General features: G+C 44.0%; 1 protein-coding gene across 1 annotated transcript; it reads right to left on the bottom strand.

Annotated features, from left to right (window-relative positions):
• Window positions 1–31,245: 31,245 nt before the first annotated feature.
• Window positions 31,246–117,683, bottom strand: LOC144825020 (indolethylamine N-methyltransferase-like). Its single transcript, XM_078683933.1, has 3 exons — window positions 117,497–117,683; window positions 51,133–51,340; window positions 31,246–31,814 (listed from the first exon to the last, which is right to left on the bottom strand). Exons 1-3 carry the CDS (start codon window positions 117,639–117,641, stop codon window positions 31,379–31,381), a joined length of 789 nt encoding a protein of 262 aa, XP_078540059.1. The 5' UTR covers window positions 117,642–117,683; the 3' UTR covers window positions 31,246–31,378.
• Between the last annotated feature and the right edge of the window lie 26,496 nt (window positions 117,684–144,179).

Genomic DNA, 144,179 nt, shown 5'->3' with positions numbered 1-144,179 from the left:
TTCCATGCCACTGCTTGTAGTTCTTGAGCCATCCATAATGGCCTTGCAGTAAAGTTAAATACGCCATTTGTGGAAAACCATGTAGAAGGCAAATACTCTGTGACACTGTGACACTGTAATGCACTCGCTTAGTGCATAGTGTTCTAAAGACAGCGAAACAAGGCAGGAAGAAGTAGAGCGGCCAGGACAAAAACCATAGCCTTTACTACATGGTCCTCCTCCAGCAGAAGACAAGGAGAGCCTACCCATCTCCTTTGAAGTACTCAAATGGGGTAGAGCCTATAGAGATGTCATCGGATTTTGTAGCCTCAGCCAAAGGTCTGCACAATGAAGTCAATTTCCTGTAGGGAGATCATCCAACTTAACAGTTTAGGCTCCATCCAAGCATTTCTAAAAGCCTTCTGAGTCATCTAAGGTGTCCCTGAACTTAGAAATGAGTACCAAACAATATAGTATTAGCTTCTTCAGAGATCACAATACTGCAAAGGTCTCCCTCTCAATGATGTTTTTCAAATGTTCTCTGAGTAGGAGCAATCTGCTAATGAATGCTATAGTTTGGCCGGCCCTTCTTCATTAAGCTGGGGAAGATCCGCAACACACCATGGTCTGAGGCATCTGTCTTCACTACAATCTTCATATTGTAGTCAGGTGTCTTTAGCTCTGCTGCAAAACAAGTGGATTATTTCAGAGAGTCAAAGGGAGTCAGATACTCTGCTGTCCATATCACTTTCTTTGGCTGTCTCTTGTATGTCAGTTCTGAGAGTAGTACAACAATACTCCCAGACCCTTAAACTAAACGCAGTAGCTTCCAGGAGGCCTGAAAAAAGAACCAGTCACTTGCGTCTTGGTCATGGAAGCCTTCCATATTGACCTCGATACTAGGCTTTAGATGCAGCATGTGCCCCTACCAACTTGTTAGTATATCCCTGCCTTTTTTGGCACAAACTTTTCTTGATAGTCAGGTCTGCCTTTTGCAGAGCCTGAACCATTTTTTTTGTTTGGCCATGAGGGCCTCCTTGCTGCAGCTGAACCTATAATACGTGGCTGAGTCAATCTTTAACCCAAAGGGTATCTGCTCTGTCGTCTTCTTTTTGACTTTCTCTTTGATTGGAGATTGCAAACATTTTAACGCTACGCACATGTACTTCCTCTCAATATTGCATGCTTCTTTTTAGCTGAACAATTTTCAAATGGCTTGAATGCAACATATTTTAGACAACTCCCCATCTATTCAATAGGCGCGAGCTTATGGTCAAAACCCCGTCTATATGAGCCACAATTTTGTGTTGATTTTGTTGTCTCATCAGCTGATTCAATCATGATTGAATCAGCTGACGAGAACGTGTGAGGAGAATGCTGCAGTCAGAACCACCAATGAAAATCAACACAAAATTGTTGCTCATATTGACCGGATTTTGACTGAAGTTGAATTGGAGCAGGTTAGTGCATTGTGGTATAGTGTTTTTTAAAGAAGAGTCTTAAACTCTTTCCAAAAATGAAGCAGAGTTGAGAGGTCCTGTTGGACACAGGCATGCTTTTGAAGAATTTGCATGCATAGCTGGAAAAGGCTTCCCGTTTATTTTTTATACTTCATATTCCCAAGATTGATGTTGTCCTGGCTGAGGGCGTGTCAAGAACTACCAGAAAGTTTAAACTTGTTTGCAAGATAAGTGGGGGTTTATATGGCTCATTAGCTAATTTATATTAGATAAGTCACCCTGAAAGTGTGCCTATTAGGCTTATAGGGCAAGGTGTTCAATATATAAAATTTGGGCAAATAGCAAAGTGAGAAAATTGTACCGCCCCCACAACAGACATAACAAGTTGTTATCACTGTGCAGGCAAAGCTGCATTTTTAAGGAACATATCAATATATGAAAAAACATTTTCTGTCCATGTGTGGGAAAATGCTTGATAAATAATTATCATTTAAATTTAACTTAGCTTAACAAATCTAATGCAGTGGAAAAAGTTCACGCCTATTTAAAGAGAAAGTCAAAAAGAAGAAGACAGAGCAGATTACACACAGTCATAGCCCTGAGGAGTACCCCATGAATAATGTTGGGGCTTGAAACGCGTCGGCACCATTCACCATTTAGGAAACATATGAATAGGATTAGGATCCATGCTAGGAGAACGGTACAAGAATTCCTAACTCTAGTAGCCTACTAGTTCCCAGTGGTCAGCAGCATTTAGAGGGATCTTTTAACACAAAAACAAATTATGATGATTGTTGCTGTATTTCAGTAATTGATAACTGGTTCAATATTGTAATCCATTTCTCAACAATGTATTTGTTATATGTATTGCATGTAATGTTTTTTACAAGTTGGTATGTAGACTTATCATATAAATAAGTAGTGTTTCTACTTTTCTGATACAAAAGAGTAAAATTCAATGATCCAAAAAAGTACAGAATTATGGTTAAATAAACATTTAGGCCAGTGGAATCAGTAATTGGTTTGAGTCTGTTTAAGCATTAAACTGTGCAGCTAGTTAAACCGCCCTCTTTTACTCATTTATAGGCCCAATCTAGTTTATGTATATGTCTTTAGAACAGTAAACGTACAAGTATATACTTTATGTAGTATTTAATATTAGTTACATGTCTTTAATTTACAATACAATAATGTTATATAATACACTTTTCAAGATTTACTATGTTAGACCATATATATATTTCAAAACAATATGTGTGTATGTTTTCAATGATAATAATGCAAAACGGTTGCTTTTTAAATATTTTTTGTATTTACCATTGATATTCTTGCAATTGATATTTTTGAACCGAAATGTTTGGTCACTATATTGTTGGTTCCAAAATGATGCCAGGAATCCTGTACAATCTGATTTTTTCCATTGAGTGTTTGTAAACCCATGATCAGAGAGTTGCACAGACTCTAAATTAGTTCTTTTAAAATTATTTCCTAGACATCTCTTCAATTACAGGTATTATTCCTGCAATTATTTTTGGTGTCAATTGTATGGTGGTGCTCTTGGATACACTGCATTTGGATTTACTGTGACTTGGATAGGTTCTACACCTTTAATCAGTATGATACTTTTCCCTGTGAAACCCCATACTTCTGGTTTCACTGTTTCTTTCAAATCAGGAGGTACATCTTCAATGATTCTTACTGGGAATAATACTATAGCTGTGTCTTGTCGGGTCTTCTTGAAATCTTCATCCTCATCATGTGTTTGAAATTCTATAACATTGGGTGTGCAGTAAAAAGTGCAATTTGATTTGCACAATAAATCTATTCCTAACAGGTTTACAGGACTTGATTCACAGATAACGAAATTATGTTTCACCGCAGATAAACCTATTTTTACAAGAACTTTCTCTAAAACTGGGTTTGTAATCTGTTTATTTGAAACTCATGCAACTTAGAGCTTTTTACCTAGATGGGTAGGTCAGAGACTTCTGCTGTTCTAACAGTGGATCGGGTAGCACCGGTGTCAATCAGAAATAATACTTGGTGATCAATTACTACTCCTTCTACAAATGGTCAACTTAGGTCTACCTAGCAAAAACAAGGAGATGATGGACGGAGTGCAGAAACTTTTCACAAACTCACCCCCAGTCACAGATCTGGGTTGAATCCATCATCATTCTTTAGCTCACTTTGCCACCTCAGTTCAGACCCAGTTATATGCTAATCAGTCTTGACCCTGTGCCTCATGGGAACAGTCCAGCCCGCACAGCCAAGCTAGGTCTTCCCTGAACCAGAAAAAAACATCCTGGGACCAATTTCTGGGTAACACCCTTTGTCCGCCAGGTTAGCTTGAATCCAGTGGCAAAGTGAGCAAAGGTCCCACATATGGGTATACCCTGCCAACTTAGGGTGAACAAAGTAAACACCAGGAGATGATGGATGGAGCGCAGAAACTTTTCAGACACTCACCCCAGTCACAGATCTGGGTTAAATCAATCATCATTCTTTAGCTCACTTTGCCACATCAGATCAGACCCAGCTTTCTTGACCAAGTGCCTCATATGAACAGTCCAGCCTGAACTGCCAAGCCAGGTCTTCCCTGAACCGGAAACAAGCATCCTGGGACCCGTTTCTGGGTAACACCCTTCATCAGCCAGGCTAGTTTGAATCCAGTGACAAAGTAAGCAAGGAATCCACGTCTTGACATACCCTGCTAACTTAGGGTGAACAAAGCAAACTCAAGGAGATGACTGACGGAGCGCTGAAACTTTTCAGACACTCACCCCCAGTCACAGATCTGAGTTGAATCCATCATCATTCTTTATATCACATTTCTCCACCTCAGTTCAGACCCAGCTTTATGCAAATCAGTCTTGACCCTGTGCCTCATGGGAACAGTCCAGCCCGAACTGCTAAGACAGGTCTTCCCTGTACTGGAAACAAGCAACCTGGGCACGGTTTCTGGGTAACACCCTTCATCAGCCAGGCTAGCTTGAATCCAGTGTCAAAGTGACCAAGGGACCCACGTGTAGGCATACCCTGCCAAATTAGTGTGAACAAAGCAAATACATGGAGATGATGGACGGAGCACTGAAACTTTTCAGACGCTCACCCCCAGTCACAGGTCTGAGTTGAATCCATCATCATTATTTAGCTCACTACGCACCTCAATTCAGACCCAGCTTTATGCAAATCAGTCTTCACCCTGTACCTCATGGGTACAGTCCAGCCCGACGTGCCAAGCCATGTCTTCCCTGAACTGGAAACAAGCATCCTGGGACCGGTTTCTGCGTTCACCCTTCATCAGCAAGGTGAGCTTGAATCCAGTGGCAAAGTGAGCAAGGGACCGACGTCAGGGCATACCCTGCCAACTTAGGGTGAACAAAGCAAACACAAGGAGATGATGGACGGAGAGCTGAATCTTTTCAGACACTCACCCCCAGTCACAGATCTGGGTCGAATCCATCATCATTCTTTAGCTCACTTTGCCACCTCAGTTCAGACTCAGCTTTATGCAAATCAGTCTTGACCCTGGCCTCATGCGAACAGTCCAGCCCGAACTGCCAAGCCAGGTCTTCCCTGAAACAGAAAGATGGATCCTGGGATCGGTTTCTGGGTAACACCCTTCATAAGCCAGGCTAGCTTGAACCCAGTGGCAAAGTGAGCACGGGACCCACGTCTGGGAATACCCTGCCAACTTAGGGTGAACTAAGCAAACACAAGGAAATGATGGACGGAGCGCTGAATCTTTGCAGACACTCACCCCCAGTCACAGAACTGGGTCGAATCCATAATCATTCTATAGCTCACTTCGCCACCTCAGTTCAGACTCAGCTTTATACAAATCAGTCTTGACCCTGTGCCTCATGCGAACAGTCCAGGCCAAACTGCCAAGCCAGATCTTCGCTGAACCGGAAGGAAGGATCCTGGGACAGGTTTCTGGGTAACACCCTTCATCAGCCAGGCTAGCTTAAACCCAGTGGCAAAGTGAGCAAGGGACCCACGTCTGGGTATACCCTGCCAAATTAGGGTAAACAAAGAAAACACAAGGTGATGATGGATGGAGCGCTGAAACATTTCAAACACTCACCCCCAGTCACAGACCTCGGTTGAATCCTTCATCATTCTTTAGCTACCTTCGCTACGTCAGTTCAGACCCAGCTTTATGAAAATCAGTCTTGACCCTGTGCCTCATGGAAACAGTCCAGCCTGAACTGTCAAGCCATGTCTTCCCATAACTGGTAACAAGCATCCTGGGACCGTTTTCTGGGCAACACCCTTCATTAGCCAGGTTAGCTTGAATCCAGTGGGAAAGTGAGCAAGGGACCCACGTCTGGGCATACCCTGCCAACCTAGGGTGAACAAAGCAAAGACATGGAGATGATGGATGGAGCGCAGAAGCTTTTCATACACACATCCCCAGTCACAGATTTTGGTTGATTCCATCATCATTCCTTAGTTCACTTCGCCACCTCAGTTCAGACCCAGCTTTATGCAAATCAGTCTTGACCCTGTGGCTCATGGGAACAGTCCAGCCTGAATTGCCAAACCAGGTCTTCCCTGTACCGGAAACAAGCATCCTGGGACCGGTTTCTGGGTAACACCCTTCATAAGCCAGGCTAGCTTGAATCCAGTGGCAAAGTAAGCAAGGGACCCACATTTTGGCATACCCTGCCAAATTAGGGTGAACAAAGAAAACACAAGGAGACGATGGGTGGAGCGCTGAAACATTTCAAACACTCATCCCCAGTCACAGATCTGGGTTAAATACTTCATCATTCTTTAGCTCACTTCACTACCTCAGTTCAGACCCAGCTTTATGAAAATCAGTCTTGACCCTGTGCCTCATGGAAACAGTCCAGCCTGAACTGTCAAGCCATGTCTTCCCTGAACTGGTAACAAGCATCCTGGGACAGTTTTCTGGGTAACACCGTTCATTAGCCAGGCTAGATTGAATCCAGTGGCAAAGTGAGCAAGGGACCCACGTCTGGGCATACCCTGCCAACCTGGGTGACCAAAGCAAACACATGGAGATGATGGATGGAGCGCAGAAAGTTTTCAGACACTCATCCCCATTCACAGATCTTGGTTGAATCCATCATCATTCCGTAATTCACTTTGCCACCTCAGTTCAGACCCAGCTTTATGCAAATAATAAATAATAATAATAAGCCATTTGTTGAGCGCCTGGTTACACAGAGAACAGTGTGTCCCCGCGCTAATTGCTGCTAGGATTTCAGGAGGCAGATAGATGTTAGTAGAGCCATAGGAGGGAAAAGTTACATAGTGGGGAACAGGAATGTCTTTAGTTTACCCCTGAATCTAGATTCCGAAGGTTCCATTCGAAGATGGAGCGGGAGTTCGTTCCACTGTTTGGAGGCTAAATACCTGAATGAGCGGCCACCCATCCTGGCCCTCTTGACTCGGGGAAGTTTGAGCAACATCGTGCCGGAAGATCTTAAATTCCGGATGGGCCGATGTATACTAAGGAGGTTCTTTAGAGAATCTGGGCCTTTACCTTGTGCGATACGATGTGCAAAACAGAGGACTTTGAATTTTATCCGTTCCCTGACTGGGAGCCAATGAAGCTTGGCCAGCGCGGTCTTCCCAGAGGCTCTACGAGAAAGCACAAGCACAAGGCGTGCAGCAGCGTTCTGAACACACTGAAGTTGGTGGAGGCCTTTCACAGTCAAGCCTACTAGCAGGGCATTCCCATAGTCAAGGTGGGGGGTCACCAAGGCTTGGACGATGGTCCTTCTGGCACCAATAGGGAGAAGATCTAAAACCTTCCGAAGGACCCTCAGTACGCTGAGACACCTACCAGTCACCTTGTTGACGTGTGACTTAAAAGAAAGATCCGAGTCAAGCAATACGCCAAGATTTCTTACCGAATCCACAGGAGTAGGAGGGCAGCCCAATTCAGTGGGCCACCACGCATGAGACCAGGCAGATACTGCTTTCCCAACCACTAGCAGTTCTGTTTTTTCGCCATTTAGGCACAGGCAGTTGTTGTTCATCCATGATGCCACTGATGACAGACAGTTGGAGAAATTAGTGGCATCATCACTGTGGTCGGGCATAAGCTCGAATATCAGTTGGGTGTCATCAGCGTAACTGACAATGGCCACCCCAAACGCTTCCACTACGTGAGCCAGCGGTTCCATATAGATGTTGAACAAAGTAGGGCTCAAACTAGAGCCCTGAGGAACCCCATGGCTCACCTTCCTAATGGAAGACTTGAAGGGTGGGCAGTGAATCTGGACGCTCCTATCGGCCAGAAAGGAACGTATCCATGCCAGTGCTGATCCTTCCACCCCCATCTCAGAAAGTCGGGACAGCAGCGTTGTGTGCAGCACGGTGTCAAACGCTGCACTTAGGTCTAATAACACCAACGCTGCTGTCTCACCTTCATCTACTAACTTTCTGAGGCACTCGGTGGAATAGAGAATGGCTGATTCCGTGGAGTAGCCAGATCTAAATCCTGACTGTGAGGAATGGAGGAGGACTTCCTCCTCAAGATATGCCATGAGCTGCTTATTCACAACCTTTTCTACAACTGTAGAGCAGAAAGGGAGAAGGGAGATGGGGTGGAGATTTTGGAGTTGAGAGATATGGATGTTGGGTTTCTTTTTAAGAGGGATAACCTGAGCAGTTTTCCACGCCTCCGGTACATAGCATTCCTGAAAGGACAATGTCACCATGTGGCTAATATGGTCAATTAGCATACTTTCCAAAACTTCTTTGCAACGTGCCGGTGGGCATGCGTTGCTGGGAGAGCCGGATTGTATGCCATTGACAATGCATAGTAAATCATGTCTTTCAGGTGTTTTGAAGCATGTAAGATGGGGTTTCCTGATGGAACTAGAACTGTCTCTCGTGCCCCTTTGGTGGCCTGAAAGATCGACACTAGATTTAAAGGTGGCATGGATTTTGTCGACTTTTTCTAAAAAGAAATCCGCAACTGAATCACATATCTCATTAGAATACGTGTCTTGAGCTTCCAGTCTATATGGAACCGTAAGCTCCTTATAAATAGCAAAGAGTTCTTTAGTGGGATTGTCTGCCAGCTCAATCCTGTTTTTGAGATAAGTACTTTTCTCAGATCTTACAAGTTTTTGATATTTTTTTAACTCCATTCTATAAAGAGCTTTATGTTCTGGAGCATAGTTTTTTCTCCAACTCCGTTCCATGGTTTTGCATTTGGTTTTAGCCATTTTAAGTTTTTCTGAGAACCATGGTGCAGTTTTGGACTGCCTTGCCGGGGGTTTGGTAGTCCAGGGTGCTACTTTATCCAAAGCATTGGACATCCAGCTTTCATAATTACTCCATACCTCATGTAAGGTGTCACCTGAGGGTAAGGAATGTTCTGATAGGGTGTTTCCAAACATTTCTGGGGTAAATTTCTTCCATTCCCTATGTTTCTGAGGAAGGGATATCCTAGGTCTAGTTTCTAAGGGCACGTTCTTAATTTCGAACGGGACGATGCTGTGGTCCGACCAGACCGTTTGAATTGGGGATAAGACTTTAATACCCTCCCAATTAGCGAAAATGGGGTCCAAAAGGTGGCCAAGTTGGTGTGTGGGGGCTGTAGATAACAAATTAACCCCCAAGGGTTTCAGTGCTGTAACCACAGCTTGTGCCTCTCTACACTCTTTATCATCAAAGTGGAAGTTTAGATCGCCCAGGATAAGGAACTTTTTATATCTGAGCACTAATTGAGTTGTCAGTTCCAGAAGTTGGTCCCCAAAGTGTGCTGCACTACCTGGCGGGCGGTATACCAGCAATCCATTGATGACATTCTTAGGTCCCACTCTTATAGTAAAAAGACCACTCTCACTATTAAGTAGTGAGGTCTTAACTAGGGTGCATACCAAATCTGATTTATAGATAATGGCCAACCCCCCTCCTCGTTGTTTTTCTCTATCCAGCCTAAGTAGACTGTGTTCAGGGGGAATAGCTTCGAGAGCATCAGGAGATGAAGCATCATCCATCCATGTCTCTGTGAGAAACATTGCATCCGGACTTCTGTCTCTTAGCAGCTCATAAATCTCGGTTTTGTGCTTAGCCATGGATCTGCAATTTAGTAATATCATATTTAATTTAGCTTCTTCTATCTCGTCCTTTCTCAGAGACGGAAGGGTCTGGTTACACGCCTCGCAGTAAGGGGGCAGTGAATCAGCCCATAAAGTATGGTTGCAACTATTATCCAGACTCTGGCGTAAGGAAAGCAAATCCTGCTTAGAATAGTAATGCGATGTATTCCTGTGTGTACCGGTAGGGTCGATAGGCGCAGAAGAACCAGAGAGACCCGCCCCGCGCCCCGGTCGATCGCGGACGGGCGCAGACGGGCAGGACTCTGGCTTGACTCCGGCGCGAGTCCGGCGCGCCCGCTGTACGCGTCCGCTGCGCGGAGTCATAGCCGTTTATTTTTATACCGGCGACTCGAGCGCCAGAAGAGGAGATCCCTATAGAAGATGGCTGCCACTGAGATCTCAGCCCGAGCCCCAAGGGATGACGACCTTGCAGTCAGCCGGTCGTTGAGGGGAAAGGCAAGCAAGTAAATCTGCCGCCACTAACCTGATTACGCTGGAAATGTAATTTAAAATAGGCTGGTTCCTTCACCCTGAAATCGGTGACTAAATCAGCAGCGCTACGGTGAAATCTTCGAGCGCCAAGCACCAAGCGCTAATGCCAGGGGGCAATTGCTAGGGGGGAAAGGACACAAGGGAAAAGCACACAATAATGTTTAATAACACTTAAAATAAGTAACCGCCCGGCTCACGCCTCAGGGGTCAAAACAGCAATCTCCTGAATGAAAGTGCGTCCTCTGTTTTTATACCGGCGACTCGAGCGCCAGAAGAGGAGATCCTATCGAAGATGGCCGCCACTGAGATCTCAGCCCGAGCCCCAAGGGATGACGACCTTGCAGTCAGCCGGTCGTTGAGGGGAAAGGCAAGCAAGTAAATCTGCCGCCACTAACCTGATTACGCCGGAAATGTAATTTAAAATAGGCTGGTTCCTTCACCCTGAAATCGGTGACTAAATCAGCAGCGCTACGGTGAAATCTTCGAGCGCCAAGCGCTAATGCCAGGGGGCAATTGCTAGGGGGGAAAGGACACAAGGGAAAAGCACACAATAATGTTTAAGAACACTTAAAATAAGTAACCGCCCGGCTCACGCCTCAGGGGTCAAAACAGCAATCTCCTGAATGAAAGTGTGTCCTCTGTTTTTATACCGGCGACTCGAGCGCCAGAAGAGGAGATCCCTATCGAAGATGGCCGCCACTGAGATCTCAGCCCGAGCCCCAAGGGATGACGACCTTGCAGTCAGCCGGTCGTTGAGGGGAAAGGCAAGCAAGTAAATCTGCCGCCACTAACCTGATTACGCTGGAAATGCAATTTAAAATAGGCTGGTTCCTTCACCCTGAAATCGGTGACTAAATCAGCAGCGCTACGGTGAAATCTTCGAGCGCCAAGCACCAAGCGCTAATGCCAGGGGGCAATTGCTAGGGGGGAAAGGACACAAGGGAAAAGCACACAATGATGTTTAAGAACACTTAAAATAAGTAACCGCCCGGCTCACGCCTCAGGGGTCAAAACAGAAATCAGTCTTGACCCTGTGGCTCATGGGAACAGTCCAGCCTGAATTGCCAACCCAGGTCTTCCCTGTACCGGAAACAAGCATCCTGGGACCGGTTTCTGGGTAACACCCTTCATAAGCCAGGCTAGCTTGAATCCAGTGGCAAAGTGAGCAAGGGACCCACATCTGGGCATACCCTGCCAACTTAGGGTGAACAAAGCAAACACAAGGAGATGATGGACAGAGCACTGAAACTTTTCAGACACTCACTTCCAGTCACAGATCTGTGTTGAATCCATCATCATTCTTTACCTCACTTCGCCACCTCAGTTCAAACCCAGCTTTATGTAAATCAGTCTGGACCCTCTACCTCTTAGGAACAGTCCAGCCCGAACTGCAAAACCAGGTCTTCCCTGAACTGAAAAAAAGCTTCCTAGGACTGGTTTCTGTGTAACACCCTTCATCGGCGAGGCCAGCTTGAATCCAGTGGCAAAGTGAGCAAGGGACCCAAGTCTGGGCATACCCTGCCAACTTAAGGTGAACAAAGCAGACACAAGGAGATGATGGACAGAGCGCTGTAAGTTTTCAGACACTCATCCCCAGTCACAGATCTGGGTTGAATCCATCATAAATGTTTAGCTCACTTCGCCACCTCAGTTCAGACCCAGCTGTATGCAAATCAGTCTTGACCCTGTGGCTCATGGGAACAGTCCAGCCTGAACTGCCAAGCCAGATCTTCACTGAACCGGAAACAAGCATTCTGGGACCGGGATCTGGGTATCACCCTTCATCAGCCAGACTAGCTTGAATCCAGTGGCAAAGTGAGCAAGGGACCCACGTCTGGGCATACCCTGCCAACTTAGGGTGAACAAAGCAAACGCAAGGAGATGATGTACGGAGCGCTGAAACTTTTCAGACACTCACCCCCAGTCAATGATCTGGACTTAGTTCTACCCCCAAGACTGCGCCAAGCACGCAACTTCCGCCGCTCTCATGTACCATCATTGGGAATTATCGGAACCAAAGTCATCATTATCAAACATAGGGAACTGTTGAAGTAGGTTCTAATTCTAGTTTCAAAACAGTTTTTAGAAGTGCCCTAGACAACTGATTCTAATTAAATCTAGGGTTTCACATATTCTGTGGGACCATCGGGGGTTGTGGAACTTACATCATTGTAACCTGTTTCTGCATTGGCACTTCATTTGCTAAACAGGCATATTTTTCATCGCATTTTGTTTCCTCCTTATATTTGTACATTTGTATTTACTCAGTCTCCATTCAGGGCCTGACACAAGTCTGGCAGTAAGAGGCGGCATGCCACCAAACTTGACCTCCGTCCGCCTGCAAGATTACAAGTTTCCCTGTTGGTATTCTCACAGCAGCGCTTTTAAAAAATGCATGGAAATGGGAATGCCAAAGCAGAGGAACTGAGGGGGAGCATGATGGTGTCTGAGTGAGACCGCCCCTTACCCCCCCTTACCGCTCTGATCAACTGGTTAGCCCTTGGAGTGGATCTGGTAAGTCGTGTCAGCTGGAACTGAAGTGAAGCATTCATCCTAGTCTGAGTCCAACCGAGATTCGGCGGCTGCAGCAGTGCTGTAAGGCTTGCGTTCCTCGTGGCTGCTAAGGGCTTCGTTCAACTGGTTAGGGCCCTTCTACTCTTGTCGGTGTTTCACCCAGGAAGTATGCTGGGCAGCGGAATCAAAAAGCCAGCATCCACCAATATGGCCACTCCCCGCCCTCTATTCAGTACATCAGGATCCCGGTAAGGAGTATGAGGAACCCAGGCAGCTGTGGCACATGCAGGTAAGAGCGGTGCAGGGGGTGTTTTTTTTTATGAACGATGACTGTTGTAAATTAATTATTTATTTAATTTTCCCTTGTCATCATCTGTGGCTAACCCCAGGGGAGGAGGGGGAAAGAAAGCAGGCCAAACAACAACAAAGTGAAGGTTGCTCAGATTGCAAAAATGGCTAGAACAAGACCATCAAAGGCTGTGCAAGTGGAGATTATGGAGCCTCACAGTCACTGATTTCGGACATATTCTCCCTTACTGATTCTAAGTGTGACCCTGGGTTAGCAAATAAGGGCAGCGCTGTTTTCATGGCAGGCCGTGGTACTGGGGTGCAGTATCTCTGAATGAGTTAAACTTACCCCAGATAAGCGCCCGCCCAAAGAGGGCTGGGGGGTTGAAACAATGAAGGAGGGAACCCAAGACCATGCTGCACACCAGATAATGCAGAGAACACAAGAGAAAGATGTAAATGAAGAAGAAGAAATTCAAAGCTTGTCAATATACAAGGGCAACCTGGAGTCTAAAGGAGAACTGATTAATTCTACTAAAAAAGTTAAGTAATCTAGAGATCAATGTCCAGAAGCAAACTCAGAACTTTGCAGATTTTGCCGAGGTGGCTAAGACTCCTGGCTGGGGGGAGACATATGTTTCTTTGACAGAGGAGTCCGATCTCTCTAATCAATGTGATACCTCATCACACTCCACTGATGATTTGCTATCCGATTCCTCCACCAACAATACTCCAGATAATCCTGCAATTTCAAATCAAAAGAAGCTCCCCAAAAGGATGAAAAAGGCATAGAAAATGTTCAGAGATGGTCAGGCAGGGAGCAACACAGGTACCTCTATGGAGAATGTGAAAGGAGACTATGTGGCTACGCAATTGGTTTGTGCTGAGGGAAAAACTGAAATGAGACCCGAAACATCAACGGTTAAATCCACGCATGCAGTAATCCTCCAGTCAGTTAAACAACTGCAGGAAGAAACCTGGAGTAAAGGTCGCCACACCAGATCAGGGTCCAAAAAAGTATGCAGATCCATCATGAAGTTAAACAAAACATGCTCTGATTCTGCAGGGAGGATCACACAAGTAGGAGAAGGAATGGATGGTCTAGAAACTGAGTTTAATCTGTGGAAAATCAGAAATCTTTGCAGGATGCACTAATTGGAGACATGTTTTGGAAGCAAGAGGACCAGTAAAACAGACAACGTAGGAACAATTTAAGATTGTTTGGGATTCCAGAGGGGCCTGAGTGAGGAGATAAAAGATCATTTATGGTTACTCTTCTGAAAGGGGCATTTCCAGACAAACCCAATTGGAACTGGGACTGTACAGTCCAATCGATTTCCCCTAATGGCAATGAAACACTCAGCGGATGCCTCCGAAAAACTTGAATCATCTTAGAATATTTTTGTAACTTTTTGGCACGCCATTTAAGTTATGATCTGGTCTGCCCTAAGGTTAAAAGGGAATTCAAAAAATTGAATTTTTCACTAGTCCGGATTTAGCACATGCCACTGTCAAACGGCGCTGGCGGATGCAACAGCTTATTAGACCCTTTTCAAAAATAAGGACCAAATTATTCCTTCACAACCCAGCACAGCTATAAATTATTGTAAATGGGCTTGCCTGATGCTTTACCTCCATTATAATGGGTAAAGAATCAATCAATCAATCAATCAATCAACCAATCAATGGTTTGTTAAGGGCAACTACTCACCTGGAAGGGTCTCAAGGCGCTGGGGTGGAGGGGAGGTACAGGATCCTGTCCATCAAGTAGGAGGTCTATCGAAGAGCCATGTCTTGAGGTCTCTCGTGAAGATGGGGAGTGATGTTGTCTGTCTGAGGTAGAGCGGGAGGGCGTCCAGGCTCTGGCCGCGATGAAGGAGAAGCAGCAGCCTCCTGATCTGGACTTCCTGGTACTGGGGACCACGCCATGGGAGAGCTGAGCTGATCATAGGGTCCTTTGGGGTGAGTGGAATTGGAGTCAGCTATTCAGGTATGCTGGTCCGGTGTTGTGGAGGGCTTTGTGTGCGTAGGTGAGAATATTGAAGGTGATTCTTGCCTCGTTGGGGAGCTAGTGGAGTGTGCGCAGGAGCTGGGAGATGTGTCCGTATTGTGACAGGGTTAGGATTAGTCTGACGGAGGCGTCCTGGATGTTTTGTAACTTGCGGGTGAGGTTTTTGTTTATTCCAGTGTAGAGTGCGTTGTCGAAGTCAAGTCACTGGTGACGAGGCGTGACTGACGGGCTTCCTGTGTTCGAGGGGGATCCATTTGAAGGTCTTGCGTAGGAGGCAGAGGGTGTGGCAGCAGGAGGATGCAATGGAGTTGACCTGGCGGTCCATTTTGAGTTCGGATTCCAGGATGATTCTGAGGTTGTGTGCGTGGTCTGTGGGGGTCAGTGGGCTTCCGAGGGCGGGGGGCCACCAGGTGTTGTTCCAGGCATCGAGGTGTGGGACCATGTTGAGTACTTCTGTTTTGTCAGTGTTGAGTTTTAGACAGCTGCTCTTCATCCATTTGGTGACTGCTTCTATGTCTTCTTGAAAGAGGTGTTTGGCTGGCATGGGTTTGTTGGAGAGGATGAGCTGTTTATCGTCTGCGAATTAAACAATGTTGAGTCCGTGGGTTCTGACAATGGCGACGAGCGGAGCCATGTAGAGGTTGAACAGAGTGGGGCTGAGGGAGGATCCTTGGAGGACTCTGCAGGTGGTCGGTGTAGGGTCTGAGAGGAAGTGAGGGAGTCTGACCCGCTGTGTTCTACCGGAGAGGAATGAGCGGATCCAGTTGAGGGCCTTGTCTCAGATCCTGGCGTCGTGAAGTCTGCATGTTAGGGTGCGGTGGGAGACTGTGTAGGAATACTTAAAGGAGTTGGGTGTAGGGTCCGTCATGAATGGCAGCAAATGAGGAAGGGGGAGTGAGAATAAAGGGGGGATAATATTCTAGATACTGAGAGTGTATTGCTATAGGAAAAAGATGTTCATACGAGAAATGTACTGGGAAGGGAAGTGATATGAGTATAGCTGTTAGAGTACAGTGGTGGGTCTACTCTTCAGGTTTCATCACACAGGCATGGGGACTGTTTGCTCATGTAGTGGTGGAGGAGGGTGAAGGGGGAGGCAGGGTGTGTCCTCAGGGTGGTTAGGGTGAGGAAGCTACACATTTAAACGGCCCAACTCAGTATAGTGTAGTCCTAGGAGCCGTTGAAGGGTGTCACAACGTGGCTTCTCTCATGGATCAGATGGTTGTCTGGGGAGAATTCTTTAATAGGAAATTTAGTACCAATATCAGATATGAGTAAAATACGAAAGCAAAGATTGATATCTCTGGTCTGAATGATGGGAAGAAAAAGAAGCAGAATTGCGTTAGAGCTGCAAACCCTAAAGACTGATATTATTTGTCCACAGGATGCACACATAGAGGGTTCACAAATACATTACTGCATACACTTGATTTAAATTATTTGGGGGACATCATAGGGGACTCATACGTGTGGAGTAGCAATATTAGCAAGTAGTTCATATGACCACTTTAAGCCAGTCCGTAGAGATAAATATGTATGTTTGGTTATTGCTAAATTATAGTCTATTACATAACAAATCACACTATGATCCGTTTATGGTCACATATCTGACAATCCAGGGTTATTGGATTGGTTAGTGAACGAGTTGGTTCTTTGGCCCTCTTCTAATTTTTTTTGTCTGCACCTGAATATTCTTCTTCCGGTGAAGTGGTCCCTAGTTGATCATTATGTTTATTCTGGCAGGAAGCTCAAAGTATTTCACTCACTAAGGGGGCTCTGTAAAGAGCATATCTGGCTGGATGTTTGGTCAGGCAAGAAACCGTCAGAGTATGTGCTCCGCTAGAGATCATATTGGACCCTTTTAAGACTGGCACTAGGAGGAAGACTCTGCAATTCACCTCAAACAGAACCAAGAAGGAAAGATAGTGGAGGAGTTAAATGCAGTGTTAGTTGCAGAAGAAAGAAAACTTGTCTATGCAACACAGCAAGGCGATAAGATAGCTGAAAGTCAAATGGAGGTCTTAATCGCTAAAGCTGCAATTGTTAAAATCTGTGGAAAGAAAGTTGCAGATAAATATATGGTATGGAGTAGGCCTAGGCGGTAAATTCCAATTTGCACTTTCAAAATGCGTGTTCGCAAGATATTTCTCCCCGAGCACGTAAACAGTGTTTGCGAACAGGAAAAAAGCATTGCGAACGGGCAGAACAAGCGATTCCGCGTGTTTGCGGAAATTTTGCGCGCTCGCTGAGATTTTTTACCGTTTTGCAGAGCTTTGCGTAGCACGACTGTGCAAATTCCGCTCACCCCTAGTATGGAGGGAAAAAGTGTATGAGTGCAGTGAGCAAATAGGGCACCAATAAGCCATTAAAACAAGAGTGGCAAATGCATGTAGTGAGGTTCAGAAAAGAAAAGATCCAAGGAGGGGGTTGGTATCTAACCCTTGTAGCATTAGGGCAGCTTTTCAAGGCTTCTATCAAGATCTGTATAACGAGAGCACCGCGGTGGAGGATGGGAACATAATGCACCATCTGAACTCAGTTTCCCTGGATAAATTCAGTAAAGAACTAGAAGAATTATTAGAAGGGACTCCAGAATGGGAAGAAATTGTTCTTTCAATGGGGAGCCTTCCTAAGGGGAAGCACCAGGCACATATTGTGTACACACAGAGTTTTATACAACATCTGCGTCTGGGCTTAAAGAATGTTTAGTTAATCTATTTAGGTAAATTTATAACGAAGCTCAACCCCAAACTCATTGTCAGTGAAATTGCTCTCCCTCCATTGAAGCTCCACCATTAAGGTTAAATATTCAACTAATCCTAGCACTAATACTACTTGGAATGCAAGAAAGGGAGGGGGAGAAAGGGGTAGAGATCTCTTACTTATAATTAGGACAATCTGGCAATTATGCATTGCCTCTGCTTGGCTGGATCCAAACCCTCCAGCATTTCAGCAATGGCTGGCCCAGGTGCTAACTACGCATAATTTAGAAAAAGCCATATACACAAGGAAAGGGGCTCAGGATTGGGAGAAAGGGTTGAGGAGATGGGCCCCCCTGACTCAATGGCTTGAGAGGGGTCAGCAATATGTGAGTAAGGTAAATGCCGCTAATCAATTGGGAAGGAAAGAATAGTGGTTTTGTTTTATGAAATATTATGGTAAGTTGTTGTAAAGCAATTTATTATTCATCTTATCGAATCACTTTCAACTGTAAAAGGTTGGGCCGTGCAATGTGTACGTTTGGTGGATTGGGTGGGGGTGGGTTGATGGGGAGAGGGGTGCTGTATATTTAACTTTAAACTGTATAAAAATAATATGTTTTTAAAAGTAAAGGAATGCCAAAGCAAAATCCTGCATGGCATGGACTGTAAATCATCACCATGCCCTGAGACACCAGGGGACCCTATAGGGCACCCTTAGTTTCCTCACTGCCAGCAGTTTCATGGTGTGAACACTGCTATGAGACTGCTGCCAGTGAGGAAACTCATAATATGCTTGGCGGTGCAGCAGCGGCACAATAGAGGTCCAACTGCCTTAGTCATAATATGGCAGTCAGACCATCAGGCCCTATGTCAGCACGCCCTCTTTTAGTGCTCTACCTTGATTTCCTGCAAACAAATGATTCTGAAACATTTCTGAGCAAACATCATCTGGGCTACCATGAATTCTCCTTAAGTTTTCTCTGCTTCATCTTTGTTCATAGCTACAGTATTTTGCACACCTCAGGATCTCATCCAATGACTAAGGTGGCCAGCAGATCGCACTCCGTTGTATGTGCGTGCTAATCTCTTGTCTCGATCCAAAAACAAACTAAGACACAAATAATTAATTATCCCTTGGCTCAGAATACTCTCTTCCACTGTGCTGTTGAAACACTTGAAACAGGCGCTCATAGTAATCATGCACTGATTCTTTTGGTTCTTGTGAAGTTCTTTAATCTTCACCAAATCAATATTTTTGGGAGGAACTTTGCATTTCAGGAAATTAAACACCATTCATATTTCCTGTGGCCCTTGTACAACAACATAACATTCAGCCCACTAATCATTTGGCACCATGTCAAAGAAGTTATTCAAATCAATCCACAACACCTTGAAAATATTGACAAATCTGTCAACCTGTGTGTATCACTGTATGGGCTTGTCTCTCAGTTTTGGAAACGTGTTCAAAAATGCTGCAAGATCTCCTCTGCTCCATGGTAAATTACCTAAACTCCCCATGTTATCTCTCTCAGTGAATAATCTGAAGATTCCTCCTCATACTGTAAACCTGTTAATGGTGTTTTGTTTTTCCCATCTACCACAGAGTGTTTCTTCTTCTTTCATGTTACTTTGACCATTTATTTTCTAATTTTTCAAAATCACTCCATTTACGTATACATTTCACAAACTCAGTTATATGTAATCGCATTCCTGAAGAACACATTGGGGCCTATTCACAGAACTAATCTGAGATAAAATCCTAAACGTACTACTTGTGGTATTTGCAGAAGGCATTTAGTAGTAGTAAAGTTAGGAGTCCTAACTTTACTACTATCTAATGCCTCCTGTGAATACCAAAAGTAGTAAGTTTGAGATTGTATCTCAGATTAGTTCTGTGAATCGGCTCCATTGTTTCTTTAGCTCCCTCATCCAATTGAACCAAGTAACTTCTCTGCAACTGTAAAGTTTTTGAAAGATCAATACAATATCTCCTGACCAAATCAGTTAATTTGTCTTGTGTAATTGCGCACACCTTTTAATTTCTTTGTGCAGGTCCATCATCTGTTTTCCTGATACTGGTTCACATGTTCAAGTTCTAAACAACCCCTAATGAATTCTTCCAATTCAAATGGTAATTTTGAAATATCCAGTGGACTTTCCTTTTCAGGTTCTGAGGTAACTTGTTGTTCTGCACTCTCTGTCTTTTTAAGTCCTGCATCCTCCTTAACTCATGGGGGAAAAAGTCCATCTTCAATTAAATGTGTCTCTCCTTGTGCTAATGATGGTGTAAGGACAATCCTTCCCACTTCTCTTCATGACTGAATCATTTGCAGTGTTTTCCATTCAACAATCTGTGAATTCTGCGATGTTGGGATGAACCCTGTCACTTCTCCTACAGTTACCTGAGTTACTGGTATCAGGGCAACATTTCTTTGAGCGGTCGCAATTGGCCTTGGGACTGTTTGTGCTGTTGCAAATTGTGGAACTTGTAATGGAACAGTTACAATTGAGGCAGTAACACATGCTGTAACCACTGTTGGTGCTAACACCAACTGGTGGAGGAGCAATTTCAAATATTTGAAATGGTCTCTCAGTCTGGATTACACTCTGCTCTACAGGGCCAGAAGCCAACGTATTACTAGTTGTCATATTATTATCAGCATTAGTTGAGGGGACCACATAAGGTGGTGGACTCACGCAGCTAATAATGCATCCAATATTTCATCCCCTGAGTCACTATGAGTATCAAGTTTCTTCTCGCCTTTTTCATCCTCTTTTTTCTGTGTTTTGTTCTTTTTCTGCTTTTCAGATGTCTCAGTAATAATAGCTGGGTATAATTTAGTTCCCATGACTATGGCTTTTCTCCATTTCTGTTGTTATTCATCCCATTGAGCATCTGCTTAAGTACGTCCTCCTCTCCGGGTCTTACTCTAGTATTTTTCCCTTTCGCTTTCTCAGGCTGTCTTTTGCCAAATATGTAATGCTTCATACTGTGTGGGTCTAGGTGGTGGCTTCATTTCATACAGCTTCTAATGTACCATACCTTGGAAAATTCAAAGGACCTTCATTCTCAGTGAACTTGCATCATTGGCAAAGCCACAAACCTAGACAGTTAATGTGCAGGTGTACCCTCGGGACACCTGCACATTAACTGCAATTAATGTGCAGGTGTACACTCGGGAGCAGCAGTAGCAGCTGCAAACAGCAATGGCAATGGGTTAAAGAGTTAAAGTGTAAAAGCCAGCCTGTAAAGGATGAACCAGAATACTCTAGAAACACATACTTTTATAAAACAGACAATAATAATGTTGCAATCTAATGTTCCATCTTCCCCTCCTCTCGTCCAATTGGCTTTCGGTATTCTCCTGGGACCAGAATCACTTTTCATCTTCTCACAGAATACAATGGTTTACAGACTATAATTTCTAAGATTGCAACTTTTTTGCGTTAGTCTAAACTTCATATTTGACAATTTCCCATTTAGGTCCTTCTTCCATTGAAAAGACTGCATCTCTATCCTTCCAATAAGGCAATCTGGATCTTTCTGCTGACAGTGAACTGTGTAGAAACTGAAATATCCTGCACACGAAAAAACATTTTCTGGACCACATCATTCTTTGGAAATAAAACAAGTATGTTAAAAGAGGTCGCGTTCAGTATAAATGCTGCATTTATCATCTGAACTTCTTTACTAAAAGAAAACTATTCATGAGTTATCAGTTGTTCTTTTGGGTAGTCAGACACATTTTGCAGAGTTTATGTGAACATTTATTCATTAGAACATCATGTCATGTAAAGGTCAGGAATTAAAAATGTTATGCACCTTTCCGCATTTCTAGTTAAAATACTTGTAGAGTAAGGCTGTTTGCATTTTTGGTTTCTAGTACAAAGGTATGAGTACTTAGTGCAATTGTAGACATTTTTATACGTACTTTGGCTCATTTTACATTTGCACGTTGATACTGCACACGTATTTCAACTATAGTTAGCGTTTTGCCAAAAATGCCCCCTCAGTAGTGTACTTGGACTAGAGTCAATTATTGCCCTGAGTATCATTGCAGTAATAAGTCCCTGCAGAGAGGTGGGATCTACAGGCACATTTCTAGACCACCGCAGTGGAGCATGAACTTGCACTCCCGAATTTGGACCCCATGGTGGATGCAGTCACAACATAAATGGTTCTATCTCATAGTGTTGGAGAACCCTGTAACTGAGCTAATTTCTGTGTGTAGTTTTATGTTTTGCTGCTCTATTGAAATACTTTTCTTTTTCTAGGAAAAGCACAGAGGTTTACAGTATATAATTGTGTCTGTTGGTTGACTGTTGACCTCTGAGCTATTTTTGTCAAGCTACGTCCATGGAAAGCCTTTGACTGCCAGCCCTTGGCACTGAGATTTAAATGCAGAAGGTGTGCACTTGGCCCAGTTTGCAGAGACATTGTAGGACACTGTCCACGTCCTGCTAGAAAATATATGTGAGGTGACATGTCTAAAACAATGCAAAGCTACCTAAATAAATAAATATATAAACATAGCAATACTGAGTAATATATTAAGTAACTGCAATGCATCACATAAAAAAGAATAATGTACTAACATTTGGCAGTTAAGTCACCATTTTCTTTATTGCTTAACAATTTGTTGGCAACGATGATTTCTCATAATCTATTTGGTAACGTGACAAGGCAAAAAATCAAAGCACATACATATGTTATGACTGAGGATATACATTCCTCTTTTTTCCTCCTCATTCAATGCAATTAAAGATACAAACTTTAAAGCCTACAAACGTTTTTACCTTGGCCAGTTTCATTCTACATTATTGAAAGTAGCTTGAGAGACCAATATACTAATTGAAAAGATGTGGAGTCTTTGCAATTTTGATACCTTAGAAGATCCAAATTCTGTCATATGCACACTTCTTTATATTGTATCTGGTTCCCTCCTAACATTCAGACACATAATACTGAAAGTTTTACCTTTAGTCATATTGAAGCTTCAATTGATGAAAATATTAACAGAAATGTACATATTAGAAGAATTTCTTCCTGCAAAATTGCAGAAAGGAATTATATAGTCATACTTCTATAGTGAACACACCTTTGTAAAGAGCGACATCTCATTCAATAATGTGATTATGTGGTGAAATTTAATGATATTGGATTGAAATATATTTTGTAGCTTATTATCTAATGCTCTTAAAGCTAGAAGGATCGATCGAAGGGCATTCTGTTCAAAGGTCAAATTTTCCATTGGCATTCCATCAAGTGATTGTGCAATAGCCTAGGAAAATGTGAACATGAACATCTGTATGCATGTGCAAAACAGCAGTGCAGTGAACATGTAAGCAATTTTTGCTATTACAAAAATAGCAGCAGCCAGGGACAACAAATGTTATCAAAAACATCATGATCAAGAGAATTATCTATGCCTCAGTAGCATCATTGGATATTCAATGGAATCATTGCATTTTTGTGAGTTATCTGCAGTAACCATGGATTAGATCTATTGACATCTTGGCACCTTGTTCCAAAGAGCCTCAGAGCTTCTCCACTCCTGCAGAGGACGTTATCATGATACAAACATAGTGATTTTGTTTATTCATTTATCTTCTCTAACTTTTAGATAGCATAAGGAAAAGTTTCTCTGTGGGTTATTGCAAGACACACAGAAAGGGGCATGGCTTGAGAAGCTGGTACCAGACTGCAGAGAGGAGTTGGAAAGAGGAAAGAAATGTTGAGGATGGTGTGACCCATCGGTATGGAGTCTTCAGAGAATGAGAAGGGATAGCTATGATTTTATGAGGAATTCATTAAATTAGAAGCTCTACCGCTAAGAAAATTACTGCTTTTGACCAATTAAATTGTACGTTTTTGCATATTTTACTAGTCTCTTCTTAGGGGAGTCCATTGCTTAGTGTTAATATTCTACTTGATTTAGATTTTCCCTGCGATTTTTGTGTTATTTATAGTGACTATGGGGCATATTATCAAGGGGGTTTATCTCCGCTTTTTTGGCTTTAAAACCCAAGAAAGCGGAGATAAAATTATCTCCCTATTACCTAGCTGTCGCTAACACCAGTTAGCGACAGCTAGTAGGAGATAGCGACCATCTTGGGCCCCACTTTGCATGTAAGAGAAATGTATCACTAATGACATGCAAAGTGGGCGTGCCAAGATGTTAGCGACTGGAAACAGTCGCTAACATCGCTATCTCCTATTACTAACTTTTGGTGATATTCGCGCTAAGCGCGAATATCTCCAAAAGCTAACACCTGCCCTGAGCAGTTCTTAGCATGTTATCCAATGGGAGGTGGATAACATGGATAAGAGCATTAGCTCGGTAATGCCTGATATTCATGCATTGCGGCCAATTTTTATCGCATTTGCGATAAACCTTGGTAATACCAAGGTTTATCTGCGATAAAAATCGCCGCAGGTCGGCGATACATTTTTGTCTCTAACCAAGCAATAGCGATAATTATCGCTATTGCTTGGTAATATGCCCCTATGTTTTTATCCATTCAACCGATTTTGCAGTTTGTAGTGATGCGAGGGTCGCTTTAAGGGTTGGCATTAATGTGAATGATTTTTTTAGTAATGCAAAGTTCTACACTCATTGGAAAATAGCAGGAAACATTTCAAGTATTTTTTTAGTGACATTATTTGAGTGTTCTCTAATTTATCAAAGGGGTTAGAGGGTGCACCATGCAAGCTAAATGCATATCACGTTATCCATATGAAGTAATGACTATATAAATTATTCCAGTTTTGATACATTAACATCATGCAGCTTACATGACACTCTGGAGTCATCCAGGCCCTCATGGGATATTTTCTGACCCATACAGCCTAAACTTAGGCAAGAATGTTGAACAGTGCAAGGCAAAAAGAACAAGGTCCTGAGATCCTGACTCTGGATATTGATTCCAATGTGGTTAAGTGATGGTGGAGAAACTATGCTCGAGACTCTGGACCTTTTCAGCCTCGTATTGGTAAATGTAACATGAATTATTTGAGCATTTGTTCCTCCCTTGAAGGTGGTCAATTACAGCCAGAAGGATGATTCCTTTTTTAAAGGCAAAGAACGACTGTCATATGATGTTTGTGTAAGAAAGATTGCTTTTTATTGGCATCAGCATTTTTTTAAATTCCATCATACCAAGTTTTGCTCTTTTTAGGAGAGCAAGAATATTGAACAATGATGGACCAGTATACCAACAATAAACAATGTATTCCATGCACTGTGATCTACTTTACGTACTTATTAATATGATTATTATGAGCTGCTAGGGTGAATTGGATATTGCAATAAACAATAAAAATGGCTGTCCTTTTCCCCCATGGTGCTGGAGGTGGCTGGCAGGGGCCAGACTGTCCCTCTACCCGCTGTGCATTCCCCTCCCAGGCATTGCTTTTATTTTGTGCAGTTATATATGCATCTGACAAAACCGGTCTGGTAAGTCCAGACCCAGCATTGTGAGTCCGAAAACACCAGACCACTCGTAGCGTGGCATACCAGTATCCCCAAGAGATACGAGACGCCAGACCCGCCCACAGGTGATATGTGCAGCTCTAGTTTTCACTTATGTGTAACCTTGTCCACACCGGTTTAAGGGGTTGGTAGAAATGAATGCAAGAAATGCAACTCCTCACATGGGGGGTCTACGCAGACAGCAAGCTTACCAGCACCTTGCCAGCACGCCAGCACGCAGCTCCAGACCCTGGGTGGGGAACGCTGTAGGTCTCGCCGCCATTCTTCTTCCACCGCGGCTGGAGACTACAGCTCCCAGCGGGCTTTGCGGGCACTTCCTGTCTCCCGCTGTCTTTGCGCCCGGAGGCGCTACAAAGGACAGACGCTCCCTCCGCGTCGCGGGACGCGCGCGGAGCCTGAGCGGAGCCCGGGCAGAGGGCGGGCCGTCTAAGGCCGTCCAAGGACGACCAGGGACGGGACGGGCTACACCCTTAACATCATGGGTAAGCGTAAACTTGCTACACCGGTACTAGGTGAAGTTAAGGCCAAGGTTCCCAAGTATACCACCAGTATAATCACTTATCTAACTTCTAAAGTGGACGAACTATCTACACAGATTGCTGTTTCAGAACGTGTGCTAGGTCTGGAAATGACTCCTGTGGGTTCAAGTATTACTAACACTACTCCTATTAGTTGTTTACCACTGGAACCGAGGGTCATTATTGAATCATGTAGACCCAATATGGCTCAGTCTCCCACAGTTCTCCCTTTCCCAGAGCTGCCAGTTACAGTCATACCTCCCACAGCTGCGGGTTTGGATATTAAAGAAAACACGACAAGTCTTCAGCTTGGGGAACAGCGTGCTACCTATATTACTGAGGAGGGACTGTCGTCCTTATTGGAAAAACTTTTTTCTGAGAGACTTGAATCTGCCCTAATCCAGATTGCGACGGATATAACAGAGACTTTGAAGGATTGTGTTAAAGACCTGTTGAAAAAATGCATTAATGATTTCTTAAATAATCAGGTACTTTCACCACCATCACTTATACCGATATGTCCTCCAGTTCTACAGGTTTCTACACCTGTTGTAAATGACCCCCCGATTAACACAGCAACTAATTTACTCGCTGAAAACCCTGTGCATAACAAAGGGAAAGTTGTAAATGTTAGATACACGCCCATTTTGCAACCAGTGACTAAACCAGTTTTATTGGAAGGGCAACAAGGTTTGCAGGGTGTACGGGTGCGTGGCGTGCCCCCGGTACATTTACCCCCAGATGCAACTCCTTTCATAGCAGTACTGGTAAATGTGCCTAAACTTATTGATGGGGAAGAAGAACAGTATGAAACCCTTCTTAACCACACTAAAAAATGGTGCAATGCGAACTGTACAGGTGAAGGGGATATTGCAGACAACATATTGATGGGCAGAAGGGTAAATTGGGTAGGAAAAACTAAGAAATGTGTGGCAGGGGACTGTGTTATAGTAAATTTTAAATCACGCAATGTCACTAGCCGCCTATTTTGGGATGCCTCACCCTTGGATCCCGCGGGTAAGGGTGTGCGTGCTATGCCTCTGGGTTTTTTCTACCCACCTGCATATATGACAACTGGCGGTGGGTATAGTAGGGAGCAGCATAATAAGAATGTCTGGGTAGAGGGTAGACATACTACCCCTCCACAAGGGAATGAATGGATGACAAAGAAATCTAGGGGTGGCGGGTCAGCTACTTCTGTAAGAAATACGTATACAGATGATCTAACCCTGTCAAATAGATTTTCGGTTCTTACAAATCAGGTTGACATGGACTGACTAGAGCCCAATCAAATAAACACGATACCAAATGGCCAGGATAATAATACTAACATTTCTCCACCCTGTCGTATACCAACGATTGATGGGGAGGTTCCAATAGATTATGGTAGGGGAAATGTTAAGGTTTTGTCCTGGAATATTGCGGGTTTACGCGTTAAACAGGATGACCCGATTTGGCTAAAAATGTTAAAAGAACATGATATAGTTGCCATGCAGGAAACCTGGTCAAGGGAAAATTCTTTTTGGTTGGATGGTTATTCTTCTTTTTTTGTTAAAGCACAGTGTACCCCGGCGGGAAGAGATAGAGGGGGCTTGTTGCTATTGGTGTCTGTTAATATAGCTGGTAGTGTTAGGGAAATTCCTAGCTACTCACACTATTTTCAGCTACTAGAAATTCTCCATCCGGACAAAATTAAGACAGTTTTAATTAACTGCTACAATTCATTGCAGGGGGGACCCCCAAATTTTGTTTTAGAAAGCTTATCTTTGTTTCTAATTGATTATATGTCAAAACAAACCACTTTTGTGCAACTCATATTAATGGGTGATTTTAATGTTCATTTGTGTGGGTCATATTGTCAGATCAAAGATTCGGATGGGCCGGATCTTGCGATTATTCCTCATTTTGAGCATAGTCGAAAGGTTCAGCTATGGAAGAGCTGTTATCAGCTAACGATTTATATGAACCAGGCTTCTCAGATCAAAATGACCGTGTGGTTACTTATAACGCGAGGGGTAGTGAATCAATTATTGATTACATTTTCCTGTCCCCTGGACTCCTCCATTATGTTTTGTTTTACAACGCCATCGTAAGCGGTTTTAGTGATCACAATCCGGTGTCTCTGGTTATGGATGGGTCGCTTGGTTTACTCAAAGGGGCTTTGTTGGCCACCTCTGTGAAGAATGTCAAGAGTAAAGACCAAGGGAGGCGATTAAAATGGTGCAAAGTCTGCCCAGAGGATTTTTTGGGTCGTATCGAACAAGATATGATAGTAGATTTTGAGACATGTAGGGACCCAGACATGGGGGGAAAAGAAGTAGTTGCCGCATTTGAGGCTATATGTTCCAGGGTGGAAGAAGAGCTTACACTTAGGCCAAAGAAGGGACCTGCCCCTGTTTTTGGCTGGTTTGACCATACTTGCTCCAAAGCTCACGCTGCATTGTTGGCAGCGCTTAAACATTCTCCCAGAAACAAGTCATCGGTAGCGCAGCTGAGGAAAAAATATGCTGAGGCGGTGAAGTTACGTAAAAAGTCATTAAGGAAGAAGCCTGGGACTCTTTAATGGATTCAGCCACCCTTAAACATAGCTCTAAATTCTGGTCAATAATAAATAATCCAATATTTGCCCAAACACGTAATATAGACCTTGAGGCAAACATACCAGAAGTAGAGTGGCTTAATCACTTTTCCGCAATATATGGGAGTAATGAAATCTATGAAATATTTTATATCCCTTGTTATTCTGTTACTCAGCCGAATCTAAATTTTAGTGAAAATGAAGTTAAGGTCGCAATAACTGGTTCTGCGAAGAATAAAGGTCCTGGACCTGATGGGGTTCCTCTGGATTTATATAAATCAAATCCTGAGATATGGGCAACGATATTAATGAATGTTTTTAACCATGTACTTATAGGGGGTTTTCCAAAAACATGGGCATGCTCAATCATAGTCCCAATTTTTAAAAAAGGGCAAAGAAATGATCCTAAATGTTATCGGCCTATATCCTTGTTGGACTCTTCTATGAAGATCCTGGGCAAAGTTCTGTTGGCTAAAATTAATAAGTGGACACTAGAAAATGATATTTTGTCCAATGCCCAATATGGATTTCGCTCAGGAAGAGGGACAGAGGACCAATGCTTAAATCTCCATATGATCATCTCAAAATATACAAAGGCTAAAAAGGGGGCAATCTTTGTTGCTTACATGGATTTATCAACAGCATTTGATTTAGTTAACAGAGCAAAGCTGTGGGCCATGTTGTGAAATTTGGGATTGGACCCTCCTCTGGTCCATTTTTTAGCTGAACTCCACAAAGATTTAAAGGCTTCTATTAGAATGGATCAAGATGGACATCGTACAGCATGGTTTAAATCAGGCAGGGGTGTGCGGCAAGGCTGCATCCTTGCACCTATGCTGTTCACTTTATACATAAATTCTCTGGAAAAAAACCTTTTGGCTGTCTCAGTGGACACACCGCGTGCAGGAGACACTCATATTCCGGTGCTTCTGTACGCGGATGATGCCGCATTGATAGCTAGGACACATTTAGGTCTACAGAGACTTTTAAATGCATTTAGTGACTTCATGTCCTCTCTTGACCTAGTGGTGAATAACTCCAAATCACACGTTATGGTTTTTGGGACTGCTAAAAATAATATTAAATCTTTTTACTGTAAAGGGGAAGTGATTACTAATGTTAAAGTTTTCACTTACCTAGGTGTAGTTTTTGATTCTAAGGGTAGCTGGATTCCGCAAATAACAGCTAAAACTAAAGCGGTGAGGAGCTCTGTAAATGCTATCTTAAGCTTCTCAAGGAGACTTGGGGGGAAACCTAGTGGTGCATTATTAGCTTTGTATAGGGCAAAAACATTAGCTATAGCACGGTATGGAGCAGGTCTGTGGGTTTATGTGAAAACTGAAACTATACAAAAGGAGGTTAACAAGTTTTTTCGCTCTATGTTAGGGCTCCCTCCGTCGACAGCCACTTTCTCAGTCCATCAGGAGCTTGGAGTAGGTTACATTACCGATATCCTCTCCATGGCACCTATCCTATTATGGATTAGGGTTTGGATCAATAACAACTTGGGTCTTAACCATAAAATACTGATGGATTGCTTAAAACTTGATAAGTATAAAGATATTGCTTGGCTGTCATATATTCATAAGTGTTCAGTGGAACTAGGACGCCCCGAGATATTTTCCGCCCCACTTGGCCTGAAAAAAGCAGACCTAGATTGGGTTAAGCTTAATTTCTTCAAACTTAAGACCTTGGAGAGAGAGGAACATCAATTAACAAAACCCACCGTTAGAGCCCATTTTATGGCAATTACCTGTATAGCTATCCAACCGTACCTTACTTTAGTTAATATCCCATTTCACAGGTGGCTTCTGGTTAAATTTCGACTTAACCAGATTTATATGGTACTTTGTGATAGTCAAGGTTGGTTTAAGCCCGAGGAAGCACCTGTATGCAAATGTGATGACTTTTCCCTGCAAAACAATATGCATTTAATGCTGTTCTGTCCTTTTTATAATGTTCCAAGACAGAAGTATTTGGTACCTTTATTGAAAGGGAAAGCTTTTTTACAGGCAAAACCAGCACTCCTGTATTTACAAATGCTAGAATCCCCCTTGGTGATGTTCAGCGTGGCAAACTATCTTGTTGCTGCTGTTAGGATCAGGAAGAGGAATTTACAAGTGTAATATTGGGGTTTGTGATGATTGTTGTTTTGCCTCACCTATTTGTACATGATGATTTTTAATCTTGTCATTTTTTAATAATTTTTGATACTGATATTGTATTGTATGAAATTTTTTATATGAATTTGGAATGTCTTTTAACTGTTTGTAGTATGCTTTTATGATTTTTAACAAAATCGAATAAAGTGGTTTTTGACTTGACTTGAACTCCTCACATGATGGTTCTCCTCACATGTGTTTACTCAGTTTTGCAAGGGGTCGGTCGGGCTCTTGTCTGAATCACGCTGATGAGTCCCAAACGAATCGAAACACATCCATGATTGTTTAAATACTTTTAGAGGTGTATTTCTTTACCTGATGACATGAAAATGAATGTAGAACAGTTTTAGGTGGACATTATTCTAGTTCCTTGCCTCTCTTTCTGTTTGTTATTTGATCAAGGTCAGAAACACCTGCTTAAGCTTTGAGGGGGAAGGGGCAGATGAAGGACTGTTATAGAGAAAGCAGGGGCATATTACCAGCAACTAGCGATAATTATAGCTATGGTGGTTTAGCGGCGATATTTTTATTGCCGAGCTGCGGCGATTTTTATCGCTTAGGAACCTTGCTATTATCAAGGTATATCTCCTAAGCGATAGAAATCTACCAAAATGCATGAATATCGCTGAAAAGTCAGCGATATTCATGCATTACCGAGCTAATACTCTTAGCTGTGTTATCCACCTACCATTGGATAACATGGCTAAGAACTGCTCAGGGGCAGGTGTTAGCTTTTGGAGATATTCGCATATCTCCAAAAGTTGGTAATAGGAGATAGCGATGTTAGCGACTGTTTCCAGTCGCTATCATCTTGGCACGCCCACTTTGCATGTCATTAGTGATCAATATCATTGACATGCAAAACGGGGCCCAAGATGGTCGCTATCTCCTATTAGCTGTCGCTAACAGCTAGGTAATAGGGAGATAGTTTTATCTCCGCTTTCTTGGCTTTTAAAGCCAAAAAAGCAGAGATAAACCCCCTTGATAATATGCCCCGCACTTCTTTAGCACATAGCATTGTGTAAGCCGATCATCTAGACTCATTTCTGACACATGGGTATTTGAAATCTCTAGCCATAATCAAACAACTAAACGCTGCCTTTTTTTCTTGCAACACAGACAAACAACTTTTTGAAGTCGGAGTAGCGAGTATCAGAAGGATCCGTTCTATTCATGGAAGAAACCTCGTTAATTTCATAGTCTACGTCATTAAGAGCTTTCCTCAAAAACGGCTCATCCAAGGCAAAGCACGGGACCGTCTGTTGGCCAACTTTATAAAAGGACATACCAAGGGCTGAATATATAACTAAATGCCCTCCATCTTTTATACACGCAACAACCTTTCTCAGATTCTTGACGCAGGTCTCCTTGTCAGTCGCTGAAATTTCCAAAACACCGTAAAGGATCACACAGTCTGCAGCTGGCAAGACCACGGGATGAAACGGGTTGCTTTTGGTCATGTCGAATGTCAGGCACTGCTTGATAGTTGCTCGTAGGGTTCGCTCCAAGTCTGCGTATTTTTCCCTGTTAAAGAAAAAGGGACAACATAGCAAGCAAGTTAGATTTTTTTGTAATGGAATGGGTAATACTAAAGCGAATCAACATGTACAGAATGCACAGGATGGGGCATATGTACAAGCCCCTATTGCAAACACACAACGTCACTTTTACCAATGTTGTGGTGGCGATAGGGGATGCGCCTTATGTACAAGGCAGCGTTAAGACACTTAACGTGGCTTAACGCTGCCTTGTACATAAGGCCCCATTTCACGCAATGGTTAGCCTGAAAGGGGGGTGCAGTGGGTGTTGTGGTCGGCGTTCCACCGCAACACCCATTGTATTTGACACTTTCCCCTATGTACAAGGGTGGCGTGCCAAAATTAAGACCAGGAAAACCTTGTTTTATTTCTCCTCGTTTTCCATTTTTCCATGTGTGTTGTCTTGTGCAGCACACATGGAAAAAGCAAAATGCCATGGTTTGTTTATGTACAGGAAACCATTAAAAAAATCCCTTTTGTCACTTTCATGTGTTCTGCATGAAGCAGCACACATGAAAGTGACAGAATAGAATTTTAGGATTGTTTATGTGCAGGAAGGGACACCTTCCTACACATAAACAATCCTCCCCTGCACGCAGACACCCTTGCACTATGGTGTAAGGGTGCCTGCGTTGGCTCTAAGTTGCTAAACTTAGCACCATCGCAGGGGGAAATGCAAGGCTGCACCACATTCTTGTAAATATGGTGCAGACTTGCGTTTCAGAAGTGGTTGAGCGTGTCGATAAGCCAAGGAGGCTAACGTCACACTCCGCTACTTCCTTGTACATATCCCTCTATGTTTTGTTTAAATATGTCAGAAGGTGTCTGAATTAGCACTGATGACTTTACAAGGCATAGATTGAAATATCATTAGTCATTATTTAATCACATAAAACGCATTGTATTTATTTTCATAACAAATAAAAGTAAGAGTATTGTGCAGGCAAAGTATTGTTTATCTCACTCAAGGCAAACTGCCATTTGTCAAGTCAAACCCTGGTAGCAGTCACATTTTCTAACATTGGGGACAATCTAACAACCCCCTGGATGGTAGCTGCATAGGCAGTCATATAGAAATGCTTGCTCAAATGCCCTGCCTCCTGTCAGATACAGTATCTTATAGAGCTGAGCTTCATATTTGTATGAATAAATGTATATAAACGGAACAGGAAAGAAAGCCCAGATATTGAAAGGTCATTATTTACTTTCAGTTTAGCCCCTGCCCCCCCCCCCCAAGGCATGTCAGAGGTTTTCACGGGGCCCAGGCCATAAAACTGAAACAGGTCCTTCGTAGGGCAAAGTCTATTTTCAAAGTTAAAAAATATGTTGTGTTAGGGAAAAAGAAAACATAGGAGTTCTAGACTTAGGTAACATCTATTGGTGTTACTCAGAAGCTGATCTTAGTATTCAAATATAATAATAGAATACAATTAAAAAATATATATATTATAAAAAAGCTGAACATACAATTAGCATTAGGGATTCATATTTCAAAGTAATTTAATTTAATTTAATTTAGGGTCAGGACATTAATTAATGTAGTATAAAGATTATTTTATGTAATTATTATTTTATTTTATTTTGTTTGAATTGAATCATTACCATTAGTGTATTTTAAGGGTAGGGTTACAATTATTATTCCAATCAAAAAATATATCCATTTTTAATTTATTTAAATTAAAGAAAATTAGCATTAGGGTTATACTTAGTTTTTATTTATTTTATTAAATATAATATAATTTATTCGGGAAAGGGGTTAATGATTCGTTATTTTATTTGATTATATCAAATAGTTGAAAAAAATTAGAGATTGATGTTAGGGCAAGGATTAAAGAAGTGGTTCACTGTAGAGTAGCCACTGCAGAGCAGAGCTTAGGGATAGAGGACAAAAGTTAAGGTAGGGCATAGTAAAGGGACAAAGTAAATGTAATATCAATGTTATGGATAGATGGGTGAAGTAAGGTACAATGAAATTAAAGTTGCAAAATAAAGGTATTGGGATATTAAATACAACAAAAGTTAAATCATACAACTGTGGTTGGAGGGTGTTTAGCCATGTGATGTGTTGAAAGCTGAGACACGGATCATATGCAATTTCTTATAGCGGTAACTAGCTTACTGCTAATAGGAGGATGTGGGAGAGATCCAAGGGCAGCTGAAAAAACTCCACTCTGGCACTGAAAGAAGTAACAAGTAGTGTGAAAAGCTGATAAGGAGACTGTTACAATAACTAAGCCTGCTGAATCAAATATATTAATGGGAAGGGCTTTCATCGAGTGAAAGTTGCATCCGACAGATGTTGAATTGGTACTGACCGTTGCCGTATTCTAGTGGCAAATGGATGTTGAAAGAATTATGTTCTTTGCTGGCGGAAATAGGAGCAGAAGTTCAGTAACCACTGTGATTTTTGATTACAGAAATGAATAAGAAAAGAAAGATGAGAGGAGGAGCCAAGATGGCGATGGGGACGGTCGTGTAGTCTCTCGGCTCCTCGATCCTTTGTTCCTCGCGACGATATCCTGAGCTTTCTCCTGCCTTGGCATACTCGCGGGAGGACGGCGTAAGAGCGCTGAATTGCCTGTTGCTCCCCCGATGTCCCTGCCTGCCTCAGTACCCGCTGTATTTTGATCGATTTGCGGATTGCGTGTCTCCCCTGTTACCGAAGCACAAGCTGAGATCCGGACATGGCGACTGCCGGAGCTGCGAGGGGTTCTGCATACGGAGCGAGCCTGGCGCCCTGATTGACGCTGCTGTCGGCTAAGGGGCTACGCCTGCCCTAAATTGTGTGCCTGCCGACCGGGGGTTTTTACTGGTGCCTCTGCTGCCGGGATCTACAGGTGAGAGGCGCCGGACCCCCCCCGTGGTGGCCGGCGTCTGTGTACCGTAGCCTCCCCACAAGCCTGCTCCTGTTCCTTTTTGCCTGCGTGTGGCTTCTATTACGTCCTAAGTCCCTCTTGCTTTGGGATACTTGCGCCCACGCGCCCCGGTATATTCCCCGGTGGGGCGGCTGAGATGGCTGGTCCGGCTGCACTGCTTGCCAACGTTGCCCCGGATGCCAACTGGACTGTGCTGCGGGACCCCGGGCACGGTACTGTTTTGGTGGCCTCGCCTGTGCCTGTGGAACAGATGAAGCGCCCGGCAGTTCTGACCTCTGGCTCTATTCTTGCTGCCATCGACAACTTGCGGGCAGAAATGCGTGAAGGCTTTCTGTCGCTGTGCGAGAGACTTGAGGCTATTGCGCCTGGGGTGATTCGTGCCCCGCAGGCTTGCTTTTCTCAGTGTCCCGCTTTGCCTATCCTGACTCATGATCGGGCTACTTTGTTGCCGCTTGAGTGCTCCGCACTTCATCTCTCCGGCAGTGTTGGTGACCGCGATTTCATGCCCGCTTTCTCCACCAGAGCTACACTGTTTCCACCTCCATCGGAGCTCATGCTTTCGGCCATGGTTATGCTGCCTTCGGGACTAGCGACGCAGGCACATCATCTACTTCGTCTGCCTGCCCACGCTCAGTTTGCCCCGCTTCTGACTCGGATTATTTTGCACCATTGGGAGTACCTGTTGACACTAATCAGTGGGGTTCGTGGATCTGGTCGGGTATGGACCCGTCCATTTTGTCTCGGAACAACAACTTCCTGCAGAGACCGGCCATCTTGTTCCTTTGTTCTGCTGGTGGAGGTTGCCCCACGAGGGTTTTGGCTGGGGAGACGTGTGCGGACTGGCCAGGGGTAGCGGACTCCCTTGGTGAATGGTACATTCCTGGCTTGCGAGGTCTCGGACTGAAGCGTTTCTTTACAGTGTGCTAATGTGAAGCTCTTTGTTCTCTGTTATGCTTGTAGCTCACTGCTTACGTTGGTCCACATGAGGGGATATGATTACTTGGGTTTGAGTGACAGGTGGGGATTCGGGGTGGGACGCCACTTCTGTGTGTACTGATATGACACCTGTGCTCTCTCTACCTTCTTTTGTGCTGTTTACTCTCTATTCTTGTTACGGTGTCTAGGGTAGGAGAGGCTGCATGGTTGGGGTGTCCGAGAGATTTGGTATCCGGTTGGCTCCTCCCCCTCTTTTCTTCTTACTGGGAGTTGTAGATTAGATTCCTCTCTTCTCACTCCCTATATCTTAGAAGTCATCTATATTCTTCCTTTTTCTTCTCTTTTCTTATTCTATATTTCGGGTTTATGGGGCGACAGACACACTGCTGGGGGGGGGGTAGGCCATAGCCTCTGCATGCGTGTAGGGTGGGGGGTGGGGGGATGGGTTTTGAGTTTGGTTTCGGTTTCTATGGTACCTTGTTTTTGCTTTCTTTCTTTTTGCCTTTGTTTTTCCTTTCTTAATTTCTTTTGGGTCCGTGTTTGGGATAGTTGGTGGGTGGGGGGTGATGAGCACTGTTTATGACGTTGATTGCTATGATCCTGCGTGCGATTTCAGAGCCGCTCTTCCGCCTATGTGCCTTACTCCTGGATTTCATGATTGCATGATAGTATTGTGATTACTATTACGACATGCCTGCACGGACTCTGCTCTTTTGATTTCTTTGTTTATGCTACAATGGCGAGTGTAGGCCTTCCTACCCGCCAGAAAATGTAAAACAAGCCTTTCTTAATCCTGAGACGCAGTAACTCTATGATTTACGGTGTAACTTTCGGCTGCTGCTTTTCGTGATAAACTGTTACTGTGTCGCCGTGTTGCATGCGTTGGTGCATTGACTGTATCCGTGGCCGGCCGGTTGGTTATGGGCCCGTATTTGTTCATTTTTGATGCACAATAAAGGTTTTTTAAAAAAAAAAAAAGAAAAGAAAGATGAGAAGCAAATAGTCTTGGTTTCTTAATGTTGTTGTGGTATGGAAAAGCAGGACCATGCTGCATTGACTAAATTTAAGGTAGTCAATCATTTGGTCATGTTAGTCAGAGGTTACGAGAGGGAATGTCATGAATATTTAGGTATTATTGTCAAATATAAGGGAGAATATTGAGGGAACATGAGGGATCTAATAAATAATCAAGTTTAATACCTTCTGGCACAAGGGGCAGATGTTCAGAGAAGTCTCGTAATGTTGACCCAAATATGTAAGAGTTTCAAAGAGAGCGATGAGAGAGGAGTGCCATTGATGCCTAATGAGGACAAGGTTTGAAGTACTCAGAATTAATGTGCTGGTCCAAAAGATAGAGAACCAATAAACAGCAAAAATAAATGAGTGTTTGTGTCAGGCCAAAGTGAAAGATTTAAACTTCGGAGAAGCAACAGCCCCTGTGGAGTGACATTTGTAAAACTTGAAACAAAGGTGTTTGAAGTGGAATTGTCTCAGATGTTTCAAGATTTAAAACAATGATCAATATTATAGCCAGTGGTGGCACGCAGAGGTAACTCAGTGGAGTGATGAGGAAGTGGGGGCTGGGTGGGGGAGTAGTAGAGTCCGACATATGACGGCAGATATTTATTTATTTACGTTCACCTTTGCCATTGTATGGCGGACTCCAATACCCCCCCACCCAGCCCCGCCCGCTCCGTCTCACTGCCCCACAGCATTACCTCTGCGAGGCGCCACTGATTATAGCTCTTACTCATGGTCACTCTCCATTGTGGCAGTTAAGATGCCCAACGAACTGGGAGAAGCCTTGCTTGACATTGATTTAGCAGGGAAGTGAGGTGGGAATGTCAGGAACAGAACATAGGATTCAAAATTAGAAACTTATCCACTGGACCTCATATCCTCCTAATATGGTATTAGTTTATGATTTGCACCACATTCATATTACTGGCAACCTTGAGCTCAAAGAATTGAAAGTACTCAGTCAAAGGGCAAATGATAGTGTGAAGGCATCCATAGCCAGCTCCTCAGAAGATTCCAGACGATAAAGAATGCTGCAGTAAGAATCATCCTGGACCTCCCCAAATGAGCCCACATCGCCCCCGACCTGAGAGACCTCCAACGGTTCTCCATCCAGAAGAAATGCTAGTTCAAGATCCTCATGCACGCCTACAAAGCCATCCACAACCTAGGAAAAGCCTACATCAAACATCTGCTGAATTGCATTTTTCCTTATTCGGAGGGTAAAGGGAATCATTATTTATGAATAATTTAGGCAGTCGTTGATGTAGACTGTTTTATGAAACACACCTTCTGTGAAGTTGATGGGTTTATGTCATGTGACTTTATTGGTTCCGACCTATGATACCACTTCATGGTATGGCGAGGGCATTGTTTTCCACTTTCTGTAACAGAAAAATGTGCCTTTTCTTGGATGCGTGCCAGACTTTTCTCTTACTTGCAAGAGTGTCTGACCTTTCTCTTGTTTCTACAAAAGTAGACTCTCTGACATCATGTTATGGAAATTTTGCTTAAAAGACTTTCCTTGCTTCAAAGTAAACAATTCACATGTCGGACTGTTATCTGACGTTATAATTTGGCATTTGCTTTAGAACTGATGATTTGCACTTTAGACTGGCTGCTGATTTATCTCTTACGCTTGACTTACGTAGTGAGTAGATTTATGCTTGTTCATTACTGAACTGTATTTTGATTAAGCGTTATTTCGCTATGACCTCTTGCAATTGGCTTTAATTTCATGCATTATTATTGCTTAGTCAAAGATGACTGACTGATTATTGCTGTTTGTAATGATTGATAATTTTGAATAAAACGTCATGGGTTTTGCTTTGAATATAGTCCTGTGAAGGTTTAAGGTAGTCAGCAGTTTTTTTGTCTGATACTAAATTGTGTTTCCATGTGGGTGACATCAGGACAGTTGTGATTTTTCGTCTCACATTTTTTTGGAACACTAGGTGATGTGAGTCGTAAATTTGCCTAACCGTTCTGCTGGCACACTCTAAGGACCCACTAAAAGCCTAACACATGGTATATGCACTGGTTGTTCTCTGCACTGTGGTCAAAGGGTGATTACAACTATATGTTCTTTTGTAGAATGACACGTGGTTCACACTTGACACTGTGTAATGATTGTCAAAGAATGTTGGTTACTTGTTGCGTTTAACACACTTTGTACTGAAAGCTGTTTATTTTCTATAGGTTATTCCTCTGAAGAAGGGACCATCACCCCGAAATGCATTGGGCCTCATCACACCTTCCTCTCATTGAATCAAATGCATATGTTGTATGCCCATTATTGATTGCAAAATGTATTGTTTGAAATATTTTTGTTTAATTTGAAATGTACAACTTATTTGTGTTACAAATACACATATCAAACCATTAAGAAAACATGAGTAAAAATAAATACCCTCTTGAACAAAACTCCAACAAACTGGTCAACATAATTCATTCAAATTGCAGACATATCGTCTTTAGAGCTGTGCATGCTCCAGTCTAAGTCTCCTCTGGGACTTGGCCATTCTCCATATGTTTGATATGAAGCCAAAGACCTGACCAGTTTGAAGCCTTGAATGAGTGGAACTGTGGTGAATGAAAGAGCACATAAGGAAATATTAAAAGGATGAAGTGATAAGGGTGTCTACCATTGGATTGCTATCAGATTGAATTTAAAGAAGATGGCAGAAGTTATAAGTGCTTTCCATGTAATTATTGATGAATTGTACAAAAACAAAACAATTGATGACAAAAAAGAGAACAAGAATGAGATGGAAAAGAATGAGAGCGCTACTGAGGGAGAGGATGAGTTTATGGGCATATAATTGGGACTGAAGTGAGAACAACTACCTATAATGAGGTTTATGGGCAGGTGTAGGTGGAAGAGATAGGAGCAGAAGAACTATCAGGAGAGGTGAGCTAGTGTCTTGTTTAAATTCACACATGGAGTCAAACGTCATAGAGATAGATACTTGCAAACTCAAAGGAGATCTGGAAATATTGGCAGAAAAAGGAATTTATAAAGACAAAATTTCCAAGTATATTGAAGATGAGTTTGACATTTTTGGGTGCAGAAGAAGAAAGACATGCTCATCTCAGATATGAGTAACTTCAGGAACTGGCCAGCGAATTGAATGTGGTTTAAAACATAGAGAATCTGCGAGTGATGTCAAATATGGCTATCTGTAATGAATTAAGGAATAAGAATTCCAAAAAACTGCTAGAAACTCTTCTACATATAATAGGCACCATTAAGAAATGGGAGGATATGACAAAGTATTAAAAATAACGGATGGAATCACCTGACAAGTGTGGGGTGTCAAAATATAGCAGAGCAAAGAAAAATGTGATTTTGTGTGATTCCAAATGTGAAGTGGTTGTTGAGAAAAGAGTTAAAATTGCGAGAAGTACACAGGGGATCATATGTGCAGGCACCTCTGTCAAGTGGTAATCTTTACACATTTACAAATAATTTTCCGAAGCCCTGGGGAGAGCCTGAGAAATTAAAATCCAGAGCTGGAAAGGAGTGTAGCCACTTTACAATGGCTTTGGACAGGTTTGGATGCTTTATTTTCAATTGTTGTACTTAAAGATTTGTGGGCTGACTGTAAGACCTTAGTACAGTGGAAAGCCCTTTAGTATAAGCATTCACTAATGGCTCTGGAGAAAGTAATCAGGTTTTCAAGAATTCCAAAAGAAAGGTTCCCCAGAAACAAGTAAATAGGCAAAAGGTCATGAGAGAGAGGCAAGATTCAGGTGAATCAGAAAATGCTTATTATGAGAGATTGATGAAGATTTACAGACGGTTTACTGAGTTGAAGACCCTACAAAAGAAGGCATATCTCCGGCCATTTTGGCTTTTGTGTTGCGCCTGCACCCGGTAATTAAGTTACATATATTCAACAAAATGTGATGTATTAGAAGGCCAATTATTGGATTAGATTTGGGCTTATGCGAAGTATTGTAGTAATTGTTGCGATGCTAAAAAGATGGTGAAGAAGGAGAAATTGAGTGTGGCACAAAGTTCTTTAAAAAATTATGGCCAAAGTGGGTTTCAAAGCGATACAAAAGGGGATGATGGACGGAGCGTTTGAGCAAATCAAACACTCACCCCCAGTCAACTGATCAGGGTTTAATCCATCACCATTCTTTAGCTCACTCAGCCACCCCAGTTCAGACATGTCTATATGCTAATCAGTCTGACCCTGTGCCTCATGGGAACATTCCAGCCCGAATTGCCAAGCCATGTCTTCCCTGGACCGGAAACAAGCCTCCTGGGACAGGTTTCGGATTCATAATCCTCATCAGCCAGGCTATCTTGAATCCAGTGGCCAAGTGAGCAAGGGACTCACGTCTGAGCATACCCTGCCACACTTAGGGCGAACAAAGCGATACAAAAGGGGATGATGGACGGAGCGTTTGAGCAAATCAAACACTCACCCCCAGTCAACTGATCTGGGTTTAATCCATCACCATTCTTTAGCTCACTCAGCGGGTTTCAGGCACCTGGCTATGGTTTTGTTAATGCACAAGGCAACGGTTCACAATTTGTGCAAGGTGGAAATGGTGGTACTCATAGCAGATGCAGAGGTTTTATGAATGACATGCCTAATCAAATTATGAAATATGAGTGAAAAATGGCTTTTGCCACACCTGTGGAAAAAATGGTCACTTCAAATTAGATTTTAAGATTAATCCAAAGTGATTTACAAATTTGGGGACGATTCCTAAGTCGGATGGACCAGAGCCCGTCTGACATCAGTCAGGAATTGGAGCCGAACAACCTCTTGTTGTCGGTTCCACACCTGTAAGTAGGATGTGACCAAACAGTTTGTTTGCAATCCTATACTTAACAATGTGAGCATGCATTCTGAATGGAATACATGCTCACATCGTTAAGTGCAGTTCATCCCTGCACCCAGGGGCAAGCACCTAAAGGTGCCTGGATCAACAGGGGTGCACCATCGGTGCCCCCTAGGTCACTATTCGGTGACCTCACACACATGGTGACCCAGCTGCGGTCCCCAAAGACAGTTTCCCAATGCCTTTCTGTGTCAAAAAGGCAGGCTCAGAAAGGAAGTGGGAAACTGCCATCTTATTTCCTCGGCCTGAAAGAGTCAGCCGGGGGAGTACTGAAGGGTTTCCAGATAGCGGACGGGCTCTCCGAGCCCATCAGAAGCCATCCTAGAAACCAAGTCGGATTCCTTTCCAACTGAGCCCATTGGAATGGTTCCATCAGAAAGGAATCCGAACTGGCAGGTCTGATGCGGTTAGGATGGAGCCATTCCTAACTGCATCAGAATCGGGTCCTAAGTGTCACATGGTTCCCCAGTGCAGCAGACTGTGAACGATATGGCAAAGTTTTGGATGAAATAGTTAACTGTTTCAGTCATACCTGCTTAGGTGCAGAAAATGCTGCATCCAAGGTAGTTCAATGGCACTATGCCTTCAGCCTAAATTCATGATATAGTGATTCCTTTCTGCCTATAGTACCAAATCCTGCAATAACATTGTTTCAGATTCCCGGAAGAATCCAAGTGGATTGCTTGAGTAGGTTTGTGTAAAGTATTTTTCTTAATCCCTCTTCATGAGGATTATCAATATCTTTTTGTGCTCAGATTCTAAAATATAATTATTGTTTGGTGTACATTCACACAAGAGTATACAGAAAGTCCATCAATTATTTCACAAATCCTGAAGAAGAATCTGGAAAGCCTAAATTTGCCCTGTGACTCACTTCTAGTCCAGTATATTAATGACCTGTGGGTCGAAGCCAAAATGAAAGAGGGCTGTAGACACAATTGTTTTGTTGAACCATCTAGCTGAAAATGGGCATAACATATCTCCTTCAGAATTACAGTATTGTCAGCTATTTATTTGGAACATCAAATTGAGAAGGGGATAAGAAAGGTGTCTAAAAAACAAATTTCTGCCATTCAGAAAATCAACCAACCAATAACACATTGAGAAGTGAGGATGTTTCGAAGGATGGCTGGCTTCTGCCATCAGTGAATTGCAAACCTTTCCAAAATTGCAAAGCCTTTACAGATGAGTAAGTAAGTAAGTACATTTTATTTGCATAGTTAATTAAAACCATTGCAATTCCTCATTTAAAACATTTTCTACATACAGTACATTTTTCACCGCAACCATAAAATTACATCCATTTAAATTAAAAGATATATTCCATTTTACGTTTCCTATTTAAAATCTTAAGGTTAATACATTTTACAAAATTTGTTAAATAAGATTCAATTTGGTTTTAATGTCCTCTAAGGGCTTAGCGAGGGTTCGAGTTCCAACATTCTCATTTCCACCACCTTCAAAAATGTAATACTTTTTAGGCAACGTTAATAGTTACGCTGGGTTTAATAAACTCTAAAAGCATAATGAAGGGTCAAGTTTCTGCATCCTTTTTTCTACCTCCTTCATAAACTTCACCAAGCTACAGTTCAACTGAGGGTCGTTTGGTGCAAAACAGGCAAGGACTGCATGTCTTCGTGAGCGTATTCCTTGCTGGTTAAATTGGAATTTCAACAACCGTTTCATTTCCTCCATCAAGTTGTCGCAAGAGCACAACAGGTGTGGCATGTCCTCAGGCGCCATGCCACATAACCGACAAAGGGATCCCCCCTCATCCCTAAACCAGTGGGGGAGATTACATATTCAAGGTAACAGGCCCAATCTATACTTTAAAAACATCAATTTTGTGGTTCTTGAGTACCCGAGGTCAAGGTAGCTCTGAAGACCTTGTTTAGAGTAGGAGTTTAGGATAATCGACCCATGTGACCTTTTGGTAACACACACTTTATCTTCAATCCATGAGAGGTATTTTATCGTTTTCTTTACCAATCTTTTGATCGTAGTATGATTGGTAGGGGTATTCCACAGCTCCTGTAGCCCTAGATTCGCCAGGCTGTTTTTCAAATACTTAGCGGATGGCGAGGCTGGATTTCACTCTAGTTCTGACCATAAGTAGCTGTTTAAGGTACCCTTTTTCCCCCTCTGGACTTTGTCCCACGTATTTATAAAGGCCCCCTGTCTTGCCAAACTCTAGCCTAATTTGAGCCGGGGAGGTGTTTTTTGGCAAGCTGAATATAATCCTATGTACAGCTGCTACAGTTTTATCCAGAATCGCTGCATCTCTTCCTCTCTGTACTTCACTCCCATAAGTAATTGTGGGCAGCAGTTTGGCTCTTATAACTTGTACCAGGGGCAGAAGAGATGGGCTGGAAAGCTTGCTATTCAATTTTTTTAGATAAATTGCTATTGCAATGCCTTTTCCTCTGATGCTGGCTTTCTGAGTGGTAAACTGTCCACTATTGTCGATTTTAACTCCAAGATACTTGAACACATTTGTGTCTTCTATTCGGATGTTGTTCCAAAACCAGCCATGTGGATTTTTCCCTTTTTTGTTAATTGACATTGTTTGTGTCTTCTCCAAGTTTATCGTCAATTGGTTTCCATCTGACTACCTCTGTGTGGCATTCACAAGATTTTGTAGCCCTATTTTAGTATGACTGATTAGAACTATGTCATCCGCATAGAGTAATGTTGGCAGTATTTGAACTCCTAATTTTGGTGCATGAGTGTTGCACTTTTTGAGAATCAGAATTAGGTCTCCTAGGAACAAGTTAAAAAGCGTTGAGGCCAAAACACATCCCTGTTTGAGCCCCTTGTTGGTTGGAATACGTCTAGACAGGCGAGACCCATCGCCCAGCTTCACCTGTATCCATGTATCATTGTGCAGGTTGATCAATAGGTCTAGCAGTGGCCCTGGTATCCCCCACTTCTTCAGTTTTGACCATAGGAGATTCCGATTAATATGGTCGAAAGCTGCCTTGTAGTCAAATAAAACACAGGTGGATTGGCATTTTGGCAAGTTTGGCTTTATCAATTAGCAGACCCATAGACAAGATGTTCGTTATTGTCCCAACTGATTTAGCAAAACCCTTCTGATTGAAAGGAATTAAGGAGTTGTCTGTAGCACAGGCCTGCAGTTCTTCCAATAGGATCCCGGCAAAGTACTTTGCCTCATTATCCATAAGGGCGACCAGTCTATAATTACTTGGTTGAGATTTATCCCCTGACTTGAATAAAGGGGAAATAATAGAACCCTTCCAGGAACCAGGTAATACGTTAAACTGTTTAATTTCCATAAATAGTGGTTCGAGTGCTAAGGCCCATTTGCTTTCATTCTGTTTAAAAAGAATGGGAGGGATACCATTCGGGCCTGGCGCCCCCTCTCTTTTTCCTTTTTTAATTTGGTGTGTAATTATCTTTGGCAGGTTTATATCTCCTATATTCATGATTGTAGTGCCGCCCTCTCGTTTGTAATGAGTTTCGTACGGTGGCTTTGGTTTGTTGTCCTCTTTTTTCCTTCTAAGTCAGATTTACCATGTTGTGTGAAGTGATCTTTAAGGTAGTTTGCCCATGTTTCTTCGGTGATACTAGATGACACTCCTTCATGCCCGGGGTTTATAAAGGAGTTGATAATTTTCCAGAATTTTGCCCCGTTGTTCTGCTTTGTATTTACATGAAGCTTTGCCCACAAGCTGTCCTCCTTTTCTCTGTTTGTTTCCCATTTTGTTTTTTTCAAAGATGCCTTCAATTCTCGTAGGAGGTCATATTTCGCCGTGTCTCTTGGGGAATGTCTAAGTTGGCGCATTGTTTGAAAGATACATTTTTTGATGCGTTTAATCTTTACTACATGTTCCTTTGGAAAGGAAGTCATATTGTTGTCAGTCTGTCCCTTTTGAAGTTTTGGAGTTGTGGAGTAGCCTGCCATTGTTGTTATAAAACTCTCCCATTTCTCAACTTCGCTTACTCCAATTCTTCCATCAAAGTGAACCAATGCCATTTCTTACAGGCATCCCTCATTCACTACCGAATACTTTATCCTTTTGTAATTAATGGTGTAAATTGAATCTTTAGGTTCCACAGACTGCTCAAATTTCGGCTTGCTGATATTCAATGTGATTTCCTGAGGGCAGTGGTCGCTATCAGCCTTTACAGAGGAGGACTCACAGTGATGTGAGGAACCTAGTGACTTGGGACAGTGAATGAATGTACACCTTTCTGGAGCTCAGACACAGCAAGTGTAGCTACCTCCCTGTCTCCAGGAATGCCAAATTACAAGAAATACTTTTTTAAATCTTGTAATAAAGGAAAAGGGGGCACACTTTCAGTTCTCATGCATGGAGGAGTGGCACGAAAGGGCCCATTGCATATTTCTGCCACACTTGGTACATTGGCCACTGTGCTTCTGGGGTGTATGAAGAGCATTGCAGTGACTTCATTGATAAATGTATAAAGTGAGCCGACTGTGCTGGGACACACTGTCATAGTACTGGTTCTACATCCAGTTGAGGCATTGCTGACTCATACACGGTCTAAACATCTTACAAATAGTTGCTTAACTAAGTATATTATTCTGGTGACAGAGAACATTTTATTTAAACCGTGCAATTTTCTGAATCCTGCAACACTTATATCATTGCCAAAGAAAAAGGTTCACAACAAAATCGAAGGAGGTGACCATGATTTAATTGATGTGACAGAGTTGTGCACCAAATCAAGACCATATATTCAAGATTTGGAACTTGAATTGGCTGATATGATTCGATTTGTGGATAGTCCTTGTCTGCCAAACCATTATGGAACTCTTTAAGCAGGATATGCAGAGTGTACAATAACACATATTCTGGAAGCATCATAGTTGTGTAATGCAACATTAGCACAATTATCAGAATTGATCGCAATTACAAGAGCATGCTGCATACCCAATAGATTGAGAGTTATAATCTATATAGATACTCAATACGGGTGTGGAGTTTTCTTAACATCTCCTGTCACTCCCATTATAAGAATTATGGATTTATAGAGACCCCCACAATCCTCTAAAATTGCTGTTGAAAAACATGCCCCACACAAGAGTGAAGATGATGTAATTTTAATAGGCAATAATTTTGCTGACGAAGGTACGATGTGAGTCTGGTACATTGCAAACAAATTAAAATTTGGTAGGTGAAATGGAAAATTTCAATAGTTTGTTGTTAATGACTACTCAATCACTTAAGGAGTTGGAGAATGCTTGTAGGATGTGATGGAGTGTTATGAATCTTTAAGAAATGTTGGTTTAAATCCACATTTCATGAAACTTTCTAAGGTACTATGTCAGAGATGTGCCACCTGCGAACAAGTGAACAAAGGTAGAAGGGCGAATGTGGCCATGAATGAAATAGAGAAATTAGAAGGTCTCTTCACAAGATTTCATTTTAATTTTGTTTACATTCTAATGGTTGTTTGCTTGTTTAGCCAGGGAGTGGAAGCTTATCCAACTAGGAGATGTGATGCTCTTGCTGTAGCTAAGCTTGTATCAAGGGAGTTGATTCCTAGATTCGGTTTGACAACTTCTTTGGAATCAGAAAGTAGAAGTCATTTTATAATACTGAAATTATAGAAGCTCATTGAATGGCACTGAATGAGAAGCAGGAATTCTATTGTGGATATCGTCCAATAGCATCAGGAATTTTACAGAGATTTTATTTACATATGAATTATTGTAGAATAGTGTAGTTAGGTTGTGATGATTTCAAAAATCAACATGGGATTTTAGTGTTTTATTAGTTTAATTACAAAATATTATTTAGTTATGTGTGATTATGTTGGCATAACTAGGCCCATCTCAGTTTGCACAGTTGAAGAAAGATTTGTTTTTAAAGTTCATGTTTTCCTTCTGTGATTTTCTTTTCCATCAAAAAGTCTAAATGGGATATATTTGATGGTGTTATTTGCTTGTACTGTTTCAGTGTATGTGCGCTTCGGAGAAAGGCATATTGGAGATTTTCTTGTAATGTTGTAATAATCAAGGCTGTTGCTGCCTACAGCCACAAATGTTTTTCTATTAATTATAAATAGTTTATTGTTTATATTACTTCAATGTTGCAATGTCATTTCACATGTTGCTATGTTAAAGGTGATTATTATTTTTAATAATTTAGGCGCCCCCTGAAGTAGTTTATTTTCATGCATTATTTTTGCTGATTTGAATATGGCTAACTAACTACTGTTTGCCTTCTATATTGATTCATCATTTTGAATAAATCTTCATGTTTTTTTACTTTGAATATTGTCTTGTGAAGGTTTCCTTTATTGCACAACGGCCCTAGTCCTTTGAGCCCCAGACAGCCCTGATCCTTTGTATTTGCCCTTTGTATTTATTTGTGCAAAGTGCAGACAACAAGCAGACTGCTTCCTATAAATCAGAGCTCTTCAAACATTTGTGCTCTGAGCCCCCTGAATTAAAATATTTTAATGATCGTCCCCCTCAAAACTTTTAGGCTAGTTGGAGAGCAGAGCTGATCACAGGGGGGAGGAATTATAAGATAATTTCAGGATTTTTTTCTGTAGCTCGTAATTGACACTAAGGGGCCGATTCCGATGTCGTTCGGAAGGGCTCCGATTCAGATTAAGGATTGCCAAATCCGATCTGGAGCCCTTGTCTTTGACCGAATCGGATACACTTCCGAACGTCCAAGTACGATGCCTGGAAACTGGTAGGGACGACCAATTTGGGTCCAAAAGTCATTTGGACAGGTAGGCTCTTTCGGAGCCGAATCGTGCAGCTCTATGGACTCGGTTTTCCGAGCGAGCGAGTACGATGACGGATTTGAATAGCCATTTTGAATTGGTTTCTCCAGAATGAACAGGCTGCCAGGATTGGTATTTGGGATCCCATAGTAGGTCCCCCTTCACTCAGGGCCTTCTGATTCAGGCTCATACGGGTAGCTAAGGTACCCCCTTTCCAACCATGCACAGTGTGGAAGGCACCATGGGGTGCCCGCCACAGGGTGCACGATTTTCCCCAACCACCCCTTTCTTCTATGGGAGCCTGTGCTCTCGTCCGAACACAGGCTCCCATTGAAGTCAATTGAAGCCCGACCGAATCGTATGTGGAGGCATTTCGATGCATCCTACTCACTCGGTCAAACTCCACCGATTTGAGACGTTCGGAAAGCATTCCGAACCTATTCGGTCGGGATGCTTTCCGAACGAGATTAGAATAGGCCCCAAAATATGTGACCTACAAATGAGAAACAGCATCAATCATAAACAGAATTGACCAAAAACTCTGGTCCCTATAATTGACGTGCTGTGGGCCCCAATGCAACTCCAAATGCTACACTAATGATGAATTTAGCCCTGAAAAGTAGGGTATCTCCTCTTCTTCCTTCTTTCACTCCTTCCCCACCAAGCCTGACCCTCACTTCAATCTTGAAACAAGCTCCTTCTTTTTTGAAAGCAAAAATGACCTCTGGCATGTTGCCCCCATTTTTGCATTGCCATGGAAAGAGTTCCATCTACCCTATTGGAAGCAATGAAAATGATCCCACCTGTCCTCTTTCTAAAGTCAAACATTCATAAATGTGGTGCAAAGGGCCCCTTTGCTCCATGGCCAAAGTTCCACTGGACCTGCTTCACTAATGATAGCTACTGCCTTGGTAAACAAGCTGTCTCCTCAGCAGAGTGTTAACAACATGGGATCTCACCCCTTCCCTCTCCTTCCTATCTCTCATCATCCCTCTCCCCTCATCAATCAGATACCCAAATCAAGTTGTCTCCTCTGCTTCATTTTCCCCCCGCCTTTGGCCATAGCTCTGAGGCCCACAGCAACACTGCCATAACAAATATGCTCTAGGCTTCTAATGTAACTGAAGCACCAACAATACCTACAGCTCTGCGAGGCAGGCTATTTACTCTACCCACTCCATTGGGCCATCACTTCTAGGCCGAATGACTAAAGCTGGCTTTCTGTTGATTTCTGTAAAAAGCAGCATAAACAAATACGTATTAGACCCTAGTCAACCCCCCTCAGCCCCCATTGCTTGGGCCCTGTTCTGTGCACAGCAATGGTGACCTGGGCCATAATGCTAGCAAGGGACATGCACCCCAATGTCTTTTTTCATAGTAAGACAGCCTTACCCAGGATCTAGTGGCCACTCCCTGAATATAGTGAGGTAGGGCTCCTGTGCGTTGAAGCAGAGAGAAGGATAGTGCACTAAAGAAGAAACCTGCCTTCTCATCAGAGTTTATGGTACCTGAAACAAATGTAAATGTGTGCTGTTTATCAATTATCAAATATAAAGGCTGCATAGGAGCCACTGTATACGTTTTAATTGCTGGAGTCTCTTGAAGCTTCATGGTGACAAATACATTTTGTTTTTAAAAGGTATTATAAGTGTCCATTAAAAAGAGAGCACACTGTTAATGGACACATACAATACTTGCACTACAGTCTGATTGCTTATTTCTATTATGTATGTTTTAAGGCATGTTTCACCTTCAACACTATTATGTAGTAGCGTTTTTTATACTGTGTAATACAATTTAATAATAATGACATTCATAGTGCTTTCTGTCACTGGCTGAGACCTCATAGCACTTGAATCTGTCTCTACACTCATGGTACTCAGTGGTACAGTTTACACAATCTTTTTATGCACTTATGTGTTGCATGGTCCATCTTCCAAGCTATCTTCGTTTACAAGTAATTGCAGACTCATTTAGATTAATTGTCTGAAAGTGTGACATGATCCAGCCTATACTACCAATGTTGGGCCCTTATTATATTAAATTACCACTTTGCCAAGATGAAGAATTGCATTCTAGACAGTAAATTGGTAGGGTAAGAGCAGGTAGTGAGTAAACAGGGTTGTGCCAATTAAAGAATCAAAGGAATTACAATAGGTACACATCAACTTCCAGGAAAAAACAATGGTAATTCCTTGGCCAGCAAATGGATGAACTGCATGACTGCTCTTGAAAATATAACGCTCCACTTGTGAGAACTAGAGAAAAGTTTGTTATATGACAAGTCTATATGCTAAGCAACTATGGGCTTGGTTTAGAGTTTGGCAGAAAGAGTACTCCATGATGAACATGGCTGACACCATGCCTGCCAAATCATTGGTTCTCCTATCTCATTTACAGATGGGTGGACCTAAAGTTTTCCATCAACTGTTGGCTCCATCTGCAGAAACCTTCCTCCGACAGAGAAAGGGTAGGGATATTACACTGCCCACCCTATTTAGGGTAGCCCAGGTAATGTATTTGCTTCTGTCCAAACTGGCAGTGAGGGATATAAAAAAATGATGAACACCACACCCTGGAAGGGCCCTTAGCAAACTCCCGTAGTTTGTCTCAGAAAAATAAAAGCTTTTGAAAAGCTCAGTGCATTGCCATCAAAATGAGCAGCAGCTGTCTACCGACTTTTTGTACATTGAAAAGAATCCATGTGACGGTGGTTCCTTTGAACATACAAAGATGGCTGCTGGGCTGCTGGTTAATCCTAAATTTGACACATGGTGGAGAGAAGGTTCTCTGTCACTCTGATGGAGTAGAACCTGTCAAATTCTAAATCGGGCTATAAGAATCTAATATACAATTTAAGTAAAAGGCTGTTGAATCCATACATACACATCGCCTTCCAGGGTACACAAGCTTTTTATGACTGGAATCCAGTCAAATGCATCTGGCTTATTCTGCAGCCAGTTCTTGCATTCTGCTTCATCGGTCTCACTGGGGGTTGCCACGTAGATCTCTTTGAAGTGTTCACAGGCTGGCAGGACTTGCAAGAATGTTGGACCCAATGCCATGCTGATCAGGACGTTCCCTTTTATGCCACCTGTTATCAGAAAAATATAACATCGTCATCATCAGTTAGCAATTGGAATGAGATGAAGATTTATGCCTCTTATCAGTTTAAGCATTTGCTGTACCTGATTAAAAAAATTATGAGAAGGAATGTGAGTACATAGAGAACATGTTGTGTATTGGTCGTCTGTGCTTTCCATGTATTTCTAGCTCCTCCTTTAGGCATTATTACGTAGGTAAAATATTGTTCATGTCACTGGTGGGTGACTGGCTGTTGATCTAACAAGAGAAGTAGACTAGAAGGCTAAGCAAGAAGGCATACTGCTATTGGTGAGATGTTCCTTCAAGTTATGGACATGTACTGTTAAATTCAAGGAAATTTGGTTTGCACCATCTCGGTCCAGCCTGAAACCTTCTGAGAGGGAGTAGCAAAGATGTTTTCCATATCTCAGCTGCTCAACCTCTTCTCCTCCCTTTGCACAAATGTAAGTGCCCCACTGGTGACGGCTCACCCCGAAACATTCCATGGAGGAGCTGTGGTGAATGAGACTTTTTATTGGACGGGTTCATGACGATTCATTAAACGGCGCAAAAGTTATAAACAAACCAAAAAATCCAATGCATATGGAAACGTAGTCAAGTGTTCCACAAGTGACATCATTGTGCCTAAGGACTGAACAAGAGATTCAAAGACTGGACAACAAGGAGTTTATGAAAACATGCAGCACATAATCTTAGAATTCAGTGAACACAAAGCAATAACATTTATTGGTCAAGCTTCCTTTTACCATAACATCCGTTATTTTAACGTTTTTTATGCTCAATAAGGAGCTAGCTCTCATTACACATATATAAAAAATGTGACTTTTCAATTGATTAATAAATATTTATCATAATAATCTCAAGGTCTTATGGCTCCGCAGATGTTCTGCGGTGCAAAATATAAATTAATTTTGAGCTTTCATTTGATAAAATAACTGAATGGATTTACACAAAATCACAAAGAAAACAAGTTTCCTGAGCCAGGATCTAGCTTCCTGACAAATTATACGTAATTTCATTCATCCATTTTGACTAAAGCTGTGTCTAATTTTGCTATGTAAAATTGCATGGGCGAAATGTGTTTTGGGACTTCACATTGTTTACAGCATTCGTTTGACAGATCACCCCAAAACATTCCAGGAAGAAGCTGAGGTGGAGGAGCCCAAAAAATCCATTGCCTAACTATAACTAGCCAGTGGCGACCACCACTGGGTAATATAGTTGCACAGTAATTATCTATTTTTTATGGAGTGGCGACCCGCTGCCCCTATCCCAGAGATGGTTTCAGACCCTGGGGACCACGTCTGTGGCCACATTTCATAAAAATGGCCGGGGTCTCAATACCCCCCCCCCCATCCTCATTGACCCCAGGGACATTATCTCCTGGGGCCAATGCTTACACTTTGGGGAGAGGGCACATGGCCCCCCTCTGCAAACCATACACCAGTACTGGGGACCCCATACTCAGGTGCCCAGTGTGATCAGTGTCCTGGAGACCCCATCCCCTGAAAGACTGAAGTCCCCTGCAAAGGAAAGTGTGGGTATAGCCTACTAGCACTCTCCCTGGGAGGGAAAGCATCTTTGCTTCCATCCTAGCTGGAGCGCAGAAAAATGCTGCTCCTGTCCGGCCAAAAGAAAAGCGACTGAGCCAGCTCCCAAAACCACCACAATGGGTGCTGGTTAGGGAGCCTCCAAGGGATTATCAGTTATATTTTGAAAATCTTGGAGGTACCCCTAGAAGGAGCATGAGCACCACCAAGCATTTTTTTACTATTCTGGAGGGCCACTGGGAGCGCAACAAGCTCATGGCAATGCAAAAAAAGTTCATCTTCTGTGTCATGGAATTCAAGACCTCAGGACAGCCTACTATATTTTTTTTAATTATATCGAGCTGGAGCAGTAGGCGCTTCAGCTGGATTGCAAGGGCCCCTTGTGATTGGTTCTAAGACTGCTCTTTATTTTTATTTTTATTTTTTTAATTATTTTTATTGAAGTTCATACAGTCATAGTCACAGAAGGTACAAAAACAACCGATAAAGTGTAATCCGACATAATATCTTAAACCATAGATAATACAAGAGCATATAAAAGAAAAAAAAACACACAAAATACATTGGTCCATACTCAATCAAAAAACGAACTCCAAATTTTCTCAAACTTTCTTGCCCCTCCTACTCTTTGTGCATACAAAAGTTCATTCTTCCTAACTTTCTTCATTTTTTGCAGCCATGCCATAAACACAGGAACCTCAGTTGACTGCCATTTCTGAAGTATCAAGGATCTAGCAACAGCCATCATAATATAGACCAGTTTGACTAGCTGGTCTCCATATTCCAGATCGGCATCGTAGCCAAACAATATTAATTTAACGTTATAACAGATACTGATCTTATAGTGCGTTTGAAGAAAGGAGAACATTTCCTCCCAGAATGAAAAAATATTCGAACAGTGCACCATTATATGGGACCAGTTAGCACCGGCAAATTGCTGGCATCTAAAGCAGTTGGCGGGAGCAGTCGTATACATCTTAGCTATACTAGCCGGGGTGCGGTATAACAACTATTTACCAAAGAATAGCATTCTTCTCCGATTCGAACCTCTCAGTACATTAAAATTCAGCTTATTTATGGTCTTCCAGGTATTAGGGGGCATGCAAAAGTTTTCCTGATCCTGCCACTTTTTACATGCTTTATAGCTCAGATCCGGTTCGATACTTTGTCCAAGGCATCTTTTCCAATCCCCTGGCTTCCTAGTCAACACTATTGAAAATAAATCATACCATAACTGAGGTGGCATACTAATATGCCTAAGATAAATTTGTACCAAGGTTTTATAAATCAAATTATAGGATCCTTATAACCAAAAATGTCCCTGCGTTAGAAGGGACATCTCTCCCAGGTTGAGCCATGATCCCTCTTTTAAAAAATTTGATAATGTATTAAAGCCCATATGGTACCAATTAGATACTACTTCTGGCTTAATTTTAATCCCCAAATAAACGAAAACATAGAGTAAGGGGGTCAGTAGATGAAACTGCTGAAGAGAATATCTTTTGAGCATGGCATCCCGTCTTTTAAAAAACCAATTCATTATCTTGTATCTAACAAGTTTCGGAGATTTAGGAACTTGAAGAGGAGAAGAGATTTGAGCCTCAGAGCAAATTTGGTCAAAAAAGTAATTAATAAATAGATCCGGACCCTGTGTTCCACTTTTAAATCTATTCAAATATTGTGCAAAGTATGCATTATAATAGTCTTTGATATTGGGTAGCGAAAGACCGCCCTGTTCCGAATCTACATAAAATGTCCTTATAGCTATACAAGGAATCTTTTTCCCCCATATAAAACCAGAGAACAAAGATTCTATTCTAGAAAAAACGAGCCCGGCAAAAAACAAGGAATGGTTGAGAATAAAAAATTAAAGAGCGGAAGTACAGACATTTTAATCAGGGCCACCCGTCCCAAGATTGATAATGGCAACGAATTCCATTTGGCAAGCATAGAGCGGACCCTCTGAAACAAAGGATCAAAATTAAGTGAATATAACTCTAGAACTAAAACAGAAAAAAAACACCCCTAAGTACCGCTTGGGTCTAGAGTTAATGCATATGATTAAGTCTGGGTGTAGTTCTGGGTCTGAACCGCCACATACCAGAATCTCAGTCTTTTTTTTATTAATCCTATACCCACCTAGGGCTGCAAATTCTCCAAAAATTTGTAACATGCTGGTCTGCGATTGAATATCTGGGTTAATCAATAACATGATGTCGTCCGCATAAAGTTTGATTTTAGCCATAGAACTAATCGGGGGGGCAACATTCACCGCATTGCGGATTGCAACTGGAAGTGGCTCAATGAAAAAAGCAAAAAGAATAGGTGAAAGGGGGCAGCCTTGTTTATTGCCACGTTTAACTGGAACTGAACCGACCGAAACTGAGTTAATGATAATGTTAGCTTTAGCACCAGAATATAAATTTCGGATTAAACTAATGATTTGTAGAGGAATTCCAAAGTGCTCTAAAATAGTGAAAAGGGTTGTCCAAACCACCAAATTAAAGGCTTTTTCAGCATCTAAAAATAAAACTAATGCCGGCATGCTCTTTGTCTGAAAAAAATCTAAAGCCTCCACCAAAAAATGTGTGTTAGTACCTAATTGGCGACCAGCGATAAACCCATTCTGATCGGGATGAATAAGACCTGCTGCAATAGTGTTGAAACAAATTGATAATAATTTGGTAGTGATTTTATAATCCGTGTTCAGAAGTGTGATAGGTCTGTATGAATTAGGATCTTTTGAATTCTTACCCTTCTTCAGGAAACTCACAACAGCACCTTCATAAAAAGAATCTGGAGCCTGCCCCTCTTCCATCATGGAGTTCAATAATTGAAGTAACAAATCAGCAAAAGCAGAAAAAAAGACCTTGAAGAATTAAGCAGGAAACCCATCCGGGCCACATGCTTTATCGATCGATAAGGCTGCTCTTTATGACTAAAAACATGTTAAAAAGAGAATCATAGACAAGTTTAATATGTTTATTTAAAAAATGCTTTAATAAATATATGTTGTTACAATCACTTGTATTAAGCATTGCTATGTGGGAATGTATAAAATATACATTTGATTATAGTTAGCGGGGAGTTTTTGACAAGGCAATTAAGGCTGCTGTACATATGTTGATCTGCTGATCCCTTGATAAAGCCAATAGGTCCACTGTTTTTTATGATTTGGTGTAATGACCTTTTGACAAATCCAGTAGGTCTGCTTAACTTAAAATGACACAATTTGTCACCTTTTGAGAGGAGGGTTGCCAGGCCATGCTCCCAAACACATGCATGGCCAATGGCAATGAGCTGTGGAGGGTTGGGCACAACCAAGGGGGTTTGGTGCAGGCCTGGCCATAGGGGGTGGGCCACCCACTGCGCTGGGTGCTGGTAAAGGAGTGCAGGGCTTTCACCCAACCCCACACCAATTATTACAGCTTACTTTAAATTAAAAATACTAAACTTCACTGAAAAAAAAGTCAAAGGGACGTTGTAAATATGTGTGAATGTCAGTTAAAACATGCTGTTTTAAATTTAAAAACCAGTGAAATTCATCAGTTGTAGTTATCTCAAGTACCTATAATTCAAGCTTTCAAGTAATTATAATTTGCCCCCTTGCCATAAACTTCTAAATACCACACATCTTACTTCACTCATGACATGCTCTATGGCATCATTGATAATATCACTGCAACATCTGAAAGTACAACATTGATGACAACTCTGTGCATAGTGATCACCACTGGCTAAAATAGAGAGATAGATAGATAGATAGATAGATAGATAGATAGATAGATAGATAGATAGATAGATAGATAGATAGATAGATAGATAGATAGATAGATAGATAGATGGATGGATGGATGGATGGATGGATGGATGGATGGATGGATGGATGGATGGATGGATGGATGGATGGATGGATGGATGGATGGATGGATATATGGATGGATGGATGGATGGATGGATAAATAGATAGATAGATAGATAGATAGATAGATAGATAGATAGATAGATAGATAGATAGATAGATAGATAGATAGATAGATAGATAGATAGATAGATAGATAGATAGATAGATAGATAGATAGATAGATAGATAGAGGTTCAGAGTACAGGGTGAAGGTGTAAGAAAATGCCTCTTTTTGCATGGTCACCCCCAATTTTTTGGACTGCTGTGTTTTTTTTAAACTCTGACAGTGCACTGAAGCCTGCTAACCAGACGTCAGTGCCTGTGCCCTTATCCTTAAACTGATATGTTGAATTGGCTTTAACCAATTGGCTGAGTAGCTTACATGTAAGCCCCTAGTAAATGGTAGCCAGGGCAAGTCAGTTAGAGGGTCCCCTCTGGGATAGCAGGACTAGTTGTGCCATCCTGGGTGGGACATGAGTAAGACAAGACTGCAAGCCCACCATGTGCAGGCTGGAAGAGCATTTTAACTGCTGCCCCATCTTGGCATTTAAAGCAGTGGCAAAGCCGAACTTCCCCCTGGTTCATGTATAAGTCACCCCTATGGCAGGCCTAGTGAGTCCTAAGGCAGGGTGCAACATACCTCATTGAAAGAACATGTACTTTACATATTCAGATAGTAAAATCAGTCATTTTCACTATGGAAAAGCTTGGTAACCCAATTGGCAAGTGCAGAGTTACAGGTTGATCCCTCAGCTGTGCTAACTCTGGAATTGTTATTGTTATTGTTATTGTTAGGTGGTATTTGTTAAGCGCACTGTCACCGTGAGTTTCCTGGCGCTACAAAGGATCCTGAAGTTGAACAGAAAGGATTTAATGGCAATGGGAGAAGAGCAGAGTTTTTAAGGATTTCCTAAAAGCAAGGAGGGAACGAGAGGTCTTAAGAGGGAGTGGGAGGGAGTTCCACAGCTTAGGGGCCAGGTGAGAAAAACTGCAACCACCAGATCTGGTGAGTTTAATGCGGGGAACAACTAAGAGATGAAGGTGGGTAGACCTTAGGGCTCGAGAAGGACAATATGGAGTAATGAGGGACTTAAGGAAGGCAGGAGATGAACCAGTGAGAGCTTTGAAGACCAGGCAATGGACCTTAAAAGCTATTCTTTCACTGACTGGAAGCCAGTGAAGTTGATACAATAGAGGTCGAGCCGACTGCCATCTGGGAAGTTTGAGTGCGAGTCTGGCAGCCTGGTTCTGGATGATTTGTAACCTGGACAAAAGGGATTTGGGAAGACCGTGATAGATCGAGTTTGAGAAGTCCAGACGGGACATCACCAAGGCTATGATGACTTGTAGCAGGGCTTCGGGAGTCAGGAAGTGGGCAACCTTCCGTATCCTGTATAGCTGGAACATACAGGAAGATGTTACTGCACTCACCCGGGCCTTGAGAGTGAGGCCGGAGTCGATAATGACCCCGAGGCTCTTTACACAGTCAGCAGGGGAAGGAGGTGTGCCAAGCTCAATAGGCCAGAACTGAGGGCCCCAATAGGAGGCACTTCTCCCAGGAAGGAGGAGCTCAGTCTTGCCTGGATTGAGCTTTAGTTGGTTTTGGTACATCCAGTGCTGGATGTGTGTCATGGCCGACTGGAAGTTGGAGACAGCGTCAGGGGAAGTGAGGCGGAAAATAATTTGCAGATCATCCGCGTAATTAAACACGGTGACGTCCCACCTGCTTAAAGAGTGAAGGAGGGGTAGAAGGTACAAATTAAAAAGGAGGGGGGACAGGCAGGAGCCCTGAGGGACCCCGCAGGATGACAGAACACTGGTGGCGTTGAAAGGGCCCAGCCTGACTGCCTGAGATCTCCCCTCTAAGAAGGATTTAACCCAAGACAAAGCAGGCCCACGGACTCCGGCGGACTCGACACGGTGGAGTAAGATGTTATGGTCCACCGTGTCGAATGCCGCTGATAAGTCGAGAAGGACTAGTGCCTGGGGTAATGGTAATGGGTAATGGGTAATGGTGCTACCTAAGTCCTCATCGCATCCACAGTATCCACAGAGCACCTTCAGCATTCTTCATCTTTTTGTGGAAAAGTAAATTTTGCCATGTTGTATGTGCCTACGTGTTCCCAATCTTATGTCATATGTGCATGATCGATATGCATGTATCCCCTCTGATCGATTAAAGACACAATTACAGTTGTGTCCATCTCTAGTATGCCAGTTTCCAGTCTTCGTGAAAGCAACAAATATTAGGCCTATGTAAACCTACGTTGCCACGTTTTACAGTGTGCACGTTAATTCATTGAATTGTCCCCGTTTCTAGGCCTCAAAAGGGCCCGGACTCAGATTCAGCTCCTGTTTCCTGAACCCTCTCCAAGGAGCGATACAGCCCCCACCTGTATCCCTGACCCTTCACTTACTTCATGCCTCGCAGTGCCCGGCCCGGCCTGGCTCTGCCTCCCAGTCTGCCAAGAGTATGTTATGTTTCTAGTTATCAGTCCAGCCCTCCTTCTCTGCATTCCTAAGCTACTGAATCATATCAATAGTTTCCGTCATGGTCTAGCCTTTATGTCTCCATGTAAGAGAAATGCTGTATTAATATTCATAGAATATTACTCGCACACGCACTACATATAGAATTATGCATGCACCAGTCTTAGTGTCTGTTAGCCTTTGCCCTGATAACTTTTGGATTCTATCAACATGTACTCTAAACACCAGATACTAGATATGCCTGGGTACATGTCGCTCTGACCCTCCAGACTTTAGTCTCCTCTTCTAGGGCAGAAGTCATAGCCCCCAGTTCTCCCTGGTAACACGTCATTGCCAGTTTGCGCGCACCACTAGGTTAGAGGTCCCAGCTGCTCAGGTAGCCCCCTCCATGTTTCCGCCCCTTTTTATGACATATTCGGTTACGTTTACATCACATGTCTATGTATACGCCCTGTACACGCCTTCTTGTTACATCATTTTGCCCTTATCTTTCGCGACTGCTACAAACCACGCCTACTGCTATGCCCCCTGTATTGAATGTAATGTATTTGTTTAACTATAAATATTGTGCACTGTTATTAAAAGCTAGCCAATTCCCAGATCCTGCCCCCGGCAGCTGCCATCCCATTCCCATGCAGGCTGTCCTGTTCCTGTCCTTTATGTCTGATTAAAGCCTGTCAACTCTAGCTACCTCGTATCTTGACTCTTATTTATTGAGCTACCCGTTTATTGATTATAGTCAAAAATAGAACCGGTAATTAATTATTTATTTACCACATAATGGCGCCCGAATAGGGACTTGCCCTTTCCCCACGCGCCGGAGAAGCCACGCAGGCCCCCTGATCCTCTGCAGCCGTGACGGAACCATACCGGCCACGTGCAGATATTTCTGCTTCAAGTATCCCTCAGGCCCACGGAGGAGACGGAGGTTGCGGTCCAGCGTCCAGACGAGGCGGTGGAGGAACGCGGCGAGTCCCGACCAGAGCCCAAGCCGAGAGTCCAAGGTCCGAGGTATCCGGAGGCCCACCTGTAACTGAAGTCCGAAGTTCGTCCGTCCGTCGTCGTAGCAGTCCAGTCCAGTCCGAGGCCTTCCGTTCTTGCTGCCCGGTGAGTACCATTGCTGGGGTAGTATCTAGACAGGGTCAATTAATTTGTCTCTGGTCCGTGGGTTTGGGTACACAGATCCAACACGAAGTGTCCACCTAGGTGGATGCGGGTCCTGACGTGTCTCTTTATGAGACCGGTGAGTTTCGTACTGTTTTAGCAGTGCATCTAGTCATTCCAGTAAGTTCTGTTCTGTTCTCGAGAAATTCATGTGTTCTGTTCTCAGTATTCCAGGTGATATTCTGTCCGAACTGTTAAATGTCAATTCATGTGTTTTCAGTGTCGTGGTATGAGTGATTTGTTTTCAAGTTATTATTGTGTTTATCGTGTATTGTATTGTGTCCAGATTCCAGTCTAAGTTATGCCTCTGTTCTCGAAATTACGTCAGTTAAAAACCAGAAAAGGTCTGCTCGAAGAAGCAGTTCCTGTCCCGCCTAGGGACAGTCCAGGTCATTTTATGTATCATAAACATGGCATAAGTGCCATATTATATCTAGACTTATGGGTCGAGTATACTAAAGATCTAGAAGAGAAATATAGATGGCCTGTATCAGGTACATGGGATGCCGAGTGCATCATGCGAGTAGAAGAAGCATTATGGAAAAAGAAATCCAGACAGTCCCAGAAAGATGCCATCGAGTTATGGCGCAAAGAATCTCATAAAAGAACCGAAAAAGAAATCACAAAGTCAGAATTAAGTAGGGAATCCTCAGAAAGAGCCCAAGAAAGGGAATTAATCGAAATAGGTGAACGAGTAAAAGCCGAACAGTCAGACAGACAGAGAAATGCCCTTATTAAGGGTATGTATCCTCTTCTTGCCGAAGGCTTGTCGAAAGCAACCCCGGAAGCACCATGTAATTTCCCGCCGCCATTAGTTCCGATTAAGCTACGTCACAAACCGACCGCAGCTGATATTTTTCTCTCGTCCTATTTGGACAACACGGTCCCAGAATATGCAAATCCTGTTCCGCCCGCTCCTGTAAATAATGTAATTCCTGTTCCTCCAGCCACCGGGGCACCCGTTGCAGTACCTGTTATGGTACCCCCGGTCCAGCCCACAGTACAAGTACCCGTTACATCAGTCACTCTCCCAGCACGAAGAGTATCAGTCGACGATTCCAGTTTAGGGGCCGCGGGGGGAGGTCCTCCTGGTACCCCGCCGCCACACAAACGTGTAACATTAGTCGAGTTACATGAACGTGCGTTACAGCGTACGCCCAAACATCAGTCCGTTGCAGATATCAAGCGAGCTCTTACCGAATGCCGTTATGATCCAGTCCCAGGCGATGATAATATGGTTATATATTCATTGCGCGTACGACGGGTGACCGAGTATTTGGACACCCTACCGAATATGAAAGAAGATCTAGACAGAATATATCGTTTCATCCGTACAGGAGAGGATCCAGAAAGTATTGGCGAAATCATGTCTCTAAGGAAAGCTGAGACTCAGCTCATGCTATTAAAGTTTCTAATTAATTGTTTAATAAGGGAACAAGATTATCCGACTAAAGATCCGACCGAAATGAGAGTCCTGACAAAGTGGAGTGATAATATAGCCGAGGGAAGACACAGGACATTAAGTTGTATAGAGAGTATGTACAAGAAAATTCGTAAGGAAATAATAAGGTTGCACGAGAAACGCAAAGCAGCACAAGTAAGCGAGAAAGAAGACAACACTGATACTGAAGAGGTAGAAGACGAGAATCCTACCAGAATAGCGTATGTAGGTAAATCTAGACTTCCCGACCGACATTCACGCCTAGAACACAAGAAAGTTTTTCCTCCTCCAGCACCAGAACAAGGCTCTCTTGAACAAGTATTTCAAGTTACCGATCACATTCTGAAATCACGAATCGGTTATAGTGAACTTAGTACTATGCATGAACAAGAACTAGCCCGATCAGCAGTTCGATGGACTACTGATTCTACCACTTTTCCAGACGAAATAGTGGCACAAATGTTTCTGAAACTGCCCCCAGCCGAGCAGCGACTGGTGGGTATGTATATGATCCAGCACCTCATTACACTGTATGAGGGACAACATTCTGATCCAGGTCCGTTACATGATGTTCTGAACGAGTTACTCCAGTATAAATGGAGAGGTTTAGGTACCGATTTAATTAGTGTCATTCTAGAACAGCGCCAGAAATATAGAACGTTCCTGAACCCGCATTTTGTTCACGTCTCACCCCCAGAAAGTAAATCATTCTACATAGATAGACAGCATCCGTTACGAGAAGTACACCCAGTTAGGACAGCGGGTGGTGAAATGCAACGAGTATTTGTTTACACCCCTATCACAAAGATGGAACTCTTAGAGATGAAAAAGTTAATTCCCTGTCACGACAAAGACCCAGCAGGGTTCCACCGAGAATTAAAAGACATGCTCCGTATGGGAGAATACACGTATCCAGATATTATTAAAATGTTAAAGGTCCTGTTGCCCGCAGGGGTATATGAAAAACTCAAGGAAAAAGAATGGGAGGTGGGAGAGAAAAAGATAGATTGGACAGCTCTAGAAGCTGAAGATAATATACGAGTACCAGGTACCGGTCTTGGGGACAAATGTAAAGAATTGCCCGAGTTATTGATACAGGTCTTGCCAAGGTTACTAGCCACGAAAAAGGAAGATTGGGATGCAATCTCAGCATGTAAACAGAAACAGGATGAAGACACTAGTGATTTTTATTCTAGATTTGAAAAATGCTTTATTATTAACAGTGGTTTGAAGATAGGTAGCGAGTCATACCCTCATCTTTTTGTTACTAAACTAGTCGAGAATTCAAGTCCACAAGTTAAAAATCGAGTTTTGAAAGTCGAAAGTACCTGGCAAGCTAGTACCCCGTCACAAATGCTTCAGATGCTCCAGTATCACCAGAATAGAATCAGGGAAGAGCAAGAACACGAAAAGAGACGTATGAAAGACACGAAAATGAAAGTACTAGTTGCACAATCTGTTCCACAAGACAGTCAGAAGAGGGGTCCGAATCAAGCCAGTCATCCTGCAGCTCCCGTTAAAGGGACATGCAATTATTGTAAACAGCCAGGTCATTTTATAAACGAGTGTGCAGTTCTGAAACACAACATAGCTACGGGTAAAACTAAAGAAAGACCACGTCCGCCTAGGCAAGAACAAGTTTCACAGACTTCTCAGTCACCACAGAATGCACAACAGACAGTTCCAGCACCGCAGCCTATCGCTGCAACACAGCATGTTACACAGCAGATGTACCAGTATGCTCAGTCAGAGTATCCAGAGTATCAACAGTATTCATGAAACAGCCTAGAGAGGGAGGTAGGCTTGCCTCTCATCGAGATACCTGTAGATCAAGAGGGTCCCTATGTACACAGTCAAGTATTAGGGAAAGACAGAAAGTTTTTGATTGATACAGGGGCAAGTAGGACTACTATCAGTCATGACGAGGTTCCAGGGGCTCCGCTCTCAGGCTCTAGAAATGTTTCCCTTGGATTTTCAGGAAAGCCTATTGTGAACGAGATTTCAAAACCAGTTTCTCTAGAAGTTGGTCCATTGTCCCGAACTACTGATTTATTACTTACGAAGTCATGTCCAGAAAATTTGTTAGGCATTAAAACATTGAAAGAATTAGGTGCAGTTATTTGCTGTTCCCCAGAAGGAATCCGATTGTTTTTAAGAGACTTTAAAGGTCACTATGTATTACGTGATTTTGATCCAAGATTGTCAAATATACCGCAGCATTTATGGGCGCAAGGTCCAACTGATGTAGGTTTTATGCAAATCACACCCCATCGTGTGACTCTCAAGCAAGGTATAGTCTTGCCACGAATCAGACAATATAGATTGCCACCTGAGGCTGTAGCAGCCTTATCCAAAATTATTGATGAGCTCATTGCTCAAGGAGTGGTTGTAGAAACTGACTCCAATGTATGTAATTCTCCTATCATTCCAGTCATGAAACGTACTGATCCAAATGCACCTCCAGTATATCGATTAGTGATTGACCTTCGAGAACTTAATAAATGTATCATACCCCAGTATCCAGTAGTCCCAGATATTTCATCTCTATTGACAGCCATTGATTCCGAAGCTACATTTTTCACTGTTATCGACCTCAAGAATGCATTTTTCAGTGTCCCCATTCATCCAGACAGCCAGTACCTTTTCGGTTTTTGTTTAAATGGAAGGAGCTATAAATTCACACGAGCTCCTCAAGGTTTCACAGAAAGTCCTAGTATTTACAGTCAAGCACTTAAGAGACAACTAGACAACATTCACATGCCAACTGACACTGCCCTGCTCCAGTATGTCGATGATCTACTGATCACCGCCCGTTCTGAACGTGACTGCGAGCGAGCGTCACTTACAGTCCTGTATTTTCTGGCCGAGCAGGGGCACAAGGTGTCCCCTTCGAAATTACAATTCTGTGTCCAGCAAGTGATCTACTTAGGCCACTTACTGTCCAAGTGGGGTAGGCAGTTGACACCAGATCGTATCCAGTTAATAGCGAGTCTTCCACAGCCCAAGACACAGAAGGAGGTACGAGCTTTTATTGGCCTCACTTCTTACTGCAGACAATGGATTCCTCAGTATGCATTTCTAGCTAAGCCACTGATACAGTTAACGACACAGGAGGCAGCCGTATCGACTGTCCTCCCTTTGACATCTGAACATACACTTGTTTTTAATGAATTAAAGAAAGCCTTATGCCAAGCACCTGTTCGAGTTACACCGAACTACAGTAAGCCTTTTACACTTTTTGTCACAGAACGTGATGGTACTGCATTATCTGTTCTCACACAAGATCAAGCAGGACAGTACAAGCCTTGTGCTTATTTTTCGAGCACATTAGATCCAGTAGCCCAGGCTCTGCCTGCGTGCCTCAAGTCAGTTGCAGCTACAGCTCTAGCTATCAGACAAAGTGATTCCATAGTGTTAGGACACTCCCTGACAGTACAAGTTCCACATTCCGTGGAAGTTCTTTTAAACCGAACACAGACTCAGCACTTGACAATTGCACGTTTAACAGGTTATGAACTGACACTGTTCCAGCCACACATAGAAATCAGACGCTGCAACATTCTGAATCCTGCTACATTGTTACCGTCAGTTACTTCAAATCCTGCCACACATGACTGTGTGGAAATTGTTAACACTATGACCAAGCCAAGACAAGACCTGACAGACATTGCATTACCTAATCCCGACCTGACACTTTATGTGGACGGTTCATGTATGAGAACTAGTACAGGAGAACTAGTAGCCGCGTATGCAGTGACTACTGACACTGAAGTTATAGAAACACATCGTATTGACACCTTGTCTGCTCAAGCAGCAGAGCTAGTTGCTCTGACCCAAGCCTGCATACGTGCCAAGGACCTGAAAGTAAACATATATACAGATTCACGTTACGCATTCGGAGTTGTACACGACTTCGGAGTGCTCTGGCAGGAGAGAGGTTTCATGACTTCTCATGGAACCAAGATTCAGCATGGTCTCCTCATTCAAGCTCTGTTAGATGCAATACATTTACCGACAGCTATCGCTATCATGAAGTGCAAGGCACATACGAAAGTTACTGACATCATTTCCCAAGGTAACGATCTAGCAGATCGAACAGCCAAGCTTACAGCTCAGACCCCAGACATTCCAGTTAACACGACACGGACACTCACTCTAGATCCGACTACTTGTATGACAGTTAAGGACCCTACACAAGATGTCATAGACATACAGTTACATGCTACTCCCGAAGAAATCAAGAAATGGTCCGAACAAGGAGGGGTCCAGACAGACCAAGGATGGGTGACGAAGGGAAAAGCCACATGGTTTCTCCCCGACTCTATGGTTCAAGTCATTATTAATACCGCACATAGTCCAGCACATCTAGGAGAAAAAGCTATGTTAGACAGTATACAGAACCTCTGGTTCAACAAGCATTTACGAGCTGCAGCCAAGCAGAAAGTCCGTACCTGTATGATATGTTGCCAGTTCAATCCAGGTAAAAGTGTCCCGGTGGAACAAGGTGGATTCCAACCTCCTGACCACCCTTTTGAAGTCCTCCAGATGGATTATATTCAGATGGAGCGATGTCGAGGTTTTAAGTATGTCCTCGTAGTTGTATGCGCTTTGTCCAGGTGGACAGAAGCATATCCAGTTCCAGATTACACAGCAGCGACCACTGCCAAGCAGTTGGTTTATGAATTCTTCCCCCGTTATGGACTCCCTAGGGTCGTGTATTCTGATAATGGCCAGCCATTCTCATCCGAGTTAATGAAACATGTTTCCCTTCTGTTAGGGTACCAGTGGAAGTTCCATTGTGTGCGCCATCCTGAAGCAGCCGGTCTCCTAGAGAGACATAATCAGACCCTGAAAATCCGCATTGCAAAAGACCCCGCAGTATTACAGATGTTTCCAGTAATATGCTGACAGATTACCTAGCTTCCTTGATGTCTGCCCTACACTCTTGTCGTTCACAGGTTGCCGCCGCATTTCCAGACAATACTGAAGTGAAACCGCACGAGGTCATTCCAGGAGATCTAGTACTTGTAAGGAACTTTGATCGTTCAAGTCCGCTGGAGCCTCGCTGGAAGGAGCCGAGACTAGTCCTTCTGACCACCCGTACGGCCGTGAAGTTGGAAGGCCGCAAGGGATGGGTCCATCTGTCGCATATCAAGAAATTCCATGGAGTCCGGAAAAAGACTTTTATAAAGGACATTTCTAAAGACTGTTCCATTTCTAAAGACTGCCTGAAACCAGAACTTAAATCTGAATTAAAAGTTGCTCTGTTAGAGAAAACTCCGCAGCAGGAGTATAAGTTAAAACTCCGGTCTAGTAAAATAAGTCAGCCAGTTTAATTGTCTAAGTCCCTCTCGGGTGAAACGGTTAGACAGGTCCCTGACATGTATGAGATAGACCCCCATAGTGAGAGAGTTAGTCAAAACTCTATCAGATGTATCGTTTTTCTAAGTTTCTTATTGTTTCTAAGTTTGATGGTTACCTGCACAAGTTATGCATTGCATTTATGTTTTCCAATTTCGCATATAAATAAGTTTTCTAATGCTACAGTAGAGCACACATTTAGTGATCTGCCTCCTCACGAGCTATCCTATCGTCTTGCTATGCGTAATAATAAATTCATCCGAATGTTACACTATTCACACCAGACCAGCAATGCCACTAATTGTTGGGTGTGTGGTCGACTCCCCCCTTTCCAGACACCGAAGGGAGTTCTGCCACTCTTTCCTTATCCGTTTTCACATAATGGTTCGTGTGGAGCATGGTCCACGTTAACGTCATCCTCCAATGATATGTCCCTTCTGAATAGAACATGTTTTCCAGACAAGCAAGGTCTCTCCCATAGAACCGGGTTAGATCTAGAAAATGAAGTTTACAATTTAGGTAATTATTCTTCACATTTTATGGTCCTGAATGTTCAGTCTGATACTACTCCAGACTTACCTGCTATTTCAGTACTACCAGTCAAAGGCGAATTATGTGTCAGAAATAATGGTTCCGCACATGTAGGACATAGTGATTGTACTACTACTGTCGAGTATAGTGACAGTGGGAAATCTATTTTCAAAGCTTCACGTCATTCTTATTTTGTTTGTGGTCAGACCGCATATGTTCGTCTGCCCCTCGATTGGGATGGAACATGTTACGTTGCCTTCCTACTGCCACCAGTTTTTCTAGCCCCATCTGATTATCATAGAAACACACATCTAGTACACGTCAGACATAGAAGGGAGATCGAGTCCCCAATTGTCGATCAAACTGAAACTACTCTAGAACAGTATCAAGACTTCAATAAAGGTTTCTTCTTCTTTATAGGCCCTGTCCAGAATAGTAAGTTAATACGTAGGTTAACCAGAACCCTTGAAGCAGTAGTGAATGAAACTACTTCTGCTTTAGGTAACTTAACTGAAGAGCAATCTGCTATGAGATTTGTCGTGCTCCAAAATTGTCTCGTTCTTGACGTCATACTGGCCGATAGAGGAGGAGCATGTAGAGTCATCGGATCTAGTTGCTGCATTTTCATTCCTAATAACGCGCCGTCTGTTTATTCAGCTATAACCAGACTTCATAAAATTGCCCATCAGTTACACCAGAATCCAGGCACCTGGACATGGTCCAGTTGGCTCTGGAGTATTATATCTGCTTGGGGATGGAAAGTATTGTCATTCCTAGGTATTGCAGTAATGATCATATTCAGTTGCTGCCTCTGTATACAATGTGGCCCTGCGATTTGCGGCATTTGTGCTACCTCTTGTATTCCTAGTCCTAAGTCCCGTTCCAAGACAATTCGAGACGAGCAAATGATGCTATATGAAATAATAGATGGTATCATGAATATTGATGTTTCCTGATGGAAACGTAGGGCACAAGGAGGGAATGTGGAAAAGTAAATTTTGCCATGTTGTATGTGCCTACGTGTTCCCCATCTTATGTCATATGTGCATGATCGATATGCATGTATCCCCTCTGATCGATTAAAGACGCAATTACAGTTGTGTCCATCTCTAGTATGCCAGTTTCCAGTCTTCGTGAAAGCAACGAATATTAGGCCTATGTAAACCTACGTTGCCACGTTTTACAGTGTGCACGTTAATTCATTGAATTGTCCCCGTTTCTAGGCCTCAAAAGGGCCCGGACTCAGATTCAGCTCCTGTTTCCTGAACCCTCTCCAAGGAGCGATACAGCCCCCACCTGTATCCCTGACCCTTCACTTACTTCATGCCTCGCAGTGCCCGGCCCGGCCTGGCTCTGCCTCCCAGTCTGCCAAGAGTATGTTATGTTTCTAGTTATCAGTCCAGCCCTCCTTCTCTGCATTCCTAAGCTACTGAATCATATCAATAGTTTCCGTCATGGTCTAGCCTTTATGTCTCCATGTAAGAGAAATACTGTATTAATATTCATAGAATATTACTCGCACACGCACTACATATAGAATTATGTATGCACCAGTCTTAGTGTCTGTTAGCCTTTGCCCTGATAACTTTTGGATTCTATCAACATGTACTCTAAACACCAGATACTAGATATGCCTGGGTACATGTCGCTCTGACCCTCCAGACTTTAGTCTCCTCTTCTAGGGCAGAAGTCATAGCCCCCAGTTCTCCCTGGTAACACGTCATTGCCAGTTTGCGCGCACCACTAGGTTAGAGGTCCCAGCTGCTCAGGTAGCCCCCTCCATGTTTCCGCCCCTTTTTATGACATATTCTGTTACGTTTACATCACATGTCTATGTATACGCCCTGTACACGCCTTCTTGTTACATAATTTTGCCCTTATCTTTCGCGACTGCTACAAACCACGCCTTCTGCTATGCCCCCTGTATTGAATGTAATGTATTTGTTTAACTATAAATATTGTGCACTGTTATTAAAAGCTAGCCAATTCCCAGATCCTGCCCCCGGCAGCTGCCATCCCATTCCCATGCAGGCTGTCCTGTTCCTGTCCTTTATGTCTGATTAAAGCCTGTCAACTCTAGCTACCTCGTATCTTGACTCTTATTTATTGAGCTACCCGTTTATTGATTATAGTCAAAAATAGAACCGGTAATTAATTATTTATTTACCACATTTTGCATCAGGACAACTTACATACTAAAGCCCTGCAGAGAATAAAAGTGCCTTGAACTGTCAGAAGACGGCTTCAGACTCTTGTAGTAACTGTTTCTGATGACTTTGCTGATTTCCCTGACTGACTCCCTACTGGAGTTGGTCGCGTATGTGACTCTAAATGACCACATTACAGCTAGAATACCTTTTTAGTGAAAAACTTTCTCAGTGTAAAACTCATGGAATTAGCCAATGCTTATTCACGGTTGATTGAAATAACATGATTTACTATACCTTGTAAATACTATATCTCTAGAACCCTCAGGTGGATCTTTTTCTTTGTGGTGTCTAAAACTACATAAAATTAAGTCTATTTTTTTTAATTGCTTTCGGATTCCTTTTGTGTTTTATTGTTTTTTTCTTCAAGTGTTTGGTGCTGTTTAAAAGCTTTACACATGTTCCTTTGTGAAGGCCTTGCTATTCAGACCCACAGCTACCCGGGGTTGAGATGAAGGTTTGACATACGAAACCTAAGGGTCCTAAAGGGGTTGGTAAGTGTATTAAACGGTGAGGTTGCATGACCACACTATATAATACACCCCATTTCCTTACAGAAGGGTATTTTGTTAAGAGTACAGGATAAAAGTTAAAGCGTTAAGGGGATAGGGTACAAGGTTTAGAACAGAGTTAATATGTTAATATTTAAGCATTCATCACTAAGGACTCAAGAATAAAGGTAGAAAATTAAGGGTGCCGATCTAATGGTAAACAGCCTGGAATATGAGTACAGGGCTAAGGGCACAATATGTAGAGTATTTGGTTCTGGGTGCACAAATGAGAGTGAAGGGTACAGGGTGCACAGTAGTAATTATCGCTTTAATTTTCTTCTTGAGATCTCAAAAAAAGTTCTTCTTAACAGGATCCCAGTTAGGAGGCAAAAGCAACAAAAGGCATAAAAAATTGCCGTAAAAGTACTGGTAATTAATATTTGAAAATGATATATTATATCTACAGGGATTGATAAGCAAGGCAGTAATGTCATCTCACATCAGGAATGAGAATGAAATCAGCAAGAGACATCCAGAAACAAGACGATAGGGAGGATTAAAGCTGCAGAAAAAGGGGACATTATCGGGGACAAAAAGACTATTAGGTGACAATGACATCCTTCAAGCCTTCATGCCTTGATCACCACCTTTCAAGGCCAGTTTTTATAGCAAGGCACAGATCATCGCTCCAGGTGGGAATGGTGATGACAATTCCAACTCAGATCGAAGGACACCTTTCCATGTGAATGAGCATGAAGACTAGAAATTCACTGGCTTATCACATGTGAGCACAAAGACCATAGGAAACAATCACTTCTCAAAGTCAAAGAATATGACTAACATGCCACTGTTCCCAATAAGTTCCTTGTGCACATGTAACAACTCATCGCTTTTACTGGATTTAGTTTAAAATATGCATCCAAGGTCTGAAGTTGGAGGGTAGTACCTGCCTTTTTAGGTTTAGGCTAGGCAGAGCATGCGCTATCTCTCAGGACACGCATATTCACTATGTAGTCTTAAACTCCACCCTCTGGCTCTTTATTAGTGAGTTCAATTGTCCTTAAAAATGGCATGTTGCTAATGAGCAACCTTTCCTCTTTGCCTTCCTTTGTGCTCATCTGTTTCCTCACACGGAGCATTGCCTAACTTCATGTATCTTCCACTTTAGAGGTTATCTCTTCATTTTGGGGCACAATTTATTTGGCTATTTTCCTGCTCATGCTCTGAGCTCTGCTTCATGTCATTCCGCTGCCCTCACCCGGAATCCCAGCCACGTCGCTCCTACTGTTGCTGCCCCAACTCTTGTATTTAGATTTAGGAACACTGGGGCATATTACCAACGATGAGTGATATGTATCGCTAACGATGCTTAGCAACTCATTTTTTAACGCTAAGTATCGCCGGAAATTATCGCAGAGATAACTTGCTATTAGCAAGGTTTATCTCAGAAGTGATAAAAATTCTCGCGCTAACTGCCAAATGAGAAATTATCGCTGGAAAACCAATGATAATCTCTCGAAGTTTGGCGTTAGCTTGATGATAGGGGCTCACAAACTTAGCGATGATATCCACCTTCCATAGGATATCATGGCTAAGTCAGGAAAATACCAGGTGTAAAAAAAAAGCAGTGCTAACCGCGGTTAGCGCTGCTTTTTTTATCACTAACTTGATAATAGGAGAAATGTCGCTTAACAACATTTCTCCTATTATTTTTCTCTGGAACGCCCACTTTGCATCTCATTAGAGATGCAAGGGGAAGCGTAGAAAAAAAGGGTGCTGACAGGCGAATTTGCGTGTTAGCACCCTGTTGCTGATAGGGTGATAATTTTATCTCCACTTTCTTGGCTTTCTTGATAATATGCCCCACTGTTTCTGAAGGTTTTAAGTAAAATTTGATTAAACAATTAAAAACACAGATCGTGTGTGTCAGTAAAGTGAGTTTGCCCCATTTAAAAGCAGGAGTTTTTTCCTCGCTGGTGTGTTTTGTTTTTCGAGTGAACTTCTACATAGCGTCCTGCTGCTGTACATGTCAATATGTGTATATGTTTGTTGTTTCTGCATGAAAGCGACCACCTCCACCAAAGCGGCACCAGTTCTTGTGATGGGTTTACAAGAAACAATATGAAGATAAGGACATTGATATTTGTATGATCACAAGTTTGGCAAAATCCAGCAGCCACTCTAACAAGGGACATTTTGGCTGATTGACTAAAATGTGACAGGGGCGGTGATATACCGTGGATTGCGGAAGTACGGGCAAATTTGACAGCTGTTAATCTTAGCCACATTTTTAATAATCCAGATCAATTAGATAGCATTGATGGAAAGTCTATTCGCAAAATATTATATAAACATTACGGAGACATAAAGGTCTAGACTAAGGGTTTTTAGTCAGGTAGAGAAAAGGGCGCACAGCTAATAATTAGCCCTTGGTATAAATCCGTTCAAGTAAGATGTGAGGTGCAAAGAGCTGGAGGGGATAAGCCCTATAACCCCCCAATTTCAGTAATAGCCTAAGCCACCACTGTATAAAGTACAAGACAAATCATCTATGCACACTCTCGTATATACATTAATTATGTCATAGTGGACATAGAAAGCAAAGGACACAAAGCCTATTAATCAAATAATTCAAAATAACAGATCTTGTCCTTGGAGTAGGTTGTTCCAACAGTAGTGTCTTTAATGTTCCAACAGAAACCAGCCGACACGTGTTTCGTCGCACAGGGGACAGTTTCCCGTGACTCCTCAGGGCTCGAAATACAAAGAGTGTTGTTGCATAAGATGCTCTGTCGGTGACAATTCCGACCCGACAGGGCCAAGGACTTGAAGGTAGGCAATGGAAGTCGTTCCGGAATTCTCAATCTTCCAGGATCCGAAGACGCTAGAGAAAGGGTATCGGACGGGTATCGAGGACACTCCAGAAAGAGGTATGGCAATTCCGGGATGAATAATATAAGATCACTGTTGTTCAAACAGCTGTTTTGAAAGATGATGATGAAGATAAAGAAGGAATTCTAGTTAGAAAGTCTAGGAACAGCAGACGGGTGCATCTGAAACCGGTTCCTCGTACCGTGTTCGGGTAAGATTACGGAGACATAAGACATACCCAGGAGTCTATCAAAGTATCCGTGGGACAATACATTACAATGGCAGAAGAAGGAAGACCTCCATCCTGTCTACCTGCCAGCTATCTGTTAAAAGATATTACTCGCTGGGAGCGAAGCCTTCTTTTCCGCCTTAGATCGGGTGCAATAAAATATTTGTTGTGTTTCCCCTTAGGATATCAACCTAGTATTGATGATCTGGCTTGCCCATGTGGCAATATAGGAAAACAGTAAGCATGGGCGTAAAATCCGTTACGCTCGCGGATTTTTCGTATTTTCGGAGAATCCGCAATCCGCGAACTCTCGCGGATGCGGCGAGAATACGCAAATCCGCGCGAAGCGGATTTTTGGTTTGTGTTCGCACTGCTCGCGCTGCTCGCGGTCCGCGGCGCGGGCAGGAACAATCTCGCACTAGCGAAAGTACAAAAATTAGTAAAGGAAGTGGCCCAGTCTCCAACTTCCTGTTCCTGTCCAGCAAGCTCCTCCCATAGGGGTGGGGTGAAGGAAGTGCCCCAGTCTCCAACTTCCTGTTTCTGTCCAGCAAGCTCCTCCATTTCCTGGCCACTTTGATTTCGATCTTGACTGGGAAGGATTACTTTTTGTGGTTGCTGCTGGATATTTGGATTTGAGGCCTTTTGGATTACTTTTGGATTCGAAATTTGATTTCACAAAGAACACAAAGAAGTAAGTTGATGTTGTTTGTTTGTGGTGATTTTTGTGTGTGTTGTTTTTTTTTCGACTTTTTTGGGGGGGAAAATCTGCAAGTTCGCGAGCTGAGGATGTTTTTGCTTGTGTTCGCACTGCTCGTGTCCCGCGCAGCAACAATCTCGCACTCGCGAAATTGTAAAAATTACAATTCTGCTGCACATGAATTGAAAACCACCAGGCTTATTTATGGGTGCATGCATGATACAACTGTTTTGTTGAATTTTTTTTTAACATGATTCTGGCCAGGGCATGGATGGCATTGGATTGTGCTGATTTTTGTGTGTTTTAGGACTTTTTGGGGTGGTGTTGGGGGCTTGCTATGTGGGTGGGGGCCATTTTATTGTCTGGTCCCGTGTGGGTGGGGGTCTAGGGGCCATTTGTAAGCCAGTTTGTGTGCTTTGTGCCATAGGCCTGCACCCACTGTGCTCTGATGTCATCCATTATGCCCAGGGGGGCCCAGAATCGGTCTGTTTGCGGATTTTGCGGGTTTTTGCCACGTTCGCGCCGTGAAGCAACAATCTCGCACTCGCAAAATTGTAAAAATTGCAATTTTGCACCGGAAAACCACCAGCAGGCAGCATAAGCCTTCTGAAAGTTGATGGATGGCATTGGATTGTGGTGATTTGATTTGTGTTGTGTGTTTTCACTTTTTGGAGTAGGGGTTGGGTGCTGGCTATGTTGGTGGTGGCCATTTTGAGGCATGGTCCTGGCCATGTGGATGGGGGGGTCAAGCGGCCATTTTGAAGGCAGGCAGTGAGCTTTGAGACATAGGCCTGCACCCATTGTGCCTTGCTTTCACCCATTGTGCCCAGGCGGAGTCAGGGGTACATGAAAGTACAACCCTCTGTGTGTGTGCTCTCTTGGATCAATGTTAAATTCCTGTTTCCCAAAAATTTAGCAAATCCTAATTTTGAAATTTCCATATTGTGTGGTGTGCACGTGTGTATTCATAAATGCCTACTTGCAAACTGTTTATTCAAGCGCTACATATGCAACATTTATATTTACTGATGTTCCTCTGTCTTCGTTTGCTTTTAGGTGCACAAAACTCTGCATCATCGTTGAGCATCAGTGCCAGGAAGAAGTGCTGCTGCGGCCTGTTGTTCCGACATCTGAAGAAGATGGCTCCAAAAAGAGGTGCCCGTAGGTCCTCTTGCAAGAAAGATGTCTCTACTAAAGAGCAGAAGAAGCAAGTGGCACCACTTACCAAGGAGACTGGTGGCTCGACCACTAAATTTTTTGGGGAAAAACAACAAAAAAAACAAAGGCCCACCATGAGTGCTGCACAGGTAGCCTGTTTAGTTGTTGAATCACCAACGACCAGTGATGTTGGATCATCGCAAGAAAGTAGCAGCACGCCATCAACACAGGTTTTAACTCATCTCACAAGTACTATTCAACAACCAAAGCCGCAACAACAACTGCATGGGCTACTAGTACAAGCAGAAGTACATGCGCAAGGAGCTGTCCAAGAAGGAGCTGTCCGAGAAGGAGCTGTCCGAGAAGGAGCTGTCCGAGAAGGAACTGTCCGAGAAGGAGCTGTCCGAGAAGGAGCTGTCCGAGAAGGAGCTGTCCGAGAAGGAGAAGGCCGAGAAGGAGAAGGCCGAGAAGGAGAAGGCCGAGAAGGAGAAGGCCGAGAAGGAGAAGGCCGAGAAGGAGAGGTCCATGGAGACTTGCAAGTAGAGGTCAGTGAAGATGCCCATATAGCGGCGCATGGAGCGGTGCAAGTGCCCACAATGGTTGTTCTTCCAGAAGTAGGGGCACAGGAGGAAATTTACTTTGGAGCCGGGGTATCATGTCAGGAAGACGAAGCCACTCCTCCTGATGATTCATTTTCTCCCAGCTCCCCAGCAAGGAAAAGATCAAGGAGGGTGTGTAGAAGTTCCTCTTCAAGCCCCGCTCCATCAGATGATGATCTAGATTGGCAACCATCTCTGACGTCTGAGAGGGAGGCACACCATGAGCTGCGAAAGGTATCACATGTTAAAAAGAAGGTCCCCGGAAAGCTCATACTTATGGATCCGAACGTCGGACTTGATGAAGTGGTGCATTCTGATGTTGTTGAACAGGATGACAGCAATGACCTAGTCATCACACATGTCAGTACAGCCACACCGGCCATGCAGCAGACAGACATTTATACCCTATCCCGACATCATGCAGAGCGTGACCCTGGCGACGTGGCACTGGTAGCACCACCAACGCAGTCAAGTTGTACCACAAGTTCAACAAAACCTACAGCTCCCATATTTTCTACCCAGAGGGGGACTCCATCCAGCTCGACTCCCTCAAGTAAGGTTGCTGCAATAATTGCACAACCCAGTAGATGTCTGCAAGGCTCATCCACCACTGCTTCATCTGGCATTGGCAGCAGTATCACCTCGTGCGGCAAAACCAGAAGTTTCCAGTCCCCAGTTTGGAACTTTTTTAGTGTCCATGAAAAGTATGATAACATAGCCGTTTGTTGCATTTGTAAGACTAGCGTTAGCCGTGGTAAGACTGGTACCAACTATGGAACCGGAGGCCAGATAGGTCATCTTGAAAGAAAGCACGCTGTCGAATGGTTTCCGCACCTAGCAAACGTCAAGGGAAAGCGATCCCAAAGGGAAAGTGGCCAAAATATACCCATAGTAGGTGTTTCATCTGAAGATGATGGGGAGGTAGAAGAAGCGTCAGACATGTGTCCGGTTGCACCCAGTACCCCTGGCAGCACCACACCCTCCGTAACACATAGCAGGCACACTGAGAGTCTGGGAGACACACCAATGCGGAAAATGTCAACACTGATCAGAAGTGGGTCGAAGAAGGCATCAGCATCATCCCGTAAATTTGTCCAGCGCACCATTTCAGCCATGTTCTCCTCAGATGCGCAATTTCAACGCAACCACCCAACTGTACGCCTGTATAACACTAAGCTGGCAAAAATGCTAGCGGTGGACCTTCTCCCTTTTTCGTTTGTCGAAGGTGTGGGTTTCCTTGAACTCGTGGCAACATTGGCCCCTAAATGGAAGGTTCCTAGCCGGTACTATTTTGCCAGGGTTGCTGTTCCAGCACTACACAAAGAGGTGCTTGAGTTGGTGGGGGCAGCTTTGCAGAAGAGTGCTGTTCACACTATACACTTGACAACAGACATGTGGACCAGTTGCCAAGCCCTTGATTACATGTGCATCACTGCACACTGGGTCTCTTTTTCGGGGGTTATAAAACAGATAAATGCAGGTGGTGACTTGGTCGAGATTTTTAAGGGTGCTCGTAAACATGCAACATTAGCCATGTTTGGCATGGAGAAAAGTCATACTGCAGTCAACATTTTGGCTGACTTCAACAAAAAGGTCTTGCAATGGTCCCAAGACATTGCAAGGTTGGTTATGTTTCTACAGATAATGGCAGTAATGTAGTTAAGGCCATGGCGGACGGTTTCTATTTCAGAGTGCCGTGTTTGGCGCACTGTATCAACCTTGTTGTGCAACATTTTTTGAAAAAAGAACTTGCAGTCGACAAAACACTGACCATCTGCAGAAGAATATGCACACATTTCAACCATTCTTTTAAGGCCCGGAAGGAGCTGAGGCGCAAGCAAAATGAACGTAGAATGCCAGTGAAAGCACTTATCCAGGAGGTGGCAACACGTTGGAACTCAACCTTCTACATGCTTGAGCGTCTGCATGAGCTGTTTCCAGTAGTCAATGAGTATTTCTGCAACATGGGTGGTGATACGACAGAAATGATGCTAGCGGTGGAGCAATGGCAGCTAGTTAAAAGCCTGACAGACATGCTTCGGCCTTTTGAGGTCTTCACGCGTGACGTCAGCAGGGAGGACTGTTCTTTGAGCAAAGCTATCCCACTGTTGCTGAAGCTCGAGCACCAAGTCAAGGTGGTGTCTTCACAATTAAAGGACGTTGGAAAGAACGAAGCACATGAGTTGGCGCAGAGATTATTACAACGCCTAGTTAGCAATGAACGGCTTGTAAATATCAAGAAACAACAGCACTACATTTGTGCTACTATTCTGGATCCATGTTACAAAAAGCCATTGTTTGGCAAAGTAATAATTCCTCTTGAAACATCGGATGTTACAGAGTACAAAGGTTGGCTAGCTCAGTCAGCCATTCGTTTTGAAATAGAGCGGAAGGAAACTGTAGGAGAAGACAGTACTACTAGTGAATCAGCAGGCCATCAGGCGTCCCAAAAAAGCACTTCTGCATCTGTGCCTGTGGCAGAAGTGAGTGACTTTCCCTCTGAGCCGTTAACCACACCAGCAACCGTATCATCTGCACCAGGCGCAGGCGATATGTCTGAAGCGAGTTGGCTAACTCAGCTAGGGTTTCCTGGTCCTAGAAAGGACACAGAAGTGCAAAGTACAGGAATCCGGGAGGACATTCTTTCAATGGTGCAGGCCTATCTGGATGACTCAACAGAGGTCAATATTACTGAGGATCCATTGGCGTATTGGCATGGGAAAAGAAAAATATGGCGAGAGCTCACCAACCTGGCTATCAATTACTTGTCTTGCCCACTCGCAAGCGTGTCCTCAGAACGTGTTTTTAGTTATGCTGGTGGCATTGTGACTTCCAAAAGGTCCCGCCTCTTGCCCGCAAATGTGGAGCGGCTCACCTTGATAAAGATGAACCAGCACTTCATACCACCAGATTACAGAGTACGAGAATGCACGCAGGAAGAAGAGGACACCGCCCTACCTGAGGAAAGTTCTCCTCAGTTACCAGAAGTAACCCCGACTGATGATTTAGCAGAGTATGAGGACGAGTTCTGCTTCCCTGACAGCGAGTTCTGAAAATGACTCAATCATTCATTAATTGTAATTAGTCCTCCTTATTCACTTTTATTCCTGTGTGTCTGTCTTTCTTTAGCAAGTGCTTCATCACATTCCCAACAAAACTGTAATCAACCAATAAAACAACAAGCCCATCAACAGAACTGTCTTGATTTTGATGCCGCAGCATTCCTCAGGTTCACAACAGTTAGTTGACAAGAACTCAGTCCTGGTCGTCTATCCTGAGTCCTCCTCCTCCAGACTCACCCTATCCATTACCCATAATGCTGATGCCTGGATTCTGCACAATGAAGAAACTTACTTAACGTTGACGAGTCCCCCACTGTGAATTCCAGGTGGAGCCAGCCCTCAAACACAAATTACAGGTAAGATAAGCGTTTGGATGGGAGGTAGTATAATGGAGTATTCGGAGAGGCGAGAGAGTGACAGTGGTACTAGCAGTAAAGTCCTAGGGCTCTTGTCTTGAATTAACAAACTCTGTGACAGGCATTTACTTTGGAAAACATTTGGCCTATTGCACGTGAACGTGTAGGCGTTATTATTGCTCGCTTGCCTGTCTCAGGGGTGCTGTCTCTGGGGCTTCTAGGTTTTTGGGTTGTGTGAGCACCGCTGCCACATTTCTAATGTTGATTGCTTTTGTTTTGCAGAAAATCCACGCCGGGAAACTCCAGTTGTGGCCCTGCTGCAGAACGCTTTACGACTCTGTGAATTCCAGGTGGAGCCAGCCCTCAAACACAAATTACAGGTAAGATAAGCGTTTGGATGGGAGGTAGTATAATGGAGTATTCGGAGAGGCGAGAGAGTGACAGTGGTACTAGCAGTAAAGTCCTAGGGCTCTTGAATTAACAAACTCTGTGACAGGCATTTACTTAGGAAAACATTTGGCCTATTGCACGTGAACGTGTAGGCGTTATTATTGCTCGCTTGCCTGTCTCAGGGGTGCTGTCTCTGGGGCTTCTAGGTTTTTGGGTTGTGTGAGCACCGCTGCCACATTTCTAATGTTGATTGCTTTTGCTTTGCAGAAAATCCACGCCGGGAAACTCCAGTTGTGGCCCTGCTGCAGAACGCTTTACGACTCTGTGAATTCCAGGTGGAGCCAGCCCTCAAACACAAATTACAGGTAAGATAAGCGTTTGGATGGGAGGTAGAATAATGGAGTATTTGGAGAGGCGAGAGAGTGACAGTGGTACTAGCAGTAAAGTCCTAGGGCTCTTGAATTAACAAACTCTGTGACAGGCATTTACTTAGGAAAACATTTGGCCTATTGCACGTGAACGTGTAGGCGTTATTATTGCTCGCTTGCCTGTCTCAGGGGTGCTGTCTCTGGGGCTTCTAGGTTTTTGGGTTGTGTGAGCACCGCTGCCACATTTCTAATGTTGATTGCTTTTGTTTTGCAGAAAATCCACGCCGGGAAACTCCAGTTGTGGCCCTGCTGCAGAACGCTTTACGACTCTGTGAATTCCAGGTGGAGCCAGCCCTCAAACACAAATTACAGGTAAGATAAGCGTTTGGATGGGAGGTAGTATAATGGAGTATTCGGAGAGGCGAGAGAGTGACAGTGGTACTAGCAGTAAAGTCCTAGGGCTCTTGAATTAACAAACTCTGTGACAGGCATTTACTTAGGAAAACATTTGGCCTATTGCACGTGAACGTGTAGGCGTTATTATTGCTCGCTTGCCTGTCTCAGGGGTGCTGTCTCTGGGGCTTCTAGGTTTTTGGGTTGTGTGAGCACCGCTGCCACATTTCTAATGTTGATTGCTTTTGCTTTGCAGAAAATCCACGCCGGGAAACTCCAGTTGTGGCCCTGCTGCAGAACGCTTTACGACTCTGTGAATTCCAGGTGGAGCCAGCCCTCAAACACAAATTACAGGTAAGATAAGCGTTTGGATGGGAGGTAGTATAATGGAGTATTCGGAGAGGCGAGAGAGTGACAGTGGTACTAGCAGTAAAGTCCTAGGGCTCTTGAATTAACAAACTCTGTGACAGGCATTTACTTTGGAAAACATTTGGCCTATTACACGTGAACCAACACGATGACAGTGTTCAGTAAAACGAACTTACTGCAAAACCACCACCCACCAGGCTCAAAAGTAGTAAAAAACAGGTATGCTCAGATAAAGTTTGAAAAAGTATATTTATATCCCTAACAAAATAATCTCCCGCAAGACCCTCCCTAACCCCAACAAATAAATAGTCCATCAAAAGTCCCCAAAAAACCCAACTCCCAATTCCCACCCCCCAAAAGTCTCTAAAAAAGGGGCAAGGGACACTCTACGGATGCAGGTTGTTCACTTTGGCCTCCAGGGCATCATACCTTAGGGCCAGGGCATCGTACTCCTCCCGGAGCATGGCGTGATCTAAGCGGAGGCCCTCCATCACCTTTTTGTACTCCTCCCACTCCGCCTCCAGGTTGGACACTCTGCGGAGTGCACGGCGCAAGCGCGCCTTTACAGTACTGTGAGGAGGTGCAGCCTTTGCTGCTCGGCGGTGGCGTCTTCCAGCACGGCTCTGGTTGGCTGGAGCACTGCGCTTACCGGCAGAACGTGGGGTCACGGAGGAGGATGCAGTAGATGTAACATTTGATGCACTTGAGTGCGTGTCGTCCCCCTCCATTTCCACCAGCCGGCGATATTGCGCAACAGTGGCATCCAGCCTCCGTTGCCGGGCCAGTACAGCCAGCATACTCCTGCTCGGTTTTGCAGTTTTAGTATTACCAACTATAGAAGAAAGAAAGACATAATCTGTAACGAATGCTCTTTAAAAATATGATGAACACAAAATGATTCAGCAGGAAGTTGTGTCACAGTACAACTAGCAACTAGCCAGCGCAGTACAAATCTATTCAGGCCAGTATCATGGGCGTCTGCATGGAGGGGCAAGGTGGGGCGCTTATGGTTTGGTGCTCTTTCATATGAAAGAGATCTGGCAGAAGTGAGTGACTTTTCCTCTGAGCTGTTAACCACACCAGCAACCGCATCATCTGCACCAGGCCCAGGCGATATGTCTGTTTCCCTCCCTCTCTCTCTCTCTCTCTGTCTCCCTCTTTCTGTCTCCCTGTGTCTCCCTCTACCTCGCTGTCTCTCTCTCTCTGTCTCCCTCCCTCACCCTCCCTCTGGCTCCCTCCCTCTCTCTCTCTCTCTCCTTCTGTCTTCTTCTCTCTCTGCCTCTATCTGTCTGTCGGTCCCAGCCTGCTGTAATTACCATATTGTAATTTGTCACTGGGCCAGCACTGGATACACATCATATGCTATCTAAGAGTCAGATAGTACCATGATCCAGCTTACCTGTACTCGCCACCACCACTGCCTGCTTCCTCACAGTCTGATTGTCCTCTGGCGCCGCATCCTCCACAGAGTAGTCCTCAGACTTGGAGTCGATCACGATCACGTCCGAGCTGGCCCCGCCACCAGATGTTCCACCTAAAAAATATATTTAAGACTGTTAGATTACACCACTCACTAGTATTTGGTTTAGGAAGGAAGAAATTTGAAAACAACAGAAAAATTAATTGACTGTCAACTCTAGTCTAAAGTAAAAATGTCCCTCCTTCCAGGGAAGGCTGTTGTCTTGCTGCTTTTCTTTGTCACAATTGATGAATGCTTGCTTAATTTTAACACACACCATTTTTCTCTGAACAGGCAGACGCTGGACTTCTACGGACAAGAGCAACATCAACTAAACCAGGTGAAAGCTCGGCTCGACCACAAGAAATGTGTTCCAACTTCCATTACTCATCAACTCAGCAGCAAGCACTTTTCCCTTTCCAGCTAACTGTTTAATTTGATATATGTGTTTACTTTTACTTTTAATGAAGCTTTTAAACTTGAATAGACTCTGTGGTTTTTTGGTCCTCCAGACTAGAGTGACTGAGCGAAAGGTTTTGTAATTTTTGCAAGGAGGAGTCCGTGCCGCTGACACTACCAGGTTTATACAGTGTGCCAAACACACCACTCTGAAATATTATGACTCTGGTCTTTCGTGTCCATAGTTTGGTTTGTGGAGATTTCTCCCTGCAACAGTAGTATTATTGATTTTGCTCCTATCTAAACACTGTTTCGAAAAAATTAAATTAGGAACGCTTGGACAACAATAGGTCCTCTATATTTAAATGAAAACTTACTGGGGCCAGCAAAGGAGCACTCGCCGGCCTGGCCTGCATCCTCCTCCTTTGGAACCACTGCATCCACTGTTTCTGTCCGCTTGCCCCTGGGCGGACCTGACGTACAACATGAAAGAAAGAACAGAAAAAATTGATGATTGCTGCGTGTCGATGTCCTTGTCAACCAAATCAAACATTTAGAAAGAACAAGAACCAACTATTTCAGTCAAAAAGAGGGCTACAAAGGAAGGACTGCACCTGATCCTCTACTCTAGGGGCAGATTTACAAGCCCCTTGCAGCTCTTTTGCTCCGTTCTTGCGTCACTTTTGTGACGCAGCGCCACAACAAGAGATGCGCCATGGTGTGGCGTATATTAACAACGTGACGCATATGGGAGATGCATCCCATTCTAAAGCCCTGCGCCATAAGGGAGCGTTCCAGCGCAAGGGAGGGCGTTCCTGCGCAGGAACGCATGCTAAAAGTGGCTATGGGGAATAGATAAAATTTCAATCAGTCATTTAGGACAATGATCCATCACTGAAACCCTGCGCCTGCATGAAACAGACTTACGGCTTGACGCAGCATTGCTGGAGCTGCGCCATCGTTGCAACGCAACTCCATCAATGAGCCGCCTTTACGGCACCGATGCGTAACGCTTCGGTGACGTTTTGGCACCATGCCGTGCCGCATTGAAAATACGGCGCACCATGGGTGGTGCTGGCGTGCCTCACACTTTGCAGGGATGCGCAGGTAATTGCTAATCTGACACTTAGGGGCATACTTACGAGTTCTGTGCTGGACACCTCCAGATGTGCACCAGAACAAATGCGTAACGCAAAACTAACCTTGCGTCACGGCAGATGCGCCGCAATTACAATGCGGCAAACCCTGGCGCAAGGGTAGGCAGATGCGTGACGCATCTCGTGACGAAAGAGGGGTGCATCTCTACAGTCGCATCGCAGGCACGATGCAACTCTAGCAATGCTCAGGGCTGCCCAATACTCAACATACCGCATCAGTCCTTACGCCTGCTTCAAGCAAGCAGGCATAAAGAATTGACGTAGCAGCGTCGCGGAAGTGCCTGCGTTAAATCTTGTAGATTTCACGCAGGCACTTTTGCGAGGCACACATCTGCCTGACCGCCACCCGCCCCCCTCCCCCTGCGTGGGAACGCTCCCATTGTGGCGCAGGCCCAGGTCTTAACGTGGCGCATCTCCCTAGATGCATCACGTCGTACATGACTCGCAGGGATGCGCCACGTTTACGTCGCTGTGCGTCAGGTAAGGCAGCGTAAACGTGGCGCAAGGGGCTTGTAAATCTGCCCCTTTGTGTCTAGCATTACGCAGTTCTGTAAAGTACACTCATACATTACTCAGCCCAAATAAATGAACACATAATAGAAAACAAATAAGCAGTGGCACCGCCACAGAGAAGGAGAGCAGTGCACCTGAAATGCACAGAAGATTTTGAAATATTAATTTACCTCTCCTATCAATGTAATCAGCAGCATTATTGCTCTTTGTAAAAAAGTTAAAGCAAACATTTGCAATATTATATAACACACAGAGCAGGAGAAAAAACAGAGTAGTGACGAGTGATGAAAAAATTGCTACTACTACTCACCAAGCCCGGGGACCTCCACTCCCAGCAGGTCGAGCAGGTCGTGCTCCCGGTCCAGGATGTCGGTCCAGCGGTGGGTCACCTGATTATAGGTGCGCTGGACCCCCGTGATGTTAAAAAGGGCCCGGCACACCTGCCCCCACCGCTTCCGTCGCTCCTGGCTGTTGGTGTAACCGGCAGCGATCCTGCCGCCTGCCGCGATGGTCCTGGGGAGACGGCGCTGCACATAATAAACAAGTGAGCCCACCTCCTCAGGACTGAAGATCTCCCGGGGCACCACCATTTCCGCCCTCAAGCGGCCACACGGGAGCCGGGCACGGGCTGCGGCGGCCGTCTTGGGCAGCTTGACTGCTGTCTTCACCATGTTCTGGGCAGGTAAGGAGATAAAATGAAAAAGAATAAGAGTAGAAAAGAAGGAAATAAAAGTTTAAAAAAGTAGATGAAAAGTAAACAAAAGTAGACTAAAACACAAAAATATAGACCTAGAAAACAAGAGGGATAGAAAAAAAGTTTAATAGATCAAACAAAAAAATAAAACAAGCAAAGGATGGCAGAGATATACAGAGGATAGAAACACCATGCCCAGACACATAGGAATGAATGAAAAACAAGATGGCCGCCCGAACACGTGCGTGTAAGTAAGTTCGCACGCGATTTCTCTCGCGAACTCGTGCGAACTTGTATTCGCAAGGCGCTCATCGCGCGAGATTACACATAGCGGGCGGAAACGGAAATACGTCACGCAAACAAAATGGCGGCGCCCATAGTCAACCTTGTGGTAACTCGCACGAGTTCGCGGCTTCCAGGGTCAATTTCGCACGACGCCGCGCCTCGCGAATAGGGCGAAATTACCGAAAAACGAGTTTTGCAAAAGCAAAACCAACAAGCAGGTGCAAAAGTTCGAGCTCATCATTTGTAACCATTTCCCTGTAGTGCTTCCTGAAGGGGCCCTCCAGAATCCGGTTGCCTACTTGCAACTATTGTGTGACCCTGCTCTGACAGTCACAGAATAGTTACAAGTATGCCATTGCATCCTGTTAAAACATTTTTACATTGCAACAAAAAGGAAAGGGAGCAGACAAGCAGGTGCCAGCCTTCATTAATGTCAGTTGGGGCAGGGCAGATGTTGTTGTTTGCAAAACTTAAAGCACTTAGCAGGTGTGCTTTGCTTTGCCTCAATAATGTACACTCACTGGTCAATCAGAGGGTGCTGTGATGACACCGAGGGTGGCATGGGTGTGCCAGCCAGAGGGTGGCATGGGTGAACCAGAGTGCCAGTGTTGACAGGATGGCAGTGCTTTGCTTTGCCTCAATAATGTACACTGGTGAACCAGAGGGTGCTGTGATGACACAGAGGGTAACATGGGTGAGCCAGAGGGTGGCATGGGTGACCAAAGAGAGTGCCAGTGGTAACAGAGGGTGGCAGTGATGAAGAAAGCCTTGCAAACAGGCTGGGCACGTAGAAACAACAAGTTCGCAAAACTGGTGACCCGACAAGTAAGTTCGCAATTTGCGAAATTGTACAAAACCCTCGCGAACTTGCAGAAACCCGTGCGAACACACCCCCCCCACAAAAATACGCAAATCCGCGAGAATTCGCGGATTTTGCGGATTTTCGCAATCCGCAAATCCGCAAATTCGCGGATTGCGAATCCGCAAAATACGCCCATGCTTAGAAAACAGTCAATACTGCATTTTTTGTTTTTCTGCACCTTTTATCAAAATTATAGTATGCAGTTATTGATACCGTTTTTTAGGTCAAAGGGGATAACGGATTTTAAGGTCACCTATAAAATAATTCTGACGGTTAAAAATGTTGATTTAATATACCGAGTATATACCTTTTTGAAAATGGCTATCCGTTCACGCTCTTCCATGAATCCTTGAATGCTAGACTAGGTCTCATTTTATATATACCTCTGGATTGTATTTTGAAATAGGGGAATATGTAATATTAATAATACGAGGGCGCAAAGAGTACTTTGTTTACAATTTTTCCCAGTTCTTTGCACATTGGGACTTCTACATAATGCTGCTATTTGTAATTTGAATGTTATTTATTAATTTGCCTACTCCTTACATATTTGCACATTGCACCTTGCACTTTAGTATTGAAGTTGCAATTGGCTCTGTGATCCTTGATTTGCACATTGCACTCTGGCACGTTAGTATTGAAGTTGCAATTGGCTATGTTACTTACTACTTTGTTTGCTCCCTGCATATTTGTACATTGCAACTTGGCACTGTAGTATTGAAGATGCAATTGTTCATGTGATTCACTAATTTGCCTGCATATTTGCACATTGCACCTTGCACTTTAGTATTGAAGCTGTAATTGGTTATGCGTGATTTCCTTGTAATATTTTATTGATTAGCTGTAGAACTACACTTGGTTTTAACATTTTTACTGATTAAGGATTATGTAACTGACAATGAGAAATGCTTAAACGACAAGCTTGTAATATAATCCATGTTTAGTCACAATCTTTTATTAACGATGGATTATGTGAAATGTATGTACTTTTATGGATAATAAATATCCGAATAAAGATCATGATTGATTGATTGATCACAATTTAATTTCTTTGTCCCACAGTTATGTTCCCATTTGTGAGTGGGAGTTTGCTAATGATATGATTTTCTGGAAAATAAAACTGGAGCAGGTTTACTCCACAACACATGGCCTCATGTCTCTTACTACAGTGCCCTTGATGGTCTACAATAGATTGTGGGGCCCAGATGTCAGACTGCACAGATTAATAAATCTACCTGGTTAGGTTGAGCATTTGAGACCACTTGTATATACTTCAGTATATACTTATTATATACTTATATGTGTATGTACTTTGTGGGCTCTGGAAAACAGCCCTAGGACTTGTCTGCTTCCACTTAGGGACTTTGTTTTTTGTTCAACTGCCCCTATTTAACTGTCTTGATAGAAAATGACCAGCAGAGGTCAGTAAAATACCAGAATCACTTTAGCACTCTCTAGATTCCAGTCCATACAAATTGTCTTCCACGAGCACCCGCAGACAATAATATTTTTTTCAAATCTTGTATTTTCAGTGATTAGACCACTGAAGGCCCGGATTTTATATTAAAAACAGAGCTTTGGACTATACCATTTCCCGCTGAAAGGCAATAGTTCTCTCATGTATTCCCATACCTGGCTTGCCATGCAGTTTGGTGCTCACTTTCCCTCCATGTTAAAGAACAGTAGATGTTTCAGCACCCAGGCTAATGTGCTGCATAGCTAAATACATATAAGGTTCCAAAGGCGAGATCGATAACTTTGCTAATGCTTGTTTTTGTTTGAGGCACTGGTGTACTGTGGCTGCCCCTTTAAACCATCTCACAGTGAGGCTGTAATTTCACTTTTTGTTTCAAGGCCATTTATTTCGCGTGTGCTCCCGGGTGTTTGTATTTCCTTTTTCCAGCTACTGCTATCACCGTTTACAAATGTGGTGTCCAATATCAGCGTGCCCTGCTTTCTGCCGCTGGAAAACATAGTAGTGTGCCAGGAGGCGTCACCCTGAGACAAGGGTCCCTATTCTACTGCGGCAAAGGAGCAACTCCTCATCTGTTTCAACAAACCTTTCTTCCACTTTAAAGAACAAGCATTGGCATAGCCAATAGGTCTCGCCTTTGGGACCTTGTAAGTGTTTAGTTATCCAGAACAATATCCTTGGTGCAACAACATCAGCTGTTGCATGGCTAAACACTTATAAGGTCCCAAAGGCAAGACCTATTGGCTCTTACATGCAATTGAGCTTTCCCCTTCTCTCTGACCAATTAGGACTGTCTTGTTGCATGCTTTGTGGTAGGGCTGGTCACTCCAAAGCCAAATCCAGTTAGGTGATGAGAAAGACTAAAAAGTGCTAAAAGATGAAAATATAGCCACTGAAATCTGTTCGCTGACAGGTTGTTCTAGTGCACGAGGGTGCCTTCAACAGGTTCCATTTTTCAAGATAAGACCTTTAAATATGATAGCATTTGTATTTTGATTCTCATTTTATGTATGGGTCTGTGATTCTTTGTATTATACTGAAATGTATTGTAAAATGTATGCAGTGTTTCATAACCCCCAGGAGGCTGGGAAGCGCTTCGAACAGGAATGTGGGTGCCCTTTCTGAAGCATGGATGATTGGCTGTGGGTGGCAGTTTAACCTATATTCAGGGTCACTGGAATTATGTGTTGCTGGTGCTGCTGTTTTTTTCCGCAGAATCTGAGATTTGCAGACACTTCTCATAATAAATTGCCCAACTTGATACAATATAGAAAAGACAATATAGCAAAAGAGTTTACATTGCCTAGATTACACTAAATATGCGTTACACACAGGCTGAAGCGCACACACCCGGCAGGCTGCTTGCTAGACTGCTTAGAGCCGAGAACACATGCCCACCATTTACTTACATTTGGGAGATTGCAGGAGTAATCCTATTGTCCCAGATGGGCTCTAACCATACCTTTCATGAACATTACTACTCATTGTATAAAAATTAAGACCTATGATCCGACAAGGTCCTGTCCAGTTTCTTAATGAGATTACACTCCCGTGAATAAACGCAGTGCAAAGGGATGGTACAAAAGTGAAAATGACCTAGAGACAGGCAAATGTAAACAAGCGCGCGCAGCCATGCTAAGTAGAAACAGATGGCCCAGCGCACCGCTGCTCGCCCCTGCAGGGTGGATGCCGCCACACGCACGAGCGTTCTAAAAGTGCAGACCGATTCCAAAATGTCATCTCCTAGAGCAGTGCATGTGCGCTGCACTAGTCTCGACTTAAAAAGTGATATCAATTTTATACAGTGGAGGGGACATGCGTGTGGGGATTGACATTGGCACAAGTAAGCATGAATGGAATGTAGGTTGCCAGTATTTACATTGTGTTTCACCCAGGATTTAAGCATGCTTCGAAGGTCCTTCCGCGTGTGACCCCATCGAAAAGAACAATTTCACCAAGCAAAATTTAATTGCAGAGCACCCTTTTTACTTACTGCAAAACAAAGTGTTTCGGCTTGAAACATGACTTTACAAAGTATTGTTGCAGAGGCTGCCCCTGAAGAGGTCCTCGAGGGCCGGCGCCCTAACGGACGCCAGAGCCCAGGAAGGATCCGGTTCTAGCCACCAGTAAGCGCCCCAAAGCAGAATGGGCAGTTCCGTCGCAGCAGGACTCGTGCCAGGATGGCCTTGCCAATGGGGGGGGGGCCAGGTGAGGTTTGACCCTCCCCCAAATGGCAGCAACCGCCCATTTAATGGTGGGAAAACTGTGGGTGGATGATAAGACGACACTTCCCTACTGCAGCTCATCACTACATCGTGGAGCTGGGGAGCGGCGTCGAAGGATTTTCGAGTCCCACCCACACCTATATCCAGCAGTGTCACAGTGCTGGCGGATAAGAGAGGTACAGCGGATGGTTATGGAGGCACACTGACGAGGCGGTGGTTAGAAGGAGGGCCACTCACTATGGCATGCCGAACGCCAGGGTGAGTAGGCCTAACAAAAGGGGGTAGCAAACGGAGACGGCGCTCACAGACCAGAACCAGCCAGACGGCAGTGCACAAAAAGAAACTAGCAAGGTAGCGAGAGGCTACCCACCCACACGCAAAGGGGTGTGGCAACCAACAGAACAAGTTGGACCCCAAAAGTGCCAAGGAAGGAGATACGCCTATAAGAGAGTGGAATAACGAACTGTCATGGTGATTCACGATTCTATGATATGCAAAAGAGGTATGACAAGCAAATGATTTATGACCGGGAATGATGGATGACAAATGATTTACGACAATGTAACGCAAATGATTTATGACGTCCAAGTTATGGCGGTCCATGGCACAAATGATTTATGGTACACAAATGATTTATGACACCTGATGTATGATCCTCTGATTTGCAAATGAGTGATGACGGACAAATGATTTATGACCAACAAAATGATTTATGACAAGTGATTTATGACAAGGGAGGCAAATCATGTATGACGTCCAGTTTATCATGACACAAATGATTTATGACGTACGGATGAGGTATGACACATGATTTATGATAAGACATGATAATGATTTATGCCCCTGGCCATAAAAAAGGTTATTCCCAGGGGACAGAAAATGAGTTGGTGTATAATGGTTATAAAGCTGCAGCCAACAACGACCACAACAAAAACTACAACTCATGTTGGCTGTGTTTTTGGTAATACGTCTGTAAGGAAGTTGGAAGGCCATCCGGGAGTGGGCCTGTGAGGGAGTTATTGCCATTACTTGAGAGAGGATGAGGCCTAACGGCCAGAGTTGCCAACTTTGAAGATGGGGAACCAGGTTTGAGTGTCCTTGTGTAATGTAACTCATGCTCTTGTAAAGTGCTCCAATACCTACGGGTCGAGTTCGCGCTATATAAAACTGCAAAAAAAAAAAAAAACTCCCATGGAAACGAATATAAGGCTAGTTTTATAGACATAGAAAACATAAACTTACAATTGTAACTTTAGCAGTTAATAAAACATTTTATCAAAGCACTATACTATGATTTTCCATCCTTTAACTGGTACATTCGGAGTAGAAGCCCCTCTTGTATTACACAATACTGCAGTATGGCACAATTTCTGAGACATAGAAGCCACAGTGCGTGTGCCATGATTGTACTCAATATCCCATGGTCAGTGCTTTAAATGGTCCGGTACTATCCGGTACTGAGTACCAACTCTTTTTTATTTTGAGAGGGAGAGTACCGGCACTCCTTAAGAGAAATGTAATACTTTTAATTCAAGAGTACCAGAACTTCTCAGAAACAAGCAGGTACTCTGTAACAGAATACCTGCACTTCTGTTTTTCCATTTCAAGCACTGCCCATGGTGCCATAGAATTCTCACATGGCCATTGTCTGCCCAATCAAAATAGCCAACTGAGATATGACATGCCACAAATGGACAAATGTAAAAAAGTGGCCTTGTCAGCCCTTCGATAAAATGAATAAACAAAGTATGTTACACGCTAGCACTATGTGCGCCCCCTTCCTTTAGAAGTGCATGAACTCTGTCTTTGGGTTTACCCATGAAAGACAAAACAAAGGACTTCCTCCTTTAAGTTATGCTTGCGTATTGTTGTTGCTGCGGCTGTTAAATGGGTTTAAAGATAGCAATCAAGAAAATTGAACACCAGTGTTGCAGTGTGACTCATATGCTGACAGATCTGCAATTGGAGAAGTGCAACTACTTCTGTTGCATGGCGCAAGCCCCAAGATATCACAGCCAATAAACGCACTTCTATCTAATCCCTGAGAAGCTTTCCCAAACCAATCTAGATTGATCACACTTTCCCAACCTCCCAGAAAATGTTTCCTTCTACAGGATATTTCAGCGCTTACATGCCCAATGCTCTAAAGATCAAGATGGCTGTATTAGCAATACGAACTGGTCAGGGACATTAGATAGGTAGGCTACAACTATATGTCCAGTAGCGGCCGGCATAGACTGGGGGTGGCCGAGGGGCGTCAAGGGAAATGGGATTATTATTATTATTTTTTTAATTTACCTTACTGATGCGTCTCTCTGTCGTCTCTCCTCGGAAAAAGAAGCAGGCAGTCAGGCTCCCCTGATCAATCACAACGCTGCAATGCAGCATTGTGATTGGTAAGCACCCAGGCTCCCGTGACTAATCATGATGCTGCAATGCAGCATTGTGATTGGTCTGAGCGCCTTGGTTCGGAGTTTAGCCAGGGACTGGGGGCCTGGGCATATTCTTCATGTAGGCTGTAATGCAGCCCTCATAGAGAACATGCGAATTGCGCAATGACTGTTTGGTCGGCCCGAGAAGACTGGCCAAACAGTCATTGCTCACTTAAGAGAGTGCTACCACTCCTCCCTTGTCCTGCAAGAAGAACAGTCTTGCCCACAAAGATGACGCAGAGGGAAAAAATAAAATATTAATAACATTACGTTATTAGCATTTTATTTTTCCTTTGTTGCACTGCTTGAAAGCAGTGGGGCGACGCTACTCTGCCTTAGCGGAGGAGCCGCCACTGGATAGGTCACATGCTGAGAGCCTGATGGATTGACAGCAGCGACAGGAAGAGGATTATCACAGAAATTGACTTTTTCCAAAAAGGCAGAACCGAAGACAACTGTGAGTCTCTTTCCTGTCTCAAAGCCTCTTCGCCTTCAACCAAAAGTGCCAGGTCTTGCTCACCATCCTGCTGGACAGCAGTACGTTTCAGAAGAGAGGAAACATGAAGTGCATATGGGGAGAACGGACATTCCACTTTTCCCTGGATGGTCAACATAGTTAGTGGAGTGTCTCAACACCTAATATAAAGCTATTTTTTCAGAAGATTATTATGGATCCAACCAATGTTGGGAGAGGGGAGAGGATGAGGCGTAACGGCTAGAACGGCCGGCCTTGCAGCTGGGGAACCAGGTCTGAGTCTCGGCCTCGACTCAACACCCTGTGATTCACCGACAAATCACTAAGGGCCCAATGTAGGTAGCCAAATACCGGTCGGTAACGGCCGAAATTCGGTAAATTCGGCCATTACCGACCGGTATTAGTGCATCGAGATGTATGTCACCAAAAACGTACCGAATCGGTAAATACCAGTCGGTAAAACACTGATTCGGTATTACACGATTCGGAATTTACCGAATACATAATCTCCGAATCGGTAAATAAGAAATGGTAAGTTATCGAATCGGTAAATACCGAATTCATATTTACCGAGTCGGTAAATAAGAAGTGGTAAAAAAGGCCATTTGAGATGTAGCAAAGTCAGGAAATACCGAATTTCGTGAAATTCAGTATTTAAGAGTCGGTATTTAACATGGATTGGGAGCAGGTGGAAACCAGGAACAGGATATATAAGAAGCTCCCAAAATGCAACAGTACACCCACAATGGCGGCCTTCTACGCAATTGCAAGGTGGCTACGGATACAGGCAGCAGGAGAGAGGGTCTGGCTAAGGGAGGAGCAGGTATATAGGCAGAGGATCACCGTCTTCCAACTCACTGAAGCAGAGATCCTGCAAAGGTACCGACTCCACCCCAGAACAATCCTGGACTTGATCAGGGACCTCCACCCATACCTGGAACACCCAACCCCAAGAGCACACGCCATCCCACCCCATGTACAGGTGCTGTGCTGCCTACACCTTCTTGCATCTGGGAGCTACCAGCACGTGATAGCCACTGTAGGTGGAGTGTCCCAGAGCTGCCTGTCAAGCTTCTTCAGAAAATTCCTAAACGCCATGATGCAGAGGATGGAGCACTACATTGAGTTCCCTGAGACACCTGCAGAACTAGCAAGGACAAAAACCGAATTCTATCACCTTGCACAGTTCCCGCACATAATAGGCTGCATCGATGGTACGCACATCCCACTATGCCCACCTGCAGCAACTGAGCACATTTACAGAAACCGGAAGTCCACACATTCAATCAATGTGCAGGTGATCTGCAACACTAGCAACATGATAACGGACATTGTAGCCAAATATCCTGGGAGTACCCACGACTCCTACATATTCACCTACAGTGGGATATACAGACGCCTTGTTGCTGGTGATTTTGGTGATGGATACCTGCTGGGTAAGTATGTGTGAGACACCCTGACAGTTCATGCAGAAGGAGCACTCCTGAGTATGTGACTAATCTTATTATCCTTTCCCACCCAGGTGACAGTGCATATGCCCTGCGTTCATTTGTGCTCACCCCCTACCTGAACCCATCCACCAGGAGTGAAAGGCGTTATAATCTGGCACACAGAACAACACGTTGCGTGGTGGAACGTACATTTGGGCTGCTGAAAAGTAAATTTAGGTGCCTCCATAAGAGTGGAGGTGCACGGCAATACACGCCAATTATCTGTTGCAAGATTTTTGCGACCTGCGCCATACTGCACAATCTTGCCACCAAGGAGGGCACAGAGATAGAACTCACATATCATGAGGACATTGATGATGGGACAGTACAAGCAGATCACAATGCAGCAGGAGCAGCACCAGCAACAGATGGTCGACTGCGACGTGCTGAAATTACCAACAGATACTTCTAATTGAGCGATGACACACAGCCATGTCCAGTGATTGGAACACTCACTTTAATGTACACAACTGCCCCTTCCAAAAAAACATCAATCAAATTAAATGCACCTTGCACAATGTTTTGCCAAAGTTTCCTCACTTTGACCTGTACTGTGATCAATATGTCTTTCAATGGTTGCGCTTACGCATGCTGTTTTGCGAGGCACGGGGCTGGGGGTCTACATGTGCAGTGGTGCCGGTGTCTTCGGCATGGAGTCTGCTGCTCCTACGTATGTCTTGAACAGGCGTGCTGGACCCACTCCTGCTCGTTGACTCCTCAGTGTCCCCAACAACCGTGTTGCCACCTGTGGCTGTCAGCTGGGTCAGCATTGCCTCCATTGCTGAGGTCACCCTCCCCATCCCCATCCCCCGGGACAAGTCACTGCAGCAGTGAACAATGTCAGTCTGCAGATTAACAGAGCGGCGACACTGCAGGGTGGTGGAAGTTGCCAAGCGGTTAATCGACTGATTGAGCAGCCTGACCTCGCGCCTATACCTGCGCCTCTCTTCTTGGTCACTTTGCAGCCTGTCACAGAGGGTGCCCATGCGCTCCTCCATGCCCCTCACCCCCTCTGCCATGGACTCCATCCCTTTGCCCATTGCCTCCATCCCTTTGCCCATGGCCTCCATTCCCCTTGCCATGGCACCTATCCCCCGATCGATGTCCGACATCCTGGTATTCAGGATGTGCACCTGCCGGTGCACAGCCATGATGCCTCTGGCCTGCATACGCTGGACTTTCACCATTGTGGCTTCAAGCCCAGCGAAGATACCCTGCACATCCTGCCCCTCATCCTGCTCTCGTGCCCTACGGACACGGTCACCTGCACGGCCAGATCCCAGTGAGCCAGGTTGTCCAGCGTGGCCAGCCATTGTTGGTGTAGTAGGTCTGGGAGCCACTACCACTTCCTCATCGGAGCTCTCCAGGATCCGTAAAGGTGGGACATCCTGCCTCCTTGGCCTCACGCGCAGGGGACCCTGAGCTGGGTGTTGTGGCTCCTGCTGGTGCTGGCTGAGTCTGTGTGTCGAACAGCAGGGGCGAGAGTGGCTGAGCAGTGGTGTTGTGCTCCATTGCTGTGGGTGCCTGGGGTGTGGATGTTTCCTCAGGGACAGTGCTAGGTCCAGCAGTGTCTTTTGCCTTCTCCCGCGCAGACGATGTTGTGGCACTACACTCCCCTCCCAGCGCTGCTCTGCACGATGACTCTCCTGTGCACAGACATGGACAATGATCAGCTGCCTGTTTTCCCAAAACAGATTCCTAACACACATTTTCATTTGCCTAGACTGTTTGTGCATGGGGAGTGTGGCATGGCATGCAGGGTTTGGTGTTGGCAGCTTTGATGTATGTACCTATGACTACAACTACCATGATGCATTGCTGGGGACTACAGTCATGTGTGCTAGATTGTGAGTGATTCACCCTCATTGGGGAAGGGGCCTGGGAATGGGTGGGGTACATGTCCATGCATCTTACCTTTCTTACTTGCAGCTCTGGCTGAGCTATCAGCATCCCTGATCCCATGTATGCTTTCAGGCTCCATGGTTGATTCCACGAGCTGCTCCAGGTCGGTGAGGCTGGGGGCACGGCTCTTTCCCCCACCGGTTGCTGCTGATTCCTTCCTCTGGGTGGCTAGTTTTTTTTTGGTGGTGATCCTCAGATCATACCACCTCTTCTTCATGTCGTCAATTTCTCTGTGGGTCACTCCTAGAGCATTGACCTTGCTCTGTATTGCCAGCCAGGTGGTCCTCTTTACAGACTCTGCTCCATGCAGAGACTGTTTCCCGAACAGCTGGCTGTAGTGCTGCACAACCTCCTCCACCAGCACCTGGAGCTCTGTTGGGCTGAATTTCACCTTTCTCTTCCTGTCCCCTCCATCCTTTTGTGCCTCCTGGGACTCCATGCTGTTTCTCTTGGTCTCACTGCAGCCTGCTCCTCTGTCTCCCTTCCAGCTCTCTCTGCAGTTCTGTTGCTCTGCACCTGCATGGGTGTGGCCACCTCCAGGTACTGGGGTGTGGTACTTGCACCTGATTGGCTGATCTCTCAGATGCTAGGATGTGTGGTGTGGTGGGTGTCCCTGATTGGTGCACAGGCTCACATGTCATGTATTCGAAATTTCGAGATCGGATTTTACCGATTCGGTATTTACCGAATCGGTATTTACCGATTCGGTAAATTCCGATTCGATGTCTCCCATTCATTCCTATGGAACTAGAAGGCCATAGGGTTGTATGGGTGTTACCGAGTCGGATATTACCGATTCGGTAGATACCGATTCGGTATTTACAGAGTTTGAATACCGATTGATACCGAATCGGTATTTTTTACCGGATTTTTACCTACATTTGGGTTTCTGGTTCATAAATACCGATTCGGTATGAGTCGGTATTTATGAACCGGTAAACATTTTTTTACCTACATCGGGCCCTTAATCTCCTCGTGCCTAACAATGAATGTGTGGGCCCAACTGTAATGCAACTGGTGCTCATGTAAAGCACTCTGAAAGCTTTGGGTTGAGTTCATGCTACATCAAAATACACAAAAAAAGATTGTTTGTGAGTTGATCTTGACCTGACTTTATTTTCTACAATCAATTCTGCTTATCTGTTGAGTATTGCTTACATGGGCACTCGCTGTTTTCATTGAGGTGGCACAATTTTGACAATTTTCTATAGCAAATTATCCCAAGGGCATTAAAGCGATTCACAAGACATCAGGTGGCAGTATTCAGATAAGAGTCATCATAGAAACAACAGCTCAGCAACAACGGACACAGACAGTTCAAGCAGAAGGCAACATTGTGCTTTTGGTTATGGATTAAATCAGCTAGAAAAATGGTCTGCAAACAGCATTCGCCAGTGGCTTGATTTATATGAAGGAAGCCAGAACAAAAACAATTGTAAAACGCAACCAATACTATGATAGAACGGAACGTTTAAGGACATATTAATGGCATTGTTGCCCCAGCATGGCCGTTCTCCAGTTTCAGGTGAAGTAACAGTGGGTATTGTGGCACCCAGGTTAATGTCCTGTATGGCTAAAAACGTATAAGGTTCCGAAGGCAAGACCTATTGGCAATGCTTGTTCTCTATGGGAGCTTTAATGTGAAGTAATGCAAGACAAAAGACGTTTGGACGTCTCCTTTTGAAGAATGACATTTTTGACCCAGGATCTGAGCAGGCCATGGTTCTGATAAGGATCTATGTGCCATCTGACTAGAAACATTTTATAATTGAAATAGCTAACCCTTCAATTTGTCAACACATTTTGTGCAGAATTTAGTTTAAATGCAAATTCTTGATATGTACTCTTTCTTGTGTCAAATGCACAAACCCGCAATTACTGGAGTTAAAAAAAGAGCAATGTGGTATATTTGTGACACAACGCAGTGAATGCGTGATACAAGCCCAAAATGCGATTAATGAAGCCATGCAAGGCCACCTTGAGTGGCTTCATAAATCCAGAGTAACGCAATTCAGAGCAAATCATTGCATTGCGTTACTCAGCATGCATTCCATGGGCATTGCATGGGTGTTTTCATGCACCTCCCATGGATTTTGAAGCATTGCCTAATTTACTGTTGCTAGTAGACCTGGGAATGAGGCAAAAATATACCCCTTCTCAATGGAGGCATTGCGAGGAGAAATATTTTTATTTCTCCTTTTTACTTCCTCTTTCTATGTGTGCGGCATACCGCAGCACACATACAATGAGAAATAGGCCTCGGGTATTGTTTTTGTGCAGAAAGGTGCCCCTTCCTGCATAAAAATAATCCTCCATGCAATGCAGGCATCCTTGCCAGAGTGCATAAATGTATGAACCCGACAGTGGAATCTTCTGACTACCAGCACCTAACCTGTTATCCCTCCATCAATCTATCCCCTCTATACAAGCTGGGGTCTGTGTGCACAATGAATTGTACTCACCATCACAATGTTTGTTCCCTCAGGAAACTAACAATTCAAAACACAAGCACAGGTGCACCACACATCAGAACTTAAAAAAGAAGAACAGTTATAAAGTCCATATCCAGTAAAGATGTTCTTCAATTTCTTTCTTTTTATTCCATTTGCAGTGGATAAAAAATTGAGTCAAACTTTTATGACTCTACATACTGTATAGCCGACGCGTTTCATCCTAGTGCAGGACTTCTTCAGTGCACTAAATGTTGGGTGGGTCACACACATCCAAAGGTCGATGAATCATAGGCTTCCTTGCTTATAGGCTTTTCCCCGTCCGGTGTTTATATTGTATCCAAAGTTAAAGCCGTCTGTATCTAGACCACGACCAGAATGAAGGCTAAAAGGCGCATCCCACAGTAAGGATGTTAAGCACCACCATGATGTATTGCGATGAGGCTCAGACACAAATCTGGCAAAAGTTAATCTTCAAATTGCGCGTGGGGGCCTGAAGGTAAGAGCATTCACTCCACTTGATTAGGGATACGCTTGAACAGTAACAGCCTCCCCAAGTACCTATAGTAAATCCGAACAGAGGAAACGTCCCATTATAGATATCTCGTAAGTTGAAAAGAGTAATAAAAGGGCAGGAATCCAACAGCCAAAAATAAGGCTGTCGTGGGAAGTGGGAGTGCTGGGGGACGTTGCAGCAACGGAGAGCTAGGCAAGAAAGAGTGCTTTTGATGGTGCTAGGCAGCTCATTGTGCACCAACGCTGGGGAAAGGCTGGAATGTGTCGTATTGTGAAAAATATAGTGCATTGCTGCACTGTCCCTGTAAAGCAGCGCTGCATTATTTTCTCATAAATATGTCCCAATGGGTATACACCCGTTACAACGGATCTTTTACTCCGCAGACCCATTACAACGCGACCATTACTCCGCATACCATTACAACGCATTGCGCTGGGGGGCGCTCTAGGATAGGGAATAAGTATAATTTACTATCCAACACCTTCCCTAGGGTCCACGGGGACTGGAGTTAGAATAGTAAATTATACTTACCACTATCCAGCGCCCCAAGGCGCTATGCGTTGTAACGGTATGCGGAGTAAAAGTCGCGTTGTAATGGTCTGCGGAGTAAAAGTATGCGTTATAACGTCATACATCCGTCCCAATGCGTCTGCGTTGGCCTTTTAAGGAGACTCCAAAGGAAGATTGTACGTCGCAAATATTTTTCTCTTTTCATCTATGTACCAGGCTGCAAAATTTGTCTCAAGCCAACATATTTTGGAGAAACACCTTTCCAGAGGGTTACGATGTCATTCCTGGATGCTAAATCACAAATATCTAAAGAACTTTTTTGTTAAGGGCAGCGCCACATGGAATTACTCTGACAAGGCAGTTCATTTAGACCTCTAAACATTCTTCTCTAACTGTATTGCTGCAATCAGGAAATGTTTGGCCATATGTTATATCGGCATGCACATCTGAATGGTATTTCCTTGTGACACTACAAGCTGGTTTAAGTCCAGAAGTAATCAATGGAGCACTACCTATCTCCTTCTTGCACACACACCAGGACAGGGGGCACAAGGTGGTCAATTAAACGTGTCAGCAGTTCTGATGAGATATGCTTCCCAGTCAAACACTTCCCTTTTCCAAGCGTTTCATAATTAATATGTAATTAAGTATAGGTATATGTCCTCAATAATAGCAGATCATGGTATCACTGCTACGGACAAAACATTATATATTGAAAGAACAACTACTAGTTTCTTTGATCATTTTATGTTTTCAATCTAATGGGAAACGCGTATGTGTCTTCGTACCTGCTATATTAATGTAGAACACTCGTTATTTGTTGTGTATGTTTTTTGGAAAAAATATACATTATGACTGTTATAGTCCTTCCCATAATTTATGCACATAGAATTAAATGGACATAGGTATGTAATTAAACAGCAATAGGTCACTTATCATGTTATTTAAGTGATAATTCAAAGTGAACCTCCAACGTGACATTGCACAAATTGTGCTCATATATAGCCATTTTGCCTTTTTTGATAGAGGAACTCACAGGTGGATAGATAGCCCCATCTACAAGGTTCAATTCTGCTAGATGCTAATAAAATGTCACTATTTCAGGTTGTCCTTGAAGGGGACACATGGGATAATTTAGCAAACTGATTGATGGCTGAGATTGCTTTTTAGTGACCCCTATGAAAGTCAAATTGTTAACCACACAGTCCTCCTCTCATCTTGGTTACACGGTGCATTTTGTCCCTCTGTCGACCTATTGGGGTTTCATCAGGACCCGCATTCTAGGCATCAGTCACCTGTCAAGGGTGGGAAGTACTGGTGAGGTGCACGTTCTTAGATTTAAAAGTGTGGTTGTTATCTCAGACCTGTGATGCACACTGGGTAGTGGTATGGCGGGTTTGGTTTGGGTACTGTTTGAAACAGACTGAAAACTGCTTTAGGTTACAGGAGGAACTATTCATGTTAGACGCTGTTCGTCATCTGTTGGCAGAGACTGCACTTGCCTGAGTCTTTGTCAGAGAGTTTCAGGCGGTACAAGGGCATTCATTGGTTCATGTAATGTAGTGTTGTTGCATAGAAGGGGGAAAGGGAGCGTTTAAAAGTCCTTAGCTTTAAACCAGTGCTTTTTAACAGTTTTTCTGGCAACCATTATGTGTTGTTTTCTAATTGGTTACTGACTTGCACAGCAGAACGTGATTTGCTGTTCTCCGCTCAATGTTTCCGTCATCTTTGCAGTGCTTGTAGATGATTCTGATTCGCTCCATCTGAGTGTGCAGATGCCTACAGATGGAACCAAGGCTCCCATTTATTGTCCATCATACAACAGAGCACTGCTTGAAATATTTCACTGCTGCGCTACACGGGGAACAGAAAATAGTGCAGCATCAGATTAAGTAAGAGGCACCTTCTGATGATATCATTGGCCATTCTCCCGCTAAATGTGATGGGTTTTCGGAATGGTAAGCCTCACTCTGCTGTGCAAAGGCAGGACAGAAGTGGCTAGCTTAAGATTTGTACTGAATGTATACTCTCAAATAAAAATTCCGAGGTGTAGACAACAGCAGTGGGGTCAGACATATACAATATGTGCTTTTGAGTAAAGCATAAACGTTACAGGCAGCTATGGGCCACATGTATTTTGCAAACAGGCCGATTCGCAGATCCTATGTATCAAACCTTATTTTGCGATTCGGTACCCTGTTACCGAATCTCAAAATGGTTTGTGAATTGGTATTTAGAAGGGTCATGTTTAGGGCATCCCTTCCAAATTCCGAATCGAAGCGGTATGTATGGATGGGTCATATGTATCAAGCAATTTTGTATTTGCAAACAGGCTGATTCTCAGAATTGGCCCATTTGCGAACGCAACAAAGGCTTTTCCAATGTATTAAAGCGTATGTTGTGATTCGGTACCATGTTACCAAATTGTGGTAAATAAAATATTACCCTGGCATAATTTCTAGGCATTAACAATTAGCATGTATCAAAAGAGAGGCAGAGAGTCCGTGGTGTCCAAGTTAAAAGGGCTTTATTCCAATAACTCGAGTTAAGGGAGAATCTGTTCCATCACCACTGAGGTTCAGGAAGGGTCTTCTAACATTATTTACAGAGAACAACACATATATAAATTTTTCCTTGTACATAGGGAGGAGCGCTCCAGGCAGAGCATGAAAGAAAGAGATAAGAGCATGTGGGCGTGCATGAGGGTGTACACTTGATGAGTCACAGGTGGGTGATAGGTGGGTGGCTACATAGAGGAGGAGTTATATGGCAAGCTGGAACTTTGCCCTACTTGTGCACGCAATTTGAGCATGACGTGCAATTGACGTGTAACTGGGAGGAGAGCTGACTTTCAGTCTAGTAGAGAGATCTTTAGTGTCAAGGCGACCAGCACGTCTGGTACTAACTGATATCTTAAGTCAGGGGATGTATTATCTGAAGCAAAGGTTGCAAAGGTTGCTCGTCACTAGGAATCAGAAAAAGCATATATTTCTCCGTTCATTGCGTGGGGCTGTGAGCTTTCTATGGATGCAAGCACTGTGATTTACTTCAATGGAGACAGAGAGGCTAGGCCCTATCTTCCGCGGACGGGTTCTGTTTACCTTTCTCACTGGGCAGGAATGTGACTCTGTACAGCAGGCAGATAACTGTTATTCATAATACTATCTTGGCAGCCCTTGCTGGGTCTCTTTCGGCTGAGCTAGAAGTATGCGAGGTCAGAGATACGTAACTGCAGCTTTCAGTGTGTCAGGAGTCATGAAAACCCTAATTCAGAAAGTGGCTCAGACTGAACCACAAAAAGGGTTTATTACGATATTTATTTAAAAGTGCAAAATGCAAATACATGGGCCTTCATGTTAGCTTAACGTTTGGGAAACTTGATGACAGGCACCTTAATGCAGGACGTGATTGCAGAGGCCTTGTGATTCAAGCCATGCCATGTCATGCACATACATGTAACATAGGGTACACGTAGGGGGCATCTTGGTCAGGCAAAATTTCATTTTCCTCATTCCCTCCTTGTCCCCTACTTAACCCTTCAGGATACATCTATATTCATGAGACCGTATAGTTGATCATACAGCATCATTTGTTCGTCCTTAACCCTTTGTATACTTGGATGTGGAACACATGCAGTTGCACACAGGCCGCAAATGGCCGGGCCACACTGCAGACAGAGACAGCAACCAAATATCATAAGTAGGATCATTCCTAGGAAGGACAACACTTTCCATCCCCAAGCAGATATCACACCCCAGAGCCAACTGGACCAAGTCCATGTGCCTGGTTCTTGATGTATGCCATGAGCAATCTTGTGGAGCCTTGTTATCGCTGCATACACAGATGGCGCGTTATTTGGGATGAAAACGCAACAACTAGATCGGATCACGCTACAAGCTCCGCCCCTATCCGCCAAGATGACCTCTAGAACGAGGCGATGTTGAAGAACAACAAGTCTCATAGCAGACTGTTCCTGGGTCAAGTTCGCCAGGGCAGATGCAGTCACATTCACTACTGCCTCAAGAGTCCTTGTTAACTTGCGTATCAGTTTACTGTTTTGGACGGGACCTATGAAGAAAAAGAATCCTTTGTTGAAATCTGTATATTGCTCCCAAGCTGTTTCAGTCTGATCAATCCCTGAGGCATCTGTCTCTCTCCTTACTCTAACATGTTCTAGTCGTGAATCTCTATGATAATGGGATGGGGCCAAGAATACAGGTGGCAATAAGAATGCTATATAACAAGTCCCACCCCAGTCTAAGGGCAGAAGTACATAGGCTGTCTGACCGCAAATGAAATAGGTATGGCGTGATGTTTTGAAAGAAGAAAGTCCTTTATCATTAAACTCTACTACAACTTTACACTCGCTGTGTCCCATATGTACTGAGCCTTTATTATTAACACATAAATCACCTTTTGCTGGTAGAACTGAAATAAACGGTGGACCTGTATTTTGCTTGGGCTGAACATTTAACATTATAAAATTAACGGATGCATTTCCCTGCTCGTACTCTTCATTCTCTAGATCGGTTCCCTTCCTTTGAGGAAATCCGTCTTTGTCTGGAAAACATGCTTCATTCATTACTTTATTCAGGTTTCCATATATCCAGCCACCTGGATAAGCTATGTACTTTCTATCTATTGAGGTCATTAAGGCAAACCATGCTCCACATGAACCATTGTGTGAGAACGGCAGAGAATAGAAGGGCAGAACTCCCTTCGCCTTTTGATAAGGTGGCAGTTGGCCACATACCCAGCAATCAGTCGCATTGCTGGTCTGATGAGAATGGTGTAACATTCGAATAAAAGTATTGTTACGCAATGCAAGTCGATATGACAATTCATGAGGTGGCAGTTCACTAAATGTATGCTCTATGGTGCTGTTACTGGAAGAGTGTATATGTGAGGAAATAGGAAAGAAAACATGTAGTAATAAACTGACATAGATTATAACAATGCACAGAATAAAAAGAATGATCAAAGTAACTATACATCTACTGCGTAATAGCTTGCAGTATTTTGCTTTCATGTTTTTTTTCTTACTATTCTCGTATGTGATCTTATACATGTCAGAAATCTAGTCTAACCGATTCACCACCGAGTGGACTTAGACAATTAAACTACGTCTGACTTACTAGATCTTAACTTAGATTTATACTCCTGCTGTGGAGTCTTTTCTAGTAAAGGCGGCGCAGGCGGCGCAAGCGGCGTAAAGTCTGTATTGTCTTTTACTGAAGTACCAGATTGTCCAAAGTGTCTTTTACAGTGCTGAGCGTGGATCCATCCTTTGCGTCCCTCCACCTTCAGCGCGGTCCTTGTTGTAAGAAGCACTAATTTCGGGGTCTTCCAGCGAGGCTCGAGGGGGCTTGAACGATCAAAATTCCGGACACAAATGTAATCCCCAGGGACAATGGCGTGTTCCTTGACCTGGGTGTTGTCAGGGAAGGCGGCAGCAACCTGTGAACGACAAGAAAGTTGTGCAGACATCAAGGAAGCCAGGTAATCTGTCAGCATGTTACTGTCAACATCAGTTATTCTTTTAGGCATAGGCGTACCCCACATATTTGGTGGTCTACCGAAGACTACTTCATACGGGGATAGGACTGTTCTGGAATGAGCTACCATACGCATGTAAAAGAGGGCAACCGGTAAAGCTACCATCCAATCCACGCCTTTTTCTGCACATATCTTAGCAAGTTTTGTTTTGATTGTCTGATTATGTCTTTCTACAAGGCCTGCTGCTTCAGGGTGTCTTACACAATGGAATTTCCAAGTATATCCTAACAGAAGAGACACTTGTTTCATTAATTCAGAGGAGAATGGCTGACCGTTATCGGAATATACGACCCGAGGCAATCCATACCTGGGGAAGTACTCGCGCACTAATTGCCTGGCTGTTGTCATAGCAGTATAATCTGGAACTGGATATGCTTCTGTCCATCTAGATAGTGCACACACAACTACCAAGACATACTTGTAACCTCTACACCTGTTCATTTGGATATAATCCCTCTGGAGGACCTCAAAAGGGTGGTCAGGAGGATGAAATCCGCCTTGTTCCACCGGAATGCCTTTACCTGGATTGAACTGGCAACAGATCATACATGTTCGTACTTTCTGTTTCGCTGCTGTACGCATGTGCTTGTTAAACCAGATATTCTGTAAGCTGTCTATCATTGCCTTTTCTCCCAAGTGTGCTGGACTATGTGCTGTGTTTATGATTACTTGTACCATAGAATCTGGAAGAAACCATGTACCTTTTCCCTTAGTCATCCAACCTTGTTCAGTCTGGACCCCTCCTTGTTCAGTCCATTTCTTTATCTCATCTGCAGTGGCATGTGTCTGTATGTCGAGTACATCTTGAGTGGGATCCCTGACTGTCATACATGTTATCAGTAATGGTACCTCTGTCCTTGTCGTGTCTGTTGGTGTCTGGGCTGTCTGGGCTGTAAGTTTAGCTGTTCGGTCTGCCAGGTCATTACCCTGGGAAATGGTGTCTGTAACTTTGGTATGAGCTTTGCACTTCAGGATAGAAATGGCTGTAGGTAAATATATTGCTTCCAACAGGGCTTGAATGAGCTGGCCGTGCTGGATCTTGGTCCCATGGGAGGTCAAGAAACCTCTCTCCCTCCATAAGACCCCGAAATCATGAACAACGCCAAAAGCATATTGTGAGTCAGTATAAATGTTTACTTTCAAGTGCTTAGCTCTTATGCAGGCTTGTGTCAGAGCGATGAGCTCTGCTGCTTGTGCTGATAGTGTGTCTATTTTCTGTGTCTCTATGACATTAGTAGCAGTGGTCACAGCATATGCTGCGACTAATTCTCCTGCACTCGTTCTCATGCAGGATCCATCTACATAGAGCGTTAAGTCTGGGTCTGGAAGTGCAATATCTGTCAGGTCTTGTCTTGGTTTCGTCACTATATTCATTTCTTCCACACAGTCGTGTGGCGGTGCATTTACTGTACTTGAGGGCAAAAGTATAGCAGGATTCAGAATATTACAACGTCTGATCTCTATGTGTGGTTGAAATAATGTCAGTTCATATCCTGTCAGTCTTGCTACAGTCAAATGTTGTGTCTGTGTCCTGTTTAAGAGAACCTCCACTGCATGTGGAACCTGTACTGTCAGAGGGTGACCCAACACTATCGAGTCACTTTGTCTGATGGCTAGGGCTGTTGCTGCAACTGATTTCAGGCACGCAGGCAGAGCCTGGGCCACTGGATCTAGTGTACTAGAAAAATAAGCGCAAGGCTTGTGTTTTCCTGCTTGATCTTGTGTGAGGACAGATAACGCTGTTCCATCTCGTTCAGTTACGAAAAGCATAAAAGGTTTGCTGTAACATGGAGTCGCTAAAACTGGTGCTTGACATAATGATCTTTTTAATTCTTTAAATGCCAAGGTATGTTCTTGTGTCCAAGGGAGGACAGTCGAAGTGGCTGCCTCCTGTGTTGTCAATTGTATGAGTGGTTTGGCTAGATAGGCATACTGGGGAATCCATTGCCTACAGTATGAGGTGAGGCCAATAAATGCACGTACTTCTTTCTGTGTCTTGGGCTGTGAAATGTTAGAAATGAGCTGTATGCGTTCTCGTGTTAGTTGTCTACCCTCCTTGGAAAGTAAGTGTCCAAGGTACACCACTTGCTTTTCACAGAATTGCAACTTGGAAGGGGACACCTTGTGCCCTTTGTCAGCCAGAAAATGTAAAACTGTCAGTGATGCATTTGCGCATTCTGGTTCTGAACGTGCTGTAATTAGGATGTCATCTACGTACTGGAGTAGCGCAGTGTTGGCAGGCATGTGAACACTGTCTAGCTGTCTTTTCAGTGCCTGACTGTAAATACTAGGGCTTTCTGTAAAGCCTTGTGGAGCTCTTGTAAATACAAAGCTACGACCTTTTAATGAAAATCCGAACAGGTACTGGCTGTCGGGATGGATGGGAACACTAAAGAAAGCATTCTTCAAGTCTATGACAGTGAAGAAAGTAGCCTCAGAATCAATAGCAGTCAGTAATGAAGAAATGTCTGGCACCACTGGATATTGTGGTACTACACATTTGTTCAATTCTCGTAGGTCAATAATTAGTCGGTACACTGGCAGTACACTAGGGTCAGATCATTTAAGGATAGGGATGACAGGCGAGTTACATACATTCGAGTCAGTCTCTACCACTACTCCTCGTGCAATAAGTTCGTCAACTAATTTCAATAAGGCTGTTTCGGCGTCAGGTGGTAACTTGTATTGTCTAATACGTGGAAGTACTACTCCTGCTTTGAGTGTGACAAGGTGTGGCGTTATGTCCATGTAACCTACGTCAGTCGGTCCTTGTGCCCATAGGTGCTGTGGCACGTTCTGGAGTCTGTGGTCAAAATCAGTCAGCACATAATGTCCCTTAAAATCACGTAAGAACAGGCGTACTCCTTCTGGAGAGCAGCAGATAACTGTTCCTAGGTCTTTTAATGTCTTCATACCAAGTAAGTTTTCTGGACATGACTTAGTAAGTAGCAAGTCTGTGGTACGTGACAGTGGACCAACTCCTAGGGAAACTGGTTTCGATACTTCATTAACAATAGGCTTTCCTGAAAATCCCAGGGAAACATTCTGTGAGCCTGAGAGAGGTGCCCCTGGAACCTCGTCATGACTGATGGTAGTCCTGCTCGCCCCTGTGTCAATCAGAAACTTTCGATCCTGACCTAATACACGACTATGTACATACGGACCCTCTTGATCTACAGGAACCTCAATAAGGGGCAAGCCTACTTCCCTCTCGAGGCTGTTTCATGAGAACTGTTGATACTCAGGATAGTCAGACTGTGTGTACTGATACATTTGTGGTGTGCCCTGTACAGGCGGTGGTGGAGGAAAATTTGCTACTGTTTGTTGTGTGTTCTGTTGCGTGCTATTCTGTCTAGGAGTGTACTGTCGTTCTTTTGTCTTGCCTGTAGCTATATTGTGTTTCAGAATAGTGCAGTCCTTTACAAAGTGACCTGGTTGTTTGCAATAATTACAGTTCCCCTTGACAGGTGTCGTGCTATGTTTGTTTGAATTTGCCGGTACTGTCTGGGCAAACAGCACTTTCATTTTTGTCTCTTTCATGCGTCTCTTTTCATGGTCCTGCTCTTCTCTAATCCTGTTCTGGTGATACTGTAACATCTGTAACATTTGTGAAGGGCTGTTTGCTTGCCAAGTACTCTCAACCTTCAGTACTCTATTCTTGATCTGGGGCAAGGAATTCTCAACTAATTTGCTCACAAAAAGGTGTGGATATGATTCACTACCTGGCTTAAGGCCACTATTAATAGTAAAGCATTTCTCAAACCTAGAATAGAAATCACTTGTGTCCTCTTCTTGCTTTTGTTTACATGCTGAAATAGCATCCCAGTCTTCCTTTTTAGTAATCAATAATCTCGGTAAAACTTGTATCAGGAGTTCAGGCAGTTCTCTAGCTTTTTCCCCAAGACCAACCCCTGGGAGCCTACCTTTTTCTTCCGTTTCCAGTGCATCCCAGCTTAACTTTTTCTCGCCTACCTCCCAGTCTTTTTCCTTAAGCTTTTCATAAATACCAGCAGGCAACAGTACTTTCAGTAACTTCAGAATGTCATCGTACGTATAATCTCCAAAACGTTTTCTCCAAGCACTTGAAAAAGATCCAGCTCTCTCCTGCCTAACGTAATGATAACATGCTCTGTACAAACCATAACCACATGGCGCTATTCACAAGCCATATTCACAAGAAACTCAACAAGTTATAATAATGACATGCTCTTCATAAACCATATTTACAAGGAGCTATTTACAAGGAACTACACAGTAAACTTATATGGCCGATGGGGGCGGGCTCTTCTAGATAGGAGGAAATAAAAGCCTCTGATACTGTCGGCTTCTTTCTACATACTCTAAAGGGTACAGGTGGTGGCATTCGCGACCTACTGGGTGTTTCTGAGGTGGTCACTCTAGCTAGTTCTTCTGAGAGGACGGGATAAATACCAGTAACGACGGCGTTTCTTTCTCTATCAGTCTGTTCTGTTTTGACCCGTTCCCCCTCCTCCCGTAGTTCTTTTTCTTTGGCTTTTTCCTCTGCTTGTTTAGTTCTCTCTGCTTTATTGAATTCTTTCTCTGTTCTCCTGTGTGACTCTTTGCGCCACAATTCAATGGCATCTTTCTGAGAGGGTCTTGATTTCTTCTTCCATAGCGCTTCCTCTACTCTCATAATGCATTCTGAATCCCAAGTTCCTGAGATAGGCCATCTATACTTTTCCTCCAGGTCCTTTGTATAGTCTACCCATAAATCTAAAAACAAGATGGCGTCTAATCCATGCTTATTATACATAAAATGACCAGGTGTGTCTCTAGGCGGGATGTTAATTGACTCTTCTAGTATACCTTTTCTGGTCCCTATCTGACGCAATTTTGAAAACAGTGGCATGTTGAAACCAACACAATGGAAATACAATACACAAAAATAGACTGAAACAATCAACAATCATTCATACTAAAACATCATAACATTAAAACAAACATGATCTAAACCAATACAGAGAACTAAACATGTACTTGAAAAACTATATGCACTGGAATACAGTACAACCATACCGGTCTCAAAAATGAGACACGTCTTGACCGTGCTCGTGTGAACGAACCCGTCTTTACCGTTTTCACGAATAACGTGAACCTGTCTTTACCGTTTCCACGAATAACGTGGACCCGTCTTGACCGTGTTCATATAAAATGAACCCGTCTTGAAACTTTATGCATTCCCCATAGTGGTACTCACCGAGAAGCAAAACTTGAAACTTGAAGGCCTCGAACTTCTACGCATCTACGTCTACGTCTACGCATGCGCCTCGGAACGGGTGGACCTCTGGAAACCTCGGACCTTGCTCTCTCACAAGTCGGGCTCTGGTTGAGACGATCCGCAATCCTCACCGCCTTGTATGGTTGCCTGGTCACAGTCCGTCCTCCTCCTGGGCCTGAGGGAGTAGCGGGAAATCCCGATGGCGTGTACACTTTAAAGTCCGTCACGGCTGTAGAAGGGGGCAAAGCTGGACCTACAACTCCGGCGCGTGGGGAAAAGGATATGTCCCTATTCGGGCGCCAAATTAATGTGGTAAATAAAATATTACCCTGGCATAATTTCTAGGCATTAACAATTAGCATGTATCAAATGAGAGGCAGAGAGTCCGTGGTGTCCAAGTTAAAAGGGCTTTATTCCAATAACTCGAGTTAAGGGAGAATCTGTTCCATCACCACTGAGGTTCAGGAAGGGTCTTCTAACATTATTTACAGAGAACAACACATATATACATTTTTCCTTGTACATAGGGAGGAGCGCTCCAGGCAGAGCATGAAAGAAAGAGATAAGAGCATGTGGGCGTGCATGAGGGTGTACACTTGATGAGTCACAGGTGGGTGATAGGTGGGTGGCTACATAGAGGAGGAGTTATATGGCAAGCTGAAACTTTGCCCTACTTGTGCACGCAATTTGAGCATGACGTGCAATTGACGTGTAACTGGGAGGAGAGCTGACTTTCAGTCTAGTAGAGAGATCTTTAATGTCAAGGCGACCAGCACGTCTGGTACTAACTGATATCTTAAGTCAGGGGATGTATTATCTGAAGCAAAGGTTGCAAAGGTTGCTCGTCACTAGGAATCAGAAAAAGCATATATTTCTCCGTTCATTGCGTGGGGCTGTGAGCTTTCTATGGATGCAAGCACTGTGATTTACTTCAATGGAGACAGAGAGGCTAGGCCCTATCTTCCGCGGACGGGTTCTGTTTACCTTCCTCACTGGGCAGGAATGTGACTCTGTACAGCAGGCAGATAACTGTTATTCATAATACTATCTTGGCAGCCCTTGCTGGGTCTCTTTCGGCTGAGCTAGAAGTATGCGAGGTCAGAGATACGTAACTGCAGCTTCAGTGTGTCAGGAGTCATGAAAACCCTAATTCAGAAAGTGGCTCAGACTGAACCACAAAAAGGGTTTATTACGATATTTATTTAAAAGTGCACAATGCAAATACATGGGCCTTCATGTTAGCTTAACGTTTGGGAAACTTGATGACAGGCACCTTAATGCAGGACGTGATTGCAGAGGCCTTGTGATTCAAGCCACTAAGAGAAATATGCATGGGTGACATGCACATACATGTAACATAGGGTACACGTAGAGGGCATCTTGGTCAGGCAAAATTTCATTTTCCTCAAAATAACAAAATGGGTTTGAAATTCAGTATTTGCAAGGGGCATGTTTTGTGGTTAGGAATGCAGTGGCAAAACATTTGCATTATACCAGGGGCTTTCCGGTGCTGCTCAGTCTAATCCAGGCAGCACTGCAGCTCACACTGCGAAAAGGGAGGTGTGGTGTGAAACTCAACTCAGAAGAAGCCGCCATGGGAATGTAGCTAAACTACGGATAGGAGTTTTTGCAAGGATGAACAGCGTCTGAGGATTTTAAACCTGCTCCAGGGATCTCAGCGCTACCTAAGTCCAGGCAACACAACAGCTGCGGTCATGTATTAAAAGCATGCAACGGTGAACTGCTGACAATAGGCACACTGATGGCAATGTTACAGTTAAAACGTAGATAAACAAACAAATGCGGCCGAGGTCACATAGGAAAAGAGGGCAACAGCGAACTGCTGACAATAGGCGCACAGCTACCAATGTTGAGGATTTTAAACCTGCTCCAGGGATCTCAGCGCTACCTAAGTCCAGGCAACACAACAGCTGCGGTCATGTATTAAAAGCATGCAACGGTGAACTGCTGACAATAGGCACACTGATGGCAATGTTACAGTTAAAACGTAGATAAACAAACAAATGCGGCCGAGGTCACGTAGGAAAAGAGGGCAACAGCGAACTGCTGACAATAGGCGCACAGCTACCAATGTTAAAGTTAAAGCATACATAAACAAACAAATGCATCCAGTGTCACGTAGGAAAAGTGGGCAATGGCGAACTGCTGACAATAGGTGCACAGGCATCATTGTTAAAGCGTACATAAACAAATGTGGCCGACAACTGTGGACCGCAGGGATGTATGACATTACAACGCATGCTTTTACATCGCATGCCTTTACAACGCAAGTATTACAACGCAGTCCATTACAGCGCATAGTGCTTTGGGGTGCAGGATAGTGAATAGTTTAATTTACTATTCCAACTCCAGTCCCCGTGGACACTAGGGAAGGTTATTGGATAGTAAATTAACCTATTCCCTATCCTAGAGCACCCCCCAGAGCAATGCGTTGTAATAGTTTGCGTTTTAATGGTTGCGTTGTAAAGGCTCTGCGATGTAAAAGTTGCGTTGTAAAGGTTGTTTACCGGACCGCAGCTATACTAAAGTAAAAGCATGCCGTGCCACACACTTGTACGAAATTAAATAAACAAGTAGTCCCCAACAGGCACATAACATTTAGGGGTGTAAGGAAACTGTAATTGGCTGGTGCTCCTCGCATAAAACTGAAAATGATGATTCGGAGCGTTAAACAATAAGAAGTCAGGAAATTAAAGCGATGCAGGAGTGAACCAATTGCAAGCAGCAGGCCTGATTACACTCGGAAGAGTGATTACAGCAGGTGTTGCAGAGTGCTTGCGCACTGATGCTCAACCTAAAAAGCACTCTTTGGGACCAAGAGCTAGCTTTCTGCCAAATTTGGTGTAAGTCCATTCAGTGGTTCAGTGTGTTCAAAATCCTGATGGGAATTAACTTGGGAAACTGCCATTTTTTTGCCCCCGATTTTTCTCCGTCCCTGCTTCATGGATCACGCCAAAACTTTCATATACACACTTATTTTTAAAGTTTTGTGAAGATTCTGCAAATGGCGCTAAAGTTATAAGCAAGTCAAAAAAACGCTTTTCCTACTGAAACATAGTTCTATCCATAACTACCTATTGGCGACTGCTAGCAAGTTACATATCTATCTGTCTGTCTGTCTGTCTGTCTGTCTGTCTGTCTGTCTGTCTGTCTGTCTGTCTGTCTGTCTGTCTGTCTGTCTGTCTGTCTGTCCGTCCGTCCGTCCGTCCGTCCGTCCGTCCGTCCGTCCGTCCGTCCGTCCGTCCGTCCGTCCGTCCGTCCGTCCGTCCGTCCGTCCGTCCGTCCGTCCGTCCGTCCGTCCGTCCGTCCGTCCGTCCGTCTGTCTATCTATCTATCTATCTATCTATCTATCTATCTATCTATCTATCTATCTATCTATCTATCTATCTATCTATCTATCTATCTATCTATCTATCTATCTATCTATCTATCCAAACTTTTGTTTGCTTTATTTCATTTCAATTGAGGCCACATCGAAAACCATTACATCGCAGATAATACACATGATGAACAATGTAGTCAGATTTTCTGTTACATTAACGCCTTAACCACGGCGGTTTTTCCGCCACGGTGCCGTTGGCCGACGGCAGCACTAGGGAGGTAGTGCTCCCGTCGGCCGTTGGCCGACTAGAGCACGCAAGGGGTTAATTTTGTTGTGGTTACTTAGAACAATAACATCAGGAGTTACTACGTCGAAACTAAGATTTTAAAATGTGTTTGTGTCCATACACCTCACACATAGGCACATATGCACACAAACAAACACACAAACACACACACATACACAAAACATTGAGTGTGAGAGATACGGGTTAAGGGCATGAGGTACAGAAATAATGGTGCTGATTAGGCATACAGGTTTATGGGTACTGGGTGAAGGGAACATAGTTAAAGATAAAGGGGTAAGGGTATAGAATTATATGCATCTGAATGAATCTCTTTATCTCCCTCTGTCTCCGATTGTACATCTAGTTCTCCAGAAAATTAAATTACTTAGTACAAATAAATCTATTTCAAAATGCACTGCTCTAATTACTTTTCCAGGTTTCTTCCAATAGATTCTGGCTTCTACCATACTCTGTGTTAAACCTTTCTGACCACGGGGTCTGTGTTTGAGGTGCTCTTGCAGGAAGAAAACAGTGCCTGCCTTGTGGTCCTTTGAGTTATCAATGCAGGGCAGAAATCTGGAGTGACAGAATGGCAGGAAACATACACTCTAATTACAGAGCAGAGCTAAAATCTGAAACTGTGCAGATTTGATTACGAGATGTGTGATAATATTCACACTATAGCAGTTTCCTCAATAGATTCCAGCAGGTCAAACGAGCTAAACTGTATAGGGGCAAAAGGCCCATATAAAAGGCAAAACATGCAGAATGCAGTGTGATAAATACCAATTATGTATGTTATGCCTCATTTGTAAGTTAGAAACTCTGAATCGGAGGTTTTTGCCTCATGTGGTACATACCTCGTCTTCTGGAAATTATTTTTACCACGTGTGGTAAATATCTCCCCCTATTTCACTTAGCTTATAATAAGGGCTTAAAGAAAAACGAGAATATCATAGCGATAGGATGGAGAAATATACACTCCTGCACACAAAATAATGTCTCTGTAAATTGCAATTTCTTTCTGTCATAGTAAGACGAGTTCAAACAGTTTATTAATTCAATACATATGTAGCCTGATTCACAAAGGCCAAGTTAAGAAATTGTAAATCTTGTCCTCTACAGGTACATTTCTGTTTGGGGAAGAATTCTAACTTTCAATGGACACTTTCTGAGTCACAAGAATGACAAATAAGTTTAGAATTCTACTAGAGAGGTAGAGGCATTTACAAGCCCCTATTGCCACCACAACGTCAGTTTCAGTGACATGGCGGCGTTAAGGGCTTCGCCTTATCGACAAGGCAGTGTTAAGCCACTTAACATGGCTTAATGCTGCCTTGTAAATAAGGCACCCTTTCATGCTGCACTTAGCGTGAAAGGGGAGGGAAATGGGTGTTGCTGTGGGTGTTCCACCGCAACAAACACTGATTGTGACACTGCCGCCTATTTACAAGGATGGTGTAAATAGGAGGCTGCGCCAAGATTAAGACCAGAAAAAACCTGGTCTTAAGCAGGCAAAATGAGAAGAAATGCATTATTGTGCATTGTACAGCACATATAGAAACAGCAAATTGCCATTGATTGTTTATGTGTGGGAAGGTGACCCTGATGATTTGCAACTTCTATGTGTGCTGCATTAAGCAGCACACAAAAAAGTTACAAAAAGTCATTTAAAGATTGTTTATTTGCATGAAGGGAGACCTTCCCGCACATAAACAATCTTCCCCTCAACGCAGACACCCTTGCACTACGGTGCAAGGGTGCCTGTGTTGGCACTAGGCTGCTAAGTTTAGCGCCAGCGCATAGGGGAAATAAAGGGCTGCACAATATTGTTGTAAATTTGGTGCAGCCGTGCATTTCTGAAGTGGTCCAGTGCGGCATTAAGCCAAGAAAGCTAACGCCACACTCCAGCACTTCATTGTAAATATGCCCCGTAGTTTTCAAGGAGTACTCAAAATCATGAAAAATAAAGTATGCATAATTCCTAATGGTTGGAAAATTATACATTTATCAATTTGTTGAAAATTTGACTTGTCACATGTAACGTTTTCATTGTATCTTCCAATTACATTTTGAGTTTTCTTAGAGAATTTCGGAATCCCTTGCTTTCCAATTAAATGTGGAAGTGTTGTTTTGCAGTTTCCACTCTGACAAAGCACTTAGTCCTACCTTTGACCAAGACACATTTGAGCACATTTTCAAGGTGAGAAGCTACCTGCAAGAGGCATGTGTATGTTTACAAATACAATACTATCTGTGCTCCACTACATGAGACTGATGTCCCAAACAGAATCTATCACAATCCCATTTTAAACCCAAGCTTGAAAATACAAAAGTTCCTATAAAGTGTTGACTTGCAACGTACGAAAACGCACTTTACAGATGCAAAATATCACATATCTCGACTCTCTGAAAAAGGATTGGGGGCAGATTTACAAGCCCCCTGCAACACCAGTATGTCACTTTTTGTGACGTACTGGTGGCACATGTTACTGCTACATATTTACGAGGACAGGAAAAGCCACCCTTCGTGGCTTTTCCTGTCCTTGTAAATATGGCACCTTTACACATATACTCCGCATGAAAGGGGTGTTCCATGGGTGTTGCTGTGGGTGCTCCCACAACCATGGTTGTGGGTGTTCCCACACCCATGGAACAAGACACGTTTCCAGATTTATGAGGAATCGTAAATCTGGAAATGCGTCTGAATGCTACGCCACCCTAGGGGTGGCGTAGCGAAGCGCAACGAGGAGAAATGTTTTAATTTCTCCTTGTTTTTTTCTCTTTCAATGTGTGCTGCATTCTACAGCACACATTGACAGAGGAAAATGCCTGTAGTGATTGCTGTTGTGCAGGAAGGTGCCCCTTCCTGCACAAAAACAATCTCCTCATGACGCAGGCATCCTTGCACAATGGTGCAAGGGTGCCTGCACCGGCGCATGGCAGCAGTTTGTGCACCAGCACAGGGGAGAGCACAGGAATGCAACATATTATTGTAAATATGTCGCATTCCTGTGCTTTGGAAGTGCTGCAGCGTGGCGCAGCCAAAGGGCTTGCGATCCTGTGCTGCCGCACTTCCTTGTAAATCTGCCCCGGGGTATTTAGATTTACAAGGTGTTTTGTTCACCTGAGTTGTATTTATGTGCACAAAATATTTTGTGAATCAGGATCATTTTAGAATATATATTTTTTTAAAGAATGCCTCTACAAAACATGGAAGCCCAGTGACAACAGTTTTTCACCTACCTGGCTTAAACACTTCATGTAGGCGTTCGAGAGGGTAATAAAATATTTCTTGCTTGCTAATAACAGTGCGGTCAGAATAAAATGTTTCTAAAAAAAGTCTTGCATTGTTGATTTCCTGTTGGACGTCACATGAAGCTAATGCCATGGTGCTTCCTTGTAAATGATTAATCCTTGTGATGACATTTGCTAACGCACTCCTCTTTATAGGACATATTGCTCCTCAGGCGGTATTCATGCTTACTGCTGATCCTGCTGAGGTACGAGAAAAACCCGGTTGTTACCACATTACTTATGCAAACTCTGCTTCAGTAAACTTGAGTGCTGCACTCACTAAATAAAGTACTGCCATAGGGATGCCTCTTGGCAAAGTGAGCCTGTTGTAAATGTTGGCAAAGCATTTTACGATGACAGTTCTCAATACCTGATTAAAATGCGTACCTGACTTGATTTAACTATTTGAATAATGTGTACTTTATACAACAGAGTGGTAATCATCTAAGAATGGTGTGCTTTTTTGAGATTTGGAGCAGTTTGCGCTTAATCAATCCATACTAGTGGCCTCATATATGGAATTTTTGCCTTGGGCACTGCTGCAATGCACCTTGCTGTCTACCCTGCGCCAAAGTGAAAGGGCAGACATGCACTGTAGTTAGTAATACAGTGCATTCCTGTCCTTTCTGCCTGCGCTGGCGCTGTTTCAGAAGCCTAGCACCAACATAGGCACCCTTGCACTACTCTGCAAAGGTGCATTCATTGTAGGCAGGACTATTTTTGTGCGGTAAGGGACACCTTCCTGCACAAAAACTATTCCAAGAGAGGTTTTCCTCTTTCTATGTGGGCTGGAGAATGCAGCACACATAGGAAAGAGAACAAAACAACGAGAAATTATGGTATTTCTCCTCATTATGCCTCAACTCTGGAGGTTGTACGGATTTGGCACTTTCCCACATTTACATGTTTATGTAAATCTGGGGCAGCGTCAAATTCCATGGGTGTTGCGTGGAAAAACCCACTGCAAAGCCTATGGAACGCCTCCCGGGTGCTGAGTGAGGCAATTCAGCTGTTTGCGCTGCGTCAAATTCCTCATGATTTATGAGGCCACTCAAAGCCATGCAGGGTGGCTGTGCGTGTCTTCATGAATCTTAATGAGAACTCTGTGTCACGCATTTATCACTTTACATGCTACAAATGCCATGCAGGACTCTCATAAATAAGCCCATGACTTCTTGTGCTTTTGCTACACCCACATATGGATGTGATTTACCCTGAAGTGGCCTGAGAAAATAGACAAAGTATGTCAAAATGAAGTGTTTTTTCTGAGAAATGGGAAAAACATGCCCTGTATGAAAGCATGTTTTAGTCTACATATAGCTTCAACAAATGTTTGCTGTGCTAAGATCACCTTCTTCCCAGATTCCAGAAACAGGCAATGTGTAAAAAACTTTTTTTTCACAGTTTTTTATTTTTTATTTTTCTAAGTGGTGGCAAAAAGTGCTGTTTTTGCAGGAGTGAGAAAGTGGGTTACTAATTTGAGAAGGAGGTCTCCTTATTAAGTTAATGACACTATAGGTCATACAATTGCTCTAAGAGTAACATCATTTCTTCATTGACAGCTGTGGCAGAAGAAGAAATTATTTTTCCAGAGAAATGATTGTTAAGTTTATTGTTGGTAACAACAATTTTAAAGTCAGAACAACCCAATAAATTCTCCAATCAATTTAGAAAAATAAAGAAACATGTATCAAGCAAAAGAAGACCAAAATTAAAAACCTAGGGGAACCAAAGTCATGAGTCTATAAGTTTTAAGACAAAAAGTACCAAGAAAATACAAACACAAATCAAAAGTTCAGATAACGATTAACTAGTACATAGTAGCAATTGTTGGAAAGGTCCAAAGGATGGAGAGGGAATCAGGTAAGCAAAGCAGTTCGTACTGGTTAAGGTTGTAAGCTTATGACTTTAGGCCTGATTTATTTATGACCCAGTCATAATTGCTGTATTATTAGAAGATTGGAATGTTAGGAGCTTCATTGAAGACAATGGACTGCTAAGGGCTTTTAATGGCCAGTAGAAGCAAGGAGCCCAGAAATTCCAATGTTTTCAGTTCACAGCTGTTGCTGTGAACAAAGGCCCCACAGAGACGGTGGGGATTTCAGTCCTCTCAGGCTCTATGAGGCCTTTGTTTTATTTGTTAAAACATTCTGCCCTCTAGTAACGGAAGCTGGATTATACCAGCATTAACATTCTGCTCCCTTGTTAAAGGCATTAACCTTCAGCTCGGGCATTCTGTTAGAAGAGAACTTTTTTTGCTTACACATTATCCTATGTAAGTTAGCATTTGCTGCACCATTTTCTTATTAGATGCCATTTTGAATCATGATTGAAACTAAATCATTGGCTATTTCTGAGAATAGGCCGCCGTTAGGTCTCGTTTCCCTAAGGTTGGGTTTTTTCATTAATGAATAGACTGTTCTTATTACCACATACCTTTCTCACTAGATAGAGGCCCTCTCCCATTTTTCTGGTGATGGGCCTAACTGGAACAACCTTGGACTTTGCAACTTTGTGTAAGATATGAGCACTGAGATGTTTTTTTCCCTGTATTTTATTGCTTGCAGCAGCTGCCTGGAAAATTCCACCCTGGGCGTGTTTTAGCCCAGTTACGAAATGTACATAATATATCTTTATGCTTGTCAATTGCAGTCCTTCTGCAGCATCCTAGCAACTGGGCAGACTAGGCTCTACTTTGAGTGTATTTTGAAAACAGTTATTGGGTTGTATTCTCTACTGTCTGACCAACTCTTTATTTGGTTTGTAAGCCTGAGATGAGTTCATTAGTGACCCAGCTGACCTGAAATGGGCCACTTCCTTCAGTTGGGTGATTAATCCATCCCCTTCCGCAGACGAAGGGGAGGACGAGGACATCGTTGCATCGGACTGACGTTTCAGGGATCCCTGAATGAGGAGTACCAATTGCTTGCAGCTACCACTTCTGTGCTACAGGGCAGTGCCTCACCCAGTGGTCATCCCGACTGGAGTCCCGAACGGCAAAACCCTTGGATATGACCATTTGGTCTGAAGAATCGGCAGTGGAGATTTGGTTTGTTTGTGCGACTCATAACAGGTGAGTTTGTTTAGATTCTTTATCGATATGATACGAGTGTGATTTGAGTTTGGTACGGTCTGAGGACCGTTTTTTATCAAATAATTTGCAATTAATTTGCCAGGCAAAAATAAAGAATTTGTTTTCTTTTGAAAATGCCTGCTCTTCGTAGCTTTGGCTTTTTGTTGTTGTTGTTGTTGTTGTTCTGCAGATGCTCGATTGGAAGAAGCTCAGCCGGCACCTCCAGAAGGCACCCCTAATTTTGATATGTATGTGAAGCATGGTCTTGGGCATATTATGTTTAGTACATTATGGCATAAGTATATGAGGCACAATGCCGAGTTACAGTGGCCATTGACAGGTACTTTTGATGAATAAAATATTTGGTTTTTACAGGAACAGTTGTTTAAAAGACGAATTAGGCAGTCAATGTTTGATTCTCTTCGAACGTTGCAGAAGGCGGCTAGACAGAGACGATTGAAGATGGAAAAAGATGCACGGAAGGGGAAAAAGCAAACATTGACCCAGAAGGCTGTTTCATAGGATAGAGAGAAGTAGGAGACAGGAGTTGAATGTGAAGATAGGAGGTTTTAGTTGCAAATTGAAAAATCTTATTTGGCCTAAGAGGAAAATTATACTTTTGTGGAGGAATTGTTAGATACTCGTCCCCTGCCCCCATATGCTCCGCGGAGGATATACCCTGCTGTTCCCTTAGAGTCACAGCAACCTGTTGTATCTGCTCTAATTGCTCCTATACCTATAGCTGTTGTTTCGATGGCTTTGGCCACAGCACCCACTGCTCCTTCTTTGTCTTTGCCATCTTTGGCAACTGTGGGTATTAGTACATCTACTGTCTCGAGTACTATATCCTCTGCTCTCTCTCCTCTGGTACAAGCACAAGTGATGATTGAACCTGTCACTTCTGCTGCTTCTCCTTCCTTGGTTTTTCATCCGCTGACATCTTTGAGTATTGAGACGCCAGCACGTGGTTTTGAGGATAGAGATTGGATGAAATTTAAGGAGCATATGGGCCAGTTAGTGTGATCCGGGGTGGGGGATGAAGAGAAAAAGGTAATAGCTGGTCAGGCTTTGCAATGGGCTCGTAATGCCATTTATAGTGTGGAGGATGTTTGGGAAGTTATGCGAGACTTTGAACCCTTCATACAGCAGCATGCTCTTCAGCATATGTCGGCTACAGTGATTAGTCCTTAACAACAACACCTCAGATTCTATTCGATATTACAGATTGTGTGTATGCTGCTGATCTGGAACCAGGCCAAGTATTTGGGAATATTACAACTTTAATTGCTTATAGGGGTAGATTACATGAGAGGAGCCCCACTCAGGTATCCCAGTCTCCACAGCTGGAGGTCCATCCTATATATCACCCAGAAATACCTGAGTTGATGGACCAGAACTGCACCATCACTAGACCTGCAGTGCCTGCCTGTTTTCAGGAGCAATGGGTTTATACTCCATGGAAAAGAAGTGAGGTTCTATCGCTTAATAGTCATTTGCCTGATCCTAGGAAAAATCCTACTGCCTAATATAAAGAGTTGACTGAAGCTGCCTCTTCTATTGTAATGACTCTTGCTGATATTGAAATATTCTTTGGTCTCCTCGTTCCAGTTGATATTTGGAGACAGGTTCATGTCGCAGAGTTGGGTGGTACATGGGATGTGATTAAGGGATGGGACGAGGAAAGAAAGCCAGGTAATAAACCCCGAGCCAAGATACTGGCTTTGCGAGGTCGCATTATCACATATATGCGTCCCCTAATTTTCCATATGATGGTGAGCTGGGACAAACTGACGGCTTGTAGACAGAAGAAGGATGAAAGTGTGTCTGATTTCTTTACCCGGTTCGAAGATACATTTTTGGAATATAGTGGGAGGATATGTCTGTCGAGGGAGGCGTTTGATTGTTTGTTGACAGATTTGTTTTTAATCTGCTGTCTGAAATTGGGACTCATTTACAGGCGTCTGAGAGTACCTGTTCTACCTCTTTCCCCTCTGCTATTCTGAATATGGCCCAATACTATAAGCATCGTGATCAAGAAGAGAAAGAGAAAACAGATAAGAAACATAAGGAGTTGAAGACGAAGGTGCTGTTACAGCAAGCATTTAGGGGAAATGGTAGAGGAGGCAGTGGTCCTTCCAGACAGCTGCCGCGCACTAGGAGGCAGCTGACCACGACTCCTTTGGCGTTGAATCAATATGAATACTGTAAGGAGGAGGGTTATTGGCATAGTGAGTGTCCTGCGCTATTGCAGAAGGTTGCGGTTCCTAGAGGACGGGGTTCTCGTGAACGAGGTCGTGGGACAGATAGAGCTCAGAATGCAGCTGTCTCACAGGGTTGCTCTGATAACAATTATTCTGATGACCCTCGCGATGGACAGCATTATCATGATGATTATGATATGGATGAGGTGACAGGGATGTCTAATAGCTAGGATTGCCAGGGACAGAGTGAGGGACGATTTCTGATACCTGTAGATCAGTGTGGTCCTTATGTCACTGCGGATTTGCAAGGCGCGACAAAGACATTTTTGGTGGACACAGGTGCGACAAAGAGTTCTGTTTCTCAAAATGTTTGTCCCTGGTGCGACTCTGTCTAGCCATAATAATATTTCAGTACATTTTTCAGGTGTACCGGTTGTAAGCCCCATAGCACACCCCTAGCATTAACTGTTGGACCTTTTACTGTGAATCTCCTTTTCTGTTGACGTCCAATTTTGGTGAAAATTGGATGGGTTTGGATTTGTTGAAGAAATTGTATGCTACCATTTATTGTTCCCAGCAGGTGTTTATATGATGATGGTCTTGAATGTGGATACTAAACAGTGTCCGTCTCAAGGTGCACCTCTTCCTGTTGAATTGGCTGACGTACCACCCACTCTATGGGCAACAGGTGATACGGATGTTGGACTATTGCATATACCACCGGTTTTGATACAGGTGAAAGATAATGCTATTTTGCCTCATATTCCTCAGTATAAAATATCTCAGGCGCGAGAATGGGCCCTTCTACAGATTATTCAGGATTTGATACAAAAGGGAGTAGTTGAAGAGATGTCTGCCAACATTTGTAATAATCCAATTCTTCCGATTCTTAAACGGACACCCTCAGGTTCCTCTGATGATCATGAGGATGTTTACCATTTTGTGATTGATTTGTATGAAGTTAATAAAATCGTGGTTCCTCAGTTTGCTGTGGTTCCTGATTTCATCATGCTTTTGACAATGATTCCTTCTACTGCTAAATTTGCTTCTGTTATTGATTTAAAAAATGCATTCTTTAGTATTCCTATTCATCCAGATAGTAGATATCTGTTTGGGTTCACCTTTAACCCTGGGTGTAGGACTACGCTCCGCTTGCGGAGCGTGCGTAGTTTGCACTACTACGCGCTACGCAAGTTGCACGTAGTACAGTGCAAATAAGCGTAGCGTGCATTTTTTGCTTGCTCGTGGTTCTCAACGTCAAATTGGTGAGGTCGAGAAAGCAAAATCAACATCCTGGCAAGACTTTTTCCTCGTTCGCGATCAGTAACATCAAGTTGCCGATCACAAGCATGGAAAATAAACCTCCCGGTGAGATTCTCAACGCGGGAGGTCACGTTTCTCATTGCGAGTGGTCACGTATGCTCACGACCGCTCGCGATGAGAAACTACCAGTCCGCGTTGAGAAAGCTGCCGCTCGAGTACAAATCTACTAGAGTGGCAGAAAACTACCGCTTGCACTGTGCAAGATGCAGTCTGCAATGATTGCACAGTGCGGATAAGCATCCGGCATTGTGCAATTAGTGCGAACAGCATTTTCCCTACGGCACTACGCAGTTCACGTAGCTACGCTTAGCCTGCATAGTGCGAAGTGAACTTCGCGTAGCTACGTGTTGTGCCACTACGCAAACTACACCCAGGGTTATTCACCTTAGCTGGTAGGAGCTTTAGGTTCTGTCGAGCTCCTCAGTGCTATACAGAGAGTCCGAGTGTTTATAGCCAAGCATTGAAAGGCCATTTGGATTCCCTTACTTGTCCCCCAGGTAAGGTATTAGTGCAGTATGTCTATGACTTGCTTATTGCTTCTGAGACGGAACAAGGTTGCAAAGATAGTACAATCAAATTGTTGTTGCATTTGGCACATGATGGACATAAGGTTTCCCTTTCTAAATTTTAGTATTGTTGACATGAGGTCACCTACTTAGGTCACCTACTGTCAAAAGAGGATAGAAGGTTGACCTCTGAGGGTACTAGTACCATTGTTAAAATACCCATTCCTTAAACTCAGAAAGATGTGCGCGCTTTTATAGGTATCACTTCCTACTTTCGCCAGGGGATACCTAACTACTCCCTACTAATTAAACCGTTGCTTGCATTAACAACGAAAGAAGTGCATGACCATCTGCCTTGGACGCCTGAATGTCGGCAGTCTTTTGAGCAATTGAAATCTGCACTTTGTTCGGCTCCTGTACTTGGGACCCCTAATTATGGCAAGCCCTTTTTCTTTAGGTCCACGAGTTAGCTGGGTGCACACTTTCTGTCCTAGCACAAAACTTTGGGGATAATCAATGATCCTGTGCTTATTTCTCTGCTGTGCTTGATATAGTTGCGAGAGCCCTCCCGAGCAATCACCGCTGTGACCACTTCAATCAGAAAATCGGCTGGACTGGTGCTTGATACAGACCTCACAGTCATGGTACCCCATGCGGTGGACACACTTTTGAATAAGACAAAGACACAGCACCTCACCAGTGCATGTCTCACTGGCTAATAATTGACATTGTTTGCTAAACACATTACAATTAAAAGATGTGCTACTCTGAATCCAGCCACGTTACTACCCCTCCCTTCTGAGGGGCATATTCTCAAGGAGCTATCACCAAGTTAATGGCACTTTATCGCAGCCAAAGTCGTCATAAATTTATGGCCCCATTCGCAAGCTGGTGCTAACAGCCCATAGCACCAGTTTACCTGCGATAGCAGCTGCAAAAATATATTGCCACAGATGACCCCCACAACTATCGCTAATGAGATGTACAGTAGGTGTTCCCGAGCAAAAAGCTGCAACAACACCACTCCGCAACATTCTCAACGACCAGCCAGATCGCCGATGAGATCATAAAACATGCGATAAGGTGCATTAGCAGCAGGAAACTAACATCTGCTCTGACCTGGTGTAAAGTCGGACCACAGCCTGCACCACAAACGGTAGCCAAGGCCAGAGCCACACCTGAAGAATAACAGATGCCATAGAGCCACTGATTATGCAGCCCAGACACCCAAGAGGGCCAAAACACCCACCGCCACCACCCCCAGGACCACCCCTCCCCGGTCCCCCCACCGGACAACGACATGCCACATCAACTACACAGAATCATGTACCAATATTCCGCCTGATGTCGCACAATCACATCTGGTGACATGCATGTGTCGACACAAAAATGAGCATCACACATTCACCTTAGAAGCAACAAATGAAAATGTATTAAAATAAACACAGAACAGAAATGAAGACACATGGGACACTCTGTAGGTCACAGCCTGCAAGACAAAAATCATGATGAGAAGGTGTGTCCTGCACACATTAAGGGACAGAGAGAGAGCGAAGTACATACAGTTGCACGCGACACCATCGCCTGTCCGCCCCTGCGCACCCAAGCAGCTGTACCCCAGCCCTTCCCGCCCCCAGTGATGCATGCCCGCCCCTGCGCTCCCAGGCAGCTACACCCCATCCCCTCTGTTCGCCCAGCAGGGCATGCCTGCCCCTGCGCACCCAGGCCTCACTGCTCACCTTCCACCACTGGCGTGTAGAAATGAGGGCCCACCACGTGCCTGTGCATCCCCCAAGCACATGGCCTGCAGAAATGGCACCCTCCACATCATGCAGCTCTACTCTGTGGTCCCCCAGTCTCACATTTGGTGCTGGGTCTTGATTTCTCCATGGAAGAGGACATACCAGTGCACCCGGCATCATCGCAGGCTGCACACCCACTCAGTCTCATAGGTGCCACTAACTCTGTGATCCAGGAGGCGACACCATGTGGCGGTAGGCCTGTGTTACCCGCTGGCTCAGGCCTACACTGTGGTCCAGCAGGACACACAAAACCTGAGCCTTCCGGACCGCTGAAACGTGGCATCATCGCAGGCTGCATACCCGCTCAGCACTTAAGGTGCCCCTACCTCAGTGCACCGAAAGTCTTCGTCTTGTGGCAGTGTGCCTGTGTCTGCCGCAGTGTATCCGGTGCCACCAAGTCTGTGCCCCGCTAGTCATGGACCCTCTATGATTAGGTATTGTGGTGCGGACGCCATCATGTCACCTCCAGGCCTGCAGAATGTGATTTCGTAGGCCCCTGGGCCCCCATGCCTACATGTACACCACACAGATACACCCCAAGAGAGGTTGGAAATGGCTTTGTGCACCTGCACCAGGCCCTTTTGATTGGCAGGGTCACATGTGCTGTGACACGTGTGCTGGATGGGTGTGGTGTGGGTGTAGTATACCAGGCATGAGGGAGTGGCCGTGGCATGCTGACAACTAGACCTGTGAGCAGCAGATCACTACAGGGGAGTCCTGGCACATTTGGCCTTGTTGTCCCCCTGGAGCATATGCATAGTAGGCTGGCCTGCCGTATGCCAGTCCAGTGTAAGGGTCTGAACAATTACCCCGGGGCTCTGGGTGTGGTTCTGTATGGGGCTGGACAAGGAAGTAACAAATGCATGTGCCGCTGTTGTTGTGTCGGCACCACTTGGACAACATTCGGCAATGGGTAACCCTGTGACCAAAGTCCACTGACATAAGCCACATGGACGTAGGGAGAATTCACTGACCCTACATTCATAAATGCTACCACACATGGTAGACCATAGACACAACACGTCTGTGTGAGTCAGAATGTTTAAGGCACATTCAGTGGAGTGTTGCATCTGGAACAGTACAGGGCCATGCAAATCTCAACTTACAATTTTGACCCGTGGAGGGCCAGCCAGAGTCCTGCAGAGAATGACAAGTCCAAAGGAAGAGGAAGAGTTCAGTCCGCAATCTGAGTGCTGTGTCATTGGCAATCACACAGTATATGGCAGTACTTTGCGAGGTCCAAGGTGAGTGTCGCAGAGTGTATCGGTGGACAGTGCAAGGTGAGGATGCAGAGGGCAGAACCAAGCTGAAATTGCCATATGGCAGAGATGATTGCTACTACGTCCTTCTTACCACGATGGCGCTTTCATCCGACTCTTCGTCCTCTGCTCTTCCATGTGCCTCACGTGTGGGTGGTGCTGGGAATTCTCCAGCACTGTGTGGTAGTAACACCACAGGGGCCAGAGGTGGAATGTCTGCTGCACTGTGTGGCACTGAAACTTCAGGGGGGGGGAGATGTGGATTTAGTGGTAGCAGCAGCATGCATCAGCGCCAGGTCTTGTGGCAGCATTGCTATGAGAATGGTTTTGAGGTCATTGAGGAACCCAGCTACCACTCGCTGGTGTGCAGCCGTGGCAGCCGCTCTTTCCGTATTGGCCCGCTCCATGGTCTCAATGTTTCCCACCTCCCGGACAAGCTCGCTGGAGCCACTCTGCCTAGTCAGTCGTTCTTGTCTCTAAATCAGGATTCTGGTGATGTCAAACATTGTTCATTGGAGAGAATGAAGCGGACTGTGAGTGTCCCTAAGGGACTGTGAGTGGTCCCTAATGGGACTTGGACCCCCACGTATGGCATCTAGTTTGTCTGCCATGCGATCGAAGCCCACCCGCACCTGTTCAATCAGCTGCTCCTGGCATCCCAACAGATGGCGTTGGAAGGCCATGTGTTCTTTGTGGGGGTCCTGGGAGGCAGCCGTGGTGGTGGGTGCTTCCCGCTGTGTGGTCTGTGTGGGGTGGGGTCTCCTCATAGCAGCTGGGCTGCCCTGTTCCTGGATGTGGGCTGTGGAGGCTCTCCACAAGCTGTTGGAGGGCTTCAGGGTCGAAGCTGTGGTGGTCCCCTTCCATATCAGTGAAGAGAGATTCGGGCAGCTCTGCTGGAGGTGTTGATTGTCCCTCTGCACTGTGAAGGTGAAATACACTTTAACAATATGTGCACATGTGTGTTGTCACATTGTACATGTTTACATACAGAGTGCATGACTGTGTACATCGTGACTGTTTGGAAGGAGCTGCCTATTTGATGGGGGACAGTGGACATTTGGACAACAGATGTGTGTGTGTGTTTGTACTTGTACATTGTCATCCCACATTTCCCTGCAATGCCACTTGTGATTGGCCAGTGTCTACACCCAGTTGGTACCAGTTATGTCCTGTGTTCTGTTGTGGACGTGTTGCGGTTTGTGCCACATTGTTTTCAGTGTTGTTGTGCTCTGCATGTTATGTGTGGGTGCTGCATTTCGGGGGTGGCCCCTGCTCCTCTGTTTTGCTGCCCCTTATCCATTTCCTGAGATGTGCCTTTGCCTTCTTTGCTTCTACAGTGCTGAGATGTTGCATATTTGGGTACATTGGACTCTTGGTGGGAGTTGGGGACTGAGGCATGGTTTGTCCACAGATGTGCTCAGCTCAATTGTGCATGTGTGCCATTGTGGCCATCTCCCCCCATCCCCCCAGTCCCTGGTCGTTACTCACACCGTTGCTTTTGTGTCCGGTCTTGTTGAGCTGTGTCCGGTCCCCCGACTCCAGACACCTTCTCCCCACTGATGAATGTGGACACCATTTTCTCCATCTAATCCAGCTACTCCTGTGGCGCAGGACTCCCACCTCCAGTCTGCATTGCTGCCTTCTGGTTGTTGGCGAGTTTCAGCTTTGTTTTCCGCTTGACGTCATTCCAGCACCTCTTGACCTCTTCAATTGTCCTCTTCAGCACTCCCACTGCATTCACCTTGTCCACGATGGACTGCCATTGTCCATTTTTGGTTGCCAATGGCACAGTGGAGGTGACGAACAGTTGTTGATGGTGTTCTACCCGAAATTAACAAAGGAGGGAGGTAGAGTAGTAGAAGTAGGATTCTTACTCCACAAACTAATATGCATAAACAAAAGGAATCCTACCAGGAGAGAAGTATTGCCCAAAGGGATATGGGAGCACTCAGTGTTTGGTAAAATACCCCTCACACACCAAAAGGCCCCTTGGTGTCATGCTTCATCATCGGGGTCTTCGCACCCCTCTAACGGGATGCGGCGTGCTGCGACCTACGACTACGCGGGAGCACTGGTAAATGACTATGTGTGGTGTGTGTGGTGCTAGTGATAAGGATAATAATGTGAGTGGTGGTAGGTGGTGACTGGTTAAAAAGTACCTGGCTCGTAGGTAAAAATATTTTTTTTTTTATTCAAGACCTCGGGCTGGCACTGTTAAAAGAAGTGAAGTGCGAGGTAAAATCTGTCGTGATAATGGACAGTACCTCATGTGTGCGTCGACATGTTTCGGAGCATGCGCTCCTTCTTCAGGACGGGAGCACACTTCCCCACCTTACTCACGTTTTACTAGTTAATAACTCAAAAATTAATGTTAGTTAACAAAAAGTGACAATTTTTAAGTGATAAAAAGGCTATAGTGTGCCTACAGCGGTTTTTTGGGCTTAGGATGCATGCAGTTGCATGACCTGAAAAAATAAAAACAGAAAAATGGTCACCCAAGTTGTGGGTAGTTCTACAGGTGCAGTCACCTGGAACAAACCATTTAGCACAGGTTGCCCTGCAAAAGAAAGGACTTACTAGACATACAATACATGGAACACACAAGACTGTTTGAATTATGATATCAGGGAAATGTAGGTCATACTTAATAGATATAGTTTGCTTGCTTCATGAGCTCACAGGAGCGTCTGGGGGTTAATTGCTATTTTGTGCAATCTGAGTGGAGAGATAGAAATAACAATAACAAAAACGGGTTTTAATGATCAGTTCTTACTCACTTGGTTAGGAAGAGAAGCTTTGATTACCCTGTCAAATATACTCACAGACCGGGGACGAGTTTTCCACTGTCGTACCCCACACGCTGCTCAGCTCGAATGATAGTCCGAGCTTGCTGTGGGTGGTATTTATACCATGTTGTCCTAATTAGTTAGGCCAAAATTTCCAATAAGGCGGACCCGGTGTTACGTCCAAATATGGGCAATCCGCTAGCTCAATCACCGGTTGTGGACTGATTTACGAGTCCCCCCACCTAATCCTGATCGGTTGATTTAGAAAGGGAGGTCCCGTATCTATCAGAGCGCTGCCGCTTAGCATACTGGCTTCGCGCATGCTCCGTGGTTCTCGTGAAAGGCGCGCATGCGCATTATAGAGACACTGGTTAACCGCGCATGCGCGGTCGTTTGGTTGGCCCCCTGAGTTTAGCATGTTAAATACGACTAAAAGACGGTATGGGCCTGTTGCCCCATGATCTCTTTATCGTCACTGAGAGTGGATATTTATAATAACAAGCATTTGCAATCCAATAGGTCTCGCATTTGTGAGAGTTTGAGCTATTGCCACTGTAAATGACAATGCCTTTTATTTATGTGTTTTGAAATGCTGCCAGCGGTGCATAAACACGCAAATTTCTTACTTATAGTCCTGTAAGTACAAACTTTTTGATCTACAACACATCTAAAATGTGGTCTCTAATAAGTTTTAATGCATGCGCGGCTCTATACGAGACCTAAACATGAAGATCCGCCCCTTCCAGATACAGCTGGTGCATGCAATCAATAGTGCATTCATGCTTGGTTGAGAGGCTTAATGGTACATGCTACACGTATGAATTAATGACAGACATTAATGATGTAGGATGGCCTCGTGAGTGACATCATCAGGCTGAGGCTGCCGGAGAGGCTTGTGCAGACAGTGCCGTTTACCCCCAGTGGTTGGCATCGGAAGGGCTGTTAGAGACAAATATTATGTAGAAGCCCTCCACGTGTAAACTCAACCCGTAGGTATCAGAGCGCTTTAGGTGAGCACCAGTTACATTACAGACAGACACATTAATTTTTAGGCACGGGGAAAATAAGTGATTTGTCCAGAATCAGAAGATGTTTGAGTCTCCCGCCGGGATCGAACCCGGTTCCCCATCTTCAAAGTCATCCGCTCTAGCTGTTGAGCCACATCCTGATCAAGTGAGCCTCGGACCCTGCATGGATGTCGCAGTCAGCTTGCCGGGATCATCATGTCAGGCGGCCTCTGCAGACAGATACAGTGGGGTGTCTGATAGAAAGCACGACAGCCAGACATCCATCCAATCTATTTTGAGGCTGTAGGTATGTGTCACACAGTTAATGAGAAGGACACCCGACGCATGCGCAATAGAGGCGTTCCTGCATTTCAGACCCAGCGGCAAGTTGGACCACGTCGCAAAGAAATAAAAGCCTGTATGTTTGAATGTTTATATATTTTTTATTTGGATGACCTAATGCACGTCTTCACAGTGATGTGCGGCCCCTGCATCTATGTATTATTAAAGTGGATGTGTGTATACAGACGGACACATTCATTTTTAGGCACGGGGAAAATAAGTGATTTGTCCAGAATCACAAGATGTTTGATCTTCCCTCCGGGATCAAACCCGGTTCCCCATCTTCAAGGTCGTACGCTCTAGCCGTTGAGCCACATCCTGATCAAGTAAACCTCTGACCCTGCATGGATGTCGCAGTCAGCTTGAGCGGGTTCATCATGTCAGGTGGCCTCTGCAGGCAGATACAGTAGGGTGTCTGATAGAAAGCACGACAGCCAGACATCCATCCATCCTACTTTGTGGCTGTAGGTATGTGTCACACGGTTAATGAGAAGGCCACCCGACGCATGCGCAAAAGAGGAGTTCCTGCATCTCAGACCCAGCGGCAAGTTGGACCACGAAGCGAAGAAATAAAAGCCTGTATGTTTGAATGTTTGTATATTTTTGATTCAGATGACCTAATGCACGTCTTCACAATGATGTGCGGACCCTGCATCTATTTATTATTAAAGTGGATGTGTGTATAATCTAACTTTGGCCTGGTCGGTAGGCCTATCCGACGACATGCAATGTCTGTGTGCATGGATATTGGATTGTTACAGCAAAGGCCTTCATTTCAGTAATTACAGAGCAGTGGGCCAGGAATAAGTTTTATGCTGCCATCTGCTGTGTTGTCAATGCCACTGTGTCGACAGAGAGGGGCTTTGAAGGACGGAGAGGCAACAGGCAGATCAAAGGATGGGTGGGAGGGGAAAAAAACGCATTAGCGAGTGAGAAAAGCCAGAAACACCAATGGGGGCGGGGAAGCAGATTGCCTTCAAGCTTTCAAGCGAGTGGGAGGGATTCTGTGAGATTAGCTTCTGAACTCCTGTTACAAATGACTAATAAGCAGTGGCTATAAAATGGTGCAGACACTTTGGGGAAAATGGCTTCTTCCATGTACATGGGCAATGTTAGGTTTTTATTATCCTTTGTGGCCAAATCCATATAGATGTCAAGATTATTTATATTGATAAACGGAGAAGCTACCCTTGCCTCATGCCACTTGTGTGTTTCAATACATCTATCAATTCATCATTGTTCCCATTTCTAATTAAAGTTGCAGGTCAGTGTGTGCTCTGATACAAATACGTTGTAACAATGGTAACATTCGTATTGCATCATTTTCAGGCTAGAGCAGCTCACACTTTAACCCGGTTTACTCAATCAAATCCAGACCCGAGGTTCACGCGCCCTAGATGCATTGTCCACTTGCTATTCCGAGTATGTTTGTTTATTCATTTGAAGCTCTCTAAGCCCAGGACACACCAGGAGGATGACAGCGCCCTTTAAAGTTTGACAGGGTGAACGGAGCTATTGTGTGCTATCAACGATGCTACTGTGCGCACTGCATGTATTCCTATCCTATTATTAACACATGCATGCAATGTGAAATATAGTTGATACCTCTTCTACACTAAGGTCAAATCATTTGCAGTGTTATATAAATTGCATAACAACGTAGAACATGAGTTAGCTTTAAAAAGATAGTAAAATAAACTACTTTTTAAAACCCTTTCACCTAGGCAGCATCATTTAAAGTTATCCATAAGAACTGATGGATTTGCAAAGGGTCTTGCAGAGCTCCAGACATGGTCAAACCTCATCTGAAGTTTTAGGAGTGGCTGAATCTGTCAGTTAATGTGCTTTTTGTTCAAGCGCCTCATGGCAGGGCAGGCATTATGCAATGTAGTTTCTTATATTTCTTATATAATCTAATATTTTCACTCCCTTAACCTGCATGGGATGGCAAACTCCAACAAGGGAGTTTTCACTTTATTTTCCCAAAGGTAGCGCTGAGAAGTCATTGCTCATAAGTTCCTATAATATAGTCACTCACCTTTTGATATATCACTAGTTAAACTGGACGCAACGTAATGAAACGAGCTTGTAGTCAGATAAAATGTGTATACCGACATGAACACTTGTGAAAGTATACACTGCGAATTTCGAATATATAATAAACAGTCTTTGCTGTCACCTACGAAGGGATAGAAGAGAATGAAAGACCACGATAGTGAATCCACAGATGCAACAGAAGAAAACAAGCCGGGGTGCCAACCTTCGTGTAGCGCTGTGAGGAGGAGGGAGGGGGGAGAGAGTGCGCTGTGCATACCAATGGCGAGGTTAGCAGCGAAGGGGCCTGAAGCGCATCAGCAGGCGAGCCCTAAAGAGAGCCAAAATGGATCAAGGGAGCAGCAGGGCAGGGGGAGAAAGGAGGGGTGATTTTGCGAGGCTTCTGGCGGGGGGAGAAAGGAGGGGCAGCGGAATGCGTGCGAGGGGAGGAGAAGTGTGGCAGGCAGATGTGCGGCCTGGTGAGGGGGCGGGAATGCGAGCCTGGTGGGGGCAGGCGGATTAGGGAGATGCTCGTGCTTGTGTGGTCACCTGACCCGCTTTGTGGCCACGTGACCTCACATGCATGTAAATTGAAAGAGCTTGCAGGCAGTGGGCGGAAGCCATTTTAGGCAGCGTGCTGCATTTACGCCCTTTTAATATTTTGTAAACAGTGTTTTAAGTTGAGCAGAAATATTTAGCATATATAGAGGCGATCAAATGTCTTAGATGGGGTACAATAAAAGACAATCTAAATAAACGACATGAGGAGGGGAGGGAGGGGCTAAAGGCAACACGGACACCGGTTGAATGAAAAGTGAGATGCGGGCGGTGTTCGAAGCTATGAACAGTAGCATGGAACTACACGCTGAAACTGTGATACGCACATAAACACAATCCAAACAAACGGCATGAGGAGGGAAGGGAGGAGCTAAAGACAACACAGATACTGGCGAGCCCAAAGTGATTGCGGCACCATAATAAATAAATAAAGGCGCACGCCGTGTCGGGAGAGAAAGGAAAGCCAGCCATCAGCTGAGCGGGAGCGCTGGTCAGGCACGGAGCTCACTCATGCGTGCATGAAAGGAAGAGGAGGCACCAAGGCGAGTGCACGGGGGCCATCGCACGCATACGGACAAAACAAGTTGTATTTTGTAATACCTACAGACACAGACTCCCGCTCCGAGGCTTGTAAATGTAAATTGAAAGAGCTTGCAGGCAGTGAGCGGAAGCCATTTTAGGCAGCGTGCTGCATTTACGCCCTTTTAATATTTTGTAAACAGTGTTTTAAGTTGAGCAGAAATATTTAGCATATATAGAGGCGATCAAATGTCTTAGATGGGGTACTATAAAAGACAATCTAAATAAACGACATGAGGAGGGGAGGGAGGGGCTAAAGGCAACACGGACACCGGTTGAATGAAAAGTGAGATGCGGGCGGTGTTCGAAGCTTTGAGCAGTAGCATGGAACTACACGCTGAAACTGTGATACGCACATAAACACAATCCAAACAAACGGCATGAGGAGGGAAGGGAGGAGCTAAAGACAACACAGATACTGGCGAGCCCAAAGTGATTGCGGCACCATAATAAATAAATAAAGGCGCACGCCGTGTCGGGAGAGAAAGGAAAGCCAAGATCAAGGGAGCAGCAGGGCAGGGGGAGAAAGGAGGGGTGATTTTGCGAGGCTTCTGGCGGGGGAGAAAGGAGGGGCAGCGGAATGCGTGCGAGGGGAGGAGAAGTGTGGCAGGCAGATGTGCGGCCTGGTGAGGGGGCGGGAATGCGAGCCTGGTGGGGGCAGGCGGATTAGGGAGATGCTCGTGCTTGTGTGGTCACGTGACCCGCTTTGTGGCCACGTGACCTCACATGCACTGTGAAGAAACGCCAGTGGTTTCACTAGCCGATCAAGCACTATAATTCTCCCCCATTTCCCATTGCTTCGCAATGGAAAAGGACGAGACCTAAAAAAGGGTAATTATAAATGATGAAGGCTTCTAAATAAGGCAACCTCAAGCCTCTAAACTCCTCAAGTGGAATTGTATTCATATCGTGCCCAGTTTGATAGTGGTGCCCAGAAGGTATCATTATAGAGGCTGGTGATAGAGGGTAAATTTCACAATGTATATGGGTACATGGTTCTTTCTCAGAATGAGACAGATTACTTGGAACTTATCAGTTTTTTGTGTAAAAAGGCATATATTCGTGTTGCCTTTAGTTGGATAGTTGTGACCACGGGACATCATCATTGAGTCCATGAATATGCGTGCCCAGGTGAAACACCCATCTTTGTACCTTTTGGAACAGGCCTTTTTCAGATGGCAGTGGTTCAATGATTGTCCATCTCAGGTCATTGACACAATGTTGTTTTTCTACGTAGTGTGTTGCCATCTTGGTAGTGCTTTTTTTGCACCGGACATTACTTTTGCGCTCACTTAGTCTCGTTTTCACTGCTCTGGTGGTCATCCCCACGTATTCCAAACCGCAAGGGCAAGTTATTAAGTAGACCACGTTTTTGGTGTTGCAGTTTGTGAAACGTCGTTGTTCCCAAGTGGTGCCGTTTCTGAATGTGAGAATCTTGCTCTTTTTTTGTCAAGTGGCAACTGCTACAATTGCCACAAGGAAAGTGGCCTTGGATCCCGACTGGGTGTGTCCTTGTCTCAGTACTAGTTTTTGGTCTGGTATGTACCAGAATATCTTTCAGGTTACGCCCACGACGGTGTGCGTGCATAGGTTTCTCCAGGTTCAGTGTTCCACAGTTAAGAATGGACCAGTGTTTGTTTATAATTTTGGACACCTCATTGGACACAGTGGTGTAGGTCGTGACACAAATTGGTCGTTTGTTGTCATTAGTCTCACGTTCTCTTTCTTCTAAGAGGGCCTCCCTGTGGTTGTTCCTTGCCCTCTTCATGGCTTTATTGATCGTCTTCTCTGGGTACTGCCTCTGCAGCAGTTTCTTCTTGAGGTCCCAGGCCTGTGACCTGTACTCGGTCAGTTCTGTGCAGTTACGTCTCAATTGTAAAAATTGTCCATATGGCAAGTTCTCTCTTAAATGTCTAGGATGAAAGCTGTCATATCTTAAAAGACAGTTCCTCGCAGTAGGTTTGAAATGGGTGGTGCTTTTCAATTTCCCACCTTCTGTGTAGACATTAAGGTCCAGAAAGACCATGGACTGGTCAGAGACAGTACTGGTGAATTTTAAAAAGGCATTTTGATTGTTCAGCCATGTTAGGAAATCCACCGCTGATCTGTGGTCCCCGTTCCAGATGACGAAAATGTCATCAATATACCTTTTCCAGGTATTGATGTTACTCCTGTATGGGTTGTCTGAATGTAGTATCTTGTTTGTCTCTAGATGGTGGACGTATAATCCCGCCAGACTAGGAGCAAAAGTACTGCCCATGCTGGTACTATGGCTTTGCAAATAGAGTGTCTGTTTGTACTGGAAAAAGTTTTGTTGTAGTGCCAAAGAAAAACATTCAAGGACCACACCTCTCGGTGTTTGGTACTTCCAGGGAGTAGTAAATAGTACCTCTTCGATGATTTGGAGTGGTTTTGTCATGTGGCAGGCTTGTGTACAGACTCTATACGTCTAAACTCATCAGGAGTTGTGTGGATGGGTCAAAATCTCTGTTGTCTAGCAGTTGTAGAACCGATTTGGTGTCTTTTAGATAAGTTGTTGTCGACTGGACCAAAGGGCGTAGGAAGGCATCCGCAAACTTGGAGAGAGGTTCAAGAATAGAACCGATCCCCGACACAATCGGTCTCCCCGGTGGATTGGTCATGTTTTTATGAATCTTTGGGATACAGTAAAAATAGGGGATGCGTGGTGTAGGCTGTTTCAAGAACTCAGCCTCGTTTTTGCTCAACCAATCGTGCGCAAGCCCTTCTTCGATCATGCCTCCTATCCTGGTGCGGAGTCTCTCAGTAGGGTCATCCTGTAATACTGTGTAGTTACGTCTATCTGATAATAATCTCAGACACTCCGTATCATATGCCTCTGTTGTCTGAACCACAATGGCCCCACCCTTGTCAGCAGGTTTTATGATTATTTTGTCATTGTCAGCAAGTTCTCTTATGGCTTGTTGCTCATGTTTGTTGGTGTTATGGAAAACCTCAGTTGTTGACAGATTGATTTTGTTGACTTCCGTCATAATCGCCTTCTCAAAAGTTTATATTTCGATAGGCAAAGAAGAGTCGGGAGGGGTGAATGTGGACTTCGGTCGTAGTCCCGTATTTGTTGCTCCTTGATTCGATGGTTTATCTTGGAAGAAGGCCTGTAGTTTCAGCTTCCTCACAAAATCCTTCATTTCCATGTTCAATCTGAAAATATCCGGTTTATGCGTGGGCACAAAGCCTAGTCCCTTGTTTAGTACATTTTGCTGGATCTCAGTCAGAGGCCAGGGGGTCAGATTGACCACTAAGTCCCCCTTTTGCTTGTTGACGGGTGGTTCGGGAGGGATCCTGTCATACTCCTCGTGGTCCTGGAGTTGTTCTGTTCCTGCTGGTCTTCCCAGGCTACATTGTTGCCTTTTCTGTTTCTTCCCTGTTTCTTCCCCGTGTCGCGGGGCGTGAGCCTAAAAAAGGCTGCTGATCATAGAAACCCTCGTTGTATTCTGGGTTCCACTGTGGTTGACCCGAACCACCCGTCAACAAGCAAAAGGGGGACTTAGTGGTCAATCTGACCCCCTGGCCTCTGACTGAGATCCAGCAAAATGTACTAAACAGGGGACTAGGCTTTGTGCCCACGCATAAACCGGATATTTTCAGATTGAACATGGAAATGAAGGATTTTGTGAGGAAGCTGAAACTACAGGCCTTCTTCCAAGATAAACCATCAAGGAGAAACAGATACGGGACTACGACCGAAGTCCACATTGACCCCTCCCGACTCTTCTTTAGCTATCGAAATATTAACTTTTGAGAAGGCGATTATGACGGAAGTCAACAAAATCAATCTGTCAACAACTAAGGTTTTCCATAACACCAACAAACATGAGCAACAAGCCATGAGAGAACTTGCTGACAATGACAAAATAATCATAAAACCTGCTGACAAGGGTGGGGCCATTGTGGTTCAGACAACAGAGGCATATGATACGGAGTGTCTGAGATTATTATCAGATAGACGTAACTACACAGTATTACAGGATGACCCTACTGAGAGACTCCGCACCAGGATAGGAGGCATGATCGAAGAAGGGCTTGCGCACGATTGGTTGAGCAAAAACAAGGCTGAGTTCTTGAAACAACCTACACCACGCATCCCCTATTTTTACTGTATCCCAAAGATTCATAAAAACATGACCAATCCACCGGGGAGACCGATTGTGTCGGGGATCGGTTCTATTCTTGAACCTCTCTCCAAGTTTGAGGATGCCTTCCTACGCCCTTTGGTCCAGTCGACAACGACTTATCTAAAAGACACCAAATCGGTTCTACAACTGCTAGACAACAGAGATTTTGACCCATCCACACAACTCCTGATGAGTTTAGACGTAGAGAATCGGTACACGAGCCTGCCACACGACGAAACACTCCAAATCATCGAAGAGGTACTATTTACTACTCCCTGGAAGTACCAAACACCGAGAGGTGTGGTCCTTGAATGTATTTCTTTGGCACTACAACAAAACTTTTTCCAGTACAAACAGACACTCTATTTGCAAAGCCATGGTACCAGCATGGGCAGTACTTTTGCTCCTAGTCTGGCGGGATTATACGTCCACCATCTAGAGACAAACAAGATACTACATTCAGACAACCCATACAGGAGTAACATCAATACCTGGAAAAGGTATATTGATGACATTTTCGTCATCTGGAACGGGGACCACAGATCAGCAGGGGATTTCCTAACATGGCTGAACAATCAAAATGCCTTTTTAAAATTCACCAGTACTGTCTCTGACCAGTCCATGGTCTTTCTGGACCTTAATGTCTACACAGAAGGTGCGAAATTGAAAAGCACCACCCATTTCAAACCTACTGCGAGGAACTGTCTTTTAAGATATGACAGCTTTCATCCTAGACATTTAAGAGAGAACTTGCCATATGGACAATTTTTATGATTGAGACGTAACTGCACAGAACTGACCGAGTACAGGTCACAGGCCTGTGACCTCAAGAAGAAACTGCTGCAGAGGCAGTACCCAGAGAAGACGATCAATAAAGCCATGAAGAGGGCAAGGAACAACCACAGGGAGGCCCTCTTAGAAGAAAGAGAACGTGAGACTAATGACAACAAACGACCAATTTGTGTCACGACCTACACCACTGTGTCCAATGAGGTGTCCAAAATTATAAACAAACACTGGTCCATTCTTAACTGTGGAACACTGAACCTGAGAAACCTATGCACGCACACCGTCGTGGACGTAACCTGAAAGATATTCTGGTACATACCAGACCAAAAACTAGTACTGAGACAAGGATACACCCAGTCGGGATCCAAGGCCACTTTCCTTGTGGCAATTGTAGCAGTTGCCACTTGACAAAAAAGAGCAAGATTCTCACAATCAGAAACGGCACCACTTGGGAACAACGCCGTTTCACAAACTGCAACACCAAAAACGTGGTCTACTTAATAACTTGCCGTTGCTGTTTGGAATACGTGGGGATGACCACCAGAGCAGTGAAAACGAGACTAAGTGAGCGCAAAAGTAATGTCCGGTGCAAAAAAAGCACTACCAGGATGGCAACACACTACTTAGAAAAACAACATTGTGTCAATGACCTGAGATGGACAATCATTGTACCACTGCCATCTGAAAAAGGCCTGTTCCAAAAGGAACAAAGATGGGTGTTTCGCCTAGGCACGCATATTCATGGACTCAATGATGATGTCCCGTGGTCACAACTATCCTACTAAAGGCAACACGAATATATGCCTTTTTACACAAAAAACGGATAAGTTCCAAGTAATCTGTCTCATTCTGAGAAAGAACCATGTACCCATATACATTGTGAAATTTACCCTCTATCACCAGCCTCTATAATGATACCTTCTGGGCACCACTATCAAACTGGGCACGATATGAATACAATTCCACTTGAGGAGTTTAGAGGCTTGAGGTTGCCTTATTTAGAAGCCTTCATCATTTATAATTACCCTTTTTTATAAATATCCACTCTCAGTGACGATAAAGAGATCATGGGGCAACGTGCCCATACCGTCTTTTAGTCGTATTTAACATGCTAAACTCAGGGGGCCAACCAAACGAACGCGCATGCGCGGTTAACCAGTGTCTCTATAATGCGCATGCGCGCCTTTCACGAGAACCACGGAGCATGCCCGAAGCCAGTATGCTAAGCGGCAGCGCTCTGATAGATACGGGACCTCCCTTTCTAAATTAACCGATCAGGATTCGGTGTGAGGGACTCATAAATCAGTCCACAACCGGTGATTGAGCTAGCGGATAGCCCATATTTGGACGTAACACCGGGTCCGCATAATTGGCAATTTTGGCCTAACTAATTAGGATAACATGGTATAAATACCACCCACAGCAAGCTCGGACTATCATTCGAGCTGAGCAGCGTGTGGGGTAAGACGGTGGAAAACTCGTCTGTGAGTATATTTGACAGGGTAATCAAAGCTTCTCTTCCTAACCAAGTGAGTAAGAACTGATCATTAAAACCAGTTTTTGTTATTGTTATTTCTATCTCTCCACTCAGATTGCACAAAATAGCAATTAACCCCAGACGCTCCTGTGAGCTAATGAAGCAAGCAAACTATATCTATTAAGTATGACCTACATTTCCCTGATATCATAATTCAAACAGTCTTGTGTGTTCCATGTATTGTATGTCTAGTAAGTCCTTTCTTTTGCAGGGCAACCTGTGCTAAATGGTTTGTTCCAGGTGACTGCACCTGTAGAACTACCCACAACTTGGGTGACTATTATGCTGTTTTTATTTTTTCAGGTCATGCAACTGCATGCATCCTGAGCCAAAAAAAACGCTGTAGGCACACTATAGCCTTTTTATCACTTAAAAATTGTCACTTTATGTTAACTAACATAAATTTTTGGGTTATTAACTAGTAAAACGTGAGTAAGGTGGGGAAGTTGTGCTCCCGTCCTGAAGAAGGAGCGCATGCTCCGAAACATGTTAACGCACACATGAGGTACTGTCCATTATCACAACAGATTTTACCTCGCACTTCACTTCTTTTAACAGTGCCAGCCCGAGGTCTTGAATTAAAAAAAAAAATCTTTTTACCTACGAGCCAGGTACTTTTTAACCAGTCACCACCTACCACCACTCACATTATTATCCTTATCACTAGCACCACACACACCACACATAGTCATTTACCAGTGCTCCTGCGTAGTCGTAGGTCGCAGCACGCCGCATCCCGTTAGAGGGGTGCGAAGACCCCGATGATGAAGCATGACACCAAGGGGCCTTTTGGTGTGTGATGGTGTTCTACCACCTCCGTTATCAGGATCCTATTTTCCTGTGGACTGAAGCGCTTCTTCCTACTCTTCTTCTCCTTGGCCTTCCTCACCCCGAGATCCCAGGCGGGTACTCTGGGGGGCTTTTGGGGTCTGGTACTCCTTCGTACTTGCTCCGGCAACATCCGTTGTGCTTCGCTGTTTGGCATTTGTTTGTCAGTTTTTTTTCTACTTTTATGGTGATTGTTCCCGCCTGACGATTGTGGATTGCAGGCCTGTTGCTGGTTTTCGCTAATTTTAGTATCGCGATTGGCCTCATCGCAGCTTTTTTTGCGTTCGTGTTTCGCATTTTTGCCACGTGTTGTTGATTTTAATGCTGTCATTTGACGCGTTATCTGTAGACTATCGCATGGTACCGCCGTGTTGAGAATGCTTGGTTAACACAGCATAATTTTCCTGCAATAGACTGCTATGTTGGAAATTGCGTTAAGTGACTTTTGCGATGGTTATCACAAGTTCTTGAGAATATGTCCCTGAGCGTGATGAAGTTGACAAACATGATTGCATCTTCCAAATCGTAGAAGAGACGAAAGGACAGGTAGACTTGACTGATGTTCCCTTATCTAACCCACAAGGGGAACAATATGTTGATGGCTCTTGTTTTAAGTTACCAGATGGCACTATGACTGCAGCTTACGCTATTACCACACTATGCATGGTGGTAGGGACAGGAAACAGTGGTTTCAATGCAGGTGTTACCAACCAGGTACGCAACAATGCTGTCACTACAATGTCCGCGTTGTTACCACGCGTGGCTTTACATCGCAAGTCGTTTCTACGACTTGCTTTAGGTGGCGTGCAACACCAGGGAATGGGATGGATTTTATATGCAACACATTCCCTGCTGTTACGCTAACTGGAGTAGGAATAGTCATTTATACTGTTCCTAAGTACAGTGCGCCATCTATTGCAAGTCATATAAAAGACTTGCGATGTAAAGCCATGTTTGGTAACAACGTGGTCGTAACAACGGCAGTGTTACCTACTGCGTGGTAACACCAAGCGTTGTAAAGTGACATATTCGGTAGAGACACATGGGTTCCCTATCAGTCGGCTCAAGCTGCTGAGTTAGCTTCCCCTATTTGAGCTTGTGAATTAATTGAGGGGCTAGTTGTCAATATCTATACTGACAGCCAGTATGCCTTCCACAGTCAGCGGGTTTGGTTTAGAAGTACAATGGTACTCTCAAACTGAAACTGACAAAAATACAGGAGACAACAGGATTAAACTGGCCAGAGTTTTACTGTTAGCTCTTTTGTCAACAAGAACAACAGCTCATTCTAGAACAGGATTGACACCTTTTGAGGTCGTGTTTAGACGTCCGGCAAATGTCTGGGGTGTCCCGCATCCTCATAGGTTTTCAGATATTGAATACCTTGTGTTGCTTGATTATCTTGCCAGTTAATGAAGAATTGACCTTCTATTCAGCAACAGGTGTGGGAGTCCCTGCCTTCTACATCAGAGGCAACCGGCCACAATATTCTGGCTGGTTATTTTGTGCTCCACTGGAAATTTCAGCGAAAGAAAAGTTTGGAGCCGAGATGGAAGGGGCATGAACAGGTCCTACTGGTGACACGTACTGCTGTGAAGTTTGCTGGCCGTAAGACCAGGGTGCATGCCACCCATTGTACTTGGTCAAGGACAGCATCAGGGACTCCGAATGCGAGCAGGGAACTGGGTTTGTTCTATTCAGCGATGCCCAACTAACTTGGACGCAAACGGATAAGGAAAATGACAACGTGTTGAATGTGGCTGTTCCTCCAGAAATTCGAGCTATCCAAGAGTCGTTGTTCACTGATCATACAGTGCCTGGGGCTACCAGGTACAATTTGCGCCCTTGGGGAGG

Source organism: Lissotriton helveticus, chromosome 3_1 (assembly GCF_964261635.1).
Source record: "Lissotriton helveticus chromosome 3_1, aLisHel1.1, whole genome shotgun sequence".
NCBI lineage: Eukaryota > Metazoa > Chordata > Amphibia > Caudata > Salamandridae > Lissotriton > Lissotriton helveticus.
The sequence above is the reverse complement of the archived record's forward strand: the minus strand, read 5'-3'. Positions and strand labels throughout refer to the sequence as shown.

Bases quoted from the DNA above. Each gene is read 5' to 3' on its own strand.
- LOC144825020 (XM_078683933.1), bottom strand. From the start codon at position 117,641: ATGGCATTAGCTTCATGTGACGTCCAACAGGAAATCAACAATGCAAGA. The intron at 51,341-117,496 runs GTAGGTGAAAAA...TTCTGATAACAG, and splicing joins ACATGAAGTGTTTAAGCCAG to GTGGCATAAAAGGGAACGTC. The intron at 31,815-51,132 runs GTATGTATGGAT...TTTCTTTAACAG, and splicing joins TGTACCCTGGAAGGCGATGT to GGAAAAATACGCAGACTTGG.